Here is a 110,096-nt window from a genome sequence, read left to right as displayed (position 1 = left end):
TTTCCCAAGGATATGAGGAAATGCCTTTCCCTTTCTTGCCTAATTTTGTATGCATAAATACGTATTCTCTTTCTTAAAGAGGGCCCTCAAAACTGTAAAAGCTGCTGATCCCCCCAATACCCGCGTCTGCCTTCTTGAAGTTTGTTATTACTAACAATTATTATTTGGGTGGTGATAATATTTTGGCGGGGAGGGGGGAAATGAGGTGATATTGTGAGTTCCGGGGTGTTTCATCCTTATCCCGAATCTTGATGCTTTTAAGTATCCCAAAGAAGGCCGGCCCCGGTGGACTCACAGGCCAGGGGCAGAGCCTGCCTAGCCAACAGGAGCTACGGCATCACTTCCTTTGTCACTTGCCCCATTCCCTTTGGCATATTGCGCCATAGTTAAGCCTGGAGGCAGGGCTGAAATGAAACTTGTTTGCATCAGCTACTTCCAGAGACGCATTATCTCAAGGATGTGGACCGGATTCTTTTGGTGGGAAGGAGTCCTAGAGACCCTGAACGCCAAAGCCCCAATTCACAGGCACAGAAGCGACCTCAGTGGTGGGTGGTCAAAACTAGGACCTGAACACTCTTCTCTACAGCAGCCTGGATCCAGCATCCAGACCAGACACAAGCCATATTTATCCCAATGTCATGTGACATGAATCCAGGTGTTTTTCACAAGGCAGCTACTGTTCAGGTATCTGCAACAGACATGCAAATATGATTTCTAATCTGCCCCACTGGAATGGCCTGTTTTGATGGCAAACAAGACTTTGTTCCCTCTGGGGCCTCTGTGCACAGAGTGTGTGTAGCCACCTTGCCCTGCACAGCTGATTTGGGAGAACAAACACATCTATCAGGCACAGCCATTAAAGACTCACTCAAAAAACTTATTTTACAGGGTTCTAACTAAACGCCTCTAGAAGAATTTCTGCTTTTTGGACTGGAAATATCTAAGCAAGTAGGTTGTAAATAGTTTGACATTTTAAACCATAGTGAGGTGTGGCTTTATATCAGAATCTTGTGCTATTTATTGCTATTCTGACAAAAAATTGTAAAATAGAATTGCCTGTCATGTAGGTCTTTGGGGGTATTACATGCAAAACTAATTTACTCCTTAAGCCAGACAAGCATACATAATTATCTGCAGTGGCTAGGATTGCAGGTTTAAAGAGTGCTGGGAATAGCAATAGGTAAAAAAGGTAAGATTTGGATGGGGGCTTTCAAATAATTACTCCATTAGAGTTGGGTTATTAAGTTTTGATATTAAGTGAATATATCTATGGCATACTCATTCCAGGAAAAAATTATATTTAACCTTCTCCATGTATCCAAATGCCCACACAACTTTCAAAAATTACACTGGGCAGCCTTGCTTTTAAAAAAGCCCTTCATGCAATGGCCATTTGCATAAAGGTTCTTCACAAGTTAAATAACTTAATTGCACATGATTTTTCAAAGCATAAAGTACTTTGGGGATCTGAAATGGATGGTAATTTTTGTTTCAGTTGTTTTGTTTTTCCAGCCCATTCCTTCCTTTTTGTTCCCATAACATGTATGAATTTGCATCAGAACCAGTGACAATCTGAGTTTACATGTCTTGTCTAGGTGTCCTCTTCGTAGTGTCCCCTTTGATTTTCAAAACTGTCTTGAGGCTAAATTACCTGGTCACCCTAATAATAGTGCAGGTCGCACCAGGTTCTGGAGTCTCCTATATAGAGATGGTGCTTTCCTTGTCTTTTTCTTTTTATCCTGTGCCTCAGTGCCTACAGCAGGATCTGACACACGGTAGGTACACAGGAAATGTTTACTAAAGGATTAACAGCCAGCCACCAAGGGCCTGATATTTCCTATTGAGATATACTGATTAAGCCCAGTATTAATGATTTCATTCTATCCACTGAATTGTGCCTGAGTTTATTAGCTGAGCAGCAATTGGCCATCAATATGATAGTAAAAGAAAAAGTAAATGCTAGAGTTACAACAAGTAACAGGCAGAGGGAAACAAAGGAGGAGGTGAATGTGACCAAAAGCCACAGAGTGTTTCAAGTACAGAAATGATTCCAGAATCTTTTTATTTAACAAGATCTGCTACTGTAAAACCCAAAGTTTGGAAAATGCAACCTATCCTATAGTCAAAAGTTATTAAGGGCTTTCAATATTTACAGTACTATCATGTGCTGGAAAGATGAGATTATTTTGTATGATATTTATCGTGTATGACTTGCCTGTGGCTGTAAAATGATGTATTTTGATCTCAAAAACATAAAAATGATACTTTATGAAATTATAATAACTATCTTATACTTTATGAAAAGGTATAGAATGCCTGGGGAAATGCATGCTTAGATTCAGTTTTAATTCACTTTTATTTACCAGAGTAATAAAAATAGTAGTTTTGATGTACACATTTATTCCCACACTGAAATAACTCCCAAAACATAAAACCACAGAAATTAGAATAAGATCTCCCTCTGATAAAGAAGACTATTCAGGCATATTTTCACTGGGTGATTTGAGTCTTGTAGCTGTTTAAGGAAATGTCTGCTGTGAGTACTCCCACCCCACCAAAATTATAAAAGCAATAAAAATTCATTGTCTAACATCCCATCAATAAAGAAATGCAAAAACTGAAAATTACTTCTTTCGTATCCCTCTCCCCAGAGATAATATCATTTTAGTTTTCAATTTAAGTGGAATTTTTAAAAAGAAATCTTTAAAATTTTAAGTAAATATGTCTTGGAAACCAAAAAAGTGAAAAAAATTAATAACATCAGTGCAAACATACGTTTTCTGGAGGGCAACTTCTATTTGTTAGTGGCATATCAATCCCTTTCTAGTCAGAATGCTAAGATCTAGTGATCGAAAAGATCATTTCCTTTTTTTAAAAAAAGCTTTTTATTTTGAAATGATGATAGTCTTGTTATGGACTGATTATTTGTGTCTGCTCAAAATTCGTATGTTGAAGTCCTAATTCCCCATGTGATGGTACTCGGAGGTGAGTTAGGTCATGGGAGCGGAACCCTTGTGGGTGGGATTAATGGCTTTATAAGGGGCCACGGAGCTAGCTTGCTCTCTTTGCACCATGTGAGGGTACATGCCAGGGGAGTAGTTCTCTCCCCTGAAACCCAACCATGCTGGCATCTTGATCTTCGACTTCTAGCCTCCAGAACTGTGAGAAACAAATTTCTGCTGTTTATAAGCCACCCATCTACAGTGCTTTGTTACAGTGGCCAGGACTACAGAAAGGCCCCAAAGGAAGTTGCAAAAATAGCAGAGAGGTCCCAGTGCTCTTCACCCAGCTTCTCCTAAAGGTTACATCTGACATAACTATAGGATGCGATCCAAACCAGGAAACTGACTTGACCATTTCTTTTTGAAACATGGAGTGTTTGGGCAAAATCCTCCCATAAATATGACAAGAGGTCCCCTGGGTTCTTTATGCCCAGGTAAAATTATTCTACAAGTTATCTTGTAGCTGGGTAGAAGGTCCTATTAACAACTTTTATTATTATCTGTAACCCCAAATCAAGTTACAGGCCTGAATAGAGGTCAACATGGAATATTTACTGGGTCTTTGATGCACTATGTATTGATTTAAATTCTGTGCCACCCTAGTTTAAATAAATGGAATTTAAAGTACCAGATGATACTGATGTGACTGAACACATTTATATTTAGTGACAATGAGATTGGAAATACGTTTTTCTGTAAAGTGCTGTTTAAATACATCAGTATACTTTGGAGCAGTGCTTCAATAAACAATCAGCAGCTCTAAACAGTCACAGAACTATGGCACCGATATTTCAGTTGTAACATAAAAGCCTGTCTCCAAATCCATACTTACATTAGTTCCTCCCAAGCACCGTGTTTAACTTATTTTGGAAACACCTCCATTTGGTGCATCATTTCCTTTACTCTTGAAGTTGCATTTAACACAATCCAAGAAAACAAATAATATGGCAATGTGGATATTCCCACAATGCAGTTTTGTAGTTATTAAGCAGGTGGTTTGTGGTTGGAAAACATAATGACTCTTAAAAATATTTTTGTAGGCCAGAACTACTGAACAGAGGAAAAGAGTGAGTCATAGCAATCTTTAAGACAGAAAAATCCATTTATTTATTAAAGAAGTACTAAAGAGCATCTGGTAGGCAGGCACAGGTCAGGGCACTGGGTACACAATGCTGGGCTAGACATTTTTTAAAAATTTTGACATCTCAGAAATAGAGAGGTGGGCTAATGGTGTCAAATCACCGTTGGAGTTATATGGCAATTGTGTCGTCATCACTGCCTACACAGTCGTGAATTTAGCTGTAATTCTTGGTTGTAAAACTGGTTATCTGCCACCCTTCAATATTTTGGTCAACAAATCATTTAAGAAGCATTTGAAGAAGGAATATGAGTCTCAATTTTGTGGAAATCTTCCACTGACCCTTCCAGGATGATCTAGAAAGCTCCAACATCAACTTGCAAAATGGGTGTCCAGGTATTGGAAAAAAGTTCTGGACACAGTAGTGGACTGTTTTCTTCAGAGGTTCTGCATGTATGACAATCTTGACGTCTTGGAGGAGAATAACAAGTGGAAAAACATGTACATAAAGACCTTGGATTGGAAAGTGATTCAGAAGAAGACCGTGATTGTGAATTCTATTACTTATATACTATACATACATTATTACAGCATACATGTGTGTAATATATATCACATATATACATTATACATAAAATATATATTTTATATGTATTAAAGATGTATTTTTTCCTTTTGCATATATGCAAGAAGGATATATGATAAAAATCTATGTCCAAATAAATTTATTAAAAAGGTCAAAGCAATCAATAGGGAACAAAGTTTTTCAACAAATGGTGCTGGAACAATGGAACAATTTCTTTTATATGAAAAAAATGAATCCCAACTCCTACTTCATAACATAAACAAAAATTAATTTGAAACCTTAAGATGATGGCTATATAAAATTGTTTCAATTTTATATGTGATTGAATTTTTTCCAAATAAAATGGTGGAAAAAATTTTAACACCTTAAAGCACCTAAAAGAGCTCTATCAATAAATAGAAAGTAAAAATTCTAAGTGATAAAGTCGTTGTCTCCTAGTTTAATTGCTGGTTTTTATTTTTCTTTCTTCATTGTACCCAAAATAATGACGTGTCTTAAAGTTGATGGAACTTTAGATTTGAAGAAATACAGTGGTTCCTAAGGTGGAGGAGAATCCGGTCTCTCTCACCCTTTGGGAGCTTCCAGCAGAGGAGAAATGGGACGTGAACCTCAGAGCATGGAGTGGTCAGTGCTCTAATGGGGCAGTGGGAGTGCACTTTAAAGAAACCCTCACATATTAGGGCTTTACCATTTGCACTGAGCTTCCACATTTGCTTTTCATTGCATCTTCTTAACAATCTTACAGGCGGGCCACGTGATACCTGTACATCAGGCTGATGTACATTGGTTGAATGAATGAATGAATGAATGAGTCCATAAGAAAACTGGGGCCCCAAAAGATTAAATATCTTAACTAGGATCATCCAACTAGTAAGGGCTCAGTCGAAGACTTGTTGCTTCCAGCAACTCTTCCTAAACCATTTCTGTTCCATTGGGTTCCCAAAAGCAGAGCCTGAGCTAAGAATGTCCCTGTGTAAGTGACTTAGTGAGGCTATTATCTAGGAGACACCTAAAGGACAAAGGTACTCTGGGTGATGGTGACTGCACGACTTTGGGGTCAGGCTGCCCAGGTTTGAAATCAGGTCACCACAATCCGCTGTGGGACCTTGGCTCATCTCCTTACACTCTTTCTCTGTGCCTCTATTTTCTCACCAGTAACTGGGGTTATTAATAGTATCTTCTTCATGGCACCATTGGGAAAATTAAATATAATCACGTAAATAAAGTGCTTGGCATGGTCCTATTGGAGGAAAACAAGTTGGAGTGCTGTGCCCAGAACATGTGGTCATTCATTGTCCTTCCTTTGCACAAGCTTTTCCTTCTTCCTAAACACTCTGCCCCTCTCCATCCAACTCCCTAAATGGATACAGAGGCATAGGAGGGTGAATCAGGGAGGGGCCCTAACCCAGGATGAATGGGGCTGGGGCTGGGGAAAGAGGAATAATCTGGGAAGCCTTACAGTAGGGGACACCCTAGCTGAGTTTTGAAGTTGTCCTTCAAGAGTTAACAAAATGCCAGCCAGGTCAACCAAGGGAGAAAGATGGGAGTTGGATGGAGAGGGGCACAGTGTTTAGGAAGAAGGAAAAGCTTGTGCAAAGGAAGGACAATGAGTGACCACGTGTTCTGGGCACAGCACTCCAACTTGTTTTCCTGCAGAGTCTAAAAAGTGGCAGGAAATGAGCCTGGCAAAGTACATGAGAGTCATATTATACAGAATGTTAGGAAAACATTATAGAAAACCCAGAAATAAGGCCAAGTGGATGACTGCATATGCTTTCAATGTCATACTCTGAGTAAGAGGCCCACCCAAAGGTTACATAACTGGCTAGTATGATTTTGTACCATTGTGTCATTTCGGTATTTACTATTACTTAAGAACACAGACTTTGTGAAGTTCCATGTGCATCAGATTTGAGTCTAGCAGAAATGCAAATAATTTCTACCTGGTAGAAAGGAAAATCTCAAAGTTTATAGTTGATTGCCTTCTAAGGATATTAATGAACTTTTTATCCAACTTAGCAAACTTAGTCTTCTTTTTTTTAAAGGACTACAGAAAACTTCAGTTCCTTAAGTGTTTCTTGAACTAGATGTATTTTCTTACTGGTTTCCTAACTAATGAGTCAATAAATGTTAACATTTTTGTTCTATATTTTTAAGAAAGTCTTATTTTTAAGTCTGAAAAAGTATGCTAAGAGGTATGGATTTTATCTTGTAAAGAGTAGGGAAATATAGAAGTATTTTGTGCTGGAGAATGATACAATTATATTGGTGCTTTCAAAAGTTCATTTTTGCAGCAATGTGGAAAGAAGCAAGAGAGCCACTTACATGAAATTCAAGCCTGGAAATCAGTGGACATTTGGTGGTATTGATAAGAGTTTCTGAATATCCTAGGGGCAGGTAGTAACTTCTGTATGAAAATTTGATCATGTATAGAAACAAAAAGGAATGCTGTTCACATTGGTGTAGAAGGATATCCTGCATATTAACATGTGTTAACCATACTTTGGATGAGTGATCATAAATATTTTAAATAAATAAAAGAAGTTGTGCCCTAGGCTTACTGTTAGAAGCACATTAGCAATGTGCCCTTGGATATGCAATTGGAAGAATGAGCTGTAACTTACCTTCAGCTGGAAAGAAAGTCAGTTTATCTGATTTGAAGCTCTAACACTCCCTTTATTCTCCCCATATCTTCTAAACCCAGGAGGTGAAGTGGAGTGAGAAAACATGTAGGAAGTTCACATTCTCTGGGTACACTGCCTCTAGTGAGAGGAACTAGGGCTGGGAAGGAGACATGCTATTCATGTGCCTTTGCATTTTGAAACATTTGAATGCACAAGCATTCTGTGTACTGCTGTACCAGCTGCACACTGCACAAAGGAGCCATCATCTGTAGAGGCACCCTTCACACGGGAGGCATTTTAGATCTGGATAAATATAACTATTTTCTGGCAGTTGGCAGTGAAATGTCTTGGAACAGGAGTGCCTTTTTGCACAAAGGCACCAAATGGGCTGGGGTGGCCTTGTAAATGATTTATTTTTTCACAGTGTATTTTTTAAAACGCTAATATGTTGAATTCCTAGGATTTTCAGGGCAGGTGTTCTGAAGTGTTTTTCTCATATTACACATTACTGTACCACTTTTTCTTCCCTAAGGTGGATCTCTTTCTCCAAAGTTCTGGAAGGTCAGCTGAAGCCACAAACGCTTTGCCCTAATGAGCCTGATTCCTGTTTGTGTTGTTTTCATGCGTGGAGTCTTCTCTATAGATGATACTTGTCATTTTAAAAAACTGCTCAGCATCTATTTCCCCTTGAAATTATTGCCCTGTATTTCCTTTAGGAATCCACTCCATCCTTATTCTCAACCATGTGGGTTTAGACGGGGTTGAGCCTACACTCATTTCTAGGGCTGGGCTCTGCTTGTGGCCACTTGATTGTTTTAGGAAAAGGAATATAACCCCATCAGAACTAGTGAGACAGGAAGGCATTTGCTGCCACCCAAGAGGAGAGCCTGAAGCTGCTGGAGGAAGGACAACTGGTAGGAGAATAAATCTAAAAACAGGGAAAGAGCTTTCCATGGTTATATCATTTGGACCCTGAGGCACACTGCTCCTGAAGCCAGCACCACCTTTGAGTATTTTGGATACTCGAGCCAAGACAGTCCACTTATTGTTAAGGCAGTTTGAGGTTTTTGGGATTTTGAGAGGGAGGTTGGTTTGGTTTGGTTTTGATTTTTGTCATATGAAACACACAGATCCCTTCCTGATACATTCTATTTCTGAGTGATTTGTATTTATCCATTGTCCGACAAGTGACTTAAAGGATGAATCCAGGCTCCAAAAGATTGTTTTAAAAATAACTATTTGCAACTAAAAGCACTTCATATGGTTACTGGCAAGAGAGCTTTATACTAGTTGAAAACTACAACTACATTTTTTTTGTCTTTAATCAGAACTAAGTATCCTGACTACTCTTTCTTGATACTTCTATAAAAATGAACTGTAATTCATGTGTGTAACAGTATTGGTCCAACCAGGAGGTAGAAGCATTCCATAGGTTAAATAGGGCAAGTTTTACAAAAAGAAATATTAACTATGAAGAGAGTAACTGTAAGGTAAAAGGAAACACTAGGGTATCCCGGGGCTGAGGGAGCTACCCAACAAAGGTCAAACCTGGGGTTCAGATATCACTGGAGAAGCAGGAACAGCACAGAAGTTCGCTGGTTCTGGCAGAGCAAGGCTGGTCTGCTACTGCTGGGAAGCCATGGGCCACCCCCTGGTGTGCTGGCCAGTGAGGCAGGTAAGGGAGGGGGCCGAGCAATGGTGTGGGGGGCAGGGGAGCCCACCCACGGGGCAAGAGTTGCAAAGGAATCTTGCCATGGAAAGGTTACCTCCAGGCTGAAGCTGCAAGGTCACATGAGGACCGTTCTGGCCGGTGGCTGGGGCAGGCTCAACCCCACGGAGCCAACTGGGTGGTCTCCACACAAAGCAGAAGAGCCTCTACCCCTTGCAGTGTCCCTCCCGCACCCTCTACAGGGAGAGCTTGATTCACAGCATGCTCGACTTTTATTAAGAGAAATACTTACAGGAATTCTGTTGTTGATCACAGAGCTCATATTCAAGGTGCCTTAGGAGCTGAGGAGCTACAAATTGACAAGCAACACTGTTTTTCAAAGAGCACAGCTCTGCATTTCATCAGGTACTCCTCATTGGGGAGGAAAGACACTCTTTACTAATCTCACTCACCCAAACCCTTGAATGGGGTTAAGGGTTTCCCGGAAGAGCTGAAGTTAGTCTAGGGAGGTCTTTACTAGAGTGTGTTTGGAAAGAAGCAGAAAAAATGTGGGATATGCTGTGCTCAGCACAGGTCCCTGGTTTATTTGCTGTTGGGCGCTTCCGTGCTTGGGCTACGCGAACGTATAATCAATGTCCCCCAAATGGTTTGAATTTGTAATTGATAGGACACCTGTAGCAATCGATGTTGCTCAAAATGCCCACCATATCCCCTACTTCTAAATTTCCTCTCCTTATTCTTATTTCTCCTCCTCTCTCTCCTCTTTAATCTTTTAAAATTAAGTACAAAAGCCAGGCCGGCCCCGGGGTCTCCTTGGTTTCCTTGCTCTTGCGTGGCCCTCAGGCTGCCGGAAGCCCCGTTGCAAACGCCGGGCAGTTTACAAACCTCCTTCTCTAGGAGTCCTTAAGCCTGTGGAAGTCAGCCGAAACAGCCCCCTGTGGGATTTGGGTTGATACTGCACTGGAGCTTGGCCTCCTTCCCTTCCCGGTCCACCATCTACGCCCCATGGGTTTCTCCCGGGAACACTTCCTGCTACATCACATTCACATGGACCCAGGGTCTATTTCTGGGAAATTCAACCCAAGACATTCCCATTTAACAGTCAGAGAAACTAAGAGGTAAATGCCCAAGCTCAAAAACAAGCAAAAATGATTGACACTGAGATTTACCTGGCTCTGATTCTCAAATACACATACCCAACTGTTATTTTCAAAACTCCTTTGTGAAACAAGGTCATCAGTTAATATATCTAGGCCTCTCTGGAGGAGGACAGCTCTGCACAAAGCACTGCTAGGAAGCGCCAGCCACTCCACACAGGCCTCTTTTTTTATCCACCACCGCAGGATTCTCTAAAGATAGTTCTCTAGGGGCAGACTGGGCTATATTCAGCTTTGCTTCCCTCCCCCAGCAGTACCCAAACTTCCCAACATCCAAGCATCAGGGACTAATAATACCTGGCTGTGTGATAAACCTCTCACTATGCTATAGTGAAAAGAGAAACTGAAGGGTCCCCACCAGTAAGATAGCAAACTTCCGGCTTCTTTTCGGGGTCCTCGGTTCCCGCCAGTGCCACCTGAAGCCCAATCACCTCTCGCCCCCCTCCCAATCCCAGCACCTAGCCAACAGCCACCAGCCCCGTAGAAGTAACACCACACCCGTAGAAGTATGCCCCTTCCTATATAACCCAGCACCTTTCCCTAATAAAGCGGAACTCTCCGGTGAATTGCTGCTGTGTGTCGCTCCTTTCCTTTCATTGGTGCCGAAACCCGGGAGACGGGACACCCCAACTGGGCCCCGTCTTCCCCCCAACACCAGCAGCAGCTTGCCCTCGTCCTCTTTTTCCGGCGCTGGCTCATCACACTCATCACTCCTCTCTGGCCTTTAGGTAAGTTTTCCCCCCCGGAGTGGGCCACTCTTCCCCGAGCTATTGCAGTGCCATTGACCATGATCGTCCGGCAAGGCCCTGACGCTCGGGGACGAGGAGGGAACGCTCCCCGCCTCAGGCCTTCACGGCTGCGGCGGACCCTCAGGCCCCTCCTCCGACAGTCATAAATCCCCGCCTCAGGCCTTCACAGCTGCGGCCGACTCTCAGGCACCCCCCTCCAACAGCCATAAACGAGGTGACTCCTTTGTGGATGAGAATGCTCCCTTTCCCCCCCCTCCTCCTTCTGCTCTGTCCGCCGAAAACGCCTAGTGCTAGGTACCTCGTGACTCCGGCACTCTGCCTTCTTAGGGAAGTCTGGGTGACGACCCACACTTCCTAAGAAATTCCGACTCATATATGAGTTTCCGCAGACCACCAAGGATCATCGGGGATGTCTTTGTCTCCTTGCGGTCTGCTTCCAGTCCGAGGATCTCCGTTCGTCTTCCCCTGTTTGTCTCCTTCTCTGTCCTTTAGCCATGGGAGCCTCCTCATCCCTCCCTGAAAGTTCACCTCTTGAATGCCTGCTTAAGCATCTGGCTACCCTCTCCCTGACGCCTGATATAAAACCAAAACTTCTCCGTAAATATTGCTCCCAAGATTGGCCGACGTACCCCCTAGACAATAACAATCAATGGCCCGCAGGGGGAACTCTTGATGCTAACATCACTCGCAATCTCTTTAACTACTGCCAGCGCCTGAAAAAATGGAAGGAGATTCCCTATATCGAAGCTTTTCGCCTCCTAGCTCAAAATCCCAGCCTCTGCACCACCTGCTCCCGGCCCCAAATTCTCCTAGCCTGCAAGCCGTCTCCCTCCCCTCCCCACACTCCCAGTCCCTCTTCAATTACCTTTGACCCGGCCAACGAGCCTCTGCCATACAGACTTCCCCCTTCGGCCCTTCCCCCTCCTACACCCCTCCACCCTCTGCCGCAGCTGCCGCCTCCCCCCCCCCCCCCCGCAGAAGCCTCCCGTCCTCTCCCTTCCCCTTCTTCTCCTACAACAGCCCCTCCCCCTTCCTCTACCGCCGCCACCGCTATTTCCCCGCGGCAGAAGCCTCCCGTCCTCTCCCTTCCCCCTCTTCGCCTACAATAGCCCCTCCCCCTTCCTCTACCGCCGCCACCGCCGCCTCCACCCCCCCCCAAGCCTTCCATCCTCTCCCTTCCTCCTCCTCCACCATCTCCTCCTGCACCTCACCCCCTTCTCCTCCGTCCCCCTCACCTTCCCCCCTCCCGCAAATCGAGCCTGAGCCTTTCAGCCCCCCTCTAACTAAGTTCCAAGAGCCTCGTCTGTCTTGGCCCCCTCAGATTCGGTCCCGAGGGCCTCCCAAAATTATCGCGGCTTTGCCCCCATCACCTGTTTCCCCCCGCACAGACTGAGCCAGAACCCTTCAGTCCCCCTCAGACTCGGTCCCGAGGGCCTCCCAAAATTATCGCCCCCCTCCGGGAAGTAGCAGGATCCAAAGGCATCGTGTGCGTTCACATCTCTTTCTCCTTAGGAGATTTAGCCCAACTAGAGAAACGCCTAGTTTCCTTTTCCACTGATCCCGCAACATACATCAGGAAGTTTCAATGGACCCTCCAGTCTTACAGCCTCACGCATCATGACATTTTCATGCTCCTGGCCAATACTCTCTTCCCTGAAGAGCGTAGACGAGCTTGGGACTTCGCCCAAACGCATGCTACCGAAACCCACAGGACTGACCCCACCTATCCCCCTGGCCCCACTGCTGTCCCCCAACAAGACCCACACGGGGATTATAACACCGCCGTGGGTCTCCACTCTCGAGATATTTTTGCCTCCTGCTTAATAGCAGGTCTAAAAAAGGAAGCTCATAAAGTAGTCAATTTTCAAAAGCTCCAAGACATAATTCAAAAGAGAGACGAAACCCCCTCCGAGTTCTTAGACAGACTCACTCAAGCCCTATTACAGTATATCAGCCTGGACCCAGAAACACCTGAAGGAAGATAGGTCCTTATGACATACTTCCTAGCTCAAAGCTACCCCGACATTAAAGCTAAACTCAAAAAGTTAGAACACGCCCCGCTACCCCACAGACTGAGATCCTAACAGTGGCCTTTGAAGTCTTCCATAACCGGGAGGAGGAGACAGAACACCGTAAACAAAAAGCTGATCAGGCCAATTTCCAGATGTTGGCCCAGCTGATAAAACCACAACCTGGGCACCCCTCTACAGACAAGCCCCCACCAGGAGCTTGTTTCAAGTGCAGAAAAGAGGGACATTGGTCAAGGGCATGCCCCTCCCCCAGATCTCCTACCACCCCATGCCCCAGATGCCACAAAAAGGGCCACTGGGGGTCTGATTGCCCAACCACCTGAAGGGGAGGCTGGACGAACAACCCCCATCCTAAGCCCGCCGTAGTGGGGCTGGCAGAAGAAGATTGACGGGGCCCGGGGGCTTCTCGCCCGACCATTTCCATCACCAAACAGGAGCCCAGGGTTACTTTAACAGCCCCATCTCCTTCCTCCTAGATACAGGAGCCAGCTTCTCAGTCTTGCGAGAATACCGGGGCCCTACCACGCCAGCCATTACTCCTATAATCGGGGTAGGAGGTAAACAGATTTTCCCATTAAAACCCCCACCCTTTTATGCACAATCCTAGACAGTCCCATACCTTTCTCCCACTTCTTCCTAGTTATGCCCCAGTGTCTCATCCCTTTACTAGGACGGGACATCCTTTCCCTCCTCTACGTTTCCATAACTATATCCACTCCCACAGCCCCCAGTACTCCCTTTCTGATGGCCCTCATAGCCGACAACCCCCCTCTACCCAATGAAAGCTCCAGTTCCGCCCCCATACACCCTGTAAATCCCAAAGTTTGGGATATTACAAGCCCCTCTGTGGCCCTATGTCCCCCTGCCTCTATCAAATTACGTGACCCCTCTCAGTATATCTGTCAGGCCCAATACCCCCTAACCACTTCAGCCCTCATAGGCCTCCAACCCATCATTCAAGATCTCTTAAACAAAAATTACCTCAGACCCACTCACTCCCCGTTTAATACCCCCATATTAGCTGTTAAAAAAACCAATGGATCTTTCCGCCTTGTCCAAGACCTTCGCCTCATCAACATGGCCGTTGTCACTATCCATCCCTTAGTTCCAAATCCATACACTCTTTTATCACAGATCCCTGCCTCCGCATCCCACTTCTCGGTCCTAGATCTCAAGGATGCATTTTTTTCTATCTCTCTAGACCCCTCCTCCCAAGATTTTTTCATCTTCACCTGGACGGACCCATACACCAGACATTCTGTACAACTTACTTGGACAGTTTTGCCACAAGGTTTCCGAGATAGTCCCCATATTTTTGGACAAGTCCTAGCTCAAGACCTCAAACAGTTTCACCATGATCACCACGAGTCCACTTTATTACAATATGTAGATGATCTTCTACTCTGCAGTCCCTCATGGGAACAGTCTCAACTTGACACTGCGTCTCTACTTAACCTTCTAGCTTCCAGAGGTTACCGGGTATCCCCCGTCAAAGCTCAAATCTCTTCCCCTTCTGTCACTTACCTTGGATTCCTTCTGTCTCAACAAAGAAAGTCCATTACCTTAGACAGAAAATGACTCCTCTCTGACCTGCCCGTTCCCAAAACCAAGACAGAAATCCTTTCCTTTCTAGGCCTGGCTGGGTATTTTAGAGCGTGGATCCCTAACTTCTCCCTGTTGGCAAGACCCCTATACGACATCAGCAAGGGCCCCCCTGAAGAACCATTATCATCCTCACCCCGACACTCCTTCATTAAGCTCCGCCAAGCCCTTGTAGAAGCTCCAGCTCTCCATCTCCCTGATTTGTCAAAACCCTTCTCATTATACATTCATGAGAGGTCCAGTCAAGCTCTAGGAGTCCTAGGCCAATATTATGGCCCATCCTTTGCCCCAGTAGCTTATCTCTCTAAGCAATTAGACCCCACAGTTCGGGATGGGCCCCCTGCCTACGAGCATTAGCCGCTGGACAGCTCTTGCAGAAAGAAGCTCATAAACTAACATTCGGAGCGCCCCTTACCATTCTGTCCCCACATCACCTAAAAGATCTCTTAACCTACAAAAGTTTACAGACTCTACCTCCCTCCAGACTCCTGACCTTACTGTCCTCTTTCCTCCAAAATCCAGACATTTCTTTCCTCCCCTGCCAGCCCCTGAATCCGGCCACTCTTCTTCCTCTGCCCTACTCTCCTCATGCTCCCTCGCATGATTGCCTAGAAGCCCTTCGCAACTTCCTTCTGTGCCACTCCACGATCTCCGAAGGAGCCCTCTCACACTCCGACCTCATCTGGTTTACTGATGGGTCCTCCTTTAAACATGAGCGCACCCACTACTCAGGATACGCAGTAGTCTCCCTCGAAGATGTCATTGAGGCACGAGCCCTACCCCCTGGTACAACCAATCAGCAGGCTGAACTCATTGCAGCCACCAGAGCTTGCACTCTGGCCCGGGACACGTCTCTCACATTGTACACTGACTCCAAGTACGTATTCCACATTCTCTTGTCTCACGCGGCAGTATGGAAAGAACGAGGCCTCCTCACCACAAAAGGGAATTCCATAACTAATTCAGCCTTAATTACTAAACTTCTAGAGGCTTCACAACTCCCACACCGACTAGGCATAGTCCACTGCAAATCACATCAAAAGGATGACTCCCCCATTGCAAGAGGTAACAACAAAGCCGACAGAGTAGCCCGGTCAGTTGCCCTATCAGAAAACACACCAGACAACAGTCCGTCTGCCCTTGCGGTTTTAGCCTTATCACAAGACGCCCTCTGCTCCCAGGACAAAGAGTCTCTCTTCCGCCTCTTACATGACCTGTTTCATCCCAGCCCCCAATCCTTGATCCATTTTTTACAATCTTTTTTTCCTCTCTCTCCTGAAGACAAAACCCTACTTAACCAAATCACCTGCAAGTGCACCATCTGCCAACGCACTAACCCTAATACCCCCCTCAAAGCCCGACCCTTCCCGGCTCATCAAGCAAGGGGTAATGTCCCCGCTGCAGATTGGCAAATAGACTTCACTAACATGCCCCCTGTACGACGTACCAGATACCTACTCGTGTTAGTAGATACATTTTCAGGATGGGTCGAAGCTTTCCCCACCACTAACAAACGAGCGTCCGTGGTTGCCTCTATCCTCCTCACCCAGATCTTTCCTAGGTTCGGGATGCCCACTTCCCTCCAATCAGATAATGGCCCTGAGTTCACTGCCCAAATTATCCAGAACCTCTCCAAGTCGCTCTCGCTCCCCTGGCATTTACATTGTCCTTATCGACCACAAGCTTCAGGAAAAGTAGAAAGAGCCAATAGGACTCTAAAAGACATCCTGACCAAACTATCTCTAGAACTACACCTTGACTGGGTTCGCTTACTTCCCTTAGCTCTACTCTGCATTCGAGCCCTCCCAAAGAAACCTTCCTTCTTGTCGCCCTTTGAGATCATGTACGGCCGCCCGATTCTACCCCCGGGGCTCCCTTCCCACAAAGGACCAATTCCTCCCAATATAGCCCTTCCACTACTCTCTCTCCTCCGCACTGAATTGTGGAAATATCAGGATTGGCTCCTTCCTGATCCATCCGCCTCCCAAAATCCTCCTGTCTTACAGCCCGGCCAACTAGTGTTTTATAAGCCACCAGAGGATCGGCCCTCTCTCACCCCAAAATGGGAAGGTCCACACCCAGTTATTCTCTGCACCCCCTTGGCCGCCAAGCTCTCACTGCCTGATAACTCTGTCACCCCTTGGATTCATATCTCCAGGTTGAAACCAAATACCCAAGACCCACCTTCTCTGGACACCCAAGACCCATCAGTCACAATCCAGAGTCCTTCGGATACAGCCCAAGACGCTGTCTACTCTACCACGCCTCATCCCTCTGATCCCTTGAAGCTCCGCATCTCCCGTGCACCCCCTTTGCCATCCATACCCGAATCATGACTTTTTCCTCCTTTACTGCTCTCTTGCTTTTTTCCCTCATTCCTATTGTCTTCCCCGCCGCCCCACCCTCCTTTGTATGGCGATTCAAAGTCAGGCAGACTTACACACAGCATCAAACAAAAGTTACTGCCCTCATTGCCACATCAGACTGCCCTCTGAAAGGCTGCTCTGAGCCTTTGTACCTCCACTTTCCTCCCTCCACCGAAGTATTCATTTACAGCTACCTTTATTCTCCCTACCTCTGCTTCCTCTATGACCAAAGACAAGCCTATTGCAGGTGATGGCAAGACACCTACGGGGGATGCCCCTACTGGTCTTGCACCATTCACTACATGGGTGACTTCCAGTACCCACAGTATTACTCCTCCAACCGTTTCATGAAATATCCCAACGGCTCATTCTCCTTATCAATCCCAGATCCCTGGGACTCTCGATGGGCTGCTGGAGTAACAGCCTCAGTTTACTACAAGGGGTCCTCGACCCCCCATGGTACCCTTCATATCTCTCGAGAGTATGTTCCCTCTCGCTCCCAGATCTCTCAAGTTGCATCAGATATCAGACATTCCGAGAAAGTCATTATCCAAACTCTTGATGGCACCTCTTCATCTTCTTATTCCTCCTACTCTTGGTTACAGCTCATTCAAGACACCACCATCTTTCTCAACCACACCCTCAATACCGCCAATTGTTTCTTGTGCGCATCACTACAGCGCCCACTGCTGGCCGCCGTGCCCCTCAATATTTCCAACTATTCTTTCCATGCAGAAGGACAACCCCTCCGCCCCCTGGCAGACATACCTCTATGGGAACCAGAATACGCAGATAATCTCACCATCCACCACTGTGTAGGCCCAACTCCACCCCCCTCCAGCGCACTTCACTGCCTCTCTATCTACACCCCTACCTCCGGCTCTAAGACTTTTACGCAACCGGGACACTTCTTTTGGTGTAATGGCAGTCTTTTCAACTCACTGCCTCTCAGCTCCGATACACCCTGCATTCTCGTCACCCTAATCCCACAGCTTACACTTACAGCATGGCAGAATTCCTTGAGCTCCAACCTCCCTTGCCCTCACGCACAAAAAGGGCTGCTTTCCTTCCCATCATGGTCGGTATCTCTTTGATCACCTCAGCCATTGGGGCGGGGTTTTCGGGAGGAGCCTTGGGTCACTCTCTATGGGCAGTTAGAGATCTCGACGCCAAACTTGAGGGAGCCCTGACATCCACTGCCGATTCCCTAGCCTCTCTCCAAAGACAGGTCACTTCGCTAGCTAAAGTCACCCTTCAAAACCGGCGGGCCCTAGATCTGCTTACAGCCGAGAAGGGCGGCACCTGCGTCTTCCTCCAGGAAGAGTGCTGCTATTACATCAACGAATCCAGCATTGTAGAAACTGACATCATCAAACTCACCGACCTTGCCTCCAGCCTCCACCCTGCTTCCAATTCCAACCCATTCTCTTCAATACTAACAAACCCCTTCCTCACCTGGCTCTGGCCCATTGCAGGCCCCATAATAGTCATTCTTCTCGTCTGTCTCTTCTTACCCTGTATAATGAAGTTCATCAAATCCCAAGTCGGAAAAATCTCTAATCAAGCTTTCAACCGGCTTTTACTCAGGAACTACCAGCTTCTGGCCACAGAAGATCCCTCACCCTCATGTGACCTCCTCACCACATGCTGAGATGGAACCCTCTCTCCGCTGGAAACTGTTCCTGGAAACAATGGCCGCAGACGCCTGGCTCCTGACACCCATATCCTCTTGGCACCATTGGAATCAACAGGTCCTCAACCTATGGTTACAGGAAACCTTCATTGATTTCCAACCTGAAGAAGTCCACATCTACTCATCCTTACTGTGGGGAGTCCTATCAACCCTTTCCTCCCAATCCTCAAACCCTCACTCCCTTCTACGCCCCTGTTCAGCAAGAAGCAGTCAGAGAGAAAGCAACGTCCACAAACCCATAGAGGAGAAAGGGGGGAATGAAGGGTCCCCACCAGTAAGATGGCAAACTTCCGGCTTCTTTTTGGGGTCCTCGGTTCCCACCGGCGCCACCTGAAGCCCAATCACCTCTCGCCCCCCTCCCAATCCCAGCACCTAGCCAACAGCCACCAGCCCCATAGAAGTAACACCACAATCACCCTATGCCCCTTCCTATATAACCCAGCACCTTTCCCTAATAAAGCAGAAATATAACCCAGCACCTTTCCCTAATAAAGCGGAACTCTCCGGTGAATTGCTGCTGTGTGTCGCTCCTTTCCTTTCAGAAACAAACATTAATGTGCTAAATTTTGCATGACCCCAAATGTATTTCATTTAATGGACTCATCTTTACTCCAAGATTATGTCCTTCCTACATTTTTAATGTTTAAATATCTTTCTTATATAAGGTAACAGTAAATGTTGATAGTTAATTTTTTAAAAATGGTCTAATGAGACAAAATTAAAGTTGGTGATTCTGTCATTACAGATTTTTTGAAGGTGGAGCAGAGATGGGATGGCAATTTCAATATTCATCTTGAAATTCAGTGATCTACAAGTTAGTGTCCCTCAGGTGTGTCAAGACCTGCAGGTGTCAGACAAACTTCTTATTTGAGCAGAACCCTTCCTTAATCATTACAACCAATGTTCATCGGATTCTTTTGATGGCGAGTGACAGAAACCCAATAATCTTAGACAAAAGGAGATTTTGCAAGGCTTTTATTACATTAAGAAGTTGTTGGTAGGAAGTGGAACAATGGAACTAAGCACTCAAAAGCCATTGTGACCCTCCCTCTTCCCATGTATTCCAGTTAATGTATTGCTGCATAACTATTCACTCCAAAATTTAGTAGCTTAAAACTATAGCCATTTATTTTGCTCATGGATTTGCACTGTACACAGGGTTTGGCAAAGAAGGGAAGGCTCATCCCTGCTCTGCGTGGTATCTGCTGGAGGCCTCAACTGAGGGCTGGGGGATCAGCCTCTACGAAAGCCCTGTCAGGCTGGCAGGATGGTGCTGCCAGCTGCAAGACTGGCTGGGGCTGAGGCTCCAGGTGTCTCTCCGTGTGGGTCTGTTCATGTGGCTATCCATAGCGTGGAGCTCGGTTCCAGGGGCAAGCACTGGAGAGTGAGCCAGGAGGAAGCTGAACTGCTTCTTATGACCTGGCTTCGGAGTCAGATGGTATCACTCTGTTCTTCTCTACTGGGGGGCAGTCACAAAGCCGCACCCCACTTCAAGGGATGGAGATAGTCATTCACCTCTTGATGGGGAATGTCCAGGCTCTGGGAAAGCACGTGGGATGAGAAATATTATGTGACCATTTTTTTTTGGAACACAATCTTCCACAACAAGCAGTATTCATTCCCTTGGCTGCCAGGCATGGGCCGCATGGCCATCCGCGGCCCTCCCATCTCCAGCTCTGTCATCTGGGGGGGACACCCCTCTTGCTTTTGGGCCAGGCTGGTGTGGATCTTTGTATCAGTTACAGTGGAGAGAGATTGGATGATGCGATTGGCTTATTTTGGGTCAGGGGCCTACCACTGTAGTGCTCACTGTGGCCTAGGGGGTGAGATCTGAAAGAAAAGGCTCTCAGCACAGGGTTAGGGGCAGGACAGAGGCAAGGCAGAGAGTCCAGAGAGGGGAAGAGTGCTATCGTGAACTGACACACCAGTAGCTAGCAGTCCACCACGGGAATGTAAGGCATGCTCTCTCCGAGGACTCGCTCATAAAAGCTGCTCTTTCCCTCCCCCGCTTGGAGACAAGGAATGTGACCTGGAGCCTGATAAATGGGCTATCTGGTTGCAACCCCAAGACAAAACTTGTGCCACTTTATAGGCCCAATTGTGACAGTGTAACTACAGGTTTGGGTGGAAGCTGTGGCAATTTATGACTAAAGAAACTAAACCCAGCAGGCTTAGCAAAAAATGAAATTCATTTCTTTCTGGAAGTTCTCCTGCTCTGAGAAGGTGGGAAGTTTCCAGCAATGTGCTCTTTGATGGCTGCAAGCAACCCACATGTTTCTCAAAACAACTTCAGTGGAACACTTTGGCTTTTGAATACCAACTTTGGCCTTAACAAAGAAACCACTTGAGATCATCTGAGTAAAATCTACATTTTTGCGGCCAGATATTCAAGACCTGCCATAATCTGGCTCTATTTCCAGAATTACAAAATTACGGCTTCCATTTCCACCTCCAATTTAAACTTTGACAAGTAGACTTTAGAAAAACATTTTAAATACGTTGCCATACTTTTATTTTTCACCTTTGGTAGTTTCCTAGTGGCAGGTTGTGGACCATTTTTGTTTCCTTCATATTTTTCTGTATTTGAGGAAACCTAAAAAATGTTATTTTGGGCAAAATAGTCTCCTCTCGGTAGAGGGATCCTCTTGAACCTGTCAAGTACTGCTGGAACTCTTCAGTGAGAGAGTGCCTGCTGCCATGCGGGGCTGTACCACTGGGCAGTAATCGCTGTGGAAAGGTTCTTGCTTTAAACCCAAACCTAATTCTCTCGTGCAGGAGGGCAGTTTGGGGCTCTGGACCAAGATGCACAATTCTCCTTCCCATGACTGCCCTCTGGATATTTTTAAGAGCTCTGTCAAATTTATCCCCCACATTCAGAACAAGCTTTCTGTTGCCAAGTTTCTCATACCCAGAATCCACTGTCCTGGTTGTCCCCCTTAAGATGGATCTTGATTTTAACTATTCCCTCTGACAGTGGGGTGCTTGGATTCCATTCAGTATGTCTTTATTCCTTCACCAAGTGTGCATTGAGCATCTACCATGGGCCACACACAGGGGTCTTGGAGAGGGCAAGGTGGGCTCCATCACTGCCTCAGGGAGCTTGCCAGCATCTCAGAGGAGACAGGGACAGGCGGTCTCAGCAGCCTTTATCGATTCTCAGGAGCATAACTCCTTGTTCCTGTTCGTGCAGCCTAAACCTGTGTTACCTTATTTGGTTTCTGTTTTCACATGAACTGGGACAATGCCAGGCACCTGTCATCCTGTACCTGTGTGGGTTTTTTTGTTGTATGTTGAAACGCAACAGCAGTTTCCATGTTATCTTGTTACTTTCAGTAACCTATGAAATACCATGCCATTTCCAAGACCCTCAATAAAATTCTTGAACAAATACGTACTTTTCTGTGATATTTTTAAAAAATCTCCTTTTCTAAAGTCTGTTCACTTGCTATTTCCCAAATCAATTGATCACTTTTTCCAAAGAGTCCTGGCACTTCAGTGTCACTAGACTGGTTGAGAGGCATCTCAAACATAATTAATGATGTAAGTATGTTACAAGGAGCTATAATAATGTCTGTAGGTCAACCCAAATATCTATTGTTTGGAGGATTTCCCAAATTACCACACCTCCACTAACCCCTGCCTCACCCCTTTAGAAAGGAAAATTGGGTCATTTGAATGTAATGTCCAACTTACCTTCATTTGTAAGTGTTAAAAAGAATAACTTTTTTAAAAAAGCCTAAGGTCAACAAAGCCATCTGCCAAACCATTTTGTTGGTAATTTTAAAGGCCTGGACTAATCAGGAAGATTCTATTTTTATTCTTGTTGTTGAGAACATCAGGTATCAACAGGAAAGCAAATCCCGCTGAGTGAGAGAGATCAGATAGCACCAGACAATGGTTGTCCCGCCACTGCCACAAAGCTTCTGGTTGAGCCTACAGAGTTGGGGGTCTCCTCCCAAAACTGGAGCAACTTCCGGTTCCTGGTACTTCACAGAGCAGGGATCAGAGGCAGATCAAGGGGCCTGGGTAATCTATTAGCCTCTGCTTAATATGGAGAGTATCATGCAGTAAACACAGAGAAATGAAAATGGTTACTGCTTGTACTGAAGCAGTCTGTGCCCCAGAACTGGGTGGGCATGTGTACGCATGTGTCTGCATGTGTGTGCGTGTGCTCATGCTTATGCAGTCCTCGCTGGCACAGACCTACCTCTGCCCATTATTTCTGGAGCATGCAATGTTGGGTCAGTAAAATTCTGGAACCAAATATTGCTTCTCATCTTGCTGTGTACAGGGACTGACAGATTGCTTTTATTATCTAAAGTAAAATCACTTTATGCCTCTTAAGAAATCACGAGCCCTTCACACACTGCTGTGTGTAGCAGTGGGTCTAGTTTAATCATTTCGGAAAGCAAGCAGTCTGGAAATAGTTAGAAATTAGATGTGTAGATATCTATCTGATAGGCCAGCCCTCCCCACTCCAGGGCATATGCCCAGAGAAACTCATTCCTACGTCCATGAGGACACATGGAGAAGAACACTCATTGTCACATCCTAGTGCAACAGAGGGGCTGTGTCTGTCCATCACTAGGAGAGTAGAAAAGTCCACTTGATCTGAGGCAGATTGGTATTCTTGGACCAGAATCAATGAACTGAAGAGACATACAATGATAACAGACAGATCTTGAAAATATGGTGTTGATGATAGAACTTTAAACATAGAGGAAGATCTAAAACAGTGCTGCCTGAAGTGTGGCCACTGTCCAGCAGCTTCAGCATCCCTGGGGAACCTGTTACAAGTGTAGGATCTCAGGCCCCATGCAGACCTGCAGAATCACTGTCTGAGGAGGGGCCCAGCCTTCTGTGTTTTCTGCAGGCAATTCTGATGCAGCTAAAGATGGATTACCACTTACAGGCACTTCAAATGCACACATACAAGTCAACAAATCTCTGTATTTCTCAAAGGTTTCCAAGGAAACACTACACATTACCATGAGTGCTCATGAGGAGAAGTGTGAAAACAGAGATAAGGGAGAAAATCCAATAAAATAAAATAAATACAAGAGCGAGACCAGAGAGATGATAGTAAGTGATAAACTTGAGTAATATGAATAACTGTATTCTGTAACTGAGGTTCAAAATAATGGTGTGTTCAGAAAAGCCCAGAAGTAAACTGAAGAGAGGGAACTCAGACACAGCGGAAATCTTTTTGCCCCATGTTTTAAGTCCACTGACTACTGTAGCCAGCAGAGGTACTCAGTGAATCACAATGTTTGTCCTTGTGGATGGAGAGAAAAATCAGTTGCTCCCACTCCCACTAAGCAAATATTTAAAGAAGTCAGAAGGGGTGCCAAATTATTAGTCTTCCCAAAATGTCCACATGTTTTATTCTGGCCCCGAGAGGAATACTTATTTTAAGAGACCCGTGAAGCAGGTGAGAGGATGTAAGCAGAAGAAAAATGCACCTTCTCCAGTAACCACTGAGCCTGCAGTTGACATAGGACAGGACCAGGAAACTGAGTCCAAGGAGCCCTTGGCCCAACAACAGGGGAGCTGAAATGATCACTAAAAGGCTGGCCTTTCCCTTGGGATTTTTTTTTTTTCACTTCTGTTTGAAAATCTTACTTCTGACTGTTGGGAAAAGCAGAGGGGTGGTTTCCTTGGCACAAATCCTCAAGCACTAAGTAATGAAGGGGCCAAAGGAAGAGAGGCACCTCACAGACGTAGTGGTGAGCAGGTTGGCAGGGGACTGGCGAGGGGCTGTGTCACACCACCCTGTTAATCAGGATGTCCTCAGGAGTGCAGGGGCTGAGCCACCAGTGGGGATGGTTGATGGTAATAAGTCTGCAGCTGGGAGTGGGGAAGACTGGGTGCTCCCGGGGCTCTGGAAAGGGAGATCACATTATTTATCATCCATTCTGAACTCAAGAATGTTCTACATTGATATTATCTAATCCACAGACTTTCTTCCGTTTCACCACATGATCCACTAATGTTCTTTTTCGCCTATCCAGGATCTAATCCCATACTATGTGTTCCATGTAGTTGTCTCCTTTAATCTAGAATAATCCCTTGTCTTTCTTATCTTTCATGACCTTGTCATTTTTCAAGAGTATAGGCCAGTTATGGTGTAGAAATGTCCCTCCATTTGGCTTTGTCTAATGTTTTTCAGAGATTAGATTCAGTTTATGTGTTTTGGGCAAGAATCCCACAGACACTGTTGTGTCCTTTTCAGCGCGTCATATCAGGAGGCACATAATGTTTACTTGTCCCGTGAGCAATGATGTCAACCCAACCCTGGTCACTGGGTTCACTGTCTGCCAGACTTCTCCACCATAAAGTTGCTATTTTTATTTTTGTAATTACAGTAATCTTTTGAGGATATACTTCAGAACGGTGTAAAAGGGGGTGCTCTTGACACTCGCATTGGGGTAACAGAAGTAAACTGGGATTATTCTGGGAAAAGAGGGACATATGTTCACCCTAGTGCTGAAGGGCTTTTGTGACTTCTTGGTACACTGGCCAAGTTGCTCCCTGCCACAGTTACATTCGTGGAGAGCCCTTTCTGGTCACCCCCCTGCTCTGCCCCCATTTCACCTTGTAAGGATGTCCATCAAAGACCTGTGACACCTAAGTAGCCCTCTGACTCCTTGTCCCTCTTTGTCTCAGACTGAGAGACCCCTGGAGACAAGGACTTCATCCTTGCATCCTTCTCTCCCAGCACCTTCCTTGAAGCAGCAGAGGAGAGGCACCTCCTAAACCCTGAATTCACACTGGCTTTCTCTGACCTTGGCTTTCTCACCTTGTGCAAAGAGGGAGAAGGAACTTTGTTGAGTTGTCCTTCAGAATCTACTGTAATGAGGTCTTATAAGTGAAGGTACTTGGTAAATGGGAAAGAGTGTCAGAGGACAACCAGGCATGGCTGTTTGGAACTATGAAAAGTCCAGCTAAGAGGAGTCCAGTAAGCATAGCTGGGCTCCTCTCATACCCTGGGAGTGGGCAGCCCAACTCTTCTAAAATCGTCTTGCCCACACCGAGTTCCTGAGAATCACTCCTGTGGCTGACCTGTCTGTCTCGCTAGCCTCAGGGCCTAGCACAGAGTGCACCAGAGGTGCTTGCTCAGTGTTTTGAAAGACCACCTGCCTGAGTAAGTGAATCTAGCCCCTTTCCCTCTTCCTAGTATCCAATCTTCCCAAAAGCAATCTAAGAACCGGCACTCCCTCTGACACAATGTCGTGTGTCCATTCAAAAAGAATGCTCATGAAGAGGTATCTGGCAAGTTAAGAGGTTGAGCTGGTAATAAAAAACCATCCCCACCTACAACATGGCTTCACTAGTGAATTCTACCAAACATGTGAACAAAATTGAATACCAATGTCTCCCAAATTTTTCCAAAAAATAGATGAGGGGATACTTCCTAATTCATTCTGTGAGGTCAGTATTATCCTCATGCCAAAGCAGACAGAGACATAAGAAAACTACAGATCAATATCTCTTACGAATATAGATTTTAAAATCCTAAACAAAATACCAGTGTGTTTTAATCTGGCAAAGTATAAGAAGTATACACCATAACCAAGTGGGATTCAATCCAGGAATGGAAGGTTGGCCACATATGAAACTCAATTGATGTAATATACCCCATTCATACAATAAAGGACAAGGCCACCTGATCTCTTAATACACACAGAAAAGGCATCTGACAAAAATACAACATGCTTTCATGATAAAAACACTCAACAAACTAGGACTAGAAGGGAGCCTCCTAAACCTGATAAAAACAGAACAAAACAAAACAAACCTACAGTGAACATCTTAGTTAATTGTGGAAGACAGAATATTTTCTAAGATCAGAAATGAGAATGTCTTGTCTCACCACTTCTATTCAACATTCAACCAAAGAACAAACCAATTAGGCAAGAAAGTGAAATAAAAGGCAACCATATTGAAAAGTTAGATACTATATGTCATCTATTTGCAGATGATGGAATCATACATATATATATAGTCAAAAAAGATCCAATAAGAATTATTTAAACTAACAAACAAGTTCAGCAAGGCTGTAGCACACAAAATCAATAATATTTCTATACACTATCAATGAGCAATCTGAAAAGGAAATACTTAAAAAATTTTTTTAATATGTAAAATACCTGAGGAAAAATTTGACATAAATGTAAGACCAGTACACTAAAACTACACTCTATCCTGCCTAACGAACTACCCCAAATGTCCACCAACTGATGACTGTGGTATAGCCATACAAAGGAATAGTATTCAGCCATAAAAGGGAATGAAATGCTGACTCATGCTGCAATATGAATGGTCCTTAAAACCATTATGCTAGGTGAAAAAGGCCAATACAAAAGGCCACGTATTGTAGAATTCCATTTACATGAAATGTCTAGAATAAGTCAATCCATGGAGACAGAAAGTAGATGTAAGTGGTTGCTAGCAGGTGGGGGCAGGGCAGAACAGGGACTAACTGTTAATGGGTATATACTTTGCATGTAGGGTGACCAACCTTCTTGGTTTGCCTGGGACTGAGGAATTCCCTGGGATGTGTGGGACTTAAAGTGCTAAAGCTATAACTATCCCAGGCAAACCAGATGAACTGGTTGCCCCATTCCTATCTGTAAATGAATGTGTCATATGTGGTTGTCGCTCATGTCCTTTCTAGCTCACACATTTCTTGAGGTTTGTGAAAAAAGAAACAACATATGCTCAAAGAGAAAAACAAGAAAAGCTGTTCTTCTTCCCCTGTATGGTAAAGGATGCTCCTGGGGCATGTGTATTGTCCGTGACTTTTACTCATTCCAGGGAATCACAGCCAGCAGCAGGATTCTCTGTGGGACAAGCACATGTCTAGTGTATCAAAAAGATAGCCCTGCTCAGCCTCTAACCCCAGAACAATTAAATCAGAGCATCTTGGGGGTGGGACCCAGGCTGCATTTTTTTAGAAAGCTTCCCACTTGATGTAAATGGACAGGCAGGCGGGATTTGACAGCTGCCTACATTCTCTGTCCCTTCACTTCCAGCCTCTCCAGGTCCCTTCCCCTGATTGGACCAAAGTGTGAGTGGAGCCAGAGCCTCTCTCAGGAATCTGAACTAAGACATTTAGAGGAAGCTTGAGGAAGGCTGCAGAGACCATGGTAGGTCATGTACAGGGTACTGGTAGGTGGGGGGTTGGGTGGAGAGCAGAGGCCAAAGGAAATTGAGGAAGACCAAGGAAAACAGGAAGCAGAGAGGGTCCCAAGCAGATATGCAGGAGGTCACAGACCAGCCATGCTGGTCCTGCCCAGCATCCATTCCAGGGTTTTCCTAATTCTAGTCTGTTGTGTTTTGATAATAAATCCTATTTTTCTTAGCAGTCGTGTACATTGTATGTTCCTAAGGATGGCTACAATAACATCTCCATCCCATATGGTGTCTTCAATATGACCTCACCACTCCCCCATTGGGAGATGGCATATAATTCCTCTCCATTTGACTTAATGCTGTAGCCACTGGAATGCAGTGCAAGTAACACTATGACTTCCAACGCTAGGTCAGAAAAGCCATACAGCTTCTGGCTGGTTCTCTTGCCTTCACTCAAGCAGACCTGAGCCACCATGTAAAAAATCCTATGGCCTGAGACCACCAGCTGAATAGGTCATGTGTAGCCTCTCCAGCTGACAGTCCCAGTGGAGCCTCACCATCCAACCACCCTCACCAACATGTGATACTGGCTCCAGAGTCACCCAGCCACCAGCTTAGTACCGCTGAGTGAATTCAGTCAACATCAAGGGAAGTGCTCGGGCTGAATCCTGCCCACATTTCTGACTCACAGAATCCATAGGATATAACAAAATGGTTGCTGCCTACCAAAGTTTGGGCTAACTTGTCACACAGCAGCAGAAACTGGAACAGGTAGTCTAAGAAGGTCAGCATTCCTGACAACCCCACCCAGCCCTATCTCTCAGGACCCATCCCCATTCCCACTCACCCTCAGTGTGGTTGTCACCAGGCCACCAACTATCTGCCTCCCACCACCGTGGGGTGAACTTGAACTGTGGGCAGGAACTGCTGATGATTTTCACACTCAGAATGATTCCTGAAAACCCACAGCACAATTATAAACTCACAGCACTATTAAAGCTATTAAAAGAAAAATATAAGTAATACATTCTTAAAGTCATGGTAACACATACATGGAACATACCATGTTAACTATTTTTAGAAGTACAGTTCAGTGCCATTGGGAGCCTTCATACTGTTGTGCAAGCACCGCCACCACCCACCTCAAGAACTTTTTCACCTTGCTGACCTGAAACCCTATATCCATTAAACAGCTCCCCATGTCCTCTCCCCTCAGCAGCCACCATTCTCTTTTCTCTGAATCTGAGTTCCCCTCCTATCAAAGGACTCATACAGTACTTGTCCTTTTGTGTCTGAGGTACTTCACTTTGCATAATGTCTTCAAGGTTCATCAACATTGCAGTGTATCTGAATTTCCTACCTTTTTAAGGTTGCATAATATTCCCTTGTATGTATAGACCACTCATCTGTGCATTGCATGTTTATCAACTCATCTGTCAATGGACATTTGGCTTGTTTCATAATACTGCTACTGTGAATAATACTGCTATGAATCTGGGTGTACAAGTATTTGTTTAAGTCCCTGCTTTCAACTGTTTCGGATATATGCCCTGAAATGGAACTGCTGGATCATGTTATTCTGTTATTAGTTTTTTAAGGAAACACTGCATTGTTTTTCATAGTGGTTGTCCCATTTTACATTCCCACCAGCAATGTACATTGTTCTAATTTATCCACATCCTCACTCACCCTGGTTATTTTCTGTTTTTTTTTTAATAGTCATCTTAATGGATAGAAAGTGGTATCTCAGTGTGGTTTTGATAGCACTTTTCTATTGATAAGTAATGTTGAGCATCTTTTCATGTGCTTAGTGACCATTTGTATACCTTCTTTGGAAAAACGTTTATTCAAGTCCTTTGGCCATTTTTTAATCATGCTGTTTGTTTTTTTGCTGTTGTTGAGTTGTAGCTCTTTATAAGTTCTGGATATTAACCTGTTATCAGACATATAACTTGTAAATATTTTCTCCCATTTCATGGATTGTCTATCTGCAATATTAAAAATGCTGAGAAAGACTTTCTAAGTATGGTACCAAAACAGAAATTATAAAGGAAATAATCAATGGTTTGACTACATAATATGCATTTGCCATAAAATACCATAAACCAAATTGAAAGCCAATGATATAGCAATTTTTTTTGCAGTATATATAGCAATGGATTTAACATATAGCAAGTAAAATCCAATAAGCAACTGATAAACCCCAATAAAATTAAACAGGGCAAAAGACAGCAAATAATGTAGTTACAAAAGAAGAAATACATGATTCTTTACACATCTTGCTTCCATTAAATCCCACGGTTAGAGGACAATAAGCACTTTCAATCTTATCTAATTTCAGCCCCAGCCCCCGACCCCCCTTGCAAATAAATGAACATTCCTGAGCATTTCCTGTAAGTTGCTCACTGTTAATGCAAACAACTTTATGCCTGACTTTGGCAATGCTGTTGTCTGAAGGCCCACCACAACTTTTACAGAAATGATAACCCTGTAGGAAAATAGATGGTTTTCAGCCATGCACATACCAACTGTAAATTCACTCACCTTGGTAATTCTGCAGCATTTGGCTTTAATGACCTGTTGTGTTTTACTTGATGACTGGGTCCTTCTGAGTGTCTCATATTACGTGCAGGTAAACTTCTTTTCTTTTCTAAATGCTATCATCTCTGAGTCTTCAATTCACTGGTAATCAGTAAATTAAAATTAAAATGTCCTGATACCATTTTCACCTATTAAACGGGCAAAGTTGTATTTTTTCAAGACACTGCTTTATGCCAACTAGGCAGGCAGAAAGCTGGGCCCACCTAATTACTGGTAGACAACTTAGCTCTGTACATGGAGAGTTTCAAAAATATCCTCTTTAAACCCTATCATTCTAGCACCTGCAATTCAACCCTTATATATAATTAGGTTGTATATCCTAAAATTAAACAAACACTACAGGAATATTTAATACTATGGGAACATGTTCTTGACTTAAGATGAAAAAAGTTGGGTCATTCAGGGTGATGGAAATTTGGTCAATAAAACCATATATATGGCATTTAGGAAACTGAGAGGAAAAGGAAAGCATTTTAATTACCACCTCCCTTCCCTTTAAGGAAAAACATATTCTATTTTGCTGGCATTTAATAACAGAGAACACAAACTTAAGTAAATTCTATTAATTTGGAATAATATATAATGTTCTTTATTAAGGTCAGTTCAGGTGGGTAGAACTAGGTGTGAAAACAAGCAAGAGGGGGAAGAGAGATGGCACAGCGTAGGGGAGGCAGGAGACAGACAGATGGAAAGACCTAGAAACTTAGAATGATCAAATGAAATCAATCCATGGGGCACAGTTTCAAGTTCTCTCTCTCTCTCTCTCTCTCTCTCTCTCTCACACACACTCTCTCTCTCTCTCTCCAGGCTGTTGTTTGAGAAGGTTCTACAACAGAAACCAACAAAGTCAGCTTTCTGAACCGACAGGAACACAGACTCTTCTCAGATACAAGTCCTAAAGTGAAAGAAACGATGTTCACATCAAATCCTTGTCAGTTGAACGCATGCAGGAGCACGCAGGCTGGAGTTTGAAAAGGACATCAGAGCCGGCTCAGAAGTTGTGGTGGGTTGTTCTAGAGGGAAAACAAATCTTGTAGCAAATTGCTCAGCACCCTTCTGTGGCAATCAAGCAATCAACATCCGGCAGGTACTCCGCCTTTCCACCAAGCAGGCACAGCAGGTTCAGGTTACTGAATTATTTATTGAGTTCTAGTTTAAAAAAATTAAAAGAGTAGGGTAGGGAAGTAGACAAGGACTAGAGAGAAGAAAAGAACAGGCTGTTACTTACAAAGAATGCACACACACGCGTGCACACACACACACATAAGTGCAGACCTGTAATGCGATCAGAGAGGCAGTGTACCAGCAAATTCAGCTGAAGTTTCTTTAGCAAAGATCAAAACCAGGAGTTAATTGCTAACAGCAGGCCCAGGACTTTGCCATTGGGCAAGTGAGGCTGGTGTCTGTTGGTACCAAACTGGTCCCATGGAAAGAGCTTTGAAATGCTAGGTCAGAGCAGGTCTGTCCTCTCAAAATGAGACTCATACTTTGAATTGTCCAGGTTTGAAAACTCTTTAGTGGATTAAGACTCTCCTAGGGGTCTGATTTAAGGAACAGGGAAATGTCCTGGAGTTGGAATTCGGAGAGTGTCAAACACAGGAGATTGGAGCACTTGGGAATCTGGAGAATAAAGCAGGATTCCTTGGCTCTGTGTGAGAGAAACAGATCAAGTGAGCAGCTTAGTGGTTCGGCTGCCCATGAAGAGAACCTGACAAGCTATTTGACGCTGTAGGTGCCCTGCTTGGTATGGATTTCAGGAACCTCAGGGCCTTTGATTCTCCATGGCCACCCCCTTCAGTAAGTCGGCAGCTCAGGCTCTGGGGTGGCTGGCCATGGCGTAGACAGGAAGTGCAGAGGTCTTGCATGGGCATTGGTGAGTGGGATAATGGCAGGATGCACAGGACAAACAGTATCTTCCTCTTGCCTCCCTCCTGTTTCCTCTAACTTGGAAAAGTGGCCTCAGCCACAGTGCTGGGGCATTGCTGTGACACCATCTGAAACAGATGTGGGGGTCAGATGACACATAACCAGGAGAGGTAGACGACCTTCAGTAAAGAGGGCAAACCTTTTATGGATAGGCAAGCTGGCTGCTGTACCACCCACCCTGAGCCATGAGATGGCTATTTTGGCTACCGCCATGAGCCCCCAAGGCCATGACAGGGGGTGTGCACACACAACAGGAAGCTGTTGCCTGGAAGGAAATCCTCAGAGGAGCAGAAGGGAGGGTATCGATCTGACAGCCTATTGCTGTCACAGCTTCCTCAGTAAAGGTAAAATCAGGATTGGGTTTATTTAAAAAGAGACAAATCCTAGTGTCTACCAAGATGTTTGTCTTTCCTATTTTGAGTCTGCTGGAAAGAGCAAGGAAGAAGTTGTTTTTGGGTAAACGCTACTTAAAGTAGTAGCCAGTCCTTGAAGAACAAGTTTGTATACTGGATACTGACAGTGAACCAAGAAAAACCAGCACATCCCTGGCAGCCCTTCCCGGGGGCTTCAGCTATATTTTCTTAGAAACACAGACCGTATCTGTCAACAACGCTCTGAACACCCATTCAGAGAGGGAGGTCAGAGAGCAGGCGTGACTGGCCATCACCCCTGTGACCGTTCCTAAGAAAAAATGCACGCGGATCCTTTCCGGAGCGCCGTCCAGTCAGTTTTGCTGAACAGAATTGCAAACCTGATGGCTTACAAGTAGAACAAATATCAGGGCCTCTGCAGCCAGGCTGAACAGTGGAACCACTCAGGGAGTCTGGGGCCCATGTTAGACCAGTAAGATCTGAACCTCTGAAAAGTGGGCAGGTCACTGGTATTACTTAAAAAGCCTTCCAGGTTATTTCAATACAGATGCAGGGTATGAAATAGTGGTAGAGAGCAGTGCTTCTCCAACTTCAATGGGCACGCAAAGCACCTGGGATCTCCTCAAACTTCAGAGTTTAATTCTGGCAAGTCTGGGGAGGGCTGGAGAGCCTGCATTTCAAACAAGCTTTAACAGATGCAGGGCTGTTGGTCCAGGGCCTGCACTTGGGATCACAAGCGTCTCTAGAGCTACCTCTTTAATTATGGGCATTAGGATTCTCACCAGTAAAATACACTTCAAAGCCAGTGATAAACCTTTTCACCATTTTGGTCAAAAAACTTCTTTTATCATGTATGGGAGGAGAACAGGGGAAAGCAATTAGATCAGAAGAGCAATTTTCTATTTCAATTACATTTTTCGTGAACACTCTTTCAACTTCAACTGATGAATCAGTAAACAAAATGTGGTATATCCCTACAAGGGAGTATCCTTCAGCCATAAAATGGAATGACATTCTGATATATATGACAACATGAATAATCCTCGAAAATATTATGCTAACTGAAAGAAGTCAGGCACAAAAAAACCCCCACACAATATATATTCCATTCATACGAAATGCCCAGAATTGGCACATTTATAAAGACAGAAAGTAGACTGTGGTTGCTTAGAGCTGGAGGCATGGGGATGGCAGGGGGTGGTAGCTAAAAGACATGAGGTTCCCTTGTCAGGTCATGAAAATTGTCTAAAATTATATTAGAAAACCACTGAATTATGCACTTTAAGTGGGTGAATTGTATCTGAATTATGTCTCAATGAAGTTATTAAAAAATTACAAAGATCTTTGCAGTTCATATAACTAAACAAACCTATAAATGTGTAATATTTTTTATGTACTGTATATATACAATATACATTATATTCTTTATACACTATATAATACAGATACATATTGTGTATAAAATATATAAAATATAAAGATTAGATAAAGATTTGTAGGAGCAAATAAAAAAAATTTTTTTAAGTCAAGCAACCCAACAGGAAAATACACACCCTACATGCACAGACAATTCACAAGAAGAAACCAAAGGGCTGATATACATGTGGAAAGAGGCTCAACCTCCCAGGAAACCAGAGAAATAAACATTAAAATATCAACCAGATACCATTTCAGACCCATCAGATTGGAAAAAAACAAAAACAGTAACAAAAAGAAAAAATCCAAAACTCTTAATGATGTTAAATGTGGAGAAATGAGAATTCTCCTATAGTGCTGGGAGAACAGTAGAATGGTTCAAAATCTTTGGAAAGCAATTTAGCAGTATTTCAGTAAATCTGAACTGTGTATATCCCATGATTTGGCACTATATACATGTGATAAATCTCACCCCTGCATAAAAGGCATGTACAGGATTATTTTTCCATTATTTTTCATATTAGTACAAAACTTCAAACAACCTACATGCCATCAGTGGAGAAATGGACAATTATACTGGGGTTTATTCATGTAATGGAAAATCAGACAGCAGTTAAACATAAAGGAATTTGAGCTACTGTATATAATAAAAATATTTTAAATGATTCATATTATCTCCTAGAAACTAGACTAAAGAGAACAAAAGTATAGGAGAAAGTTAAGTTGACAAATACATATATTGCTTGGCCCTGGAACACCAACACTACTGCCACCCTGCACTGGCAAAGCGAGTCACAGGGTCAAGCCCTGATTCCAGGGGCTGGGAGACAGACTCCGTCTATAAGGTCTTGTGGCTAAAGGACATGGATTCAGGGAGGCATGAAGAACTGGGGCATGATGGGAATGTACCATAATACCATGTCTTTGTGCCATCCCACCAACGTTACTGCTAGACAGGAACCAAGTGGACTAAAGCACCCCCTAGATGTTCATGCTGGGCTAGATACTGGGACACGCTGAAGAATCAACAGAACCTTCTGGCTCAGGGAGATCATCTAGCTGGGAAGACAGGACATATGTACAAGAAGACCAGTAACATTCACCTTGAAGAGGGAAGTGACCTATGTGTGGAAGGAAAGGTAGGATTTCTAGCCAGTGGGGCCTCTGCCCCACTGTCCTGTTATCCTTTACTCACTGGACCCTTTGCCATTGCAGGGCCTTAGCACATGCTATTGCTTTTACTTGTAACACTTCTCCCTCCCCCTAGTTAATTCTGCTGCATCCTGACATATGGTTGTAGGGTTACCTCTTCTGGAAGCTCTGACATCCTAGGCCAAGCCAGTGCCCTGGTTACAAGCTCCCTTAGTAATTCTACATCCCTACTAAGGATGCGTTGAAGCAATGATGTTGGTTGAATGACCCTTGTGCAGTGCTGCCCTCAAGTGATTACTCTGGCCTTTGCAACAACTGTCTTATAAACTGACTCCCGAAGGCTCTCATGCTACTTGATAGCAGAATCAACTGAGAACCAGGCCCAACAGACACCAGCAAAGGTGCTCAGTGTCATTGACCATCAGGGAAATGCAAACCAAAGTCACAGGGAGCTATCACCTCACACCTGTTGGGACGGCTATCATCAAAGACAAAAGGTAATGAGTGTTGGGGAGGATGTGGGCAAAAGGGACTCTTGTGCACTTTTGGTGGGAATGTACAGTGGTACAGTCACTACAGAAAACAGCAAGGGGGTCCCTTCAAAATTTCAAAAGAACTATACCATATGATCCAGCAATTCTACTTTTGGGTACATATCCAAAGGAAATGAAGTCAGGATCTCGAAGTGGTATCTACAACCCTGTGTTCACTGTACCATTATTCACAATAGTCAAGACGTGGAACCAACCTAAGTGTCCACTGATGGAAGACTGGATAAAGAAGACATGCTACATATATACAATGGAATATTACTCAGCCATAAAAAGGAAATCTTACTATTTACGACAACATAGATGGATACTAAGGGCATTATGCAGGTGGGATTAAGTCAGAGCCAGAAAGACAAATGCTGTAGGATCTCATTCATATGTGGAATCTAAAAAAGTCAAACCCATAGAAATAGCAGAACAGTGGTTGCCACTGGGGGGAGGGGGAGATGCTGGTCAAATAGTAGAAACTTTCAGTTACAAGATGAGTAAGTTCTGGGGATCTAATGTACGACATGGTGGCCATAGTTAATAATACTGTCTTGTATACTTCAAAGTTGCTAAGAAGTAGGTCTTAAGTTTTCTTACCACCACATAAAAAGTTAACTACATGAGGTGGTAATTAGCTTGACTGTGGTCATCATTTCACAATGCATCCATATATCAAATCATCAGTCTTAATACCTTCAATATATGCAATACCTCTCTATGGAAGGCCCCAAGCAAGTAAAGCCAAATATGGTTTTGTCTTTTTCTCCCAGGGTCCTTTCCATCTTGAGCAAATTACATGTTTTCTGACTTCCTAAGAAACCTGACACTGACAAGAAAATCTAAGTCTTGGAAAGTTAAGTAACTTGCCCAAAGTCACAAGGTCCAGACTTTGAATCCCCATCTGACTCCAAAGTCTTGAAGCTAGGTGTGGGACTTGCTTTAAGAGACCTGAAGCTTTTACAACTTGGGAGAGGGGTGGTAGTGATGACCTCACAAATTTAAGAAAACAAGAGGGATGGGGACTTGTATGGGACTTGTCATGAAGCTTACACCTCATTAGCTTTGTGATAAAATGACCTTAAAATGAAAAGTGTGCCATCCCCAAGGATAATGGACAGGCAGATTAGATACAAGATTAGGATATGAAGATTTTCCTTTCAATATACACCACCCTGCTTGCTGAAACTTCTTTAAAGCATGGGAGATCCATCCTTTGTATTTCCCCAGGTATGTCCTAGAGTCTTTACTTGGGGGCAAAAAGCAGGAAGCAGATATTTTTGCTACCATCAGAATGTGGAGAAGACAGAAATTTAACAAAGATGGATGTAAGTGAGTGTTGAACAACAAGGAAGGAAAAGTGATCCAAAAGCAAAAAGTTCCAAACTGGTGTCTAAGAGAACACAGGCCAGAGTGGAACTAAAACTGCTGTCCATCATAATTTGTGGTCAGTTTTGAGTTAAAAAGTCAAAATGAAACCTGGACACTGGACGAGTTCCTAGGACAAACACAACTTAGTTCCTAAGACAAACACAACTTAGTTCCTAAGCAATGCGTGGCCCTCTGAAACTTGACCAAAAAGCTACAGGAACAATGATGTTATTTTTTGCAGGCTGCCAACTGCCTGGGGAAAAGTCGTTCCCAAAGAGTGACCTCTAGTGGACAGGAGGGTCACAGTTCCCAGCTGCCTGGAATTTTCTCAGACAAGCCTAACAGCTTGTTTCTTAGAAGAGCCTTTGGGGTTGTTCTTAAACAGTGAATGGTGGTGTTTTAACATTTTATTAATTTTCTTGTTTCAAAGTTCCTTGTAAACAGCTAACTTAAATGACCCATTCTGTGCCTATATAAATGTTCACCACCATTATGACTGTTACAGTAAGACTGCTTTAACAAAACTAGTTTTAAATAACAAAATTTTACTTTCTTCAGTGAAACAGGTAGGAGAGACTTCTAAATTCTTGATAATATAAAACTGCACAATTTGCATTTATTGGTTCAATGAGGTCTCTGATTATAATGAAGGAATCCCTAATAGAGGTTACAGAAGTAATTAGGAAAAGAAAATGAGGTCAGAAGCATAAACTGCAGTCATCCTTTTGAAGGTTAATTTGGCAGTCAGTATCTGTTAAAATACAAAACACGCATACCTTTGAGCCAGCAATTCCACCTCTGGGACTTTATCCTCTAGATTTACTCATGGGAGTAAGCAGAGGTACATTTGCAATGATGTTCACTGAAGCAATTATTGTGATAAGAGAAATAGAGAAAACAACCTAGATGTTCATCTCTAGTAACTCATGGAATAGTTGTATACTAAAATATGATGTAGATATTTAAAGGACATAGGAGATTCATGTTCTTCAAAACTAAAACTATAAAACAAAGTTTAAGAATAGCATTGTTTTAAAATCTAACACAAGTATGAACATAGTACCTGTATGCAGGTTTTGCAGAAAGAATTGTTAAGTGACTGCATTTTTGACCCTTCCAATCACTGTGTGATTTTGCTTAACTATGAGCAGCCATTACTCAAAGGAAGTAATGCAGCCTAAAAGTGAAGAGCACAGACTCAAGTCAAACTGCCCGAGTTCAAATCCTGGCTTTACCAATTACTACCTCTGTAATTGTGCCAAGTTCTTTAGCCTCTCTATGCCTTAGTTTCCCCACTTGGATATGGGAATGATGTTGAGGAGTAAGTAAAGTCATATGCACCAAGCACTTGGGTAATGCTAAAAGTGCTTTGCTATTATTTCAACTTCCAGTTTCAAAAATGAGGTGTTGATACATTCAGGGAAATTGGGTGAGGGGAACATAGGATCCCTTTGTTACTACCTTTGGAACTTCCTATGAATTCTTAGTTATTTCAAAATAAAAAGTTTTCTGAAATGCAGTTGTTAAAAACAAGCAACTGATATGAAAGACTGTCAAGACCTAACGTAAAGTGAAAAAAAGCAAGTCTAGTAAGCTCTACTATGTGTACAAAAGGAGGAAGTAGGAATATATATTTGTTTATGTAAAATGAAATTCTAGAAGAGCACACTAGAAACTAGTTAATGTACCTACTTGGGAAATAGGCAATGGGCTTTATTTTTGAACGAAGGGACTGTGTTACCCATTCAAAAATTATTTAAAAATAAAAGCAATAACAAAAATGAATTGCAAACAACACTTCTATCATAGCATAAAAGCAAGCCCATTTGCAACAAGTCAAGAAACACCAACTTGACAAATCACAGGGTACCTGAAGGTCAGTGATGAGGTACTTTTCCGATGGCTCTATTTCACTCACAATGTGTTACATTCAGAGAGGCTTCATTCCTGATTTTCTCAAGGGGAGATGAAGAGCCACTCCTCCTTTGGGCTTCCGCCAGACATCGATTTCAGAGATAACATTTGGCATGTGGACTAATCTAAAATCTAATGAACATTTCTAATTAAAAGCTTTTGAAGCGAGAAAAGTACCTTAAGACGCTCTAGTGTTAAAGAAATTCAAATAAATCTTGGACCTTGCTGGCTTTCATCACCAAGGAGGGGCAGTTATATACACAAAGACTTAGCTAGTTAGTCCTGGGGAGAAGAGGTTCAGACCTAACCAACAGGTGTTCTCACCTACAATCCAACATATCAGGCTATGTCTAAATGGTACCAAAACAGGTATGATGCTATAGGGACCCATGGGTCTCTTAAAATTTCTGCATGTTTCATCCCTTAACTCTTAAAATATCTTTTAGCAACGTTTTAGGGTAAGTTATGCTAGCTGCTGAAACAACCCCTAAATCTCAGTGGTGTAATGACAATGATTTTTGTACCTATCCCAGTCCAATGTAGACCAAGGGTGGGGGAACTTTCTCCATGAAGTCATGTAGGAATCCAGGCTGAAAGAAGCTGTACCATCTTCAACACATGGCTTCCAGGTCACCCTGGAAATGGATATCCAATTAGCACACAGGAGAAGAGTGAAGATCCAAGCAGAACATAACCCCTGGAAGTGGTGTTCCTTCTCTCTGTCTTGGCCAGAACTCAATTACTTGACTGCTGGGGAGCTGCAAAATGTAGTTTGTATATCTCAGGAAAAAATTTAAATGATCTAGTGAATAGGATATGATTTTTCCCCTTTAATATGTTGGTAAGATTCATTGCTTTTGACTGACCTTTATGGTAATCCTATGAGCTAGACGACATAGATTATTCCCACTTACCAATGAGGAAAATGAACTTCAAAGAGTTAGGTAACTTGACTAAATGGAAACTAAATGGTGAAGCAGGGGCTAGAACCCAAGTCTTCGCACAGTACTACATCTCTCATCCAAACCAAATGCAACATGGCTTGCTTCAGTAACTTGAATCACTGTACTTTCAGTAAATTAGTAGAATATTATGCTTATAATTATATAACATTATTATATAATTAAATATAATTATATTATGCTTATAATCTCATACAACTTATTTCCTTCAAAAAAGTTTACTGTCAAATTAGTTTATATGAAGTCATTAAGAGTTACAGATTATATGGTAAAATTTTAAAGGATATATGTTATGGAAAACAACATAAAACTGATTATATACAATTAATTCTGGACAAATTTTAGCCTCTATTTTTAAAAAATTACCTCTCCCTCTTCTCTCTTCTGGAACTCCTACCAGATGTAGGTTGAACCTTCTTATTCTCTACTTACCTTTTAAGTTCTCAAATATTCTCCTTTCTGTTAATATCTTCAGATGTTTTCCAGTTTGCTAATTCCATCTCCAGCTCTGTCAAATCTACTGTAATCTGTCCAATGATGTAATTTAAGTTATACTGATTTCCAGATGTTCTCATATGTTTGTTTTCAATCCTCCTTGGTTGAGTTTTTAGTTTTTTCATAGGAATTTATCTTTAACACTTTAATCTTCCTTTTGTTTTTATTTTTTAAATTACCTTTCAAAGTATCAATCATACTGCTCAATTATTTGAAATGCTGGGTATCTAGTTTCCTGTTTAGAAAAATCTGTTGACTTCCACTCATAATTAATTACCTTGTAATTATTATTATTATTTTTAAATTTTATTTTGGTATTAATCTACAGTTACATGAAGGACATTATGTTCACTAGGCTCCCCCCCTCATCAAGTCACCCCCACATACCTGTTCACAGTCACTGTCCATCAACATAGTAAGATGCTGTAAAATCACTACTTGTCTTCTCTGTGTTGCACAGCCCTCCCCATGCCCCCCCACACACACTATACATGTTAATCGTAATGTCCCCTTTCTTTTTTCCCGCCCTTATCCCTCCCTTCCCACTTGTCCTCCCCAGTCCCTTTCCCTTTGGTAACTATTAGTCCATTCTTGGGTTCTGTGCTTCTGCTGCTGTTTTGTTCCTTCAGTTTTCTTTTGTTCTTATTCTCCACAGATGAGTGAAATCATTTGGTACTTGTCTTTCTCCGCCTGGCTTATTTCACTGAGCATAATACCCTCAAGCTCCATCCATGTTGTTGCAAATGGTAGGATCTGTTTTTTTCTTATAGCTGAGTAATATTCCATTGTGTATATGTACCACATCTTCTTTGTCCATTCATCTACTGATGGACATTTAGGTTGCTTCCATATCTTGGCTATTGTAAATAGTGCAGTGATAAACATAGGGGTGCATCTGTCTTTTTCAAACTGGAGTGCTGCATTCTTAGGGTAAATTCCTAGAAGTGGAATTCCTGGGTCAAATGGTATTTCTATTTTGAGCATTTTGAGGAACCTCCATACTGCTTTCCACAACGGCTGAACTAATTTACATTCTCACCAACAGTGTAGGAGGGTTCCCCTTTCTCCACAACCTCGCCAACATTTGTTGTTGTTTGTCTTTTGAATGGTAGCCATCCTTACTGGTGTGAGATGATATCATTGTGGTTTTAATTTGCATTTCTCTGATGACAAGCGATGTGGAGCATCTTTTCATGTGTCTCTTGGCCATCTGAATTTCTCCTTTAGAGAACTGTCTATTCAGCTCCTCTGCCCATTTTTTAATTGGATTATTTGCTTTTTGTTTGTTGAGGTGTGTGAGCTCTTTATATATTTTGGATGTCAACCCTTTGTCAGATCTGTCATTTATGAATATATTCTCCCATACTGTAGGATCTTTTTTTCTATTGATGGTGTCCTTTGCTGTACAGAAGCTTTACAGCTTGATATAGTCCCATTTGTTCATTTTTGCTAAGAGATTTTTGCCTATGTTTTTTTCTAAGAGTTTTATGGTTTCATGACTTACATTCAGGTCTTTGATCCATTTTGAATTTACTTTTGTGTATGTGGTTAGACAGTGATCCAGTTTCATTCTCTTACATGTAGCTGTCCAGTTTTGCCAGCACCATCTGTTGAAGAGACTGTCATTTCCCCATTGTAGTCCATGGCCCCTTTATCGAATATTAGTTGACCATATATGTTTGGGTTAATACCTTGTAATTATTTTATACATTTTTAAGTGCATATCCAGGGCACCTTATTTATAGGAAGTCTGTACAGTATGGATCCAGAGTGGATTTCCACAGTGATTTTGTGTGTGTTTCTACCAGTTTTTTACCAGCATTACTGGCTCAAATTCTAATTTTTATGCTGTTTGCTTGTGATTTCCTAGATATAAAAATGAAATCCAAAATCTCTTTATGGTGCTGGACACATGATTATAAGTTTTTAACAAAGATATTTTCTCTACATGGAGCCCAGATTCCTTGTTTGTACCTAGATACGGTTTTCCTTAGCCCATTCCCCCCACCCCCACAGTGTAGCCCCAGAGGGCTTTAGGCTAGCATAAGCTTTACAACCCAAGCCCTTAGATAATGGACTGCATTCCCACTCCTTCCCCTGAAGCTACAGAGCCACATCATGGCCTTACTGCTCTGGCTGTCCAGCCGTACTGTTTCAGGCTCCTGGGGATTGCCCTCATGTTTCATGAGATCATCTGCCTTGCATATAAAAGGACACTGGTTCTATTTTCCTAGCTTTTCTAGGTATTTGTGGTAGGGTGGGAAGATGGATTCAAGTTCCTTAGTCCACTATATGGACTAATGGGTCCACTAGACCTAAAAGGCCTTCAATCCTAGTTATGGAACACAGACAAATGGAAATAGATGTGTTTGAGAAGCACGATTAGAGATGAAGCCTTTCTTTAAAAAAATTGCCTCTTTATTATTGTTAATGCAATACAAGTCAGGAAAAAAAAAGAGCTGACCTAAATAAATCACTGTTAACTAAGCTGATTAAAAAAAATGATCGGATCAACTGCACAGGTTGAGGGGTTAAATGTTTTATTAAAACAAGCTTTTAAATTATATCCACCTACAATCTGTGACCAAGTGCAGTACACAAGTAAGGAAGAGCTCTTAGATTAGAAGCAGTGGAAAAACTAAATATCCCTTTGTACACAGGTACCTCACTACTCCTTGGGCTGATGCTCTGGGGCCATGTGATAATTAAGGGTTAAATAAAAAACCCGATGTAGTTTAGCAGAGGAATTTCAAGATGGATATCTCTTCCCTACTACAGTAGGTTGGGTGATAGCAAGGCAACAGCATACTTCTTACATTCAAAGATGGGCTGAAATAGTATAAATTGAGCTTCTCATCTAGATGTCTCCCTCTCTACTACACTAACTAGTAGGAAATATGAATTAAAATAAAAGATGGTTACAAAAATAGATTAACTTGTAGAGTAATAAATATCTACAGTTAGAGCACAAACTTATAAAATTTGCCTTTTTCCACAATGTGCAGAATATTATAAGCATGTTCAAGATACAATCAGCCAACTTTGGAGTGGTAAGCGAGCACTTGTAAAGAAAAAAACTCAAGTATAAAACCCAGAGTAGGAAGCTGAACACAGATGAGAATACACAGAGACAAGATCCTCATTCCTCACATCTGATTATCCTACCTAAGAGACAACCACAATGGCCTTACAGCCCATTCTATGTATCTTAAAAAGGAACACTCCGTTACCTATGTACAAACATTTAAAAAGATGAATCGTAAGGCAAGCAAAAATCGATTAACTTAACAGTGGCACTAAAATCAATGAAACTTAAAAGCATTTTGTGGGCTTTCATATACTTCTGGGTGTGGGGATTTAAAATGCCCCCCAAAATGTTTTAGACAGAGTTTTTAAAATTCCCAGAAAAATCTATTCTACAATTGTTTCAGGTACAGAAGGAAAACAGTACCAAAATGGAAAATAAAAAAGGTCAGACTCTCACAAAGTGGTGAAGAATCCATAAATATATAGGTGACATTCTTATGTTCCCTTAACACTTATCAAGTGCTTCGTAAGATAACTGTAATGCTATCCTGAAACCAATTTCACTTAAGATACAGTAATTCCCATTCTCATTTTAGAATTAAAAGCACTTATTCAACATAATGTGCGTTTCAGCGAGGTTGATGTCTGCTTGGTTGTAGTTGACACCTTAAAGCTTCATCAGATTCACGGCAAACCTGAACTGTAAAAGCTCAGAACTAACAAATACCACAGGGTAGTCAGTTATTCATCCTAATCTCCTGCAGTGAATGAAGGGTATACTTGAGCTGTCCTAAGGTCACGTCAGCCTAGACCAGCATTCCCCAGAAACTCTGGCAAATCTTTTTGCCAAACAAACCTCCATAATCTAATGTGTTTGGGACTTGCTGGGTTAAATAAACATGTTCTACTGACCTATCAACATACATTCTACCTTCAAGAGGGATGTACAGACATAGCTTTTCCCAAACTCATTTGACTTTGCCAGGGAACACTCCAGTACACCCCCTGGATCCGAGGACACTCATTTCCTATGGAACACGGTTTGAGGAATGCCAGTCAAGTAGATTTTCTAACGTAGTGGTTCTCGAAGTGTAGTGAGCATCAGAAACATGTGGACAGAATGTTAAAGCATAGAGACCACACACCCCTTTAGAGGGCCGGGTGGCACCTGGGAAACTGCATTTTTAAGAGACTCCAGGCGAAGCTGATGGAGCAAAGACCACACTTTCAGTGCTTCCATCCACACAAACCTCAGTGGCAGGAAGCTCCTAAGCCCCAGGAGAGGCTGCACGTGGCATTTGCCACAACCAATCAGCTGCAGGTCAAATCAGCCCAGTGATGCCTGAGAAGTTCCGGGTACCCTGGTAGGGTGGGGAACACTGGACTGGACTCGTGGCTTGGCCCCTACCTGCCAGGTGACCAGGCACGACTGCATCGTAAAAGAGGAATAACAATCAGGGGATCTGTGAGGCTTACAGGAAATGTTCGCACAAAAGGACTGCCTAACAAAAAGCATGATACAAGTGTCATTAATCAGAAGAATGTGTCAGTCACAGCAGGAAAATCCCAGATGAGTTTTCTGCCTTCTGCCACTGCTGAGCCTTTATGACAGCACATTCTGGCAGCTAATGAGGAGAAAAGAGGCTAAAAATGCAGAAAACTGCAGTGAGGGGAAGATACCCAAGTGGATTACCTAATTAAAAAGATCTAATTGTTACAAAAAGATCAACCCACTGTTGAAGTAATTAATTGTGCTGGCTTTGAGATAGTGTTTAAAAGTTACAGTATGTTGATCTTTGAACAGGCTGGCTCCCCCACTCTATAATATTAGCTGGTTAAATTTTAACATCAAGAGAATGAGAAAAAAAAATCCCTTCAATCAAATACATATGAATTAGATGTAAAAATTTTAGCTGACATAATTCCAATCTTATGAGCTATCACAGTGGGAGAATTTCAAAAATAACCTTTAAAAAGGACCTTTAAATTTTGGTTCATAGAAACCCCCCACCAACAGAATGAGAAATGACACACACTTAAACATTCACCTATGTGTCTAGTTGTTGTCCAGTACATCTTAGCTAATGAACTGCTTCCTGAAATTCAAAAATGAGCCTGTAAAAATTCATACACATCCATGATGGGATTATAGTAAAGCAAACATCTTGTTGCCAAGTCCAGGTTTCCACCTGAACCCAAAACACTGATCAGAATAGGCAGAACTTTCTCCAACATGTTGCATGATTCATTTTACATTATGTTCTGGATGGCTCTGGAGACAAGACAGCATCTCTTCAACGGGTTTCCCCTCATAGCAGATCTGATACACTGCAGTAAACAATGGAAACCTGGTTGGAGGAAACGTGAAAAAGACATGTTGAGCCATCTGGTTTACCACATAGAACAAATGAGTCTTCCTGTCTTAACCCATCACGGATTAGTGTGGTACTTTTGGTAAACAAAGTGACCTCTTTTTACATTCCTTCATTATTTGATCTGCAGATCCCTCTGCACTGTGGTGCTATCTTAGAGCAGCCTCTGCCTTGTTGTTGGTGCGCACTGTCTACAAACAAGTCACATGGTAATCCTTGTAGGATAATCTGTGGTCAGTTACATGGATTTGTGGCTCAGGCTCTTGGTCATATCTGGAATGAGTCCAGATTTCTGTCACTAGTTTAAAAAACTGGAGAATATATTTTTAATTGCATGGGGGTATTGCTCTCTCTTCTCCAAAAAGGATCATCCAAGGATGAAGAGAAGACAGCCCACACATCCCATAGGCAGCTCAGGCCTGGATCGCAATTAGCAAAGTGCCGATCTCAAGTTGGAAGTTGCATTTATTTTGCCTTTTCTTCCAAGATGTGAACACAGGACTGAAATGGATGAGGGTACAAAGGTGTGTGCTAATAAACCACTGCAAGAAAAGATAACATTATCCCAGGGTAGGAGCTGGCTCAGCAAGTTATTTTTTTATAGTAGGTATCACTAAGGAAATAATGATGTTCATTTCAATCAAGCTTTTATTCACATGCATGCACAAGCATGTGTGTGTATGTACGTGTGTACACACACACACACACACACACACACACACACACACACACAGCCCAAAGTGAGCTTGACAAAATCACTGGAGTCTTAAAGGCCATTCTGATAATTATCTAGTTAGAATCCTACACTGACAATTTAAGAATAGCAAACAGTACTGTTAGGTCCTATGTCTTTATGATAGCCTATCAGCATGTGTTAAGGTAGGGAATGTCTTGTTATTTTTTTGGAGTCAGGCAGACTATCAAATCCAGTTTGTTTACCTCTGCATCCTTGGGGCCTGCATGGCCAGGGACAAGTGCTCAGTGAGCGTGTGTTGAATGAATTATTGTGAATGGGAGTTAGAGCCTAGATACTTCAGCTCCTTCCTATGTCCTTCCGTGACTTAGTTTTCCTGTTCCTAAGATGAGAACAACTTGTATGTCCCCAAAGCAAGGTAGCAGGTGATCAGTGGCCACCCAAAGCCATTCCCAACCCCCTTCTATTCTTACCAAAGTTGGAAATAGCCTAATGCTCACTTTCTTGGTCTTTTACCTGAAATAAGACAAGGAAGGAAGTTCTGGCAAGCAAGACATAATACACCTGCTGAGGGCTTCTGGGGAAGATATTCTTCCACTTCCAGAGGCACTGGAAGAAAAATCTGCTACCCCAGACTGCACTTGCTCCCTGCCACTGAGTGCTACTATAAAAGTATGCGATGCCTGGAACTGCTGCAGCCATCTTGAGGTTTTGAGGGAAGGCCAGCAGGATCACTGAGATTCCAATCCAGAGATACTGAGCCAACACCAATAATGTCCACTTCCAGATTCTTTGCACGTGTAAGAAACAACCCCACTGTTCAAGGCATTTTTAACTGGGTGTTGCTCTTGCAGCCAAAAGCCTTTTTAAGTTCACAAGCAGCATTTCCAAACTGTTTCATGTAGGTGGGATGTTAACAAGAGATGAGGAGTATGGAGGGGGGCATGTCTGTGAACATGTAACTTGTTTAATATTCACAACCACCCTATGAAGCAGATAATATTACCTCCCTTCTACAGATGAGGAAACTGAGGCAGTTTCTGACTCTGGAGCCAACATTCAACCAGTAGGCTATACTACCCAACTAAACGCTCTTCTCTATACTATAAAATGTGGCATCAGTTTGGGGGACTCTCTAAATAAGGTTAGAGGTAAAAGGAGGACATAAGACAATATTTCATAGACAAATACTGACATAAACCAGTCAATCAGCCATCTCACTAATGGATACAGAAGACCTAAAGATGCGTGAAGCTTCAACGAGGTGCAGGAACGCACAGCATCATGAACAAGGCCCCTGCCCTCAAGCAGCTTACAGTATTGCCATGGGCTGAACTGTGCCCCCTGCTCCCAAGTTATCCAAAGTCCTAATCCCCAGTACCTCAGAACGTGACGGTATTTGGAGACAAAGCCATTAGGGAGATAACTTAAGTTATAAAGGGTTTGTTAGGGTGGAGCCTAAACCAACATGGCTGGCGTCCTTATAAGGAAAGGAGATGAGGGCTCAGACAAGTGCAGAGCGACGGTCATGTGAAGACACAGGGAGAAGACCACCTTTTCCAGGCAAAGGCAACCCTGTCTGCACCTTGATCTGAGATTTCCAGCCCCCAGAACTGTGAGGAATACACTTCTCTTGCATATGCCACTCAGTGTGTGGTATTTCGTTACGACAACCCTAATCAACTAATAGACACCTTACGCTCACACCCACTCATTAAGAGGCATGTACACAGACAGTCAATAAAGCAAATTTTGTATCAGCGGAAACACCCAGCAACCTTCCTATCTATCCAGAGACTGGTCAAACAAATGGTGGTTCTCCCACCCAGCAGAATGGTTTGCAGCCTTGAATGAGACCTCCAGGTGCACATGGGACATGACCTTCAAACCATGTCTTTAAGTGAAGAAAAGCAAGGGGCAGATTAGCCATTAGAGAAATGAAGGGAAACGGGGAGCAGAAAACTCAGAAAGCTGCCTGTGTCTAAGGTGGGCATCAAGACTCACTTTTCACTGTGTGCCTTCTTAGGAGATCTGAATTTTCCATTTTCCCAATATCAAGTGCTCTTCCCTCTGAATTTGAAGAATAAAAGTAAAATGGTATGCTTTGGTAATAAATCCACAGCACACGGCGGTGATGCCATCTGAGACAGGGGTCGGGCCCTGTGGCCTGTTTTGGTCTGGCCTGTAAGCTAAGAATGACTTCTATGTCCTTGAAGGGCTATAGAGAAGAAAGGGGAATATATGACAAAGCCTTCTCTCTGTGTGGCCTGTAAAGAGTACATGTGTACTCTGTGGCTCTTTACTGAGAAGTGTGCTGCCTGCTGGTGTAAGTACGCTGGGCGCAGGGAAAGTTATTTGAGTATGAAGGGCATGGTGGAAAGTCTTCTGATGACAGGTCCAGGCTGTTCTTAGGGTGATGAGGGATGAGAAGCACGGGGAGGATGGCCAGGCAGGCCAGAGAGCAGGGCACAGGTGCACACAGAGCTCTGAGAAGGTGTCTGGGTCTTCTTAGCGAGGTCTGTTTCAACTAAAGAAAGTGTTGTAGGGGTATAAGGACATCCTGTTAGAAAGTTAAGCTGGCACTGGACTGAGAGGGGCCCCCTCCACGGACCCCCTGCTGTGAGCACAGGAAGACTGGGAATGAGAACACTCAGGGTGGAAGGGACCCGTGATCAGTTTGATTCTGTGGACAAAGAAACAGCTAAAAACATGACCTATCTAAGACCACATGGCTAGTAAGCCACACGGTGGCCTTAAATGCTGCCCTCCTGCTTGCTGCTCTTCCTGTAGCAATGGAGAAGAGAAGGGAGGGGAAATAGAAATAGAGGCACCCCAGGGTAGTGATGGCTGAAACAAACAAGAATAATCAAGGTAGGAGATACTGCAAGGGAGAATGGCAGAGATCGCTCTGCTTGGGCAGCCCCAGGAAGCAGGAATGGGGGGAGGATAGGCCCAGGGCACTCCATGCTCCCACCCTGGAGGAGGGTGGTGTCCCCTCCAACCTGGAGGGACCTCATGAAGCACAGGCACTGCCTGTTCAATTTCTAATCAGAGAAAAACGTGGGACGTGATAGAGGAGAGGCGTCTGCTCAGTCTGTTCCACCTGTTTGGTTAACGTTTGCTCTTACAACTGGCAGGTACTGACCCCAGAAAGCCAGTTCCAGTCCTCATCCTCCGAGGGTTCAGTGATGAATATGGACTAACACTCAGCCATCTCATCAGTTCACAGAATCCCATCAAAGGCACGCCACAGCACCACACAGATGCCACTTCAAAACTGTGACTAGGGGATACCATTACCAGACACACAGGTGTTTTTCTAAAGGCTCTTAAAAGTTCCCGATAAATACTTAATGGTCTTTAAAATAGCCCAGCCACACTTGAGTACATCACTGTCTGCTGTTATGTATGTAAGGAAAACCATGCATGTCAGCAGCGTTTTCCTTTTAGTCACGATTTGAAGGTAATTCTCCTCCTCTGGAGGCCCATTTATGACTTCTGGCTCTGCCTGGCTGGTTTTGAAAGCCATATCAGAAAAACAAAATGCAAATTAAAGAAGGAAGACAAATGCCTGTCCTCTCTCCTTTTCAATGTTCAACAGGGAATTCTATGGCTGATAAGCTTGTACTAGGTAAAAAGAGGAGAGCAGGGTGCAGAGAGAGGTAAAGATGCATGGTTGGGACCAACAGACACCAGGATGGACCTCAAGACACGACCAGAGACACAACCACTGGCAAATGCTGTCCATATCCACCTGCCGCCTCCGGGAGAGGGACAAGCTCTGGGTCAGCCACACTGAGAGCGTTGCATCAGCACAGCAGCACAGCTCCCTTCTCTCCCAGGCAACCAAACCTCTCCAGGAGACTACTGTGGAAGAGCTTCAGATGCACAGACTATGTGGCACAAGCATTTATTAGATGGTGTGGATAGGAAGCCTCAGCACATCAGCAAGATAACAAGCTGTGGGGCAGGCAGGGCGAGGGAGCATCTCAGAAAGACCTGAGCAGCCTGGGAGGGTGTGCAGGCTGCATCCATCCACCCATCCACAGGACAGAGCTTGCAAGGCTGCCTACCAAACGCTTCGGCAGGTCACTTCTAGCAGCAGAGCTCTGGGGTCACCTGTCTTCTTTTCTGACCTATCTGACATTTTACTAAGACTGTATCTTTTTACAAAGACAACAAAGAAAACTTTTTAAAAATTAGAATGTATAACATGTAGCTCTTACCAAACACCCTGCAGGACAAACCAGAAAGAACGTCAAACATTGTACTTTGTGATATGCTTTGTAGAACTGGGTTCTTCTCCCTGAGCTGAGCCTGGTTTTATGTAAACACCTGCTTTCAGGGAAGGTAGATGTTTCCTGCCACAGATGTTCATGTTACACACAGGATGGAATTAACCCAGTCAAGTTCCGAGCACCTGTGTCAACACTGTGCTCGTGGGCACTGACCAGGCTGGTGGCCGTGAGGGACGTGGGATGACAACATTTCTCTGCTCTCGTGGACAGTGGGGAGACTTACCTGTGGACCAGCTCCTTCTGTTTGAGGATGCGGTAGACTTCAGCAGAAGTCTGAGGTCCTTGGAGCTTCTGCCCATTCAGCATCTCCTTTTCTAATTCTTCAATGGTCTTAAAAACAAAGGATGAGGAAAATCTACTGTAAAGACTAAAGAATCATTTATTTTAAGAGGTAAGTCTGGGAGGGGAGCCGCAATCCTCTACTGCAAGCCACAGAAAGATGAAGAAAATAGCAAGTGAAGGAGGTAAGACTTGAGTCCTTTTAGGTGGAAGCAGACAGGTGTAACTCCAGCATCAACAAATGCTAACCTCCATCTCCGCTGGATGTGGCTCCCCCCAGCCCAGGCATCTCAAGCAAGGAAGGAGGGCTATGGGGAGGCCAGGCCTGGGTTACCTTTCCCGTCCTGGCAAACGCCTCGGCCACCCTGCGGTTGCGGCCCCCGTAGCAGGTGGTGATCAGGTCGGCCACACCGCAGCTCTCCAGGAAGGTGGCTGTGGACACCTGGCCCTTGCAGAAGATCCTGGCGAAGGCGATCATCTCCATGAGCCCCAGGCGGATGACGGCGGCCTTGGTGTTGTCTCCGCTGCAGAGGCCATCACAGAAGCCGGCTCCCACCCCTACAATGTTCTGCCAAGGAGACAAGGAAGCCCAGGGAGGCGTCACACACGTGCTGCGGAAGAGGATGCACGGGAAGGTGGGGAGAGATGGCAGACCACCAGTTCTTGCACAACCCCGGGTTCTCCTCTTGTACGCGAGAGGGAGAGACAAAAGAGGGACCCAGCTTCTGTACTCCCGTGTACAGGACAAAGAGCCCAGATCCAGGGTCTGTAAGAGGCAGCAACTTAGGAGCATGAGCCAGAGAATCAAAATGTTGGTAGTAGTCTCTGGTTAAATACTGTTTGGACAAACTACCATTTCTTTTTTCAATCAAATGCTTTATTTAACTGTAACATTCATACAGAAAAATACTTATGCTGTAAGTGTATGGCTTGGTGAATTTTCATAAGCCAAACACATGCCGGTAATCAGCACCCTGATCGAGAGCCAGAACATAACCAGTGCCCACACCCCATCCTGTCACCCCTCTCCAAAGGTAACCACTTTCCTGACTCCCAACAACACAGATGTCCTTTACTGGTCTTTCAACTTTATATGAATACGCTCAGACAATACATTGTCTTATGTGTCTGTCTTCTGTCTCAGTCCGACATTCTGTTGGTGAGATTCAGCCATATTTTTACATATAGCATATTTATTTTCATTGCTGCACTGTATCCCATTGTGTGAACATAGTGCAATTAATTTAGCCCTTCTTCTGTTGACTGGCTTGGGGCAGTTTCCAGGCTGGGGCCATTACAAACGGTGCTGCTCTGGGCAGCCTGGTGTATATCCCTCAGTGACACCATCCAGGAAGGCATTTCTGTTGAGTGTGAGCCCAGGAGTGCGACTGCTGGGTCATTATGTCTTCATATGCTGCTCGAGTTTCAGTCTTCTGTTTCATTTAATAACCCCTAAACAAGCATGTATGGAGTACTGGCTCTTTGCATGGCACTCTGCTAGACACAAAGCAGACGAGACACAGATCTAAGTCCTCAGAAGCTGATGATCTAGCTCAGGGCTCAGCAAACCAAGGGCTGACTGTTTTTGTAAATGATGTCGCATAGGAAACCAGGCACCCCTCCTCATTTACATAATGCCTACCATTGCCTTTATGTTGTTAGGAGCAGAACTGTGTAGATGCTACAGAGACCTTACAATCCACAAAGCCCACAGCATTTTTTACCTGGCCCTTACAGAAAAGGTTTGCCAACCCCTGACCTAATTGGAACATAAAATGTGTGCACAAAAAACTACAAGGCTTGGCAGAAAGTGGCATTCAGAAAGAGGTACTAAATATCTGATTTTCATTTCCACCTATGTGTACTGAGCATACACTGTGGGGAAGTCCTATGCTGGGCCCTGGGGAGAGGAGGGGCTGAGGGTGTTTCCAGGAGGAGTTGCACAGACTGAATTAGACACAGAGCTTATCCTCAGGGAGCTAATATAGTTGGGAAAAGAGATACAACAAAGCGCATTAAGAGAGAAGGATGAGTGTGTGCTGAGATGTGAAGCCACAACCTTCATTTCAAAGCAGGGAAGGCTGCATGGAGGTGGTGGCAACTGGGCCAGGCTTTAAATCTATGTAAAACCAGATAACCACAGTAATGTCTGCCTAGAAGCACGGGTGACACTCAGTTGGGACTTGCATCAAGCCCTTTCCACTTCACTTGCTCCTTCATCAAAGATGCTCGATGAGAGGAAAAAGGCAAGTATTCTGCCTCGGTCTGACCACACTAGCATTTTCCCATAATACCTGGTGACTCTCTATGGATTTGTGCCTTGAGGGATCTCAAAATATGAAGCTAGCTGGTAACAAATGGGAAATAAGTTAAAATAAGTGCATTATTTTCCTCCAAAAAATCTTTTTTTTTATTAATGAAAGAATATTTCTTAAAACATCAGACCTATAAGAGCCAGGGATGAGATGAAGAACAATGAACTGGGGAGGAATACTGTCTTCTGTCGTTGATGTGCAGTTTTTGATAAAGTACATCAAACCCAGCACTGATGTGGCCAGGCTTACCCTGAGAAAGAGATCCAGGGTTTAACTACAGATAAGACTCACCAGGCACCAGAAGCCACAAAGCCATGTCAGATTAAAAACAATCTGGTGAGCCTTCCTGAAGCTTCTGGGCCCTTCCAGTAGCCCAGTAAAAAATAACCCTCTCTTCCTAGCTCCCAGGGTGGCAGCAGTATGCAGAGCGCTAGAATGACGGCTCAGAATGCAAGGGGCCCTGAATGTGTCTTCCTCTCTTTCTCAGGAATTAACGTTGGAGCATACTTTGGGGACTGGCCGTTCCTCTTGTGGCTATGGACACAAAAAGGAAAGATGAAAAGATGATTTAAAAATGATCAGGAAGTAGGCATGAATGCGTGCAGGTTTTAGACAAACTCACGCTACTTCTGTGCTCTGGACAGCGTCTCGGAGGGCACATGAGCTCTAACAGCGGAGAGTGACATTCAGAAAGAGGTATCAAACATTTGATTTGTCAAATATTTAGACAAGAGGCTCCAAGTTGATCACTCTCCCGGGAGGGCTGGACCCTGTTTAGATCCTGGATCCTACCCTACAGCTGCAGGTGGAGCCGAGGAGGAAGTAGGTCTTCTGAATGCACAACCTGTCCAGGGAGTGATTTCATAAGGTGCTAACTTCTGCCTGGACCTGTAAAAAGCTTCTCTCACTCCCCTGTCCGCACAGTGCAAACTGTAGTTTCATCAGCATCCTGACAGCCACCACCCACCCCTACTACCTGCTGACCGGCACGGTGCAGGAGGAAGCAAGCAATTCCTGGCTTGGCACACTGGGCGTCTGCCAGCATCCTGTGAAGGGGAGGGGAGAGGTGGTGTGAACAGAGCCTGGAGAACTGCAGAAGGGCCAAGTGGGATCCGCTTTGTAGCTCTGCTCCAGAGGGGATGAGGTGGAACCCCTGGACCTTTCCAAGGGGGTACTGGGCAGAGCCTGGGGCTATAAAAATACCCAGGGCTGCGTCCAGACAGGCCCAGGCACCCCTCCTGGACTCACAGCCAGCCTAAGGAAGCCATGGGAGATGAGGGGGCACATGCCTTAACATCCAGAGGGCCCCTGGTTCTCACTCTGCCTCATCACAGTGTGACTGTGGGACAATCATTCTGCTTCTCTGGGCCTTCTTGGCTTCTGATGTGAGACTCAGGGTTTGGACAAGGTTAAAAGACCCTTCTGGTGGTGGCATGCCTCCAGGGAAGCTGGTGCGGTTGTGGGTGCCCAGGGGCCACAGACAGGGAGACACTTGGGGACATGCAGAGACACTGACCACAGATTTAGAGCCAGCCAAATGTTTGTGTTGAGGTTTCCATGGCAATGTGCCAAGGTGTAGGCTCCAAGTGCTGAAATGGCTCTCTGATGGATGCCTCCTAGACTGCAGCCACATCCCCCCTTCATCACATGACCCATCCAGGGGTTACTTGAAAAACCAACCCCAGTAGATGTCTATGGACTGAATGAGACACAGGAGACTTCCTTTCAACAAGGGGCTCTTATCACAGGACAGGGATTATTTAGGAAGAACCTCCAGTGAGCCACACCAGGCCCCCTGCACACACTGTCTCACTTGGATTCACATGATAACCCTGGCACACGTGTGCCTGGGGGGTCTGAACAAGCCCTCACCCAGAAAATGCTGCTTTGTCACGTGGACTCATTTGAGCTGAAGGCAACAGAGAAGACTCCACGGGTTCAAGAGAAACATTTGCCCCTCCCTTAGCTACCTAGAAGAATCTGACTTGAGGGTCTTACCACAATGAAAGTTTGTACTAGAGATACATTTTTCTGAGTGTCCCATCTGTGTGGCAAGGCAAACATCCACTTCCCAAACATCTCTGCTTATTGCTCCATGCGCTGCCCGCCTCCCCTTGGAAGCCCAGCCCCTTTCCAGTCCCTGCCTCAGGATGGGTGGTATACAGACGTCATTTTACTTTTCTGTCTTTGAACTTCTTATGTGTGTGGGGCTCCCAACCACACAAAATGAATTTGATTTTCTCCTGTTAATCTGTCTCATGTCAATTTGATTCTTATATCAGAGAAAAGAACTTTGAAGGGCAGAGAAAAAGTTTTCCTCCCCAACACTACCCTGTGGGCTGGCTCAGAAGTTCAGTGGCTTACCAGGCACTGAGTATGCAGGCAGGATGCGCTCCCAGGGCCTGGCTCCACTGGCCAGCTCTGTCCCTGTGCCTTATCCCCTGTTGTCCCTTTGGCCTGGCTACTCCCACCCCTCAAAGACCCCGGCAAAGAGGTCAGGGCATGCAGAAGGCAACTACATGTCAGAGGGGAGCTCCTGGCCTACAGGGAGGCTTGGGAGGTAAAAGGGTAGGCTAACAAGGAGAAAAGGTTTATGGGGAGAAATAAGAAAAGTAACAACAGTTAACCTTACAGAACTCTTGTCAGTGCTTTACATGTTCTTAACTCATTTAACCTCCACTACATCCCTCCACGCCAGGCCCTCTTACCATGCACAGTGAGAGGTGAGGTGACTCGGGCACACGGTGTGAGCTTGCAGAGGGCGAGGTCATAGTCCGGACCTGTGGGGGGCTGGGTTTCAAACCTAGGCAGCCAAGCTCCCAACTTCTCTCCAGGGAGCAGATCACACTTTATGCTCATGAATGGGTGAAAGGCACAGAGGGACCACCTCAGAATCAAAATAAACTTTCTAATAGGAAAAGCTGGCTCCATCCAATTGAAAAGACTTAGAGGCCAAGGAGTGAACCCTCTGTCAATGGAAACATCTAAGCAGGAGCTGTACAGACAAGCCCTGAGCTCCAGGGCAGTGCTTCTGACCTTTCTTGCCACTGCTCTCCAAGAAAGGCACATTAGGGAGCCCATGGCCTGGGGACTCCAGGCCCTCTTGGCCCCTCTGTGAGCCACTCACTTGAGGGTAGAGAGGTCAGGACCACCTCAGTCTCTGCTGGACACTAACCTCCCCACAGGGGAAGCAGGACAAACTCCTCCTTTCTAGGAGGACCCGGCCCCATCCAGTGTAATTGCCTTGTGATGGACCTTGAAATCCTCACTCCTTCCCTCAACCTCTTATCACTGTCAAAAGAAAAGTATACACACTGAGCCAGTCAGACTGTGTTTGGCTAGCATCGGAGCAGATGTTCTCCGAGATCACTCAGCTGTGAAAGTTGTCATTATCCACTTTGCATTTAAATCTGCTTTAAACTATTCTGGAACTAAAAATACCATGATTTTCAGAAGACAGACGTGTTTAAGCCCTTCCCCATCTCCTGGGCTACAGCTGTCCTCCGAGGCTGTCACCCACCCTACAAGGCTCTCTCTGTAATTCTGAATCGGAGTGGGCTGGTGGGACTCAATCCCTTCTACTCCCAGCCTCTCACAAGCTTAGAAAATTGGAGAAGCAGCCCGGCTCCCTGCAGGTTATATGCATCCTCTCTCTCAACACCCAGGAAGAATGGCTCCACTGAACCCAAGTCAGTTTTCACAGTCTTGTACAGGCCAGCTCCTTGTGCATCTGACCCAGGAGGAAAGTCTGCAGAGTGCAGGCTTACTGTAGGGGAGGTACCACAGATGGTTTGCAGGTTGGGTCCCACAGCAGGCCGCTGGCTAACACGTTAAGGAGGGCTGAGGTCAAGTCCACACTTGGCTGACCCGGCTGGGCACCCTGATAAGAAGCTGCCTTAGCTAGAGCAGCACTGCCCAGCAGGAGTTTCCGCAGTGATCTAAATGTTTTACATCTGCTCATCCAATAGCCACTGAGACTCACTCAAGACTCATAGGCTACTGAGTCTGAAATGGGGCTACTGTGACTCAGAAATGAAATTTCAATTTTTTTAACTTATAATTATTGTGAATGCAATGCAAATTGTCACATGTGACTAGCAGGATCTAGCAGTGGCCCTGACTAGAGTCTAGGCACAAAGTTGTGCATGACAGCAGGGTCTGTCACAGCCAAATCTGTGGAGGAAGCTGACATGCCCAGCATCAGGCATGGTGATCTTCTCTGCAGAACAGCCCCACAAAGGATCATCATGCATGTGGGGCACAGAATATGGGTTTATTGCCCAGGCTACTCTCCTCTTCCTCTGGAGCCATACAGTCCCTGTCATGTAAGTATATGGCTACCCAGAAAAAAATCCAACAATTTCCCAATCTCCCTTGCAGCTAGGGATAGTCACACAATTAAGAACTGCCTATTGAGATGAAGCCAAAGTATTATATTGTGACTTCCCAGAACCTGCCTTAAAAGATAGCCGACGTATGCCTTTTGTCTCTCCTTCCCTCCCTTCCTTCCTTTTCTTCTTTTTTTTTTACCTTGCTACCTGGCAGATATGATGGTTGGAGCTCTGGCCACCATATGGGAACATAAGGACAAGGGCCCTACCCTTGTGAGCTCGAAGGAGGCTGGGTCCCTGAGAATTCTGTGGAATGGTGTTGTCATACGGATTCAGGACTTTTCATGTAAGGAAAAAAATCAACTTCTACCTTGTTTAGCCACCGTTATTTTGGGTCTCTGTTACTGAAACTTAACCCTGATAAAGCATCAACTAAAAATGATAGCATAAGTTGAGCTGTACACTTAGGATTTTTATACTTGAAATGCCCCTTAAAAATGATATTGAAAATTTATATTGAAAAGTATACCCCTGAAGCCAGACACAGAAAAGTACATAGGATGCAATTGTATAACGAAATTTTAGAAAATGCAAATTATAGTGTACAAAAGCAGAAGAGTGGCTGCTCATCTGGAGGTCAGATGGCTGCAATGGGACAAAAGGAATTGTTTGGGGAAGATGGAAATGTTCTCTGTGTGGTGGTGGTGATTTGCAGGGTGTATGTACACAATTCTTCAAATACATTACTGTATTATATACTTTAAAAGGATACAGTTTAATGTCCATGATTATGCTTATATAAAGTAGACATAAGAAAAGAATATTCCCCTACTGATGAAAAGATTAATATTGTTAAGAGGAGAAGGACATTCTGAAGGCAGCAACATGCACTGGTATAAAATGATTTTGCATAATTTCTTTGAATTTCCTTTTTCTTTTTATCCTTGTACTGAGTTGGGGTTTGTTTGTTTGTTCTTGGGTTTTCTTTGTAACTCAAATGCCCTGATGTTTTTGAGCACAAAAAAAGATAGCACCTAGTAAACATAATGTTCCTCATGTAATTGTAGATTAATGATACCGAAAAAAAAAAGATCGTGTACGTTTTTTCATTTGCTAGTATGGAGACTGCTAAACTATTTGAATAGTAGGACCCAGTTTTTGTTTTAAAAAGGGCACACACACATACATACAACTTGCTAAAAAACACTGGGAGGATATATAAAAAAGTATTAAAGAGTAGTTTTCTCAGTATGTAGGGATTATCAGTGATTTTCACTTTCTTCTTTACATGTTTCTGTTGCATGAAACACAATGAATGTGCACTACTTTTATAATCAGGAAAAAATAAACAATTATGTAACAAAAGGGGCATAGATCCATCTGTCCTTCATTTAGCAGGCTCTAACAAGGGAAGTTCCATTCTGTTCAACTGCCTGGACACCAAGAGAGAAGTCAGATTGTACATAGTAACCAAAGAACACCAGTCTAAGACCCTTGAAACCTGCACTCACACTCCCAGTGTGCCAATATTTGCCATATTTGAGTCATTTACTCTCCTTGGAGCTCTACCACCTTATGTGTACAATGGAATGGTTAGACTCAGTCACTGCTGAAGTGGCTGTTTCTCAGTTTTCAAAAATCCCAGCTCTGATGCAGGCCTACAGGAATGATGGCACCTGGTCCGGTTTCAAAGGATAGCCACGGCAAATGCTCCTCAACCCCTGTGGGTCTCCACCCGCCATGAACCACTCTTTGTCATGGTAGCAGGCACAGATCCTCTTACAGGCTTCCAGCTGACAAAAATGAAAAACCCTTCCAAGTTCAGACACGAGACCAGCATGGGGTCCCATTAGCAGAAGCCTTCCCAGAGCCCTCCATCTAGAATCTTTCTCCTCCCCAAGCACCCTTTGTGCTGGGCAGGATCTCACAGCTTCTCCATCTACCACAAAAAATATCCTGCCACTTAAAAACAGCTTTGGAGCACCCCAGACTGGTGCTGAGCGATTAGGCATTCATGATGTCCCTGCTGTCTGGTGGCCATTAGTTTAATGAAGGACTATTAAAAACACATAAAAATCTCAACCAACAAAAATAAACAAAGCCGCCAAAGCCAGTGTCTTACATATGTAAGAGGGCCTGCACACAATGTGAAGAATGCCCCACACAAGCATTTAGAAAGACTGACATGTGCTGCCTGGTAGCCCAAGTCTTTAACCGGCTTTAATTTTTAAAATTCTCGTTGTATAGGTGAAGCAGGGCAGGGACAAGGGACATGCATGTTGATTGACTTTTTCTGCCTGTGATGAACACTGCCGAGTTACATCAACAGTATATAAGAACAGGAGGGACTCTGTCTTAAAGCTAAGATTCCACTTTAAAAACCAGGGCGTTAGGAGGTGAGATTCCTAACATATTTGATGCTAATCAGCCAAAACCTGACCCCATCTTAAGGCAGGGCAAGTAGTCTTAAATGATATGTCCCCACTGCTTGAGGGTAACCACTATCCTGGAGAACAGGATCAAGAAATTCCTTGTATTAAGTTTATCTGATAGAATATCTAGAGGACAGACTATGGATGGTGACATAATGTGTCTCACTGGAGATAGACTTCACGAGACCATATGCCAAGCCTACAGCCCCCTGGCCCTTTGCCCTATTCTTGAAAGCCTTAAAAGACAGAATCCTAAGCCTTTAGCACGCCTCCTCTCTGAGGCTACCCATACTCCCCTTTCTTCAAGTGTGTACTTTTTTGCCTTAAATAAAGACTTCTCACTGCCCAACTTACTGTGTTTTGTCACTGTGCTCTTCCAGTAGTAAGTATCTTTGTTACTTTGCTATTTCATTCTACTTTCTAGACTTAAGCACAAGTCTTCTCTCTGTTCTACTTCAGACAAGTAGGGAGGGGCTACTAAGAGCTCTGATGGGGGCCTGCAAGTTCCTGTCCCCTGGGTGACCCAGACAGGACTACAGCTATACTAAAGAGCATGCTCTTTAGTAGCCTGCCTGAAAATCTCCTTTCTTTGCCTTTGGGAGGTTCTCAGAACATAATGTCCCTCCATCCAGTGCTCTGTGGCTCCCCCAAATCCTTGGGTGACAGGGACTTAGTTCCCACACTGTGCAGATCCAAGCGGACACTGGATGCCAGGCGACCCTGGCTTCGGGAGTTGGCAAGAGATCTTCCCTGCGCCAAGCAGTTCAGTGAACTTCCCTTTCCTCCCTCTGTTCTTCCTTGCTCTCTGTTGAGTGTATGGCTGCTGCCATTTGCTGCTACTCTCCCTTTAATGAATTTCTTACCTACACTTGGCAGGCCTGCTCAAGAATTCTTCCTTGATCAGAGTCAAGAACCCTCCCCTGCCCAGGTTGAAGTTTCACTAAGTGTGCAGGGAACGACCTTCCCTGACGCAGCTGCCTGACAACATAGGGACATGTGGCCACATATATACACAATATTAATTAGAAATAGGTTTTAAATCCTGACTAGAAAAAAAGATGTACAGGCAAACCTCAGAGATACTGTGAGTTTGGCCTCAGACCACTGCCATGCAGCGCATACTGCAATAAAGTGAGTTGAGTGGATTTTTGGTTTCCCAGGGCATATAAGACTTAGGCTTACACTATCCTGTAGTCCATTAAGTATGCAACAGCATTATGTCTTCAAAAATAGTACTCATACCTTAATTAAAAAATACTTTATTGCTAAAAAATGCAGACCATCATCTAAGCTTTCAGCAAGTCCTCATCACTGATCACAGATCACTGTAGCAAGGATAACAAAAAACTATGAAATATTGCAAGCATTACCAAAAAGTGCTACAGAGACACAAAGTGAGCAAATGCTGCCGGAAAAATGGCACCAACAGATCTGCTTGGCAACAGGGATGCCACAGACCTTCAGTTTGTAAAAAACGCAGTCTCCGGGTAGCACCTTAAAGTGAAGTACAATAAAACGAGGTGGGCCTGCACAACTTACAGAAAGCGCAGGAAGGCACTGTCTGGACTTCGGTCTCCTCAGTATTCTTCTTATCTTTGCGATTTTCACCTGACAAAGTGAGGCGAATGCCAAATTACCTAACTTCCTTCCCTAGGTGCTCAAATTCCTGAAAAGCAGCTTTTGCCACCAAAGAAATGACTCCACAGCGACTCAAAGGGGGCATTCATTCACAGGGAAGCTCTTTATCCTCTCCACCCCTCCTTTTTTTAAGAAGGCAGCTAAAGCAGCTCGGGTTCCCAAGGGAGAAGGATCAGAAATTGCAGCCCAGCTCCCAGCTAGCTGCTTCCCAAATCAGGATAGAGGGCAACAACTGAGACTTTTAGAGACAGAGGGGGAACATCAGGACAAGTGTGCAACTCTTTGCTTTCTTCTCCCAAGCCACTTGGCAATGAAGCTCCTCTTTAATCTAATCTTTTCCCTTTATGGGCAAAGATAAACTTATTCTTAGAAAAAACTCTATCTGCAGCAATGATATTTTCCTTTACAAAGAACCACCGATCAAACCATCAAACCCACAGAGTAGCACAATCCAGGAGTAAAATAAGTTCCTTTTCTTGCTCAGGAGAACGTGTAGAGCTATTTGAATTAACAAAATACTCTGCCCCCAGGTCAAGCTTGAGAGTCAAGGTTCTTTCCATGCTTCCCAAATATTGATGTGGCCAATCTCCCAAAGAACAAAACACCACAGTTCTCCCAGATCAACAAATAAAAGCAAACCATGAGTGAGAAAGAACTCAGCCACCCAGGAAAGGCTCGGGCCAAGCCGGAAGTGATCAACAAGGCTCTCAATTCACTATGCTTTGCTGAAGTAAGTGCACAGAACACAGAGCCCATTCTTCAGGATTAGGTTCAATAATGCCAACAAGTGGCCTTGCATGATTAACTCCCCTCCTTGAGCAGAAATAACAAGGCCCACTTTACCTTAAGAGCACCACAAAGTTCAACGGCGTCCACATCATCAACCACAGTAATTCGGAAATTTGGAGTCTGCAGCAGTTCCTTAAAGAGAAGGCCATTCTCCTTCACTTTGCTGCCTATCAGAAGATTAGAAAAAACAAAAATGGTAACAGTCTTGATTTTTCACATCCAACATACTTTAAAACAACTTTTTTCTTATTACAGAAGTAACATGTTCATGATAGAAAACCTTGAAAAATTTATGGGAGTAGACATAGAAAATAAAAATATTCCCTAATTCCACCATAGAGAATGATTAGCAATTTGGCACATACCTGTAACTAACATGAATATACATAACTTTTCTCAAAATTGGGAATATACGTGTAGTTTCAAAATCTGCTTTCCCCTGCTTTATGGCATTAGTGATTTTCAATGACCTCATATATTTTCTGTACCATTTTAAATGGCTGCTTTGTACTTTGCTGTGTTCATATATTATTTTGTCTAAGCATCTACTGCTTGATATCTAAAATTGTTACAGTTTTTTGCTACCATTAACACTTACAAACTCAGCTTCTGTGTTTACGTCTATAACAGATTGTTGTTCAAAACTATCCACCCCTCTGTTTCTGTGAGGGGGTACATCCCTTTCCACAGATGTGCCTGGACTCATAGCAGGGGGTGCATAATTCCCCACCCCCTGACTCTGGGCTCAGTCATGTGACTTCAGTCAATTGGACATCAACAGACAAGATGCAGGGGCAGCGTAGGGTCCACTTGCGCGTGTCAGGCTGGTTTCCTCGGACCTCTGCCTTCCCTGAGAGCACACACCTTGGCCAGCTCACTGGGCCCAGCGGGAAGAGGAGCAACACCCGGAGGACGGCCACCCCCGACAAGATCAGTGGACCCCAGTGAACCCATCAGTGTGTTAGCTGTGTTTGTTGCGTATGCCACTGAGATTCTGTGATTGTTCTCAGCATCCTTATAGCAACAGAGAACTGACAGCAACAACAAATATTTTCACTGATTAAATTGCAGATGAACATGCAAAGAGTAATTGTTTTTGCTACTGTTATATCCCCTTGTAGTTTTCAGACATTATTTTTTTTTAGGGACCTTGGGTTAAAAACAAAAACAAGAATAAAACTTCACACGTAAAGCCTCATGTGAAATCCACTCTGGTTGATGGGGGTGTGGGGTGGGCTCAGCTCTGGAAATCAGGATGATAAAATTTACCAGCCAAGTCCTGGCTCCCAGGCAACAGCTCCATGCAGCAATGGCAGGATGTTACGGAGGACTGCAGGACTCGGGCTCTGCCTGCCTCTAGTTCTGGGCTTGTTCCCTGCTGCTCTGCACATTACAATCACCCGAACAACTCCCAAGCCTACAGTCCATGCCAGAGGAATTACACAAGTCTATAGGGTAGAGCGGGCATCAGTAATTGTCGAAGCTCCCCAGGTGATTCCAATGGGCAGGCAAGTTTGCAAACCTCTGATTTAACCTCCTCTAGCCTCCGCTTACTCAGGAGTAAAACACTGGCACTCTGAGTATTGTGAGGTTCAGTACGAATTGTGAAAGCAGCCCATTTGTCATAACGAGGACTCAAAGGTCCTTTACAATAACTATGGGGATAGGCAACGCTTACATACTGATCACTATGATTTCCCCATTTACAGACAGGAGGCACAGAGAGGTTGACCATCTTGCTCATGGTCACACAGCTTAGTCAGAGGAGGAGCCCAAATTCTAAGCCAGGTGCTCTGGCTCCAGGGCCCATGCTGACTCTGTGTTAGGCTCCCTCTTGAGGCTGGGAGAAAGAAGATAAACCAGCAAAAACCAAACAAACATCACAATTAGAGCTATATTCTTACAATGCAGAAAAAAAGATGATTGTTAACAATGAAAATTACACCCAGAAGTAATGCCAAAATAATCCAGGGGCAAGTGGAGAGTGTGGGGATACAAACTGAAGTAAGACTGGCCAGGAGTTAATCATCCTTGAAGATGGCAATGGGTATATGGGGTTCACTATTCTATACCATCTACTTTTGTTTTAAGGAAATTTTCCTTAATAAAATGTTTAAAACATCTATCCAATACTTCGAGGCACATTTTCTATTTCACAGACATTGCTATTATTATTTAGCTGACTTCTCCTTTTCCCATATACTAGACCTGTGTCAGTCTGAGCAAACTGTCCTCTTCCTTTTTTAGATAGTCCTCTGGACCATCTGGGTGATTCTGAGCCACACTGTTTCACCACCAGGGTTGGGTAAACTAGCCCCCAGCCTCCACATCATCATTATCTTTCTCCTCTGTCCCTCACTGAGGGCCACTGCTTGGTGCCTCCAACACGAACGATGCTCAGGAGCATCCCAGGCAAGCCCCTCACGCATCACTTTAGTCCAACTGTCCACTGATGGAACCCTGAATGTGCTGCTGTGAGCAATCTGATAAAAGGACCAGGAGAAGTGTGTTTGCCATTTACCACTGCTACAAGGTGGGGTCTGTTGGTTCCTCTGTGGCTGCAAATTGCATACAGTGTCCACTGGAGAGGTGGGCTTGACTTACAGCAATCTCCCTTCTTCTCTAATGTATGTTTTTTTAAATGAAGGTATCATTGATATACAATCTTATGAAGGTTTCACATAAGCAACATTGTAGTTTCAACATTCACCCACATTTTCAAGTCCTCCACCACCCCACTTCAGTCACTGTCCATCAGCGTCGTAAGATGCTACAGAGTCATTACTTACCTTCTCCGTGCTGTACTGCTTTCCCTGTGACCTACCCATATTGTGACTGCCAATTATAGTGCCCTTTAATCCCCTTCTCCCACCCTCCCCAACCCCTTCCCTTTGGTAACCGCTACTAGTCCCTTCTAGGAGTCTGTGAGTCTGCTGCTGTTCTGTTCCTTCAGTTTTGCTTTGTTGTTAGACTCCACAAATGAGTGAAATCATTTGGTACTTGTCTTTCCCTGCCTGGCTTATTTCACTGAGCATAATACCCTCTAGCTCCATCCATGTTGTTGCAAATTGTTGGATTTGTTTTCTCAGATGTACTTTAAAAAAATGATTTAAATCATGAGTAAGAAAGCACTGTTATTATTATTACTATCGTTCATAAGCAGTGATGTGGCAAGCAGGGAACCAGATCATGAGGTTCAGAACAGGTAGTGCCCATCAGCCATGTGGGAGGGTCGCCCCAAACTTTGAACCACCAGACAGGAAAATCCCTCTTCTCTTTCATGCCTAGTTTCAGACATAATCAATTTATTTATAAGACTCCTTCAAAACCCTTATTTCAGTCTGTGATTCCATATTTGTTTGTGTGCTTAGAAGTTCCACAAAGAGCTTATGTATCCTCAACATTTAGCATCGTGCCTGATCCGTAACAGGCTTTGAAAAATAATCGTGGAATGACCGGGTAGGTCTCCAATTCCAGGAAGTCAGTCTCAAGAATGAGGGAACTCTCACCATAAGGGGGCACCAGAGTTCACCCCACATGTCCGTATTTTTACAAGATCCAGAAAACAATGCTGTTTTTAATTTCTCCGCCACAGGAGACTCCAGCGGGTGAAGATTCCTGAATCTATCATATTTAAAAATGAGATGGTTGCTAATGTCATCAAGAAAGGAGATCTGGATAACCACAGTGCAATTAGCAAAAATAGGAAATTTAATGTTGATACAATTATCTAACATACAACCCATATTCAATCTCACCAATTACTGCAATGTTGTCTTTCATGGCAGTCTTCCCTGCCCCAACCCAGGATCCTGTGTTGCCCTTAGTGCCCAGTCTCCTGTAATCTGGGACACTCCCTGAGCCTTCCACTGCCTTTCGGGACACGGACATTTTTACAGAGTACATGCCAGTTGTTTTATAACCTGTCCCTTACTCCGAGCTTGTCTGATATCGCCTCACGATTAAATTCAGGTTATGTGAGACAATTTAGAACTACCACCTCCACGTTCTATCTTACTTTCAATATTTTACCTAATTTAACTCAGTTCACTCTTGCCAACCAATGTCCAACCCACAGAAAAGGCAGTGAAAGCCATGGGGAAAGAGAGGCCAGGGGAAAGAGACGTAACTTCTGGGCATATGTTTGTCTTACAAACCAAGAGTCTAAAGAACCACCGGAAATTTCCAACAACAAAAGGGCTTAGTGGCAGGTAAAAATCCTAGCCAAGATCTACAGGTAGATATAGTTTTAAACCAGGATTGGAAATATAGTCTCCGCCTTACAGAATGACTAGGGTAACTAGTCATTTCCAACTGACTGGTAAAACGGATTGCCAATTGATTACTGAGAAATCAGATTGAGTTGGAACAACTAGTTACATTTTTAAATAAAAGTAATTATGTAATTTCACAGGCTACATTAAAATCACAAATGGACAAAAGTATTAACTATTATAGAATGAAATCTATACATAGACTAGTATAAATATAGGTACATATTTTTTTCTGGAAGGATACTTAAAACTGCTCTCAGTGATTCCCTCTGGGAAGAGGGGATAGGTGAGAAATTACAATCTTCCTTCTAATTTATACCTTCTCACATTGTTTGAATTTTCTTAGCTGTGTCTATATAAGTTTTGTAACTGTCAACCTGGGTAATAGTATTTTTAGGCCATTGTGTTTTCTTCTTTATATGATTTATGATACCTCTGCTCTCCAGAAATATTACTTCTCAAAAACAAAAATCATTGTTAAGTGCCAGATATCCATACAGGATTGTTGGTGTAACACTATGCAGCTATGAAGATGTATGTTGCTAGGCTTTAGAATTTGTTATATAGTATTAAAGAAATTATGAAACAGTATATAACTTTGCAAGCATAAACTCCACAAATAGAAAAAATAATGAAAATTGAATAAAATAAAAAATGTTTTTTTTTTTTACTTATGTCTATCCCACAATAATGAGGTAGTATATCAATGCAATTAAAGATAAAGAAAAAAAGCAAAAATAGTAAAAATGTCCTAACTTGCAGGCATGTATGGGAATCAGTAGCTACATTCTCTGGGTGCCCCATCTTACTCAAGAAAGCCTGACCTCTCTCAGAGCTTCCTTTGACAAAGCTGCTGAGGAGAGAGGGCTGGCATTGCCAGTGTGTTTGACAAAGGTGGAGGCGAGTTCTGGAGTGGCAGGTAAGCCTAGGTAAACTGTTGCAAGGGATGTGCAAATAAAACAAGATTTTTCTTCTGTGAGTCCTACCCATGTACTTGAGAATTCCAAAGCCCTTCATCATAAAAAAAAATTTCCACACCAATTTTGTATAAGAGTAGAAAGGACTTTCTATTTCTAAAAATATTTCTGTCAGCTTTTCTGTTTCTAAGAAATAGGAAAGTCAAAGTTCATGCCTGCGTTCTATGTTAGCTGTGTGACCTTGGGCAGGTAACTTATCTCTGGGCCTCGGCTTATTTACCTGAAGATGGGGATTATTCCCACCAATTTTTAAATCTCATTGGGACCCACTGAGGATCTGGATACAGGCATTTGCGAGGAAATCTGGATTTCTAAGGCCAGGGGAGTCCCACCAAGGATGTAGCCCTGCTGCCTGGTACAAGCGACCTTGCATTTCTTGTGTTTAACCTGGATGGATCATCACTGGATCTCAGTGGGTCAAATGGGCTCCCTGGCTTTCCCTTCCTTCAGGAGGTACCTGAGACACTTCAGGTCCACAGAATGGCCTCCTCCTGTAAAATCCCCACCCGACTGAATGTCCTCCTCAGGAATATAATGGGAGCAGGGAAGAGTTCATGAAAGAAAATACCAGAAGTGGAAAATGTAAATGTTCGAACACTGCATGTCTAGACTCCCGAGGCCCCACCCCCAGCCAGCGCTCACCAATGGTGGTCTCGCAGAACTTCCCAGCAGCCACCTCGTTGGCAATGTTGGCTCCCATCAGCACACTGATGTCAATGCCCATCTTCTCCCGTATGATGTCGGAAATGAGCTTCAGCCCCTCAGGGCCCTGGTCTATGCCCTATAAGGATGTCAACAAGTTAGGGAAAAACAAACCCAATAAAAGAGCCACAACAGAGCTGCTTTATAAGTAATCTAGATTCAGACACCCAACGGCATACCCAACCTGAAAACATCTCTTACAACAGTAAACATATATACTGCACGTACTGCTTTAATAACAATAAAGTGAGAAGAAAATGAGCATGCATCCGCCCAAGTCAGGACCCTCTAGCTCCATCCATGTGGATGTGATGAGACCATGTGAATGAGACCATGCCCTGGTGCCATCCTCCTCGTTGGTGTTCCCTGGCCCCCACCAGGGTGGGCCACCATGCTGAAGGCTGTATGCACTGCTCCCTGCTTTTCTTGCTGATTTTGCCACATAAAACTATCCCTATACAATAGGTTATGTCATTATGCCTGTTTTTTGAAAGCCTGTAAGTGAAATTGTACCATTCACTTGAGATGTGGTCTTTTGTGCTACATTATGATTTTACCGAGATTCACCCATGTGGCTGTATGAATGTTCTGGTTTATTCCCATTTACTACTGTGTGGCATTACAAAATAAACAGTCCATGTGCAGTTATACATCCTATTGATGCTTGACATTTGAGCTGCTCCAGTTTGCCTTCATGAAGATTCATCTACAAACACTCTGGAACAGTGTCTCCAGGGGGTTCTTAACCTTTTTTATGATATGGACCTCACCCCTGGCAGTCTGGTAAGGTTTACAGACTGATTCTCAGAATTTCATGTGCAAAAAGCAAAATACATAAGATTATCCAGGAAGCTGATTATATTGAAATGTATTATCAAAATGTTAAAAGCAAATTGTGACACAGTAATATATGCATGCTGTTTTACTAATGCACTAGAAAGAGATGACATGGCACATCTAGTAATTACCATAATTCCAAAGTAGTGGTGAGCATGAATGATACCTGGAGATAGCTAAGCCATCACTTTACAATGATATAAAAATATCTGTGAATGATATGGGCCACAGGGTCACAGTCTTTATTAATACCACTGTTAATGAAACTGGCTGTGGCCTACTTTCATAAATAGAGGAAATGCTCATTTCAGTTAGAAGTGAAAATGAATAAAAATGCAGTTTTTTCCTTACATTTAAGCCCATGAACCTCCTGAATTCTGTCTGTGGATCTCTGCGGGTGGTTTGTGGACTTCTGGTTAAGAATTCTCTCTATAGGGAATATACTCAGGAGTGGGAACTAATGATGATTAATTTCCTAGCTGATACAAACTGCAGGTGATTTCCAGAATGCAGGCTGAGACCACACAGGGTGGGAGGAGCTTCCTGACAGCAAGCCTCATCTGAAGGAGCCCCTCACATCACCGCCAGCGCCAACCAACTGCGACAGACAGCAGCCCCCTCCTAAATTTGAGCTAAGCTGGGCTCATGGTATGTTTCTGATTACCTTCCAGGCATCTTTAAAAACAAAAGCCTGCCATAACCTCTCCTTCAGCTCCTTATTCCAACAGATGAAAGTAAGAGGAAATGAGATTTCCCAGAACCAACATGTAGCATTGTTTCTCCTGCCTGGGGTCATAGGGAGCTACCTTGATGAGGGTGATGCCCAGCGCCTCCTTGGGCACCTTGCCGGTGATCTCCTCGCAGATTCTGTGAATGAACTGGTGGGGAACGACGAACACCAGCAGGTCTGCATCCTGCACGGCCTCTCTGATGTCTGAGATGGCAACCTGTGGCAGTGAGGATGAGACCATTACTGACACCCAGCGGGCCCAAATGATTCCATTCCCCATTTATCAGAGGCCTACTGCGTGCAGACAGACAGTAAAAAGCCAGTGTGGTGTGTGCTCTGCCTTCCTACTGAGGATGCGCACCTGAAGCCAGGGGAGTCCTGCCCCTGTCACCAGCTGGGCAAGTGACTTGACCTCTCCATGCCTCAGTTCCCTTACCTGTAAAAGGGAGTCAGTCTCACCATGTGGGTTGTTCTCGGCTGCTCTCCCAAACCCCCAATCTATTTACTGCCCTTCTGTTCCCCAGGAAACTGCTTTCTGTGTGTCCCCTGAGCAGCCTTGCTGTCTGCATTTCAGTTGGCCTCAGACAAAGTGGGGCACACTGTCAGGAGAGGAGAGCCGAGGGGGGGAGGAAAGGCACGTCAGGGTGTTTACCAGCCTCCTGGAGCCACTCCTGCCCAGATTCAGAGGGGTGCTGGCATGGCTTCATTCTACAGTTCCACCTTCTGACACGCAGCCTCCCTCCACGTCTCTAAGCCCCGGTAAGGCTGGCTTGGTGCCACTGGTCTTTCCCTTTGCCCTTTCAGGGGTGCTCATGGCTTCCTGCTGTAGTGAAACTCTGGACACTCCACCACGCCCTTCTGGTTCCCTCGACTGCCCACCATCCATAAACCTCTCCATGTCAAGCACATGACAGCACTGGCGTGAATCTAAATGACACAGAACAGGGTTTAGCACTTGGTGTGCCTTCAGTACTTGTCAGTGACGATGATTTCTTTCCTTCAGACAAGTATAAAAACGGGTTTTAAAATTTAACACAGGCAGAGGTGAGGGCATCTAGCGAGGATAAGGCATATGGTCTCCAGCAGACAGCGCTTGCTTTTGCCCCTATTGGTTCTTCCCTGCTGCCTCAGCAAGAGCCCTCAGTCAGAGAACAGGCTTATCAGTGACAGGAAAGGTGACATCTCCCAGCCTCCCTTGCAACTAGGTGCCTCATGTGATTAAGTTCTGACCAATGGGGTGTCGAGGAAGTGCTGCATGTGACCTCTGGGAAATGCCCTTGAAGGCTTTCTTTCTCCCTTTGCCAGAGGAAGTGTCAAGAGACGGCCAGAGCTCAGACAGTCATCTTGGACTATGAGGAGGAAACCAAATGTGGAGATGGTATAAGAGGAGGATAGAGTCCCTGACTCTGTGATGCATTGTTAATATGATTAATATATGTAACCAAAAGAAAGAGACATTTGTTTTGCTTAAGACACCATCATTTTTAAGTTTTCTGTCACATGTTTGTGAACCTAAATGTAACTGCTACTGGTTCCATTAAGCATTCCTGCTTCCCAAAATGAAGGGACTCAGATGCCGGTTCATCTCTGAGGGTGCTATCTGCCATGGGAACATCATTCAGGATGGGTAAGCCTCCTAGGACATCGAGTTCAGGAGCTGGGATGGAGACCACCAATCCCTCACTGAAGTCTCTTCTCCATTTCCTCCATAATCACAGAGCTGTAAGCTGGTCACTTGTCACCTGGCGAGGGGCTGCATTTCCCATCAGTCCTTGGCAAGGACCAGGTTCTCATCAGTGGAACGTGAGAGGGAGCAGTCACAGCACTTCCAGCCCAGCGGCTGCTTCCTCCACACTTTCCCTTCCTCCATTCTGCTGGCTGAAGCTCATGCCCATGGTCACCCAGACTTAGGCGATGGCACAGGAAATGAAGAAGATGGGATCCAGAACAATGGTGTGAAGCAAAGCTGTTAGACCACCATTAGGTGAGAGGGAAATAAACTGCTTTTTGTTAAGTCAATTATTATTATGTATCTTCTTATATCTTCATCTGTTCTCTTAAATCATACATGTGCTAAGAGTTACCCTCTCACTCAAAGAATTCCCCAAGGAAATCCCTCTGGAATTATATCACTCCCATATCCCTTCGAATAGTATGGAAGACTTCTGTAGTTTACCACCTAGCCTCTACTCCCCTTCTTTCCAGCAAAAACACCCCTAAATTTCTTTTCAAAAGTTACTGCTTCCCCATTTTAACCATGCAATTTAGGTGGACTTGGCCCCTCCCACGTTCCACATTGTTCAAGCCAGTCAGCACATAATACAACTGGGGTCAAAAGGATGTTTGCTGGGGCTTCTGAGGAACAGGTTGCTTCCTCACTCTTCTGCAGCAGATATTGGGTAATTCCTTGAACAGTGTGGGATGATGGTATGAGGTCTGGAATAGCTGCAACTATTTCACAAGTGTGAGGGGGAGAACCTAGGCCTGCCAACAGGCTCCCATGTGGATGAAGCCAACTTTGTAGGAGAGCAGAGAAACAGGAAGTCACATGACCTCATTGACGTCATGTAAGTCACTGATTTAGGCTGCACTTGAAACCAAGCACAACCTGGATTTTAAGTCTTATGAACCAAAACCATCTCTATCTTAGCTTAAGCTGATCTTGATAGCAACATAAACAGTCATGCCCCATACAGTAATCATAACCCAGAGTTTAGCACTTCTTCCTCTTTGCTCACACCCCCAAAGGCAGGGGAAAACCTGTTTTCCTCTGCAGAGGGCTTCTCCAGATTGGTAATCTAGGCAGGGTAGCCACAGTTGGCACAGATTCATCACAAAAATCTACCTCCGTTGAATCTGGAGATTTCACCTCCTTGAAAAAAGCAGTTTCTTATTTTATACCATTAGCCTCCTGACACCAACCCAGGACTGCTCTGCTTGTCCCTTACTGGCAAAGCTCATTACACTCTTACATACTTGCCTGTGGTCCCACCCTGTCCCCCTGTAGCCTTTGTAAGAACGCTGACCCCTCACTCCCCCTTGGGCTACTAGCTTTAGTTAGGTGGGGAGTCCTATATCCTTTCTCATATGGAGCCTGGCAGCCTGAATTCTAATTAAAACCTTTGTTCTTCTCTGGATTTATTGTTTCTCATTTCCCCCAGTCCCCTCCAACACACACCCATGTCCCTTTCTGCCTTTTCAGGGTACCTCCCAAAATGGTGAGATGAAAAGACACCAGAACCAAGGACAAAAGATAGAAGAGGTATATGTTTGGGTCCCCCATCTGCAATTGACTAGCTGTGAGCTTGGACAGGTGACTTACCTTCAGTGACCTTAGTGACCCTCACATACAGAATGGGGGTAGAATTAATTACCTTTCCTACCCCGCTACTACACAGAGCACTTCCAAATTAAGTGACATAAATGCAAGGGCTCTGAAATGATATGAAAGAGATTATTCATCACAGAAAAATCTACCTCCTTTCTACACATTCTTAACTTTTAAGGAGTCAGCCCATCCCCAGGTCCCTTGTTAAAAACCTACACAGGAAGCTGCCAGCTGGTCAGGATTTCTTCCCATCTCTTACATTTCCTTCTTCAATAAATCAAAGAGGAACCTTCAGTTGGTTGGGAATTAACAGGTCTCTAGGCTAGTATGACTGGGGGCTCACTTAGCACGTACAGTCATCCTTCCAGTCTGCTTGGCGGTGTGCTTAGGCCTTAACCCACAGAAGCGATGTGTAATACGAGCCGCATTTATGCATACGATCCATTCACAGAACATTGTTTCTCTCACCCGGTATCAAACTGAGCTCTCCTCAACCAACACAGTACTCTGAATACCCTCTTTCAGAATATAACTGTTAGCTAAGCCTCCCTCCCATCTTTGACTCTGAACAAAATCAAGACACTGCTTTGGAAATGCAGACCTATTTCACAGGCCTCCTGCCCAAATCTTTCTGAGAGTGTCCACCCTGAAAGATCATTGAATGTGTTGGGCAAGACAAGTCAGAGTAAGGCTTGCCTGTCGCTGGCAAGGGGGAGCGAGTAATCAAACAGAACTAAGGTGTCATGGCTGGTTGCCTTAAGGCCCAGACTCTCAGGAATCCAGGGCTCTTGGTCCAAGTTAATAATAATAACATAAATAAATAAAATAAATATATAAAATGGTTTGAAACAGAGCCGGTAAGAGTGTGGACAAGCCTAAAGGGTTTTGAGTCCCTCCGGATTAGGTGTCAGGCACTTAGCATAGTATTGAAAACACTATGCTAAGTAAAAGAGGCCAATCTGGTAAGACCATACTGCATGGTGCCATTGATATGAAACGTCCAGAAGAGGCAAATCTATAGAGACAGAAAGTAAACTGGTGGTTGCTTAGGGCTGGGGTGGGAGCTTGGATGGGGCAAGAATAGGAGGAAACAGGAGGTGACTGCAAAACGGTATGAGAAATGAAAATATACTCAGATTGACTGCAGTAATGGTGGTACAACCCCGTGAATTTATTAAAAGCCACTAAATTGTACACTTTAATGGGTAAATGGTATGATCTGTGAATTATATCTCAGCAAAGCTGCTTTTAAAAAAGAACTGGTAAAGCTTAGAAGACAAAGATGAGAGGCAATGACAACTACATTTCATGGAGGACGCTGTATAAACCCTGGCTCAGCACTGAGGCTGATTAAAGCTGGAGCGAGAAGGCAGGTGGTAAGAGCCGGGCATCTTGGCCCGGCTCTTACCACCTGTTAGCTGACCGGATGCCATAGGCAATTCACCTACATTCTTGAGAATGAGTATTTAGGTTAAATACTAAAAAAGAACATGGGTAACACACACAGCAAAGTGGTAGCTGGCACACAGTAGAGGTTCAAAAAGACTGTGGTTCTCTCCTGTTCTCCCAGCCTCAGTTTTGGCCCAGATCATAGCTGAAAATTCACGTCTGTGGCTCTACAGTTAGAAAAACGATCCCCAGATATAGATAACCTTACCTAATGATTCTTATATAAATATGCCATTGTTGGTAAGTAGGGCTGCTTCTGGAAAAAAACAGCTGTTCAACAGCCTGGATTTCCCAATACCACACCAGTAACATAAACTCATTACACAGACCAGCAGTGCCCAAAGTGTAGTTCCTGGACCAACCACATCACCATCACTGGGAACCTGTTACAAATGCAAATGCATGGGTCTCACCTGAGACCTTATGAATCACAAACTCCTTGGTCAGATCCAGAAAACTCGGGTAATGTAAGTTTGAGAAGCACTGGTGAAGATCACTCCTCTAATTAAAATGAAAAATCTAACTCAAGGGAGGAAAGAGTTAACAGTGAAGTTTCCCCTGAACTGATGTTCTAATTTTCAGAACCCTTTCAGCCAAAAGTAACAGATACTATCCCAACCTTATTACCCAAAAGTAGATGGTCATTAAAAAAAAACTTGTTTTGGTCTAACCTTCTATGGTATAGGAAACCACCTAAAACACTAAAACAAAATTCTGTACCCTAGCTTGTTTTTTCCCACCGCTTCTACTCTCCCTGGCGCGCATGCAGATCCCAAACAATGCCAGTCACTCTTCTAGGTGCTGAGGAAACATCAGTGAATGCAGATCTGTGCCAGAAACCAAATCCAAAGAATTAGCGAGAAAGAAAAATATATAAATTGGGTTTCAAAGTTAAACTTCTATGCTTCAAAGGATACATCAAGTAAGTGAAAATTCACAGAACAGGATAAAATACTTCTGAGTTGTATATCTGAAAATGGACCTGTATTTAATATATATAAAGAATGTTACAACTCAATAATCAAAAGACAACCCAATCATTTAAATGGGCAAAAGATCTGAATACACATTTCTCCAAGGAAGATATACAAGTGTCTGATGAGCACATGGAAAGATACTCAACATTGTTAGCCATCAGGCAAATAAAAATCAAAACTGCAATTAAATATCACTTCCTACCTACTATGATGGCTAGTATCAATAAGTTAGATAATAACAAGTGTTGGTAAGGATGTTGAGAAAGTGGAACCCTCATACAATGCTGGTTGAATTGTACAATGGGACAGCCACCATAGAAAACAATCTGACAGTTCCTCAAAAAATTAAACAGTTTACCATATGACCCAGCAATTACACTAAGCAAATACACAAAAGAACTGAAAACACATTCACACAAAACACTGTACACAAATGTTCACAGCAGTATTATTCATAATAGTAAAAAAGTAGGAGCAACCAGATATCCATCAACTGATGAGTGGATAAAAATATGTTACATCCATAAAAGAGAATATTATTCATCAAAAGGAATGAAGTACTGACATATGCCACAACCTGGATGAACCTTGAAAACACTATGCTAAGTAAAAGAGGCCAATCCAGTAAGACCATACTGCATGGTGCCATTGATATGAAACGTCCAGAAGAGGCAAATCTATAGACACAGAGAGTAAACTGGTGGTTGCTTAGGGCTGGGGTGGGAGCTTGGATGGGGCAAGAATAGGAGGAAACAGGAGGCGACTGCAAAAGGGTATGAGGGATGAGAATATACTCAGATTGACTGCAGTAATGGCGGTACAACTCTGTGAATTTATTAAAAGCCACTGAATTGTACACTTTAATGGGTGAACAGTATGATCTGTGAACTATATCTCAGCAAAGCTGTTTTTAAAAAAGAACTGGTAAAGCTTAGAAGACAAAGATGAGAGGCAATGACAACTACATTTCATGGAGGATGCTGCATAAATCCTGGCTCAGCACTGAGGCTGGTTAAAGCTGGAGCGAGAAGGCAGAAGAGCTCTCTACCTGGACGAGCTCTAAACACAGGCCCTGGACAGATAGCTGTAAGACAGGATCAACAATTTTTATCTTGCAGTGACAGGAAAGAAGCATTTTTTCCATTCAGGTCTAAAAGGAAATGGCAAATCCAGATGGCCCCAGCTTTTAGTGAGTAGGTGATGACAAGGTGACGTAACTGTTACAAAGGGTTCCCATGTAAGGGGGATCATGTGATGAGTATAGGCCTGGAGAGTGGTCATGTGGGCAGTGGTTTGGGGGCCCCAAAGCAAGAAAGACTCAGACTCTGAACTCAGCACACCAACCGACAGACACTGTAAACAATAACCCTATGATGATGGAAATACAACAAGTCTTGCCTGCATAAATTCACAAGACAAACATCATCAATGAACTAACTTTCTGGCTCCAGATCCATATTTGTTCTAGGTGAGTCAATTAATTTTATGACTGAATTTTTAGTAACAATATCAATCCTGTCTAACACAACTTGACTTTTTAAATGATCAAATGAGATATTGGAAAAACTCTGAAACACATAAAATTAAATAAAAACAGAACCATAGCTTTTAACAAATGTTTCATACTAAACAATTTGTGTGGATCATCTTATTTACACCTCAGAAAACTCCTACAGGTAAGGCATATTAACAGCACATCTTACTGGGAAAAGCCAGCTGCCTGGGTTCCTGCCGCGAACATTCGGGCTCAGGCCCTCCAGCTCCGAAGTGCATCCTTCACCACTGCATTTTATCACCACTGCTCACTTGCAAATTTATTTATTATGTGACATTCATACCCACCACTCAAGAATATAGAAAAGTATAATAAAGGAAGAAAAAGTGTACCTTCAGCCAGCTTAAGAAATAATACCTTCCAATATTCTGTGTACCCTCCTCCAAGCACTGGCAAGGATGTGGGACAACATGAATTCTCAAATGCTGCTGGGGGACAGCAGACTGGAAACTGGTGGGGTGAGCTGGTAGATTACAGATGTGCATTCCCTGAGACCCACCCTTAGGACGTATACAAGGCCACTCCTAGGAGCACTGTCCATACCAGCAAACAACCAGAAACCGTGCAAATGTCCACTTCAGAGAATGCATACATTCACTTTCAGGAACCTACCAGGCTTTAGACATCAACAGAGTCCTGGGAGTGGACAGGTCCTCCCTTACCTCCTCTGTCCATACCCAGGGACCAGGGGCCACTGGTAGGGGCCAGGCCCTAAGTAGCAATGGTTCTTGACTCCTCTATGTCAGTTCCTTCCCTCCTGCTCCCCTGCTCACGGCACAGGCTTCAGTTTCATAAAACCACTTAGGAGATTCGCCTCCCCCAACATTCCTGGAGCATTGCACTAGGAATAGTGGGTGAACACAAAACCAGAATGGCAGGTTCACACACCTGGGGCGGGTGGGGGTAAACAGATGGGTACATAAGGACTGGCACAATGCCCAGGAGAAGGAAGATGTAAATGAAGCATTGATTTATAGAAGGGGAGGAGCAATCCATTCTTACAAGAATAGAGAGCAGAATCTTCTACTCCAGGCATGGATTAGAGGTCACCTAGGTGGCCTTTCATTGCAGTGGGAATAGCTGCTCCCTTTTTCCTTCCATCAGACACCTGGACAACTTAACTTCCCTGCTCAGAATTCTTTCTTTCCCCACCAATGGATCAAAAATAACCACGGGGAAATGGTGCCAGGCCCTAGTTCAGTGACATAAAGGAGAAAGTCACCACTATCTACAAAACAATGGATTCAGCAGGCTCAGGAGTGAGTCCAAAAGGAATCAACTTCCAACCCTATCCTCTAGCTATGTGATTTGGGGCAAGTTCATTAGCCTCTCTGAGCCTCGTTTCTTCTCCTATAAAATCAGAATTATCATCATTATAAGAAAGCTAATAGCATCTACGTAAAAGTGTTTTTGAGAGCATTAAATGAGAGAGTATATGTAAACTACTTAGCACTACTAAAACACTTCACACTAATAAACACTAACCAAAGCCAAACAAAAAGCTTCAGCAAGGTCTTTGCGTCTCTAAACATCCTGGCACTAATCACTTTACAAATCTATCTCCCTGCTGGACTCTTTGAAGGAAGTAAAGTTGTCTCACTCTTCTGTCTCCAGCACCCAACACTTATGCATACAAAGAAATCTGGTGAGCAAATAAATGTAACGATCAGTTAACGATGAGTTCTTTCATTAACAAAGGAGAGGAGTTTCTCCGGTTACCTAAAGAAATTAGGCAGCCACAGTGGTGTGAGCTTCAGACCTGCTATCACAGAAGCCACCAAGGGGTCTGGCAGCGTAGGCTCACAAAGCCCACTCAGATGACAACAGAACACGCCCTTTTCACCCGGCCTTCCCCTGCAGGGCACTGGATTAAACTCAGGCAATAGCCTGTATTTTCCCCACCCAGTCCTCTAAAGCTTCAATTTTAAACTGTCAGTCTTGTGATTTTCTATATTCTCTGACCTTCCTTCTGTAATTTAGGGCTTGACCCTGGTTTTAATCACAGACCAGTGCATTAGCTATCCCTGTGAATAGATCAAAGCCCACACACTTGAGGTCTATTGAGAGTTACTAGGGCACATACATGAGCAGCGAATGGCAAGGTTATTAGTTCCAGCTCTGATGTGACCAGCACGTTTGAGTGTGAAGAAAGTAGCCTATTATGGGCTGAACTGTGTCCCCTCCAATTCCATATGTTGAAGTCCTAATGCAGTACCTCAGAATATGACTGTATTTGGAGACAGGGTCTTAACAGGGGTCATCAAGTTAAAATGAGGTCATGAATGCAACATGGCTGGTGTCCTTATAAGAAATTAAGACACAGAAGGAAAGCCCTGTGAAGATGCAGGAAGGAGGTGGCCATTTACAAGTCAAGGAAAGAGCCTCAGAAGAAACAAAACATCTTGACCTTGAACTTGAAGCCTCCAGAATGTGAGAAAATAAATTTCTCTGGTTTAATGTACCTTGTTGTGAGAGCCCTAAAAAACTAATACAAAGCCCAGTTTCAGAGTCAGGAAAACCAAAACTGACAAAGCAAAGAACTTGGTAATAAGAAACAGAGGAAGAAGGATGTAACTCGTGGGTTTCCCCAAGGCCCAGGTGTAACTCAGCCAAACATAACTTTCAGAATTAACCAAATTTACTTCTCATCCCAAAATCTTACCACATTTTCTGGCAGCTTGTGTCCAGGGAGATATTTTACATTTTCATGGTCATTGTTTATGATGTCTGTCAATTTTCGCCCATTAACTGTTTCTTCAAAGACCCACATCTTGACAGTGGAGGCAAACTTCTGAAGTTTCTTGACATTATTACCAATTATTTTTGCAATAGCTGAACCCCTACACAAGAAACAGTGGAAAAGAAAAAAAATTAAACTCACTTGGGCAGAAGAGAAAAAGCATTAGACAACTCAGAAGACTCATGTTCTGCTTCTGATACAAGCGCCAGCTTCTAACTCAAGATGTGAGGCAAACCATTTAAAACTTGGTTGTTTTTGAAGCAAAACTGAAGGAACAAAACAACAGCAGACTCACAGACTCCAAGAAGGGACTAGTTAACAAAGGGGAGGGAGGGATAAGGAGATTAGGGGTATTGTGATCAGTACACATGGTGTATGTGTGGGGTCACGGGGAAGACACTGGAGCACAGAGAAGACAGTGGCATCTTATGATGGTGATGGACAGTGACTTCAATGGGGTGTGGGAGAGACTATAATATGGGTGAACATAGTAACCACAATGTCTTTCATGTGAAATCTTCATAAAAGTGTCAATCAATGATACCTTAATAAAAAAAAAACTTAGTTGTTTTCACCTGGAAAAAAACAACCCTTTGTGATCAGGAAAGATGCAGAATTTGGCAGAAGGTCAAAAAGCACCACCTCTTGGCACTACGATTAGCATGTATAGTGCATGGGGGGCACGGGGAGGGCTGTGCAACACAGAGAAGACAAGTAGTGATTCTACAGCATCTTACTACACAAATGGACAGTGACTGTGAAGGGGTATGTTGGGGGGACTTGGTGAAGGGGGAGCCTAGCAAACATAATCTTCTTCATGTAATTGTAGATTAAGGATACCAAAAAAAAAAAAAAGCACCATCTCTTGAAACTAGTAAGCATCCACTTATCTTGGAAGAGAGTGCCACAGGAAGAAGAGAAATCCACCTGAAAGATGGCATAAGAAAACACTTAGAGCCTCCCAGGAACCGAACCGTAGGCTCAAGGTGCAGGCGTAGTGGAGAGGCAAGAACCTGAGCAATTGGAGAAAAGCAGCAGGGCAGGGACACAGAGCCCACCTGAGTATCTGGCCATCCCACCAACATACCCCGCCCAGCTCAGTCTCCCAAGCTCCCTTTTTTCTGCATCTCTCTCTATTCACCCAACATACTCGAGATACCAATAGGCCTCCCACAAGCTTTCCGACAGAGGCTGGGATCGCTGGCCCTCCACCAACGCCAGCCCTCCCGCGGCACAGGTGGGCGCTAGCTCGCACCCCGCACCTGTGCACACCTCTCACCCACGCTGTGAGCACACCACAGCCCCAGTCGCTGATTGGGCTGGAGGTGGATACCTGGCCTGGCTGAGCCTATCAGCTTCTCCTGCAGGACTCGGAATGGAAAAATAGTTTCTTAGACAACTTTCCCAGTGTGAGGAGCTAACGCAAGATGGAGAAAGAGCACCTTGCAAATTCACGCCTTAGGTCATTCGTTATGTTGTCTAACAGTTACTCTCAAGACAATTTGGTGAAGTGGTGTAAGGGGTGATAACAGAGAAGGGAGTGGTGGCAGCGGCAAGCTGAAGCTCAAGAACATTCTGGAGGTGGGTATCCTTATTCTCTGATAAATCAGTTTTTATGACCGAGTTCTAATTCTTCCCAGCAGAATATACCTTTTGTGTAAAAAAAAAAACAGTTCCTGTGTGGTGATCTCCAATAGGTTCTTCACAATGGTATAAAGGTCATATCAAAGTGTGGGCAAAGGGTTTGTTTGTGTTTATACAGAGGATCAAAGCCTAATTTGGCTACCCAGAAAATGAATTAAGATACGATATGAAGAAGAACTTCCAACATCAACACCCCCTGGAAGAGTCATTCCAGAAGATGATCATCAAAAAACTTCAACAAAGATCCTGGCACTGTTGCAGTTGTAGCTGCATTCATCCCACAGGTTCCTGGACTTGCCATTGGCATGAAGAAGGAGACATCTAAGGGGGCCTGTGCATACAGTAAAACAACAAATTTGACTGGATCTATACTGTCGGAACTCAACCAAGAATTAGGAGAAGTGCAAGTTGCAGTGCTGCAAAATCATGCAACTATAGACTATCTACTGTTAAAAGAACATATGGTATGTGAACAGTTTCCAGAAATGTGTTGTTTTAATTTGTCTGATTTTTTTCAAACTATTCAAATTCAGTTAGACAATATCCATCATATCATTGATAAGTTTTCACAAATGCCTAGGGTACCTAACTGGTTTTCTTGGTTTCACTGGATATGGCTGGTAATTGTAGGTCTGCTTTTGTTACGTAGCTGTATTCCTATTCTGTTAATGTGTGTGCGCAATTTAATTAGTAGTTTGTTAAAACCTATACGTGCTTATGTTACTCTACAAGAAGATATGTCAAAGAAATAATCAATCTTCCCATGTTTTCTTCCGTCTGCTACTTCTATAGCTTTTCTTCTTCCTTCCTAATTACAACCCTTTGGTAGAATTTGTGCCTCATATCGAAAATTACTGAGTATCATAATTCTTCTAAGTGGTAAAGATACCTGAAGACAAATGCTGGGCATAGAAGCCACAGGGCATAAATCTGCAAAGAAGTAAAAAGCTAACCTTTTCAAAGAATATTGCTTCTCTCTCACTTACCAACTTTACATTTCCCAGTATGGCCCCAGAAGATGACTGGTTAGCCAGAGACGGGTAAGATTCCTCAAGGGAGGAACAACCTAAGACAGGCACAGTCGCAGGGGGGCCATCAGGTGAGAAATTGGGGATCAACAGAGGTGAGGCTTAGAACCTCACCCCACCTGTTTTGAGAGAAATCTTCTGCATCTGTGGATGTTTTGTTGCCCTAGTCTAGCTTGGATTAATACTTAGTCTATAGGCACAGACCTGATCATCTACATTTGCCCTCTTACAGCACTAAATTATGTTTTCTACCTTTATCTTGCATCTACCTACCACTTCAGCATTTTATTAAAAAAATAATAATAACAATAAGGGAGAAATGTGGGATTCACATATAAATCATGTATGAAAATCAAACGAATAATCATCTGACTTGATTGTTTATAGTTCATGATGCGTGATCAGGACTGAAAGTCTCTATGATATGACTGCCCTTGCACTGTTCACCATGTAAGAACTTATTCACTATGTAAGAACTTGTTCACCATGTAAGAACTTGTTCATTATGCTTCAGAAGATTGGAGACTGTTGAGAATTAGGCTTGGGGTTGATTAATGATTATGCATTGAGTCCCCTATACAGAATTTTATTGTTGTTAACAACCATTTGATCAATAAATATGAGAGACACCCTCCCCCCAAAAAAAATTCATAGGGAATAAGTTAGCATTGTTAAAATAAAAAAACAAACTCTACTGATAATGCAGATGAGCCAATTATTATATTAAACTTAAACGGACTGATTACTTGTTTTATAAATAAACATGTTTTCCTATAAAAAAAAGAATATACCTTTTGTGCTTTCACAACCAAGAAAATTCAGATACTTCTAATCTATATTAGAATTATTTTCTCCTTTCCAAGACAGCATGGATAAACTAAGCCAGTGGTTCTCATCTTTGTCTGTGCATTACAATTACCTGGGAGACTTAAAAATCCTGAGTCCCAGGTAGGGCCCAGGCCAATGAAATGGGTACCTGTGGAGTGGGATTAGGCGTTGCTAGGATTTAAAGCTCCCCAGGGACTGATGTGCACCGGATTGAGAACAACTGCTCTAAACACTTAGAACACTCTGGTGCCCTCTTCCCTCACAAAAGAACAGCTGTAAATATTAATTTACCTGTGAAGCAGAATATCCAAGTTATTCTAGGACAGTTTATTAGCTAAATACCCATTAATCCAATTCTCCTCCTGACAAATTATGGGAAAAAGGCCAAGAATCTCCCCACCATGACTATCACCTTTATTCTAACCCTGGAATCAGCTGCTCAGGTGCTCACAGGAAGGTACAGCCCTAGGCTGTGTTCCCTGCATTAAGTAACTCACACAGGGACAAAGGGTGTGTGATTTGGGGGGACTTGAGAAAACTGCAGGGTGTCTATAGGATACTGGGAATCCAGTCTAGTAAGTCAAGTGGGAAAATAAACCAGAACCACAGACCCCCTTCCTGTGATTTGAAATACACCGGTTTCTCCATTTGCAGCCCCCTCCTGGAGACGCCAAGAATCTGCGGGCAAGGGCCAACCTGTATCATCTGCTGATATGAGTTATTTAAGAAAACATAAATGTAGCTTGGGCCTGTTAAGAACTAAGCCCACTGGACCATACCTGTACATCCTTTGGGGCTCAGTGGGGTTTAAAATGACAGGACAAAAATAAGGGGAATGCCAGTTATATTATTTACTCACATGAGGTCAGGAGGACCTAATTTTGCCTCCTCCCTGATTTTATCAGTTACTTCATTCGATCATCCATTCACTCATTTATCTCAGTAATCAGCAGTGCACTGGGCTAGATGCTGGGATACAACAGAGGAAAGGCAATGCATTCTTTGCTCTCGAAAGTTCACCATCCACTCGGAGAGATGACCAAGGTAAAAGGAACTCAGTGATTGGAAGGGTAAAGCGTGACAGACTTTAGCACAAAGCTCCACCATCTGCTGAGAGCACCTTGACGGGCGGAGCCCAGCTGGGCTACAGGGAGAAGACCTGCCAACGGTGCTGAGGAGAGAATTACTCTGCTGAGAAGCAAAAAGGTTTCATAAATTAGGGATGGGAAGAGCAGGCAGAGCAGAGCTCCCACCCCATACACAACTAACCAAAGCTGTGTGAGTGGGCCACCAGCAAGCCAAGAACCACCCAACTGATCCATAACTCACCCAGAGGCATAAGCAACAATAAATGCTTATTATTTTAAGCAGCTCAGTTGGGGGAGGGCAGGCTTTTACAGCAACAGTGAAGGGATGCACCACCTACAGCAACTTTGAGGCAACTGGAGACAACTCCAGGTAATTCTGGACCAAGCTATTGGATCTGCCACTCAGGGACGGGGTGGGTGGGAAGGGTGATCAGAGTTGAGGAAGCGTGGAATTTAATGCACGGATCAATCTAGCAACAGAGGAGCAAAAAAACTCCAGTGCCTACAAGGCCTAGTCTTGTTCTCTGTAAATCATTTCATGCAATAATCTTTTTTTTTTTTGAGATCAGGACTTAAACACCATAGTTTAATTTTTATCTCTTGCAATTTAGTAAAATCTCCATGTTGAACCATTTTCTTTGCTTTCCATCTTTTTCTGTTGCTTAGAACACCTCAGAAAGTATACCCCACCTCAACATAATAAAGGCCGTATATGACAAGCCCACAGCGGACATCATACCAAGGGTTCCTGCAACCAGCAATGGTGGTGGTTGTGGGAGGTTATGTGGAGGAAACTTTTGGTGATGAATTTTGTTTTTACTTTTGCTGTGGTGATGTATTCATATCCTTAGTCTCATCAAACCGGATGTGTTAAATAGCTCCAGTGTTTTCTGTATATCATTTATACCTCAATAAAGCTGTTTTTTTTTAAATTATAATCTATATCCAAAACTCCTTTGCGGCTCCAGAATGCTACCAGATGTGTTCATTACATGTGTGTCACTACTTCTGGCCAACATGAAGGAACAGGATCAAGTAGAGCAAAGGGAGAGCTTTGAAGGGACTGGGTCTACTTGTAAGTGACATACCCTGTTCTCAAGAATGACTCTTCTGCAGAGCGCTAGGCCAAAAACACGAACAGATGTGGGAACTGAGCTTGAAATGAGACTACTGCCTACAGTCCACGAAGGCACTGTTCCTGTGGCCTGGTCCTGGTTGGGGCATTGGGGTCCCACAGCCGCACTGATGGAGTCTCGGTGTCCCAGGAATGGTTCTGCCGCCACACAAATACAGCCAGGCAGGGACCTTCACACTGCTGGGCAAGGGCATGCACAGCCATGTCTACACCTGGCCCAGCATCTATGGTGAGGGTGCAGGGACAGATGACCTGTCAGGTCCCTTCCAGGTCTATGATCTAGTCCATTGTTTTCCAAAGTGGGGAATGGATACTGGGGATACCTGCTGGTGGCTGAGGACAACCCCCCCTCCCCACAGCACTAAATGACACGGACACATTTGTGCCACTTTGAACCAGGCCCTTCTGAGAGTGCAGAATGTCTCATCTGAGTGCTACTATGTTGTTATCATCTCTCCAACATGAGCTAGTTTCCCCTCTTCACAAAGTATGAGGTGGCCTCCGACTAGCCTTGGCAGTGAGCAGCATCTGGCAAGAATGTTATTTTCATTCTTCTGGTGGTTGTTACCTCCTACTTAGGATATTTACAGAAGTCATATAAGTTTTCTTTTAAAGTCAACTTTTAAAGAAAATATTAACAGACAAATAATAGTACAGATGTGAAGCAGATGGAGGCAGAGCAGTAAGGGCCACAGGATGGAGCTTTAATCCTATCCAAGCTCTTCACTTGCAGATTAAGAAATGAAGCTCCGAGTCACCCTGACCTTGTGTCAGGAAATCAGGTAGTGGCAGAACTGGGAGAGGGACTCAGGTCTGCTAATGGCCAGTCCTGGGTCTTTACAGATATATAAAACCACATTTCCCATGAGATTATGAATTCTCTTAAGCTTTAGACCTCAAAATATAGACAAGTTTGCACACTGCCATGCAAATGAAATTTAGAAGATACATGCTTGGGATATAATGTTCCAGTGGCAGTTATGTACTGAGTATTGGACAGAGGATCGCATTTAATCTTTACAACAGCCACAAGAGAGGTACAAATTACCCCACCTTACAGATGAAGTTGAGGCTCCCAGAGTAAATAAATTACCCATTCTGGAGCCCACCCCTACCCCTTTCTCACTCTTGCCCTGGGATAGCATAGAATCATTTGCTGGAAACATAATGAGCACCTGTGAAGTCGGGACTCTGTGCTGGGCACAGCGTATACACGGAACTAAGCAGACAAGTCCAATCTGGCATGGAGCTTGGAGGCTGCTAAGTGGCCACTGATGTGGCTCTGCAAGCACGCAGAGAACATAACTGTGCCATGGAACCAAAGTGGTGGATATCATGGAGGTCGAGGAGAGCTGGGAGGAAATGCAGCTAGGGCTGAACCCTGAACTCTGAAGGCTGCGAGGGTCTTACCTGGGGGAGGAGGTGGGGGCCATCAGGCTGAGGAAAGGGCCTGGGGCTGGGCAGGAGGGGGACATGGGCTAGCAACTACTTTCACCCAGTTGGAGAGGGAAATGAGACAGAAGCGGGGATGGGAAGGCTAAGGGGAAGAGGAGAAGTGGGGAGGGCCGGAGGCAGATGAAGGAAGGAAGGGAAGAGAAAGGGGAGGGAGAAGATGGCATTGCATTGGGAGGGATGGAAGGCGAGAGGACATGGATGGGCAAGAGTGAGGAAGGGGTAGGGCAGGCAGAGACACCAACCCATTGATTTGCTGCCTACCAGGTGTCAGGCGCTTTCTTTGCTATTTTTATTGATATATAACATGTGTAAGTTGAAGTGTAAGGTGTGCAACCTGTTGAACGGATACCTTTATATACTGAAATGAGATTACCACCTAGCACTGTTGTAAATGCCTTCCCAGCGTTGTCTGTGTCAAGACTCAGCAACCCTCCCAGGCAGGTACTATTACTATCCCCATTTTTCATATGCAGTAACAGAAGCCCAGAGGTCCCAAAGCTGGACAGGGGACATGCAGATTCACATCCTAGGCGGGGCCTCCCACACTCAGCTTTCCCTCTTGGCCCACTGGATGAGGGCCCTACCCCTAAGCTAAGCAACCCCAGCCAACTCCTTGGCATTCACTCTGTTGTGACCTTCTCACCCTTTCCTAATATTTTATCAGGCTGGGGGAGCACTGCATGAGCCAAGGAACAGTCACCTATCAAGTCAGGCCCCGACAGAATCCCAGTGGCCGAGCTCCTTCCTAGGGTGCAGAATCTATACCGGGGACCCTTTGAGCCCAGGAAGGAGAAGCTCCAAGGGCTCGGCCAGATTCTTCAGGTTCCATGCCCAGGTCTCTCCCAGAGCCGTTCCTGACTACAGACCAAGGCAAGAGTGCTCAACTATGGTTTGAATGACATCTACATTTTTACTCTTAAAAGCAGTACATAAAAGGAGAGCAATTACAAATCATCTCACTACCCAGGGAAAACTGTTGTTAACACTTTGTATAATTCTTTGCCGTTAAAGTGTTCTTAAAGTACAATCAAATGCCGAAGTATTAGGCACAAATGTTCAAAATGAAGTCTTTTAAAAATAGATTTAAGTTGGTGAATGTTTATTTGATCTCTGGAGAGGGAATTTTTCTAAGTTTAAGATCAAAGGAAGAAACCACAGAAGAAAAAAGATCAATGTGCACAACTTTGCATAGAGAAAAGGAGGGAGAGAAGGCAATGAGAAGAGCCTTTCTGGCTATCAAAATTCACGCTGCAGAGGAAATGGCTTAAGAAAGAATGTGAAATTAAGCGAAAAACATGACGCAAACTTGTACATGCTGTATGATCATATGTGATCAACAAAATACCTGCCACCTCACACCCAGGAGGATGGCTACTACAATAAAAAAAGAAAGAAATGAACAAGGATAAGTGAGGATGTGCAGAAATCCAAATTCCTTGCATTGCTGGTGGGAATGTAAATGGTACAACTGCTGTGGAAGAACAATGCAGTGTTTCCTCAAAAAACTAAAATTAGAATAACCATATGATCTAGCCATTCCACTCCAGGGTATGCATGTAAAATAACTAGAAGCAGGGAATGGAACCGATATTTGTACACTCGTGTTCCCAGCAGCATCAAAGCAGCCCCAGCATTCCACCATTGTGCTTTCCCTGGTTTCATACCTTGACCAACAGCCTTCCAGAAGCAGGTGATCCTCCTGACCAATCATCACTAGGTCACTAGTAGCCCGCCATTAGTCACAATGCCTCGGTCATCCACCTCACTTCATCTCAAGGCATAGGCATCTTACCATCTAACGTTATCACAAGAAGGGTGAGGGCAGTCCAGTAAGGTATTTTGAGAGACCACAATCACATGACTTTTATTACAGTATATTGTTATAATGTTTATTTTACTATTATCGTTGATTTTTTACTGTGCCTAGTTTACAAATTAAGCTTTATCACAGGTGTATATGTATGGGGTAAAAACCATAATATATATTGGCTTTGGTACTACCTGTGATTTCACTGGCGGTCCTAGAAGGTATTCCCTGAAGACAAGAGGGGACTCCTATATTCTCAACAGCCAAAAGGTGGAAGCAAGCCAAGTGTCCATTGCCGGAGGAATGGATAAACAAAATGTGCTGTATACATATATGATGGAATGTTAGCCTTAAAAAGGAAGGCCATTCTGACACCTGCTCAACATAGATAAACCTTGAGAACATTATACTAAGTGAAATAAGCCAGTTACAAAAAAGACAAATACTGTCTGATTCCACTTGTCTGAGCTACTTATGTGAGCTCTCTTTGCTGTCGTTGGAATCCAGCTACCACATGGGGAAGTGCAAGCTAGCTTGCTGAGGAATGGAAAACCTGCAGCCCAGCCACTCCTGGTACCCTGGCTGAAACCCGCCCACTGCCAGACATGTGAGGGAGGTCACCTAGGATGGAGAGTCCCAGCTAACCCACAGCCTTGGGGGCGTCCAGACTACACCAGCAGAAGCCCAAATTGTTGACCTCCAGAATCATGAGTAAGGAAATGACTGATGTTTGAAGCATTAAGTTTTGGGAGAGACGGTTAGGCAGGAACAGATAGTTGAGTTCCCAGCTCCCCAGATGGAGATGGGACTGAGCCCCCAAGTAGAGTGATTACAAAGTGCCACTGTCATAACCTTAAAGATGCCTGGAAGACTTGTGGGCTTAGGTCTTGGCATCACCAAGTGGGAGCAAGGGATGCAGGGAAAAAAGGGAGAGGAGAAAGGTGGCCCGGGTGGTGAGAACCCTGGAAATGACTTCCCACAAGCAATCACTGAAAGACCTGGGGACACCACTTCACCTGCCACAGAGCAGCTTTACTGGGCATTGACTTTTCTATCCACTGGGGCATGTTTTGGAAAAGAGTGGGTTCACTTAGACAGTACTCTGAGATTAGTGGATAGACATTGGAGGTAACAGATTTTTTGCTCAAATATAAGATTTTTCTAAAAAGGAATATGCTAGTAGACTGATTTTAAGAAGATCGGTTGCCTTAAAAATAATGAACTATGTTTGTCTGTCATGTCTACAAGAGTAGGGATGCCTGCTTTGGAGGGAAATTGAACGTGATTATTTTTAAGGTCTCAATTAGATTTTTTGTAAGTGGAATATTGTTATAATAGACTTGCAGGAAGAGTAAGTTATTCAGTATTTTTGTGACAATGAGATTTGCCTTCAAGTAAACGTATGCATCTCAACTGAAAATGACAAGAATTTATAGAAACTTAGAATTGGAATTAGCAGGATCTGGGTTTCAACTTCACCTTAACCACTGACCTTGAAAGTTTTCTCCAAATCTCAGTTTTTTCATCAAAAATATTGGTAACAGTCCTATAGCATAGGCTTATTATGAGACTGAAATGAAATAGCTGACATACATACCCAACGTGCAGAAAATGATGGGTGAGTGCTAACTCTTATGATTGTCCCTCTTACTGGGGGAAGGAAGTGGAAGAGAATGAAGAAAGGGGTACAAGGTTAAGATATGAAAACCAAGAGTTCCTGACTCATCCCTAGAATAGTAGTGATTTTTATGCAGATCTTCCTCAATAAACCCACTGTAAATTGAAAATGTATGTAATATACCTAACTTCTCGAACACCCTAGCTCAGCCTAGCCTGCCTTAAATATGCTCAGAACACTTATATTAGCCTACTGTTGGGCAAAATCATCTCACACGAAGCCTGTTTTATAATATAGTGTTGAGTATCTCATGTACTTGACTACCGTACTGAAGGTGAGACACAGAATAGGGGATGGGAGGGCTGTCAGTGTCCCAGCTGTCACCCTCATGGTCATGTGGCCGGCTGGGAGCTGGCTGGCTGCCACTACCCCTAATCGCAAGATGACCAGATCTCCAGTAAGCATACCGCTAGCCTAGGAAAAGAGCAAAATTCAAAATTCCAAGCATAGTTTCTACTAAATGTATATTGCTTTTGCATCATCATAAAATTTAAAAGTGAAATATCAACCAGCCCCTCCTAAGTCAGGGACCAACTCTACTGAACAGGCAGGGGAGGTGATAGAAATAAGTGATTACACATTTATTAGCTTTTTTTTGTTTTTCACTTGTACAAACTTTCTCACCCCAGCTAAGGAGGGAACAACTCTGCATCCTTTCCCAGCTCGGCTCTAACCCATCCTATCATGAAAGTCTCCCTGCAGCTTCTACGGCAGGGGTGCATCAGCGCCGCCTGGGGACCAGGAAGGGGTTATTTCTGACCTTAGAGGAGCTAATTTACAGAAGCTCGGGTTTCTGAGCTCTCCGTGTGGGAAGGTAGCAAGAATCACCACAGAAACTAAGAAACAAAGGGTGGCACAGAGAGGGGAAGAGCCGCAGTGCTGCACTTAGGTGACTCCAGCAGTCCAAACACTGGTATGGTAGTCACACCCATGCCCAGCTCAGTCATCAGTGCAAAGCAGGCCAAAGTGCTCCCTGACCTTCAATCTCAGGGATCAAGCTGTGGGGTGATCCTGGAAACGACTTCCCTAAACTCCTCCAGCTGGGTATCTTCGTCTTTTATCTTCTCTCCCTCCTCTGCCTTCACTCCTTGGCCAGACTCCAACAGGGTCCATTTTGTGACTTAATGCTGTTGCTGGTCATGGGTGATCAAAGGAGCTGACATTGACTGAGGGCTAGTTATTTTGCATCTCCCTGTATCATCTCATGTAATCCTAACCATAATCGTAGACATCTGGACCAGTATCCTAAGCAATGATTCTTGGAGCAAAGCAGTTTGCTCAAAGCCTTACAGCTGCCAAGTAAGACCCAGGATAGAAACCCAGGGAGCTGGAATCCTGAGCCTTCCTTACACCACTGTATTATTCTGCCCCCAAAGGAGGTGTGAGTTTCTGGACATATGCTCCCAGCACAGAAGTCTGGCTGTGAAAATAGCCCTGAGGGTTTAAGTTCTAGAAGTGGATCTGGCACTGTGCCTGGGTGATCTTTCCCAGGTTCTGGTGAAGAAACTTTGTTTCACCTTTGAAGGAACTTAAGAAGCTTTTGTTTGTGTTCTTTTTGTTGTTCTTCTGAGTCACTAGGGCCATGAAGTCATGCAGGCTAGGAAGCAGCCCCCTGGACCCCCAGTAGTGGGCGGCATGAATCATGCATCAACTGGATGCTTGCAGGCCCCCTCCGCCTTCTCTCTGACCTGTCTAGAGGAAAGGAAGTGCCAAAGGACAGTTGCCAGGAGCCATGTTACTCAAGCTGTGTAGCAAAGCTCAGGGTGGAGGAAGACCCCCACAAATCAAGGGCCTTTGCAGCTGGCTCCCTCTATTACCCACCTTGATTTTGTTTTTCTCTATTATACTATTGGCTTTGCTTTTGCTTGCATTTTTGCCAAAGATTAAGCTAAGCTTTGATAAGCAGCACGGAAAGGAGGAGAACATAACCTTCCCAAAAGCTTTTCAGGACAGTGCTCCTGAAGAATAGAACATGCAGGGGCCAGATGGCGATCTTGGCATGGAATACCAAAACCTGCAGGTAGCTAGTCAAACACTGACTACCCCATCTCCACCTAAGTGGGAATGCCCCCCTTTTTCCTTATAATGCTAGTGAAATTAGTGAAGTTTTATAAGAAAATTAGAGAAATAGAGTTATGAGGGAATATTGAATAGCATAACCCCATTTGACACTTAATCCACCTCATGTTTTCTTCTATTTGCTACTTCTATAGCTTTTCTTCTTCCTTCCTAATTACAGCTCTTTACTAGAATTTGTACCTCTTACGTGAAATTACCAAGTACCATAATTCATCCAAGTGATAAAAATACCTCAAGACAAGTGCTGGGCATAGAAGCCATGGGGCATAAATCTGCAAAGAAGTGAAAAGCTAACATTTTCAAAGAACAATACTTCTCTCTTAGTTACCAGCTTTACATTTCCCTGTATGGCCCCGGAAGATGGCTGGTTAGCCAGAGACGGGTAATACTCCTCAAAGGAGGAACAACCTAAGACAGGCACAGTCGCAGGGGAGCCATCAGGTGAGAAAATGGGGGCCAACAGAGATGAGGCTTAGAACCCCTCCCCCCAGTGTTGAGAGATATCTTCTACACCCGTGGATGTTTTGTTGCCCTTGTCTAACTTGGATTAATACCTAGTCTATAGGCACAAACCTGATCATCTACACTTGCCTTCTTACAGTTCTAAATCATGCTTTCTGTCTTTATCTTGCATCTACCTATGATAGAATAAATATTATGAGGGGATAAAATGTACCCATTGCATTAAAAATATAGATGATGATATCTCTCTAGCTAACTGTAGTAGTGAGTGACCTGTATTTCACCCTGAGCTGATAGACTCCATAGTCACTGCTACATGCTGCGCGTTTCTGTGGTCACATGCATTACTTAGAAACCACTTTGCGTAGAAACAGGAGACACAATAGAGTACATGTTGCTGGGAAAAGTTTCGGTCAAGGAACAGAAAAAAGATCACCTAACACCTGACTAACCATGTATAGATTAGAAGGAAACAGAGAGAAAAAAGCTTGCCTATGCTTGTTAATCAAAAGAACAAATAAAAAATAATCATATCCTTGTGCAAAATGGTATAAATAAAGCTGTCATCAGCACTTTGTCAAGAGACCACCTCCATCTGACTCTGTGTCGTCTCTGTGCACCGACTCCATCTCATCCTTTTGGGCTTCACCCCCCCACCCCTCCCGGATGGAGCTGGACTCCGGCAGACAGGACAAGGACATTATACAAGGGCTTCTCTTCCCCTCTCATATCATTTCTGGCTGAAGCTCCCCGGCAAGTCAGCTAGATTTGGTTCAGTCATCTGGTATCTGTACTGCACCTGATGATCATTTACATCAGGGAGGCTCTCAATGTGAGGGTTACCTTTTAGCTATGGGTTTAGATGTCACAACACTTTTATTTACATAAGCATTTGAACTACTTCAAAGTCCCAAATGTAAACACTGCTTAAGCAACTTTACCATCCTGAGGTGAGGATCAAATCTGGAAGGGTAGATGCATCTCTTGGAAATGGCTTAAAATTAGCAAAAGGCTAAAAGTCCTTTAGGGAAAAATCAGTGCCATCCTCAGCGATATGATTCCCCAAGTTTAGCTTCAGTGATAATTCCGATGCAAGTGGTTTTTGGAACACATTTTAAGAAACACTACTTAAAATGTAACATCTAATCTCTGATCTGAATGTAAACTACCTCAAGGCAGGGATTGTGTCTTGTTGTGTCTGTATGCCCTGGAGGACCACAATCTCTACAGGGGGCAAACCCTCAAATGTCTGCAGACCAGAGCAGAGCACCCAGATGGGGCCCCTAGGATGCCTCTCCGTGTTGTTCTCAGTTCCTAAATTCCTGAAACTCTCTAGGGAGGTCGTGATCTTCCCTCTCTAAGACTGGAGTGGCTCTGCACCCACGGCAGAGGCAGTGGGGTGCAGAGGCAGAGAAGCCAGCCACAGTTTATGTCTCATCCCATACTTAATGGAGCCAGGAGGCCAGCCCAAACTACCAGCCCTGCACATTTCTCAAGGGCTCTGCTCCAGTGTCACTCGCCAAGGTTCACTCCATTTCTTTGGGCTGGAACAGGCAAAGAAAACAGTCAAGCACATCATACTTAAAGTCGCGGGAAGGCAGCCAAATCCCAGCGGAAGGAGCAGGTGGTTCACTTCACTCTTGCTCCAGGCCCAAATCCAGCATGGCCAAGCCGCCTGCACCTTGCAAATTAGGAAAAGGCTCTGTCATCTGTAGTTCTGTGTCCTTTCACAGAAAAGGAAAAGAATGTTAAAAAAACACCGCTAAGTGGGTGCTTTTCCAGTCCCATGGCCAACAGGGCAGCTGACATCTCATTCAAATGACGCTGAGATAAAAAACTGGCAAAGCCAACCTGAAAGCCCAAATGAAGCTCTGCAGCAGATAGCTCCCAACTCCATTAAATGTTGTGCAGATCATGCCACTGTTGGTCGGAAAAAGTTTTCAGAAAAGTACGCAATACCCTAATATTTGCAGGATAGAAAAGGAAAGGAATATATGTAAACATTTGCTTACATCTGATGTAATTCCTCCAGAAAGTGCCAGAAGAAGCTGATAACACTGGCTTTCCTCCAAAAAGTACCTTGGGGGCAAAGTGTGGGTGGGAGATGTTTCACTGGTCTTCTGTGGGGTTTCGGGTAGCTTTTGACTTTTAAAGGTTAATATACTGCCTAATCAAACATAGTTTAAAATTTTAAACTAGTTTTCAGACATTCATTTAGTACTATTTAGCATACACCAGGCTCCAGGGTAGATGCTATTCTCAAGAGCTGGGTGGAGAAGAGTAGAAACAGATAATCAAATAAATCATTACCTTGCAGGGATGGGAGGGGATGGGAGTGGGTGGTGGGCGGGTAGGACGAGGAACAGGCCTTGCTGGGATGGAAACGTGTAGAAGAACGAGGTAAGGTTTCATCCAAGAACTTTCTGGGCCAAGTCTTATAAAGTAAAACTAAGTAAGACCAAGTCACTCGTACCAGGGCAGCAGCACTCCTAGAGCCTGGACTGTGATGAGGTCAGGCCATTGAAAAACAGAAGCACTGGGACATCTAAGAGCCTGGACTGTGATGAGGTCAGGCCATTGAAAAACAGAAGCACTGGGACATCTCTCTCCACCTACGGTATACCTGTCTCACGGATGTGGGGAAAATAGTGCCCAGCAATGGAAAAAAGATCGAAAATACCATATACTATTTTCTACCCTCTCCCTCTTTCCTCTATATTCACCTAAACACACCCGAGAATCCCACTGTGTGAGTTCGATAAAGGTAACGAGAAAAGCTGACATTTACACAGTGCTTAGAAGAGCACCTGGCACAGAGTGTTTTATAAATGTTAAAAGTCAAATAACGCCTAGCGCAGACGCAAAGCTTCGCAAACATCTCCCCAGTGGAGAATTCCCAACGTCCCTGAATTACTCTGGGAGCGGGGCCTGTTGCAACTCGGGTTTTCTTTCCAACACGTTACTAACATAGTGGACGTATCAGAGGGGGGCCGAGACGCACAGCCTGAAGGACAGCACCGCTCCAGGTAACAACAACCCTGTAGCCCTCTGCCTCGGTTTCCTCCAAGCCGAAACTACAGTGAGAATGCTCGGGACTCCCGACCCCGGCGATCCGCGCAGAAGGATGAAGCACGCCCTCAGGATGTTGCGCAAAAGCCCCAGGCGTGGCGAGCAGGTGGCCCCGTGCGCCCGCCGGCGGCAAGGAGCGCGCGGACAGGTGCCCGCGGCGCGCAGTGCCCAACTGGCTGCGCGCTGCCCCGCAGGCGGGCTGACCCAGGCTCCAGAGCCAGAGCCTCGACGCGACCTCGCTGGGCGGCCGTGCCCAGCCCGGCCGCCAGCAGTCCGGGCCAGGCCGCCCGCCCCGCCTTCCTGAGCGCGGTTCCCCGTGCCCACGCCGCGGCGGGGACCCACGGTTCCAGCCCACCCGGGAGAGGGGCCTCCTGGAGCGGAGCCCACGCCAGGCCCGCCACGCTCACCAGTTCCCCGATCCCACGATGCACACTTTCAGGGGCGCCGCTGCCATGGCCAGACCGGAACGCAGCACCCTGATCCCAGCAACCGCGGCCGGCCGCCTGCCTCCCGGCTCAGTCCTGCCCGCAGCAGCCCGCGGAGCCCCGCCCCTCCCACCTCTCTGCCAATGGCCGCGACCACCCCGCCCGGGCGCCCAGGGCGCCGGCTGACAGCCCGGAGGCTCCGCCTTGCAACTCCCGAGAAGCCCAGCGCTCGCTGCCTGCTCCAGGCCCCGTGCCGCCCCGCCCCCTGCCTCGAGGCATGCCGGGACTTGTAGTGTGCGCCCCACCCTCAGGCATGCCGGGACTTTTAGTGCACGTGCAGCCGCCGGCTACGTATATCCAGTGAGCACAGCCACTCGCGCTCCTAGAGGAGTCTTCGCCGCACCCGGCGCTATTCCCCCGTCCCCGTCCCACTCGCGCCCAGCTTCCCGCGCCGGAAGGACTGCCGCACGGTACTGTGGAGTTCAAAGGGATCCCAGTGGCTGCAAGTCAACCAGACTTGGGCCAGAGCTTGGAGTGGCCACTCCTGCCCCTGCAGTCGCTGCCTCACAGTAGGAACAAGCATCAGCCCGACACCCCTGCGCTTCGTAGGGAACTTCCATCCAATGAGGTCTGCGGGACATGCTAAACAGTGTCTGCGCTTCTGGGTGGACGCTCTTTCCAGGAGAGTCCAGCGGCATCGCATCCCCCGTTCACTCGGCAGCACTTGCCTTCTTGTCTTTGCGCCAGTGCACCAGCAAGAGTTTGTGGTTGTGAGACTACACCTTTCTTCTTGCTGACAAATAGAACATTGCTGTTTCATTCTGAGCGTGACTTTTACATCCAGGCACTGTGTCAGACACTGTGAGAGAAGGACAGAGTGGTCTAAGCCAGTGGTTCTCAAACTTTGCTGCATATTAGAGTCGCAAGCTTTTAAAAATCCCCATGCCCAGGCACCACTCCAGGGAATCTCCGGAGATGGGAAACAGGCATCAGGATTTTTTGAAGTTCAAAAGGTGATTACAAAAGGCAGTCAAGATTGAGAACTGAAAAGCTAAAATAACAGTGGAGACTGGCTGAAGATACAAACACTCTGGCCCCTGGAAGAATACTAGGCCTATTAGTTTGATGGCCAGAGGATTAGCTGCTTTTTTTCCCCATATCTACATTGCATGAAAGATTGATCTATATTACTATATTACTTATGATATTTACTTAAGGAAATACTTAAAGGAGTGATGAGACATCATTTTCTCTATTCCTTCACTAATGGCTTGGTTCTCAGTTATTGGCACTAATGAAAGATACCTGGGAAGGGATGATGTGAAAGATGGACTTTTCAAGCTTTATTAATTTTTTTCTTGCATTTTTGTTACAAAATGAGTTTGTCAAATTAAATTATGAAGTATACGTGCACTGCAAAAATTTACACCAAGTGATTCATTTTTTGTCTTTACCAGAAATGTTTATACCTCATCTGGAAACTCCTATTCTCCAGTGTTGCAACTACACCTGCAACAAAATGAACTGCCTGGCTACTCTGTGGACATATCTCGCACAGCACAATCTTACCGTGTTTACTGATCATCTGGTTTGCACAATACTTTGTGCCAAAATAGACGTCGTGAGTAGTCATTTACTTTATAGATGGGTTACAAAGGTTAAGACAAAAACCAAATAGATGAAATCCGTGAGCATAATATTGAGAGAATGAAGCAAAGTGCAAGAGAATGAATGCAGGATGATTCCATTTCAGAAACTAAATTAGATATGTCAGTCAGGATACATACATATGTGGTAAAACTGTGAAGGAAAACAAAGGAAAGATAAACAAAAAATGCAGGATTGTGGTTACAGTGAAGGGGAGGGTTTCTTATTCTTTATGCCTTTTGCACATACCGTTGACCTTTGAACAACATGGGCTTGAATTGTGTGGGCCCACTTTAAGCAGATTTTTTTCAAAAAATAATATTGGAAAAAAATTTTATATTTACAACAGTTTGAAAAAGCATTTTCTTTAGCTTACATTATTGTAAGAATGCAGCATATAATATAACACAAACTGTTAATCAACTGTTTATGTTATCAGTAAGGCTTTTCTAGTCAACAGAAGGCTACTAGTAGTTAAGCTTTGGGGGAATCAAATATATGGATTTTTGATTAGGTGGGGGGTCAGCACCCCTACCCCCTGCATTGTTCAAAAGTCAACTGTGTTATAAACATTTTTGTATATATATTTTATGAGAGTCGTGGGCGAGGGGAGAGGCTGCAGTACAGAAGACTGCAGGTCATCACCTAAGATGGCAATGCTTTTGTTGGGCTTCTGTGTGCCCCCTTCTGCAGGAGGGCTGAGCAGCATGGAAGACCGGGTTAGCCAGTCTTATTGTGACTGAGCAGCCTCTTTGGGGACCTGGAGAAGCCATAGAGTGTGTATGATTTGGTGCATGGAGACAGTGTCTCTGACAACATGACTAGTTGTATTCATGTATAGGCAGCTTGAAGAAGCCAGGCAGCACTTTAGAAACTTAGTCCAGAAATCCCCTTAGCTAAATTGCTGAGTTCATGAAGCATACTTTCAATTCTTTGCATTACAGGAAGCCATGGCAACAATATTGCCAGAGTTCCCTTTCCTCTATAGTTAGTCTCTTTTTCTCTTAACTCCAGATGTTTTTCTCAGTTCCTCCCTGCCAGCCCCCTTACCCTGTCACTAACACCCTCCTTGAGGCCTTTCCTAACACTCCCCCCTTTTGGACTTCTGCCACTATTGCCCCTTGTATAACAAATTACCCAAAACTTAAATCTTAAAACACTGCATTCTTTTATTTAGCTCCACAATCTGGAGTTGAAGCTGGGCTCAGAGAGGAAGGCTCTCTCCACTTGGGGGTGGACCATCAACTGGGACTGGAGACGATCACCTCCACTTTGAAGGTGGATCATTCACATAGCTGGCAGGTGGGGCCGGCTGCGGGCTGAGAGCTCAGCTGAGGCTGAGGGTTGCAGGCCTGCAGGCCTGGGTGTTCTCCATGGAGGCTCCTGCAGAGGCCGTGCTTCCCCATGGCACTGTGCCTGGCTTCCCCTAGCAAGCCTCCCAGGAGAAAATAAATGGAAGTTACTAGTTCCTTAAGACCTGAACCCCAAAATAATCACAACATAACCTGGGTCATGATCTTTTGGTCAAGAAATCACAGGGTCCAAATTCTAAGGGAGGGACCTAGGTCCTACCCGTCAGGGGCGTTTCAAGGAATTTGGGGACTATGTTTTAAAGCTGCCACACTCTGGTGTATTTCAATATAACAAGTGAGGACATTGAGGTACAGAAAGATTATGACTTTCCAACATTCCTGCGGGGAGTCTGGGCTTTTTGGGTTCCATATTCAACACTCATCTAACTCTACATTCATTCAACATGTATTTCCTGAACACCTACTACATGCCAGTCACTGTGCTGGATTCCAGGGATTGAATCCTAAACAAGAGAGACAAGGTCCCTTCCCTCTTAGATACTTAAAGGGAGTTACGGGCCCATTCACAGCTAATTACTGTACAGTGTGACAAATGCTGCTGGTTTCCTATGGCAGCCCAGAGAAGAACCCCATCCCAGATTCTGGGTTTCAGAGGAGGCTTCCTAGATAAAGTAAAATCTCTGTTGAAGCCTGAAGAAAAAGGTGGTGTCAACAAGGTGAGGGGGTGGGGTGGGGGACAAATGAGCTCCTCCAGGCAGACGGAACAGCGTAGGCAGATCCAGGGACTAGAGAGAGATTGGCATATTCGGTGTGGATGGGGTGGGGGGGGAAAGTGAAGGGGTAAGGGCTGCAGGGGAAAGGGAGAGAAATGGAGATGGAAGGGTAGAGCAGGTGACTGGTCACAGCTGGCCTTATGAACCACATGGAAGAATTACAACTTAAATCCTGAGGGCTGAAGAAGCCATTACAGGGTTTTAAGCAGGAGGTTGACATCACCAGCCTGTGTCATAAGAAAAGTCCTCCAGATGAATTCACAGGGGGAGGGCAGGAAGCAGAGGCCAGATGGGAACCTGCTGCAGTATTCTGGGTCAGAAATGAGAGGCCTAGACTGACATGGAGACCAGTGTGGTGGCAACGGCGAGGGACAGGAGCAGGTGAAACAGGACCATACCTAGGAAGTAGAAAAATAAGACTTACTACTTTCTTGGGTGGGAGAGAGGGAGGAGTCTAAGGTGACCCAGCCTTCATGCTTGAGCAACTGAATGGATATCATTTGCTAAAACAGAAAAAGGAATAAATCTAGAGGAGAGAATGATGAGCTCAGTTCTGGACAAGCTAAGTTTGAGGAGTCTGTTTGGTATCCGGGTTCAGTGTTCAGGGAGGCAGTTGGATATGTGCATCTGAGACAGACACATTTGCGATGCTTCAGCATTGTACTTGGAAATTCCAAGCGGTCAGTGCCCAGAACAATGCCAGACACAGAGTGGACACTCAATCAGAATATGAAGAAGAAGGATGGTCATAGGGGAGTCTGAAAGTGGTCAAGTAAAATAAGACTGAGTGTTTTTTCCAATCTGGCAGAAAGGAGGCTACTGGCAGAGCCCTCAAGTGTGGTTGTGTGGGTAGAGCACTGCACAATGCCAGTGGGCACCATGCACATTGTGGTACAGATTGGTACACTTAAAATGATTGTTTTCTGACAGAGGGAAGCAAGTGTCTTGAAGTAGGGGCACCTTTTTCCAGTCCACACAAAGGGACTGTATGGGCTAGCCATTGCCCTGATTGTTGGTGACCCTAATGGGAGTAATTAAATTGCAGTTTTTGGGCAGAGCATAAATTCAGCTTGCAGTGGGTGGAGAGATAAATGGAAGGTGAAAAAATGGAACTTGAGAGAGTGTAGCCAATATTTTCTAGAAGTTTTGCTGACAGCAGATGAGGGGTAGGGTCATGTGGGGAGGGAAAGGCAAAACTGAAGAGGGAGGGGAAGAATTCTTAGAGTTTTGGGTTTTTTGTTTTTGTTTTTGTTCTGTTTTTTAAGGTGAAAAGGCTAGAACATGTTGAATACTGGGAAGGAGCCAATAAAGGGTGAGAGGTTAAAAATACAGGAGAGGAGAAGGCATTGGCCTGAAATTAGATGACTCTCTGGGAAGGAGATACCTGAATGAATCAAGGAGCCAACCATGGGAAGATAGGCAGAAGAGCACTGCAGGAAGAGGGAGCAGTGGTGCAAAGGCCTTGGGGCAGTGACAAGCCTGCGTGGTTAAAGAACAGGAAACTACAGCAGAGTAAACAAGTGTGAGAGAGGACAGAATTTCAGTCATAAGGTGCAGTCAGGCCAGATCAAAATGTAGGGCCTTGTGGTCCATGGCTTAAAAAAAATAAAATAAAAGGATTTTCCACTAACTTTCCTTTTCCCCAGGAAAAAGTATTTTCTGGTCAACAGAAGCATCAAAATTAATATTAATAAAATAGACTAAAACCCTTTGCCTAAAATAAAATAAAATTTTTTATGAGTCTATGATGATTTAAAGAAATAAGTTATCAAGTACATTAGGCAAAATGGAAAGTGCTTCCTTACAACAGAATGCCAACTAATAAATATGAAGGAATGAGGGGCTGGGTGCTTTTACACTATCATCAGCAGACGCTAAAAGTAGCAGCGAAAGTTCAGTGAGGGACAGGATATTTATCTATCTTTCTAGAAATTTTGTTGACTGTTAAAGATGAGGGTCAAAGGATAAAAAGGATACTTACAAAGGATAAAAGAGTAACCTTAAGGTAGACAAAGTGGCTGACAACCCTTAACCAAGTGGGTAAAGTCAGCGTCACCAGGGATGGGTCAGGCATGTGACTTCTTTAACTGCAATGCCAATGCATTCATTTAATATTGGCTTGTTAAAAAAAAACAGTTAGGAATAATTCCCAGACTTCAGGACATTATAGATTAAAATTTTTCTTACTTGTTTTGAAGTCTGACATAGAATTGCCAATTAAAAAAATTTTTCCAAGTAAGGATATCAACTGTTGTCATATACCATTCTCACTGTTTCAGCTTATTTATTTCAAGTCATTTCATTCATCTTAGTTAATTAATTTTGGGAGGAATAATTCATGTATTCATATGGTTCAAAATCCAAAAGGATCCAAAGGGAATATAGTGAAATTCTCTCTCCCGTGCTTTTCCAGCAGACTCCCAGTTCCCTTCCCTGAGGAAACCCTCCTTAGTTTTTGTGTGTATACTTTGAAGAACATTCCCCAACATACAAACATATTTTTTCTTCCTCTACTTTTTATATTTTACACATTATTCTGTTACTTGTTTTTCCACTTAACATTGTTTCCTATTAAAAATGTCAAACACAAAAACATTGGATGCACACAATGAAAATTTTAAATGAAAAATGAAGACAAATTTAGCTTTCTAGTAAACTCTCCTCAAAGTCTTTGTTTTTCTCATGCCTCTGAGGCACTGAAAACTTTTGCCCAGATATTGGTTAAATTTATTCTTCTAATTCCAAGTAAGACTTGGGCCAACCTGGAGAAACATTTTATGAACTCTGTCCTCTCAGTACATATGTCACCACTTTGCTTCCTAATTTACATACTGTATAATCCCCAGGGGTGACATTTCTTCTTTGTACAAATTGCCCATCTTCAATATTGCCATTGACAGTCTAATGAGAAATTACAGAATTGTGGCTGAAGGAAACAATGCCTCATTCTGGAAACTTATATGAGCTGTTATCTCTCTTCCTTGGGGAATAGTGATGTAATAGATGAAAGGCAGATTGAACTGCTTGCAAAAACCAAGCAGAGCCCCAGACATTTAGCAGTAGCAGGTGTCAACTGTACTCTGTTCATATCAATGTTTATTAAATTATTGAAGGGGTTTGTGCAGCAGATTTTATCTGCCAACTGTACCTTTTCATCGGTCCCTTAGATTGGGACTGTGTAAGGATTTTTTGCTTCTGATAAAGATCACACTGCTGTAAACCATTTGTCATTTAGAACTTAGCTCTTAACCAAGCACTGGGTATTATTATTGATTATATCTGGGGTGCCAGCCAACTTGGATCACTTGGAGAACTTGGACGTTTTAAAAATAAAATTACTGGACTTAGTATTGTACCTTACCAGAGAAAGACAGATATATTTATTCTGTTTCTAGTTGATTGAAAATGATTTATCAACCTGGACTTGGTTCTAGATTTGACTCTTATTCATTTGCATTCCTCTTCAACAGGTATCTACTGAACTCCTACCATGTGCCAGGAGCTGAGGATAAAATACTGCATAAAAAAGTCAAAGTTGATGGTCCCAAAGAGGGGTCAGATAAAAAAATGAAATAAGTGCTTTCACAGAGTCCAGCCTGATGCTGCTCTGGCAAGAGCCAGGGTACTCTGGGGACAGAAGGGAGTGGTACCCAGGCTGCCAGGTAAGACTTTCTGAAAAAGAATGTCTGAACTAGAAGAGGTCAAGTAGGAATTAAGTGGGGGAAGAGTGTTTGAGGTAGGGAGAGCAGCATGCATGAAGGCTTGGAGGCAAAAGAAAAATAGCCATTGGTTGCTTTCAGGACCTGAATGTTCACTGAGTTGGAGGATCAAGTAAGTGGTAAAGACAGATGAGGCAGACCGGTGGCCCTAGGGGCCAGATAACAAAGGTTCTGTCATAGGTGGCTGGATTTTATTTTGAAGGCACTGGGGGAATACTGAAGTGTTTCAGCTGGTAAGTAATGTGGTCACATTCATCTTTGAAAAGATCACTCTGGTTGCAGCAAAAAGGATGTCCTGGCAGTGCCCAAACTGGATGCAACAACAGTGAGCTAAGGAGCTGCTGCAGCGACCTGGGCAGCAGAGATGGAGGGAAGAGGACCAAGTAAAGGCAGCACCTGCGAGCGGGCACTTGAAGGCATGTGGAGTTAAGGGAGAGGGAAGAGAAGGAGGACTTTCGGATTCCTGACTTGGGCAGCAGGTTAGGGAGTGGCAGTGGAGGGAGATATCCTGAGGCAGATGTTGTCTTTCTTGGCAAAAGCAAAAATACCTGTGGCTTTTCTAGTTTTCCTCTCTTCGGGCCTGTGAAGTCAGTTACCAATCCTAATGCTACAGTTGATGCCAAATTCAAGATTGATTGCAGTGTTCCATAAATGACCTGCAAGCATAAGAGATGGCACTTCGAAGGGCTCAGACATTTCCATTCATATGCCTCTTCCCCAGGACTGAGCTGGACAGACCTTAGCCCTCATCACATCACTTCACAAGGCACTAATGTGGTCACTCCCCATGGGTTCCTTCTCTTAAATTTTTAGTCAAAGTAATACATACACACAGTTTTTAGATAATGCTAAATGGAAAGGGACAACCCTCCTCCTCAGAATCCACTCCCTACAAATAGCTACCTTCAAGTACTTTCACCATTTCATCTATTTACTTCCAGATGTCTAAATACTGTCCTTATGCTATGTTTCTTTTTAAATTAGTTTTTGAATAAGTAATATTGGCTCTAAATAAAACATGCCACTTGGTATATCTCTCCTACTGCTTTCTCCCATCCATCCTGTTCTACCCAACTCCCCTTTCCTAGGTAACCAGTTACTAGTTTTCTGTGTATACCACTATACAATACAAGAAAACAACATTATGTATTTACTGTTTCTACCTTTCCTTTTTTTTTTTTTTTTTTTTTTTTGCCCAAAAGGTGGTATAGTGTGCCCTCTCAGTCATGGTAGAGTAGGCTGCCTTGCATAACAAGCAACCCAAACCCTTAGTGGCTTCACACTCCCTCCTTCTCCACGTCCCACCTGGGCTGTTGCACATTCTCCTCACTCAGGTTGCAAACCAACAAAGCCTCTTCCACCTGGAGTGGCAGGCTTGTGATGTCAAGGGGCAGGGAATATGACAGATTGCTTCCTGCCCCTAAAGGCTTCCTCCCAGAGGTGTTACGTCTTGTGTGCTCCATTCATGGACTGTCACATGGATCTGACAGTTTCAAGCGGGTGGGGAAGTACAAACTTGCCGTGTGCCCAGTGGTCAGAGAACCAGACATGCTGGTGAACAGCAATGGGGATTGCATCATCTATGTTCTGTTTTGCACCTTGCTTTTCTGAGCTAGGAAAATATTTAATTAGTCTTGCCACTTCAATAAATAGAGCATCCTTACATTTTTTTTAAAGCACATGAACATTTGCTGTATTTCCAATCTTTCCTTTACAAAAAATGCTACGGTGAATATTCAGGTGTTATTTTGTTATTGTGTCATTTACACATAGGAATAATTTCTTCCTAGGATAAATTCTCATAAGTGGCATTGCTGCTTCAAACAGTCTCCACATTCATGATTTTGATAAGATAGTCAAATTGTCATCCACAACGTTCAGGCCAGTTTACACACTTCTCAGCAATGTTTGACATGCCTGCTTCCCTACTGCCTTGCCAAAGGAGTATATTACCCAGCTTACAAGATTTCAGCAGTCTGATGGGTAAAAATATTCTCATTTTATTTTTACATTGCATTTCTCTTTTTACAAATACAATTTCCTGCTACTTCTTGAATTTATAATGCAGATGTCCCATAATGGTCAATGAGAATTTACTTCACAGTGTCCATACCCCCACCCCGGCACATATTTTCCTGCTCACATCCTCTCTGTTCCACAGTTGCATCACAGTTTTGAGTCAATCCAGTAGTCGGTTTGCCTTATTATGACACATAACATATTTAGTTATAGGTCCAAGAAGTGTATTATAAAAGAGTTCCTCTCTTGTACTCTTTTTTCCGCCCTGGACTTAATAATTTATTTTTTTAATTTTTACTCACATATTTTTTTTCTACTGATCCTTAAAGTTTTCCTCATTTGCCTTGTTGGATCCAGTATATTCCTGTTAGTAACTTTTCCCAAATGGTCAAATGTATTAGATAATGTATTGATTCCATTTTTTTCCCCTGGATGTTTCCCTCCCAGAGCCATCTGCCTTTCACACCATCCTGTACTGTTTGCTCTCCAAGCAGCCAGCTTCTTGGATCCTGTGTCCTCTTCTTGGATTGCTCCTTGAATAGAGTATATTCCATAACTTCCAAAAAATTCTGTTTGTAGATCTTTAATACCTTTGTCTAATCTGATCTGAGATACTGGTTAGTATGACATCTTGGGGCAAAGACCATTTCCTTTCCAGATTATGGAGGAGACATCACTACATTGGTTACTAGTATCCAGTGATATTGTGAAGAAATATGATTTAATTTTGATTCTGTTTGGGATAGAAGCTTCTATTTGTCCTCCAGTATCCCTTCCTCCTCTTTCCTGGAGCAAAATCATGCCTCCCTGTAAGCCTAGCTGGAGACTGTTTCCTCACCTTCCTGCAGTGCTGTCTGGACAGGTGACTAAGTTCTGGCCAGCAAAGTGTGCGTTGAAACTGTATTTTCCCCTTTAGGCTATGATCCAGCAGGATCAGCATCCTGAGGCCTTTCGCTTTCCCTCTTCCCTGAGGTGGGATGTAGACATGATGGATGGACAGACCTAGGCTGCCCCTTTGAACTCAGAATTGGAAGCTGGGTGGTGAAGATTCCTGAGCTGCCCTTCCAGCCCTGGACTCTTCCTCTGAGCTGTGCTGTGAGTTAGCAACTCATTTCTACTTTGATTGTGCTGCTCCATTTCCTATCTCTGTGTTATGGCAACTTAACTTCTTCCTAATTCTCTCTATATGACCTGTTATTCTCTCCCTCCTCTCTCACCAAAAGTTTTAGGATCCCCTTTTTAGCTCCTGAAATTTCATGATTGTAGCTCTGCCATGTTCCTTTCTAAATTGAGCAGTGCACTTTTAATCAGCATTACTGTGTTTTCAATTCTGTGAAATCTTGTCTCATTTCTTCAAGAAATGGCCCCTTTCCATTTTATCTGTAGCTTCTGTCTGAAAACTTTTATCGTCTAACGTTGGTCTCCTTCCCTTTTTTCATTCCTCATTCCAGTGGGCCTGCCCACACCCCCACTTTCTGGATTTTATCTGTCCACTCTTTTGGCGCCTTTTTTTTTTTTTTTTACTTTTTTAAAGCTGTGTTGTTTTCAGTTTTCAAGAGTTCTTTTTCATTGTTCTTTCTGTCTCTTTGAAGATACTAAGTATGGGGTTTTCTTCCTTGGATTTGTTGTTACTGTTTTTGCTTTTCCTTGCTGGTGTTCCCTCATGCTGGAGGCCCTTTCAGATGTGTGGTGATATGTGGCCGTGCTTTCCTGTTTAAGAATGAAGCCACTCTAAGTGAACTGGCAGAGCTGGTCAACGGAGGGTGACTGGGTGGCAAACAGGTCTATTTTGTGAGGCACTCCCAAGTGTCAGCATCCTGACGACTTTTCTCCAGGGCAGATTAATTTTTCAAAGGGTGAGTTCTATAGATTCCTGGTTGGGGGGCAAATGCCTCACCCTCAGAGTTGTGGGGAGGAGGGATAGCTCCTCTACACTCCCAACTAGCTTTCATCTCAAAAGGTATTATTGATTCACTGTAGTGAGTCAAGGACTATAATGTGCAAGTTATAATATATGTGTATTTGTTTATTCATTGAACAAATGTTTACAATAAGTCAGTGTGTGTGTGTGTGCACATGTGTGTGTGTGTATGGGTGACACTGGGGAGACAAAATAGAGAAAAATCACATCTGTGCTTTGGCTTATAGCAGGTGTGATTACGATGTGAGTCCAGGTAATGACTGTCGCTGTGGGTGGAGGGCACCTCGGCAGCACCAGCCAGCGCCAGGCAGGGCTTTCAACTGTATTTTTTCAGAAAGTAGGGGAAGCGACTCTATTCCTTTCTGCCCATTTCACCCATACAGAGGTTCCCTTCCTGCTTGCACCCCCATTCCCAAACAGATTTACCAATTATATATTTATAGACTAATATGCTTTGAAAAGACTTCTGACATGACAATACTGCTGAGAAAATGAAAGTCTACCACTGTAGGGAAGGCCTCCCCGACCCTTCCCCTACTGTTCTATGAGGACAGCTATCCGCTGCTTCACCCCAAATATGTCTGGCCTTGAGAAACCTGAAAACAGTGTGTTGTACCCATGGGAAAAGAGCTAGATAAGGACCTTGAAGGCCAGACACCTGGCCATGAAGGCTGCACGCATGTGCATCTTCAATATTTATGCAACCATGAATTAGCACTGTAGCAGTAAAAGAAGTACAGCTTTATGAAGAATAAAGGGGCCTCTTTGAGTACTCTCCATGACGACTCCAGCTGCCTTCTTTGCTCTTTGTGTTGCCCCAAAATCTCAAAGGCAACCCCCAGACCCCAACAACCAGTCATTTATATCTTGGTATTGTAGGACCCCTTCCTCCATTTTGTGCCCTCCGTCTTGAATAACTATGTCCCCTACATGACCCCTGACTCCATTTTGTGTCCCCCATCTTGAATAACTAATGACCCCCTGCCTCCATTTTGTGTCCCCCATCTTGAATAACTAATGACCCCCTGCCTCCATTTTGTGTCCGCCATCTTGAATAACTATGACCTCTACATGAACCCTGCCTCCATTTTGTGTCCTCCATCTTGAATAGCTGTGTCCCCTGCATGACTCTGTTGGATTCCCCTGAGGAAGGCGCCGCCCCAAATCACTCACCAAAGACGTTTCTTGATGCAACAAGCAAGAGGAATTTATTCAGAAGCCAACTAGTTGGGGTCCAAGTCAGCCCGTCGCAGCGGGTCTCAACGAGGACCCTGAGCACTTACAACTAAGTGGTTATATAGGATTTTCTGAGGCATTCAGCCCTAGAGGATTACCATGGTTACAGATTGTTTTGTAATAACAAGATAACAATACTACATAGCAAGATAACAATACTACAAAGGCAGTAATTTTTCAAACCTACGATTTCTGGGTTAGTGCCACGTCCTGGGTGTGTAGCAAGGTAGGGTCAGCATTTATGATTAACTAACCGAGAGGTTAGCGCTGCCAGCAGTCATGATTGATTAACTTGTTTTTCCAGAGGAGTTACCTGGTTTCAGTTGTTCCCTCTGAGTCATATATCAGAATGGCTTTTTGGGCTTCAAGATGGCCACTCTTAGGCTAACTTATTTCTCAGGGAGGTTGGGGTCCTACAACTCCCTGCCTCCACTTTGTGTCTTCCATTTTGAATAACTATGTCCCTCCATTTTTGTTCTGTGTCCTCCATCTTGAGTAAGAAGTTTCCCGCTCAAGCCACACCCAATTTCCAAAGTATAAAAGCAAAAAGGGAACTTTGTTGAGGGTCTCAGACCGAGTCCTGTGTTTTGA

The 110,096-nt window shown here is 44.0% G+C and overlaps 1 protein-coding gene and 1 long non-coding RNA gene across 6 annotated transcripts; one reads left to right on the top strand and one right to left on the bottom strand.

The window, feature by feature from the left end:
- Positions 1-42,958: 42,958 nt before the first annotated feature.
- On the bottom strand, positions 42,959-96,991 carry GPD1L (glycerol-3-phosphate dehydrogenase 1 like). 2 transcript variants are annotated; one of them, XR_012125959.1, is made up of 9 exons: positions 96,860-96,991; positions 80,102-80,279; positions 70,207-70,347; positions 68,504-68,642; positions 62,665-62,777; positions 51,440-51,673; positions 51,050-51,156; positions 48,533-48,598; positions 42,959-45,810 (listed from the first exon to the last, which is right to left on the bottom strand). XR_012125959.1 is itself a non-coding variant. In XM_037008630.2 (8 exons), exons 1-8 carry the CDS (start codon positions 96,904-96,906, stop codon positions 45,708-45,710), a joined length of 1,062 nt encoding a protein of 353 aa, XP_036864525.1. In that variant the 5' UTR covers positions 96,907-96,991; the 3' UTR covers positions 42,959-45,707. The 2 variants fall into 2 exon arrangements, 1 of the variants encoding a protein (XP_036864525.1); XM_037008630.2 differs by lacking the exon at positions 48,533-48,598.
- A 228-nt stretch (positions 96,992-97,219) lies between these two features.
- Positions 97,220-109,608, top strand: LOC108401085 (uncharacterized). 4 transcript variants are annotated; one of them, XR_005058635.2, is made up of 4 exons: positions 97,220-97,505; positions 98,335-98,498; positions 104,081-104,272; positions 107,265-109,608. It is a non-coding gene; the product is annotated as an uncharacterized lncRNA (long non-coding RNA). The 4 variants fall into 4 exon arrangements; XR_012125961.1 differs by having other exon boundaries at positions 104,612-109,608; XR_012125960.1 differs by having other exon boundaries at positions 104,081-107,443; positions 109,381-109,608.
- Positions 109,609-110,096: the final 488 nt, after the last annotated feature.

This window comes from Manis javanica, chromosome 15 (assembly GCF_040802235.1).
Source record: "Manis javanica isolate MJ-LG chromosome 15, MJ_LKY, whole genome shotgun sequence".
Taxonomy (NCBI): domain Eukaryota; kingdom Metazoa; phylum Chordata; class Mammalia; order Pholidota; family Manidae; genus Manis; species Manis javanica.
Note: the sequence above shows the minus strand (reverse complement) of the source record. Positions and strands in the feature narration are given on the sequence as shown.

Bases quoted from the DNA above. Each gene is read 5' to 3' on its own strand.
- GPD1L (XM_037008630.2), bottom strand. From the start codon at position 96,906: ATGGCAGCGGCGCCCCTGAAAGTGTGCATCGTGGGATCGGGGAACTG. The intron at 80,280-96,859 runs GTGAGCGTGGCG...TTTCTTGTGTAG, and splicing joins ATCGTGGGATCGGGGAACTG to GGGTTCAGCTATTGCAAAAA. The intron at 51,157-51,439 runs GTAACCCAGGCC...TTTGTTTTTAAG, and splicing joins CGTTTGCCAGGACGGGAAAG to ACCATTGAAGAATTAGAAAA.